This window comes from Vidua chalybeata, chromosome 5, assembly GCF_026979565.1.
Source record: "Vidua chalybeata isolate OUT-0048 chromosome 5, bVidCha1 merged haplotype, whole genome shotgun sequence".
In the NCBI taxonomy this organism is placed as follows: domain Eukaryota; kingdom Metazoa; phylum Chordata; class Aves; order Passeriformes; family Viduidae; genus Vidua; species Vidua chalybeata.
Window position 1 is genome coordinate 6218845 of NC_071534.1, and position 121896 is coordinate 6340740.

A 121896-nucleotide genomic window follows, 5' to 3' on the forward strand; every position below is an offset into this window, starting at 1 on the left:
TTTGGAATAATACATTTCTCTTTTGTACAGTTTTATTCATGTGAGAATTTCCTCTGCCGTGATTGTGAAAATCCGTTGGGAAGTTGGGGAGAGGTGGAAGTCCCTGTGATGTGCACCCTTCTCTGTCCTTCCCCCAGGCAAGCTGAGAGCTGCCAGGGCCCTGCTGGAACCACTCCTAAGAGCCACGGATGTCTGTGAGCTCTCCCAGCTCGAGGAGTAAAACCTGAACTTATCCCAGAAAGGATTTAATGACCTGAGTGCTCAGCTGATGTTCAGAGAGGAATTTACATCCTGACACAGGTGTCACCAGGCTGAATACCCGTGCTCTGTGAGGTCACTCTGGGATCACCACCCGCCAAAGCCTCACTGCCCCCCGGGCTTGACTCAGGGGGATAGCTGATGTCCCCACAGCCACCCCCACCTTCCTGCACCATCCCATTCTCCCTTTGGCACTGGGATTAGGTGTGCAGCTACTGCTTCACCCAGGGAAGACAAAAGGTCCGAGTCCAGCAGTGCCACTGCTGACACTTCAAAGGGTGACTCCATTTAGGCTGCTCCCAGACAGGATTCAAACTAAGGGCTGGAATGCTTCATAAATAACCTCAGCTCTCTGCACAGTGGGGGGAAAGAAATTAACATATCTCTTCAAGTAAGAAAATCTGGTGTCCCCAGTGAGTGACAGGTGATGGCTATTTTTATAGCAGACATATATAATGGCCTCACAGCCATTTTTAAAAGCAAATTCAGAGGTGAGGGGGGAAAACAGCCAATATGTAGCAAAGCCTGGTGTCCATTCTCAGGGCTTGTCCATCACAAGTTGCATTTTTGTATAAAATAAGTAAGTTGTCCCCTCCCTGTCCTGTCCTCTCCCTCCTCCCCTGCTTTTTTTTTTTTTTTTTACAATGGTAATGTTAAGCCAGAAAATAAGTTGACTTTCTAATGTCACATTAGGAAGCTTTGTGGCTGGAGCACCTCTCATATTCTCCCAGAAATACATTTCACAACATTCAATCCACCAACCGAGCATTCTGCAAATGCCAAAAACCATTTAAGTGAGTTTCCAAATGTTGTGCTCGGCTTTCTGACACAGGAGTTGCTTGTTTTGCTAACTGAGATTCACAGTGATGTGGCATTTATAAGCAGCCCATAAAAGGCTGATGGATAAGCATGATATGCCAATCAGCAGCACTGTCAGGGATTCTGGGAAAGCACCACTCCGGGGTGGTTTATCAGTTGTCATAAGCAACCCTTTGACTTCTGGGGCTCTGCAAGAACTGACTCATCAGTTATCAACCCTGGAATAAGTTATTTATGTAAACAACTTCAGGATAAAGCCTGATCTTTGTGTAACTCAACAGATGACTCCAGAAGAGGAGGTTATCTCCCTCCTGAAGTCAGGGGGAGCCTTTTTAATGGTTTTAGTGAGATTGCCATCAGGCTCAAAGCAAACACACCTGCAGCTCTTCTTGGGTGTGTTTTCCTTGCAGAGCCACTCTGTTGCATCTTTTGGAGGGAAGAGGTAGACCTGGTTTTCCAGCCATCAGCAGCAACCAGCCTTGATCAGAGTGTGAACAAGGACAGCTGGAGCACATGGAATTCCCAAGCTCAATGCCAGATTTGCTCAACAGACTCCATCACAGCATAGCCAAGTGTCTTCATGTTTAAAAAGGCAACATGTGGCAGCATGCCTTTATGTCTGCAGCAGGTCTGTGTGACACAAGAGAGACCTTTGGGGTAAGATTATGTGTTTAAATACCTGTCCTTCTGAGGTCCCTGCCCATGGCACTGAGCCACGCTGACCCCTGAGCTGCTGTGCCAAGCTGGAGCACACACTCAGGGCTGGACATGACCCTGACCCGACCAAGGGCATGTAATTCAACAGCTAAAATCCAGCTTCTCTCACCCTCTCGTCCCTGGGAAACCAGATCTGCTGATGGGAAGAGTATTTCCTTTTGCAGTGTGGATGTAGAGCCAGTTGCCACCTCTGCAGTCCCTCAGGTGAAGTTGCTATAAAGCAGGGTTGACACTGTGGGGAACTAATCCTGCCTACTGATAAGCATTATAAACTTCTGGTGGGGATAGTTAGGGAGAGCCATGGAAACCTGCAGGTATCCAGGTTTCTTATCTGGAAGTAGGCAGATGAGAGCAATTCATAAATTTGGGGTTTGGTGGGGGTTGTTTGGCTTTGGTTTGGTTTAAGGCAAGCTCATGATTTACTAAAATATGAATATCGATCTAATATCAATATCCAACTGAGATGGACAAAAAACTCTCTAGCAGTTTAAAGTTAGAAAGTGTATGTTTATTACCACGGCCGGGCAGTGCGTGGGATAACTCCCTAATGCACACTGCCAAAATCACAGGTCTTACAAAGCCCTTTTATTTACAGAAGTCTTGAATACACAAAACATGAATGCATATTCATATCCCTCTCACTTCCTCTGCTCCCTTCGTATGCTAATTGGCAATAAGGCTATTAAGCATGCGTAGTTTTGTTCCCTGAAATGAGTTGGGGATCCATTTTGGGGAGGGGGCTCCAAAGTGAGGAAGTAAAACAAGTCTTCCTCGTTCTGACCTTTCTACCTTTTCAATGCATACATGACAAATGAATCCTTGTAGTTTTCCTGTGTTCAATGGATTCCTCAAGTATGCGAAGTCTGCAATGGTTTTTTGTGACCCTGAAATCTGTTTATCACATTCTGTTTTTCATGATAAGCACAGCTACCCAAACATAAAGTTGACAAGCAATGAGTTACCAGATCCTGGATATCTTATCTAAGATCCAGCTCCTGTTAACTGTGAGCAAAGCCTAACTCTGCAACATCTAATTTAATTATCATCTGAACTTTGCTAAAATTCTTAATTCTTCAAAATTAATGTCTCACATCCCCAGTTCTGCTCTATACCAGGCCTCCAAACTATGCTGACCACATCTGAGCCATCCTGGGTTCTCTGGCCCTATCAGGAAAGTAGAACAGATTTTGTTCTGCTGGGCAGGAGGTAGCCACCCCAACAATCAAATCAGTCATGTTCAGTCAAGAGTGTTGTCGTGGTTTAAAAAGACAGGTGTCTGCTAAGGAAGGCAGGAGCCCCCCCTGAAATGAGAAATCTAAACCCCCTCCCTCCAAATTGTTATAATTTTGGAAATTAAGGGGCTCTCAGGCAATGATATGGGAGCAGGAATAACAGGTCTTTATTAGGGAAGAAAATAAAATAAACAATGCTGTAATACAAAACAACACTGACAGAGTCAGAATATGACCTGACACCCTGTGGGTCAGGGTGTTGGCAGCAGTCCTCCTGCAGTGTCAGGTGTGGTTCTGTTGCAGCAGTGATCCTGCAGAAATGGGTGTAGCCTTCCTCTGAAGATCCAGTGGTGGTGTACATGGGCCTGGTCTTCCTCTGGAAATCCAGTGGAAAAGGCTGTCCTGGTGTGCCAAAATCTCAGATTATATCCAGGTAGGAATGCTTGGCTCCTCCCCCTGGGTAGAGCATCTCCCAATGGCATGATGGAATTTTTATCAGCCATGCAGTGACACTCAATGGCCCATTAACAGCAGATGTGTCCCCTGGGGAGGGAGGATTGGTTTGTGGAAGAGATAAAGAAAACTGCCCAATTAACAGAAGATAACTGCCACACCTCTAACAGATGGCAAATAGAATACACACATTGCCTTGCAATCTAGGATAAGTGTGTACAGGCTGAAATAATAAATTGTGACTCTGTTTTCCTTAGCACTGGATTACCCATGTTTCCTGTGCTTGTCATGGCTCCTTCTGATGCCATAGCTCCCTCCCTGTTTAGGATTCCCTGACTGGCATTGCCAGCAATTCTTTCTGTCCTCCGCCTCTTGACCTGACTTTGACATCACCACATGACATGATCACCACAAACTCTCTCTGAATAACAGGCAAGGGATCAATGTCTCCAGAGAATGAGTTCCTCTTTAAAGTTGCTACAGATCTTACTGTTGCTTCACAGTGAATGGTTCAACATCAGTCCTGCTCTGTTTCAAACATAAGCATTTAATTCAAGAATGCAGGAGCTGTGGCAGCCTCAACCACAGAGATCTGACTCATCCCAGCTGCTCTCTCTGCATGTAGGTCATATGGAATGACATCCATCGGGATGCACAGTACAGTATATTCACTCCAAGGGCCAGTGACTTCTGCTTTGCATGCAATGCCTGGGGAGGAGGCAAAGTAAGTGGGTTCATAACAAGCCTTACTTGAACAGAAACCTAGATATCTCCCTACTTTCCCAAATACCAGTGAGTCATATTTCCTGCAGGCAAGTTGCTATTTTCCACACAAAGCTCATGCAAGGTGTTCCCAGAGCTTGTTATCCCAGAATTTCACTTTCTTTTCACATGTCTGTGCTCAGATCCCAGATGGGCAAGGTCAGACCTTTGAGGGGTCTGAGCACAGCTAAGAAAAGACATGGTTTTAGCTCAGCTGTGGGGCATTTCTCACTACTCTCTGAACCACTGTTGGGATTTAAACAGGTGAAAACAACAAAAAACAAAAAGCCCTGCTCTTGGTGGGCTCCCCTTTAGTGGCACAATTCACACTGAGGGATCCTTGTTCATGCCTGAGACAAAACCAGGCTGAAATGCAGCGTTCTTAGAGAACCTGGAGTCATTCATGCACTGGCCCAAGTTCTTGAGGCCCTGAGCCAAATTCAGCCCCAGGAGAACTAGTGGAGATGTGTTTAACCAGTAACAGGCTGGGCTTTGCCATTGCGGCTTCAGTGGGCAGCAGCCTCACTTCGACCCAGTGCAGATTCTCCTGATCAGACTTTGCCCCAGAAATGTTAAACAATGGATCCAGAACTGCACCTCTGAGGCACCAACAGAGGCAGGAATTTAAGACAGACTCTTTCTGGTGCAACCCCAGAGCTGCCTCCAGCCCCCCGGGGCTGATGACTGTGATGCATCGATCCCTAGACTATGATACCCCTGAACAAAAGGGAAAACTCAGCATGACAGAATATCCTGAGTTATCCTGAGAGGAAGGGACCCATAAGGACTATCAAGGCCAGATCAGAGTCTAGTCCTCTGCAAAAATGACAATGATTTCCCCCTGCTTGCCCCTGCAAACACAGACTCCACATGGAGTTGCACCCCAGGGAGTAACTCGGCCATAATGATCCCAATACATGGAAGGCACAGCACTCCATGCATTTTAATTTGTACCTATTATCTCTCATCCCTTCATAGGATTTATTGCTCTGTTCCCTCTCCCCACAGCAAACTTTCTGGTGGTGACCCCTTTTATCACTTGTCAAGTGTCAGCTGGGGTACTTGCCATCTTTGTCTGGGTTTGTCTCTGGATTCATTGGCAGCAATAAAAGCTTCCTTAATACCAAGAATGTGATAGGTGTAAAAAAATATTTTAAAAAAACCCTGAGATATACTTCCAGAATTGGTCAAAAAAAAACCCCACACAATAAAATCAGATCAATGCTGAATGAAAATTACTTTGCCCTGCAAAAACAGTTCCAAATAATCAACAGCAACAGTGGCTCTGGCAACAACTGACATTCAGATTTGGAATAACAGCCAATAACAGGATCCAACAGCCACTGGAGAAGATAATGTAAGCAAAGCTCACGAAAAACTAGAATCACTAAATACTTCAAGCCCTCATCCTTATGTCTTGGGGCAAGTAGGAGAAAGTGAACCCCAAAACAACTGTCAGGGTTATTTTCTTTCAAAACATGGTGCATTTACAACTGCTGAAAGTTCCACCCCTAAACTGGAGGAACTGAGGTGTGAGTCAGTCAAGCAGCTTCCATCTCCCTGGGAAACACTTCCTCAACACAGATGTCAGACAACTTTCCTTTACCCTCCTGCACTGTCAGGAAAACCAAGCTGGAAAGTCGGCAAAAATTATCTTCCTCTAACACTGACAGTCACAAGGAGGAAAAGAGAAAAAACAACAAGAACAACAAGAACAATAAGAAAAAACACCACAAAAACAAAACAAAACAAAACCACCCCAAACATAAAACCCAACTTGCTGGGAAAAACCCACCAAACTTTGAAAAACACTGTGTGAAGTACCTGGTAATGAAGCTAGTGCATGGCCAAGCTGCCATCACTATTGTCATTCTCTAACAGGGCAGAGGCGTATTGTAGGTGTATTTCAAAAGTCACACTCCCAGCTCCTTCATAAAATTATTGGTCTGTTTACCAAAATACCTTTCACTGGACCTCAGTACAATCCTTTCTCCAGGAGTTTTCCCAACCTCCAATGCACTGAGCTCAGAGGATTTTCTGAAAGCAATATGCTTTATTAGTTTAGAGATTTTAGTTCTATTTAGCATTTTTCCTAACATTTGTTCAATCTCTCCTCAATTTCACATCAAATTCTGCACCCACACCATCCTTCAGCAAGGAATCCCAGGAGGTTGCACCCACACTTTGAGAAGCTCCCCTCTACTCCCCTTCTTCATGTTCTGAGCCAGGTCCCTTCAAAACTCTTCCACTGGAAGATGAACAGACAGTTCTTGTTGACACTCTCCATGTCATTCAGTCAAAAAATCTGCCCACACCTGATGTATTTCTAGCCTAGTCTATTATTCTGTTTCTGACCTGATTCCCAGGGTGCCCACTCCACTGTTAGTAGTGTATCTTAAAAGTGTAAAATATAGGAAACTGAACTATACCACTGCAATTAGTGGGGGAAAAGACACATTGATTATTTCTTCCTTGACAGTATTTTTCAAGTAAAAACTGTATTTTTTCTCCACTAAAGACATCTAGTAAAAACTACTATAAAAATATACTTGGAGTTCTCCACTGAAAAATTAGGGAAAATAAAGGAGAATACCTAGCCTTTATTGGTTCAGTTTACCAATGCATTTCAAGTCAGAAATCCTGAAGTAATAGAAATCCATACTCCAAACAAATTTATTGCTTAGTTCACAGGTAGGAAGTTTGTCAGGACTAAAATGATCCCTTCCTTCCTCAAACTTGTAGTTTAATACAATTTATGGAGCCGTTGTAATTCTGCAGGAAAAACGTTTGTGAGAGAGGGGGCCGGGGATTGTTATTATTCCAACTTGCTTAATAAAGTGTACGTGACAGAGAACACGAGGAAATTGGGTCAGTGTCATTCCCCAAAAATAAAAAGGGTGCCAAATTTTAAATCGGGGGCAAAGCAGGGGAACGGACCAGGCTGTCTGAGTTTCAGTATCCACATGGGAATAAAAATTAAAAAAAAAAAATTAAAAAAAAAAAAAAAAGAAAGAAAGAAGGCGTAAATTCCCAGAGGAAACTAGTTAAATATTCTCTCCACCTCCCTCCTCTTATTCATTCGCTTCTTTCCTTTCAATCGGCGGGGTCCCATGGCGACCATGGTGGGAGAAAAGCATCCTCTCCAGCCGCCGCGCTCGCCATGGCAACCGGCACGTCAGCGCCGGCAGCCGGGCCCGACACGGGCCGGGGGCGGCTCAGCCCTGGGGCCCTCCCGATGTCCCCCCGGTGTCCCCCCCGATGTCCCCCCCGATGTCCCCCCGGTGTCCCCCCGGTGTGGCGGCCCCGCCGCTCCCGGCGCTGTCCGTGGTGCTGATGGCCCCGACGGGGCGGGAGGCGCGCCCGGGACCTGCCGGGGGGCGGCCGCATGATCCGCATCCCACATGACACAGAAAGGAGCTGGGCAGCGGCCACCCCTGCGAAACGTCATTTTTTTTCCTCCGGTGCAGAAGAGGGGTGGGATACCCCGTCCTTCCCCTCCGGCGGCTTTGCGAACAGCCGGGCAGAGGCAGCTGCAGCCCTGGAGGTACCTCGTGGTTCCCAGTATGAGCGGGACCTTTCCAGCCGTGGCTTCGCTTGGGATAACCAGCAGAGCAAGGAGGAGAGCAGCGCCTCTGGGATTATGCTTTGGAGCAGGTATGTGGATGCATGGGGCTGTGCTGAGCACTGCTGTAGCTAAAGGGGTAATTCTCCCTGCGGAGGCAAACGACATGATCTTTCCCAGTAATTTATCTTATGTGTATTTGCTTATGTGCATTTAAATCACTCGGGGATTAGCCAGGAGGACTCGTTTCTCAGGAGAAAATGTTCTGTGGGGCTTGAATTTTAAGCTTATTCTGCTGAAAGCAGGGGGGGCTGTGTAGAATTACTGCAGAATAATTATCTATATTTTCTGGACAAATCTACATTCTCTCTATCTATATTCATTATCTTTCAATTATGTTACTTATTTGTTTGAAACAATCTCCTGACATCAGTTCAGTGAAAACAGAAAATTACTTTACAGCAATGGAGCAGACCGATCTGTTAATCTGTTTTTTTCTGTCTCTAAATACATTCAAGCAGCTTCTTCCTTCCTCACGTTATTGCTATGGAACAACTGCTTTTGTATTTTTCGGTCATTAATTTGGAAACATCCTTTCTGAAAGCACTGTCTCCCTTTTTCCGTGTGGGTGCCTTGGTGCAGCTACTCAGGGAAACCCCACAGGCAGAGCAATCTTTGTTTATCCATAGCCAGCACAGGCAAGAGGGCTGCTCTGGTTTAGCTAATTCAGGCACAGACTGTCTAAGAATGCATAGCAATATTTCTCATTTATCCAGCTGGCTTCCAGCATGTCAAACAGTATGTTAGTTCCACAGAGTAACGGGGAAGTAAAGCTGCCTTCTGCTTTCAAAAGGCCATTTGTGTGTATGAGGCAGGATTCATAGCCAGTTCTTTCTGGCAAAGGTTCTCAGATGTGGTTCTTGAAGGCTTGTTGTTAAAGTCACTCTTAACCACTTAAACAAGTGGCTTGGTTTGCAGAAAAACCGGTTGCCAACCCAGAGGCATCCTTAAAAGATTATTTGGGTGTCTAAACATGGAATTTTTTTGAAACTTGGTTATGAGTAAGCTTGATTTCTGATTTATTTTAAGCATTCTGGTCTCAGATGAGTCAGTAAGGGGAGGAATCTCTACACCTTAGACATATCTGAGGAGCTGTGCTCCTTGTCTCAAAGTAAGAGCTTGCAGACTCTCCCTCCCCCGCAGCCCTCCTGTGAGGCTTCTGTTTGCAGAGCTGTGCAGTGCAATTCCCACTCCTGGGTCACACCATATGACCTCCAACTGCATTTTCCTTTGCAGCCCCACAGAGCGCCCTCTCTCAGGTGTTTAACAGAGAACAATTTCAGTCAGACAATGCAGGACAAACCCAACATCCTAAGGTGGAGTCGGCTCACCCTCCCTACCAGTTCTCCCAGCACCAAAACATGACGCAGCCCTTGTGTGTTTGGGATTTCTACATTCCACAGCTTCCATCTTTCCCTAGACTTCCCCTCTGGCAGGCAGCAAACACAGTTCTTGCAACTGGCACCCCATCCATGAAGGCATCTCCAGATCAGGGGCTATCAGCAAGCTGACACCTTGCCTCAGTGGCTTCTCCTGGGCTGCTTTTATCCTCCCTGAGCCTTGCCCAGCAGAGGGACTCCCTTCCCACAATCATCTCCACATCAGGAATTTCCAACCCAGCTTCAGGTTGTGCATGGCCTTCAGCCCTCCCAGCTTCTCCAGCCCAGCTGGTGTAGGAAGACTGAAATGCTCTCACTAATGGCTGTATCCCCAGGCAGAGGCCCACGTGAGTGTTGTTCTACTGCTCGTGCAGGTCTGCTCCTCTTATTCCTATCAGATAAGTCCTCCTGGAAGCACCTCAGGCATCTATGATTATAAGCCACCACCGCCACCCCACTCTCTGTCACCGTGTCTGACACAGGGACCTGTGTGCCCTATGAGCACCAGTTCCATGTGACCAAGAAGGGTCAAGAGCCCTGTGACAGGAACTGTCACATCCCAGCACAAATGTTCGCACCACTGCAAAAATCTCCTGTTGCCACATGAACGTCTTGTGTGACGAGAAAGCCATTTTCACAAGACTTCCTGTCAAGAATTCCTTTCTACATAACCTTTCCGCACAAACCCAACAGAAAAAAAAAAAAAAAAAAATTCCTCAGGTTCTCCTAGGGGGAAAACTTGTGCTCCCTGCTGGTGAGAGGGTGAGCTGAGCTGCCCAAGTCTTCACTGCAGCTGCTGCATTTTCCCTGTGGGGGAGAGGGTGTGAATTTCCAAGAGATGGGCAGAGAAACCAGCCAGGCGTGAGATTTACCACTGCTTATCTGTCAACACCCACCATGGCAAAGCAGCCTTGGTAAGTGTCGTGTTCCTCACGTCAAGCAGAAGAATGTGGGGAGGGCCTGGTGTTGCCAAAAATTAATGCAAGCACGTGGGAGAGAGCATCTATATTTTTACCTCTGAATCACAGAAGGGTACAGGCTAGCCATGCCCAAGGACACACTCAATCCCCATTAGGGAGGAAAAAACGCCTCCAAAGTTGTATTTCAAGCTTCTCTACACTCTTCTTGGATGATTCCAGTAGGTGGAAACTGTTGTGACAGCAGAGTTGGAAATTAGGTCAGTCCTTCTTCTGCTTGCTTGACTTTTTTGTGTCCCCATAGTCACGCTGGGCACAGATGGGGGTTCTGCCACCATTTTTATATATACATTTTTAGACATTTAGGGCTAATATCGAGTTTTGCACACTAATCTCAGCAGCGGGAGGATAAAATAAAGCCCTGAAACACTTAAACCTGAGGGGCTGTCCTGTGGGAGCAAGAGTTACATCTCCAAGAAGAGACTTCCAACCATTGTGAAGGTGTTTGTAAACTGTGTGGTACCCTCTGAGGAGGTGAGGCTGTCTATCTGGGTAACACTGAGCACAGATATGGCCCCTATTTTACCACTGCCTGTACCTGGACCAGAGCATGATGCTGGGTCAATCTGCAGTTACAGTAAAGGCTCCTTCTCAGTGTCAACAGAGAAAAAAACATCTCAAAGTTTAGGTGCATGAATAATTACTGGATTTTAGCAACTTACCCCAGATTAATAGACCTACAGTAACTTCCTCTAGGTCAGTCTTAACCCCCAGTAAATACATGAGAAAAATTCACTGCCTCCAGATGCAGGGAAAAGCCATTGCTCTCCGAGCGTTTAAAACCACAATGAACTTCAGGAGATGGCAACATCTATTAATTTTGACTCAGCCAAAATGCAATGACTTGGACTTGTGTAGGGGTTTGAATCCTGCTTGTTCATCAAAATCATACCTTGTGGAATTGCCCTTAACCAATTAATTGCTCCAGGTCACAGTAGTGCTCCAGGTGTGAGCTGACAGACCCAGAAGGAAGAATGGACCCTGTTCTTGTTCCACTTAGCTACTGCATGTCTCATTCCTTACTAAGCTCAGTTAGAAGGATGAAGATGAAAAAGGATTCTTCCCCAAGCAGCCAGTACAAGAAATAAAAATTTATTCCAATCCCAGCAGCTGTTGCAGTATTATATCCTTGTCCTCAGTTTCAATACCTTGTTAGAACAGTTAGAAAAGGACTTGAAGAGCTAAAGAAGGCCGATGGCTAAGAGTCTGCCTGGGTGCCCTGAATTTCCTCCAACACACAGTAGATATTCTTTAAATGTGTTGAAAATTAGAACATTTCCTACTTTTATTTGATTCCATCCATACTTCCTGCTCCCATGACCTCACCCCTCAGTACAGGCTAGGCCCTCAGATCCTGATGTAAAATGCAAAAACACCGATCAGCTCACTCAATCAGTTCAGCTCAGAAGCTTTTGCCATCAGCTGAGCCATGTCCACACCAGCACTGAGGGCTCCATCCATGAGCCAATCCTTGCTTACAGCCATGCCATCCTTGGCTGTCCACGCTGTGGGACAAGGATCTCCACCAGCTGGGTGAAGCCAGATCTCAGGCAGCAGTACGTGAGGTGCAGGTACGGATCTCAAAGGCTTCGCTGCACTCAAAACATGTTATTTTCCAGATAAAATAGGGGCAGATGTTTCCTATCCCCACATACTAGAATACATAAAGTGAGAAGGAACACACTTCACCTCAAGAGATTTTCAGAAGAGCCTCCCAGAGAATAGAAACGCCTTCGTAAGAGGAGCAGGGCAAAGAGCTGAGGATTTTTCTGAGCACCAGAGCAGAGAAAATGACTGGCAGGGAACCTGAGTGCTTACAGAAGCATATGCATCCGCATTCCTCCACTGGAAGCAGGAGGACTAAATGGCCTCAATATGCACAACAGTCATCTCCGTACATCAAGGGACAGAGAGAGGCTAAAACACTGCACTCTTCTACAAAGGGATTTCTACACTGGCACATTGCACACACAGGGCAGTTCATCTGAATTTAGGCAGGGTGGATGTCATCTTCTAGCATCTCACAGCCAGACAAAAGCCCCCCTCCCCCACTCTGATTCAATTTGCTCATACTCCTAATGTTGATTACACTCATTTAGATGAAGCATTTCTCTTCCAGTCTGGCAGCTCTTCCCAATATACTCTCCAGAGAGGGAAGTTTATGGACTAAATGACCAGCTCAGTGCTTTTGAAATAATCTACTGGGCCAATGCTTGTCTGGTGTTTTGCAGCTATGATACAGAGAGGTAAAAAATGTTGAATAAAAAAGCCCCTCTGCTAGTGCTTAGGTCAAGTAATGTACAATGATCTGCTTATTTGCTGTATTTCTAATATTGAAAAACACTACTTGGGAAACAAAATGCTTTTTCTTTTGATGAAACATTTTTAAAATCCCATTTACTGTATTCCTTTTTGAATCTTATTAGTTTTGCTCTAATGGGTGCCGCATTTTTAGACAGGAAAGTGAACATGCAAACACACAGTGCCTATGCCATATGGGCTTTGTGCAACAGCCAAGTGTACGTGGCAGTGATTTCATGAAATTTTTGTGGCTCAAATTGTTATCTCTAAGTAACAGATCTGTTATGGAGAGCTATCAGCTCAAAATGGAGCTATTTGGTTTCCAAACTGCAAATTAAGGTCAGTAAAATGGAACTGTGGCACCAGGAAATCCCTCTTCAATGATTATGAGTCATCTCACATGCTCTTTCTTTTCCAAAGCTCATGCACGAATGTCCTAGATTGAAAAGCAAGATGTATTCTATTTGCCATCTGTATGGCAGTTTTTCCTTATCTCTTCCACAATCAATCCTCCCTCCGGGGAGACATCTGCTGTTAATGGCCTGTTGAATGTCACTGCATGACTGATAAAAGTTGCAGCATCCCATTGTGAGATGCTCCGCCCAGAGGGAGGAGCCAAGCATTCCTGCCTGCATATAGTCTTAAGTTTCTGGAACACCAGCACAGCTTTTTCTGCACTGGATTTCCCAGAGGAACAGCTGCCTCTTCCACTGCCTCTTCAGAGGAAGGCTACACCCTTTTCTGCAGGGTCACTGCTCCAGCAGAACCACACCTGGCACTCCAGGAGGACTGCAGCCACAATTCCAATTGCACTGCTAACAACACCCCGACCCACGCTGTGTCAGGTCATATTCTGACTCTGTCAGTGTTGTTTTGGTTCACTGCATTGTTTATTTTATCTTTTTATTTTCTTCCCTAATAAAGAACTGTTATTCCTGCTCCCATATTTTTGCCTGAGAGCCCCCCTTAATTTAAAATTTATAACAATTCAGAAGCAAGGGGTCTACATTTTTTTTCCATTTCAGGAGAGGCTCCTGCCTTCCTTAGCAGACACCTGTCTTTCCAAACCTAGACAACGAAGAAATAGGTTTTTAAATAGAAATACAGAAAGGCCTCATACCAGTTTTAAAAGGATTCCCACTCTAAAATGCTTGAAAGACAAAGTGAGATTTTTGGCACTGCTGAATCCAAGCAGACTCGCAACTACTGGAAAGCAGCTATTCAGGTCAGTATTATATTGGTTTAAAGGGAAAATTAATACAAGCATTTTTGTTACCTAAAAATGTAATTAGGCCTCACCTACTTGCTATACATAATTTTGACTTGTTGTGCTCCTAAACTTTTGCTTATGGACCTTTGGGGCAGAGGGAGTTGACAGAACTCACCACTGGTTTTTATGGACCTGATATTTGCAAGTTGAAGGGTTCACTAACACTTATAAGCATATTTCGGCAAACAATGTAGCAAATATAGACATGGGAATTGGGGATAAATACTGTAGCAAGCCATGGTATCTCCAGTTATTTGCATCTCAGATCCATAGAGAGTTGTGCCTATGCTGAGCTTTTTATGATCCTGTTTTCTTTTGGAGCATTACTCATAATGCAAAAGTTAAAGTCTCCACTATAAAAAACAGACTAATAAAAACCAGAATTGCTCACTGAAGAGAAATATATGCTGGGCCATAGACACTCATGTTCTTAGTACTAAATCAGGGCATGATCCTGATCTCAGTGCCACATAAGGAAAATAGGCTTGAATAATTTGAAATAAAAGAAATTCATTTCTGGTCAATTTGAAGAAAAAAATTACTTATGACTAGGAATGCAGGAATGTCAGAGTACAGTGGTTAATCAGATCGTATTTTACTTTTTTGAAAAATAAAACAAGTAATTGCTGTACAACCAGTGAAATCCTAGGCTCAAGTTCGTTAAACTCCCTATAATTGCAACTATATTTTCACCTGTGCCTCGTGGGCAGTGGGCTAAATGACCTGGGAGTTTTCCGAAGAAGAATCAAAAAATTCAGCATTAGTTGTCCCTCTGGTGGGTGCCTCTCCTGTTCCACTGAAGGTGAGGAAAGCAGCAGCACACAAGAACCATCTGTGCATGGGCAGCCCTTCCCACCCCCGTGTTGCTTCCTCTGCCAGGAAAGCACTGACACAGGGCAGCTGGATTCATCTCCTGGAATCCTCCTTCCTTTGGACACCCACTGGTTGCTCTCCACTGGGGTCTCTGCTGCTCTCTGCCCAGGGCTGCTCAATTCCTGTCTCCTCCAAGGCCTGTTTGCAGGTAACCCAAGCTCTCCCGTGAACAGTGGTTGGGCTGGCTCTTAGACAAGATGCATTAGAAAAAAAAAGCCAAAAAGTATTATCTAGGCACTACAGCCCTGTAGCTGTTTTGGGGTTCACCCACCTGCAAAACTAAATGTGTCAGGTCTGAGCAGACACGGAGAGAAGATTTGGCTCACAAGGAGAAATATCACAAGAACAGTGTTAGCAACTCTGCCTATTTTAACAGCTTAGAAAGGCCATTTCATTCTTGTACCAGACTTCCACTGCTCTTCAGTACTGGTCAAGACATTTTATCTGATTATTATTCTATGAGGCTTAATTTGTACAGCTGGCTATTTTTAAATGGCACATACTTATGCATGGCAAGAAGGGAAATTAAGGAAGAAAATTTTCCCGTAATGTTCCTTTCTATCTAGTGAATAGCCTCCACTTGTATTATTTTATTACAGATAATTCTAACAGGTAATTTAGCAGGTTGCACTGACATTGCATCCTGCCACTCTGCCAGACACAGCAGCCCAAATGCCCTGCCAACAGCTGGTGACAGCAGGATTTCTCCAGGGGGGAAGATCCATCCAAAGGAGGGTGAGGAAAGACAAGCAGGAGCCCTCTGAGAAATCAGGAATCATCTGCCATGCAAAGCCACTAAGAAAACAAAAAGGGAAGGCAACCAAGGATGAAGGGGAAGGCAAGGCCAGGCTGGGCAGCACCCACAGCCCTCCAGCAGAGGAGGGGACAAGGGGCAATGTATGACCTGCTGACAGTGCCCCCTCACATAACACAAACAGCCACAGTAAGTACAGGCTCTAAAAAGTTAGAGGGGAAAAAAAGTCTTCTATAACCACACCAAGAAATTATTACTTCTTCTTCCACATCTGACGATTTTTTTGCACTGCATTATTGAAGGAGACATGCAAAGCAGCACAAGGAGCAAGGTCCCAAATTCATCCTATGGCTCTGTGCTTTCAGGCTTCCCTCTGAGTAAGAAGAGAAGGAGAAAATAATAAGTAGTAGATGCAGAGCCAGAGTAGGCACAGCAAAAAGCATTAATGAAGCATTGGGAACAGCCCATCAGAAGGCAAACCTAGGAATCTGGATCACTTGGAAAGCTGAGGAGGATGGTGGTGACTTTTTGAGCTTGTTCATTTGGCTTCCCAGATGAACATTTTGATCTTCTGGTCATTAACTGAATCCTGAATTACCTTGCACAGTATCAAGCTCTGGAGTTCAGCATTCTCACAGTAGACCCATAGAAAAGGCTTTGTTTGTCTAGTGAGTAAAAGACTTTGCATGTCAAGATGATGACTGAAAGAACATCAGACAGAAGCAGGGTGTTTGAATATGCATAGCCACTAAAATGAGCTGGTTTTCCATTTTATCCCAGCGACAGGCTAAGGCCAACCCAACCATCTGGCTAAACCCAACACTGGAAACTATCTAGCAGTATAGGCATAGAATGGGAGGCCACACCCATCACCATCTGTGGTGTGTCTGCCAGGAGGGTGCAGGAGAACAATTTCACACAGGTAACACCCTCAGACAAACTGTAATTCACAGGTAGTGACATTTGACAGGTGATAGGTTTGGTGTCACCAGTCGGGGACATTGTTACTCCATGGACAAGAACAATGGCCCAAAGTGCACACCCCAAGGGCTGAAGGGCTCCCAGAAATTCAGCTCACTTCGTCCACAAGGGTCTAAGGATCACTCAAGATCAAAACAGCCATTCTTCCAGGGGTGTGGGGCTGATGGTGAGTATGCTCAATCCCGGGAAGTCTCCTTGGGCAGCACCCCTGCTCCAAGGGAAGGGCTTCCCACCACAGACATCCTGCTCTCAGGAAAACCACATGAAAAAGGGGGCTATAACCTGGTCTGGTCAGGGCCTGTGGACATACATGGTAATGGTCCAGAAATTTCTCTGGACTGAGGCCTCGTATTACCTGGGGACCCTCTCTGTTGGCCAAGGGGTCCTGCCCTTCTCATCCCCCCCACAAAGGCAGGGTTGGGGTCATGCTGCACATGGTGCAGATATGGAGTGGGGCTGTGAGGAAAAAAGGTGAAAGGATGTGAAAGGGCATGAAAGGCTCGCAGCCACCTCAAACCAGCCAGGGAATGGGGTGGATTCCCCTGACACAACTTGTACCACCAGCTACAGTGGAACCCAGAAGCTGTATTTCAGTGTTAGCCCAGAAATACAGAAGTTACAGTATATATTTCTACTACAGAGAATATTCTTTTGTAGGTTAAGATGGGCTTTTCATACACAGCTGTTCAAGAGAACCTTTTCTCTCCTTTCTGTCTGCAGCCTGAGCAAAAGGTGTAGCCGAGTTTCCTCACAGCATGGATAACAGCAGTGGTCCTGTTCTTCTCCTTACCTTGCTCCTGCTGCAGAACATGAGCAGCCCCGAAGTCTCCTCCCCTCCTGCTGGCTACGACATGGCAGAACCTCCAGCCCCGGGAGCTGGCCCCAGCAGGAACCACTCTCTGGTAGAATATGGGCTGAGGCCGGGGGAAATCGCAGCTGCCAGCGTGGTTTGGGGAGCGCTGTGGCTGATCTCTGTCTTGGGAAACTTCCTCGTTTGCTTAGTGATCCACAGGAGCAGGAGGACACAGTCCACCACCAACTACTTTGTGGTGTCCATGGCGTGTGCTGACCTCGTGAGCAGTGTGGGGAGCGCGCCCTTCCTGCTGCTGCAGCTGAGCTCCGGGCGGTGGATGCTGGGCAGCGGGGTGTGCCGGCTGGTCAGGTACATCCAGTACCTCACACCCGGGGTCCAGATCTACGTGCTCCTCGCCATCAGCGTGGATCGATTCTACACCATTGTCTACCCCCTGAGCTTCAAAGTGTCCAGGGGGAAAGCCAAAAAAATGATTTTGGCCTCCTGGCTCTGTGGTGCTCTGTTTGCATCACCAGCCTGTTTTCTCTACAGCTCCAGCAGTGACCACCACTGCAACTTTTTTCTCCCCAGTTCTTGGCAAGGATCTGCCTACAGTATCATCCATCTCCTCTTGGTATTTACGATCCCATCCCTCTTCATTATCGTTTTTTACCAGAAAGTCATTAAATACATTTGGAGAATAGGCGGAGATGGAATGACTGTCAGGAGAACAACAAATATTGTTCCAAGAACAAAAGTGAAAACCATCAAGATGTTCTTAATGTTAAACTTGATGTTTCTCCTGTCCTGGCTGCCTTTCTTCATGGTACAATTGTGGCACCCACAGGAAACAGACTACAGAAAGAGCTCCTTGCTTTTCCTGGCCATCACCTGGATCTCTTTCAGTTCCTCAGCCTCTAAGCCAACCCTCTATTCCATCTATAATGCAAACTTCAGGAGAGGGATGAAAGAAACTTTTTGCATGTCTGCCATGAAATGCTACAGAAGCAATGCATACACCATCACCACCAGTTCCAGGATAGCAAAAAAAAATCATGTTGGTATTGCAGATATTCCAGCTACAGCCAAAAGTGTCACCAAAGACTCCACCTATGATGCTTTTAACAGAGAAGCCAAGGAAAGAAAGCTTGCCTGGCCAATTCCATCCAATCCCCCAAATACGTTTGTTTAGTGGGCTGCATTGTTTTGAAAAGTTACTCTGTACCCCAAGAAGGAATTTTCTCTCCTTTGCAACCAATGTATAGCTACATATTTTTAACCTAGCTTTTTTTTTTTGGGGGGGGGGGGGGAGGGGAGGGGGCAGAAAAGAGATGTTTTATTTTATTAAATGCCTTGGGTTTGATGCATTTGTTCTGTTTCATTTCGGTTACTACATTCTGCTTTGGGAAAGTCCTCTCCCATAATCACAAGCAGTGATTATCTGCAAAACAAGAGTCCTTCTCTATCTGTAGGGAGAAAAGGGAAAGAAAGAAAGAAAAACTGCTTGGTTTAATCCCTTTATAGGATGGTCCATGGTGCAAAAGCCTAAATCCACTCAAAGTCATCTAGGCTTGCTTCCACTATGTCCCTGCAGATGCACCTGGGGTTGTCCATCCTGTTGAGATCCCACAGGTAAGATGTCCATATGGGGGCCCTATTGGCTTCAGCCTGAGCCCACTGGCCTCATCAGTGACAAAATTCCTGCTGGCTCAGGAAGGTCAGCATTGGGCCAGCACTGGATGCTTCTGCATCTTTGTCCTTGTGCCTCTCTGGAGGTCTCGTGGTCTAAACCGCCCAGGAAAAATCCCTTTCTTGGTCTCACCTTCCCCAGTCTCTCAAGCTGCTTCTAGCCCCAGCCTGGTGCACCCACCCAGAGGTGGGCACAGCCAGGAAGAAGAGCTGCAGAGCAAAAGGAGCCATGTGCTGGGCACCCAGGGCCTCCTCACCTCTGAAATTGGCTGCGTGTCCTGGTCTGTGCCCCCTCTGCTGAGGCACGGCTGCGGCACCTGCAGCGAAGAGTGGTCTTTTCCAAACAGGAGCAGGAACGCGAGCTCCTTGACGTCTGCACTCTGGGAGTGGGGAATCCCTTTTGCTGAGAAATAGTCCTACATGTCTGGTAAAAAACTTCCTTCCTCGTCCTCTACAACACAAAGTAGAGTTGGAAGAACCCTCACTGACCACAGGAACGCTTACAGTATGTATTTCACAAATTCAGAAATCCCCATTAAATAAGGATCCGATATTTCTCATTAAAACCACTAGCAAAAAGCTCCCATGAATTAGGAGATGAGAGGACCTTGAAAGTGAATCAAGACCAGTATTTTCTGTCTGGTTCATATTCTGACCTGGCTGTTTCTTGCTGAAACACTATCATATGCTTAGTTTGCCTTTGACATTTAATTGCCTCTGACACAGTAAAATCAGATCTAGGCTAAACAGGCAATTTTGCAACATTATTTTCAACTTGGGATTGGAGATTGAAACACAACAGTTGTTTTTTTGGTTAGTAGTTTTATTAAAGAAATAATAAAGGAACTGAATAGAATGAGCCCTGAGGTCACAGAAGACCAAGGTTCATGGTTACCCACCTCCTGCTAGGTGCCCAGAGGCACACAGGACACTTGTTTCTTCAAGTCTACTGTGATCCCCCCCCCCTTTCAAAAGGTTTTTCACTACAGAAGGTTGCCAGGAAAAGTCCAGGATTGCCATGACAAACAGCTAGGGACACAGTGTCCCCCAGCTGAAAGAGGTGGTAGTTCTGCACTGACATCATGGGCTCTAACCAGCCCTGCAACCATGAGTGAAGTTTGGAGGCTGGGTCTCTTAAACCACCTTTCCACATCAGTAAAATCCCAATCCCACTTGTATCAGAGTGAGCTTGGCTCTGCTTGCTGTGGCTTCTTTTAATCCAGACTACACTGGTAAAAACACAAGAGCAAGGAGAAAGCTTTCTCACTCCTTCCATGATTTTAGGACAGATGATGGACAGGTGGACAGGCAGGTTTAGGACAGATGGGTTTGGTAGCACCAAACCCAGGTACCTCCTGGTTTGCCAAGGTCCCAGAGGTGCCAGAGACAGGAGGCAGATCATGAATTATCTAAGCAAGAAATGGAAAATTCTGTTGGATTTGCCTGATCAATATAGACACAAAACAAACAGAATAAACTCCCAGTCCACAAACACATCTCAAGCCCATCTACAAAGGGGAGAAAGCACTCCTCGTCTCTTGCCCATCCATTCCTTAGATTTAAATGTTTCCTGTGTAAGAACATGATACAGTGCCAACTATTAGGCTTTTTTCTTTTCCATTAAGCAGACACACGTTAAGTAGAAATTACATCACTGCTGTTTATACCTGGTATTAAGTGGCTTGCCCTTGGGAATTCCTATTACAAATTGTCAAATTATGTCCCTTCCTTTTTATTTCAGCAGAAAGTTGGATTTTCAGTTAAGTATACTTTAAAAATTTCCAGCTGAGGGGCTGAGGCTAGTGAGAAGCAGAGACTCACTTCACTTGTACCAATTTTTCCACCAGCCTCACGGAGGTGACACAAAGTGGCTATCACCAATAATTGGACTTAAGGGTTTCCATATGCCCACTTAAGAATCCCCAGAGTTTTTTCAGCCTCCTCAACTCAACCCATTTAAATTCAGATTTAACTGACATTGATTTAGGAGTTGGTTTTCCAAGGTGCTGAACACACGCCATCAATTGCAGCTGAAATTCCGAGTGTTCAGCCCTTCTCAATATCAGATCCTTCCTGTTTAAAAGAACAAAAAGCAGATTTGAAGTTTATTAAAGCCAGACCCATATGCTCAAAGGAAGGGTTATTAACTCCTTAAATGATTCTGTAAGTTAAGATGTCTTTATTAGTTGGCTCTTTTCAACTTAGCAAGTGTTGTGGAATAGGCCATTATAAATTACAGAAGCTTTATTTGAACTGGCTTCTAGTAAAACATAACACACCTACTGGAAGATTGTTGTATAAATGTCACCTCCTGATGAGCAGTCTGGACTAAACCACAGATTTTTTTCTACACTACTGCTAACACACACAAAGTCTTTAATTTGTTTCATTAAACTGGTCCCTGGATAATACTCAGAAGTGACAAAAAATGGCAGTAATTCCTTTGTGTGCAGCATCTCAACCATTTTACACCAGCTCTCAATTTGGTCCTACATTTGCAGGGGAATAGAAAAAGAAAAAAATATTACACCACTAAATAATTAAATTAGTTCTTGTCTCATGCCTGGGCAGGCACAAGCTTTTTCTCCGCATGCACCAGTAAAAGGAAGAGATGCTTTTGGGGAAGAGGGACTGATCAAGGACTTGAATTTTTTTGAGGCCATGTAGAATTAGGCAGCAGAAGCCACATACAGATGGACGCAATTACCCACCTCTTTCCAAAGGCACTACAGCTCTTATCTTCAGCCCTGGAGATTTACCATCTCCACTTTACACATATTCCACAGAGTCCCTCCCCATAGTGATCCAAACATAGGAAGGAAAATTATTAAGAAATACCCAGAGTTAACAAGATTCCAGATTAGTCACCAGCTAGCTGTAAATGCAGCAGGACTAGCCCTGATTGCATTAACTCCGTGCTGGGAACTCATCTGCCCTCTCTGGCTTTTTGGAAACTCTGAAACAGCCCTTGCCACATTACTGACTTGGTCTTTCACACTCAGGGCATCTTTGTCAGAATCTTCATTCTTGGGCTTGTAGGGGTTTTTTTCTGTAAGAGGGATGCTGAGGATGTGGCCCTCAGCACAACTGCATCTTTAAAGATCACTTCCTACACGTGTAACATGTTTACTGACAGAAGAAATTCCTAACCAGGTAACAAATCACTGGAGACTGGTCTTTAAGGAAAATATTTAATGAAAAGTAACTCAAGTTCTATTTTTCTTTGAAGGGCAGAAGAGGAGTTTGCACGGGCCCGGGCTTCTAAATGCCACCTTATCCAGGAGAAACAATTGCTGCCAAGCACTGGCCCCCACACTTGGCTCTTTCTTGTAGCCTGATCTCACTACAGGAGAAACATTACCAGCTAAGCTTTCCCTGTCCCTTGCTACAATAAAATTGTGTCCTCAAAGGCTCTCAGTGCTCCTTGGAAGGCTCCTGACATCAGAAACAAAACTGGAGTACACCAGTGTTGATCCTCCAGTCTTACCACCTCCATGCAGATCTTCCAACCAAACATAGCAGAAAAATGGCACACAGGGAAGAAATTGTCAATCCCTGCACTTCTCTCTATCCCTTATAATTAACTTGAAATTAATACTTTATAAAATTCTCACTGATATCTGAAAACAGTTATACAGGGGAAAAGAAATTTTAGAGTAATAAAGAAAATAATTTCAATCCATGCTTAACAGGTGATATTTAAAGTTATAGCTGGTGGCAGTATTTCCAACAGACCAATGCTAAGCTGTATTAATAATAGGCACATTTGTTTTTTTTTAATGCCCTATTTCATGCAAAGGAGATGACTGAGAAAAGAAATACAAGGTGAATGCATGCAATCACAAGAGGCCATTCATCATTCTGCCCACATTTTTTATGAATACATTCACAGAACTGCAACTGTGCTCATTCCACAAGTAGCTCAGGCAGAGGGATTAAATCAGACAACCTTTATAATTGTTCTCCAGCTGTCAGTCAGCCTTTTATATCTGCCAGCATGTGTAGACAATATAAGTTCCATTAACATTGCCACTCATTGAGTGGCACTGGACTGCAATGATGACATTAAGTGGATACTGCCAAAAAAAAAAAAAAAAAAAAAAAGGAAAAAAAAAAAGATTACGTAAATCCAAAAAGTTGAAACAGGTAAAACTATTTATCTTTGGTTAATTGGCTGTTTCTCAAACACCCACAGCAAGCAACATTGGCTCCACTGGTGTACCAGTAATTAAAAAGCTAATTATTATTTTATTTCAGAAAGTGAGGAACCCTAAGAATGAAGTAATGAGAAGTGCAGCTTGCTGAAGTGAGAATAGTAACACTGTTGTCATCAAGAGATCCCTGCAGTACCATCACCTTGGGAAGGTTTGCATACAGACTTGTCACAAGAGTAATTAGCTAATTAGAAAGACATAAAATACCTCTTTCCCCTTTCACTATCTGAGATCCCAGATACGATTCTAGGTTTAAATGGAAAACTAACACTATTACTGTACTTACTTTGATGAAACCTTTTCTGGACTATGTTCATGGGATAAATGACTTTGGGCCAAAATGTTTTAAATTAATCCCTCCCTTAACTCCACAGGCTGTTTCAGATATGTCAACCGAAATGAACTTGCCCTTTCATTTGAAATCACTGCTGAAAATGCTGAGCAACCTAGAATTGTACAGAAATACAAGTAACAGAATCATCTAAATCCTAATGTTTCAAGTGCAAGAAGAATTATACTTTGCAGAACTGTTTCAATACATGCCCAGCATCTACTGAACAACATCACTGCTGTCTGCTACTGCCATCACCTTCCTCCTGACCATACAGCTCATCAGAATGCTTAAGCAAGCAAGAACCACTCTGGGGTGAGCCAGTACCAGCACTGCTTGTGCTAGGCTGAGAAACAAGAGGGTCCTGTGCTACAAAGGGTGATGCTATTATTCAGTACAGTGCAGAAGGGGTGTTTACACTGATGTCACAGAGCATGAAATGCAGAAGGGGTGAGTCGGTGGGTGTGGTACACATGTGCAGAGGCACGAACTGCAGAGTAACTTAGGGTTACTCATACACAGTCCTTTGGAAAAGGAACCCTTGACAGCTTTTGAAAATAGCTGCCAGGCTACTTGGGAAAGAAAGGAGATTCACAGAATAGTCTTTTTCTGTACCAAAGAAGGAATGCATTCCAAAAAGGCAATTTCAAAGGGGAGAGGAAAAAAAAAAGCCCAGAAATGCAAAGCAGAAAACAATGACCTAGCAACACGGCCAGGTCTGTGTTTGATAGGGAGCAGGAAAGGACTGTTCTCACATCAGCAGACACTCGGAGCATGCCACGGAAGGATGGCAAAGTTGGAGGACAATGCTGGAATGCACTGCCTCAGGAACACCCAGCATTGCTGTTGGCAGCACTGTTAAACTTGATCAAAATGTATTCTGAAAGTTGCCATGAGAAAGAAAGTATGGGAATAAGTCACCCTTCATGGGCTATTTCTATTCACACTGAACAGCCTGTCTCATGAAAACACACATTTAATAATCCACTTTTAGTCTTTTATTCACACATTTATTCAATCAGCTGCAGCACACAGCTAGGAATGTCACCAATACCCACACAAACACATAGAGATCATACACAACAATTGCTTCAAGCAGCAGTTAGTGCTGGTAGCATTGATTATGCCAGTTGTGACATACAGGCTGATACATAAAAAAGCAGAGTTAATCTTGTATTAGTTCTGGAAGCAAAACTCCTGCCTCCCAAGTGCTTTTTATGGAAGAAAAAAAAAAAAAACAAACTCAAAAGCAGTATAAGCTTTTTAGTTTATTTTTTATTAAGTGTTGCTGAAAATCCTTAGTTGACCAATGACAGCATTTTCTAGTTGCAATTTAAAAATTGTTCAGAGCTCCATCCAACCTGATCTTGAACACCTCCAGGGATGGGGCATCCACAGCTTCTCTGGGCAATCTGTTATAGGCCTCACAGTAAAGATTTTTTTTCTTGATATCTAATCTAAACCCTCTCTGTCAGTTTGAAGCCATTGTCCCTTGTCCTGCCACTCCAGGCCCTTGTCAATAGTCCCTCCCCATCTTTCTTGCAAGTTCCCGTCAGGCTCTGGAAGGCCATGATAGATCTACATACAAAAATCCTTACATTCCATAAATCAGCATCAGTTTGAATTTTAGTCCACTGATGTGCTATTCACTGTGGGACACCTCAGGTTTCACTGTGGATTAGAAGCTTATGTTTTCTCATACAAATTCCCAATGGAGTCATGTAAGAAATTAATTTAGTGACATAACTTTTGGAGAAATTAATGCTTAGTGACACAAAGAGCAGGAACTGACAAACTGGTATTTTGCCCTGCTTACCTCCAACAGGGATTTCTACATCAGCCCATCCTCTGTCACCCCTGCTGTAACTCGTGAGCACAATGAGGACGACTATGGTTCTTATTTCAGCTTTTCCTCTGATTTCTCTGTATTTTGAGACTAGTCTCAAACATTTACTTCTTATATTAACAGTAATTTTATAGGGAGTTATTTATAGAGATTACAATTTCTTGGAAAGCAGCAAATTGAACTATGATCCCAAACCTTCTCCAGCTCTTCAGGAAAAACTAGATTCATTACTGATGTAGGTTAATCTTCACCCTAAAATGTAAAAGGGAAAGAAAATGAAAAACAATCACAGGCACTCTCAAAGTTGGCTAGATTTCAGCTTTCAAGAAAGAGAAAAGCTTTTTGAAATTTGTCTACATTAAAATAAACCCCTGATATAAATTAAGATAGTATTTGAAAAGCACTTAACAGGATACTGATTCTTTGACAAACGCTTATTATCAGACTGTGAAAGCAGACTGTGATTACTTTTTTTTTTTTAAACATAATTACAAAATGTTCTCAGTTAAGTGATGAGTCAATTAAATGCATCCCCTTCACTGCAGGATTCTGTGCATGCAGCACATATACAGCAAACAAAAAGGCAAGACCTACTGCACATTTTCCTTATGAAGCTGCCACTATCTGGTCCATCCTTGCATTACACTTCCCAAAAGGATTAGTGCAACTGTACAGTGCTTAGTCCATCATCATCCACTGAATTCAGTTTTACTACACTTAACCCTAACAGGAGTTCTGGTGTTGGTGTAAACACCAAATAGTACAGACTACAGCATATTTTAAGACTGTGGACAGTTTCCAAGAGATACCTTTAGCTCGCTAAATGAGTCTGGATGAAGATTAGATTTCCATGGTAAGTGGGAAAATGAGGCATTTCCATGCTCATTTCCTTTCTTCAGTACTTGTGAGAGAGAACCAGCTGTGCTCACTCACTGGAGGAGAAACATGTGAAAGGCTGTACCCAGCCTACACAAAAAGAGGGTAAGACTATACCACCCTACATTATTTAGGGAACTAGATGAGACTCCTGACCAGAGGACTTGCCTGTATCACTCCTAGGAGCCACCCCAACAAGGATGAAGAGTACGAGCATCAGAACAGCAAACAAGCATGAACCACAAACACTGGCTGGCTTTCAAGGGGAACTGCTAAACTTCAAATTTCAAAATAAAGGACTCCCAGAAATCCAGCTAAGGCCAAAAAATGTATAACACAGCATGACCTGCTACATGATGGAAGCCACAGAACTTTAATGAATGATTGCTGCTGGGAATCCTACATTTTGTAATGGCCTACAGCATTTAGTGCAGATGGAAAAACTGCAGTTAGAGCTGTAAGTATGTGTGACAGATTTTTGCTTGCAGACAATTAAGGATGATGGAGGCAGTAACAGCCTTCTGTCCATCCGCCTGAAGCACAAGAAACCTGTCAGAACATGGATACCACTATTTGTGCCTCAGAGCTGGGCCCAGGCTTGCCAAACACAGCCTTGTAATGTCAAGTGCTAAGCCAAGAAGCAGGAGCCACTATGACAAGGAACAGAAGAAACTGCTGCTCACCACAATGAGAAATTTCCACTCTCCATTTCCTCCAGAAAAGAAACGTTTCTGTGGAAAGGCTTCCTGTTTGGTATCACAGCATGTGAAACAAAGAGGGAAGAAAGCAAGCAGGGTGTTTCTGGTAAGATCAGAGCTGTGTTTGTCACATTACTGAGTGCTGGGCAGAGCTGTTCTGGTCACACATCATAACTGGTCTGCATGTTTTCTACATCCCTGACTCTGAAAGACACTTAAGCATCTGCAAAATGTTTGAAATATGTATCTAATACAAGACATGGTTTACATCTGAAAGTGGACTGTGTAAAACTAATTCTAACCCAAAATAATCCAGTACACTTCCAGTATGATCATGTTATAAAGTCCAGCCACAAGGTTGGTAGACTATAGTTCTGAACATTTAGCTGAGGGTTTTTCCTCCTCCAGGAAATCCAGGAAAATGAGCAGGTAAGGATTCAACATCAACAAAAATCCCCAAACCTATGGGGTGGTTTCATCACTATCTTTCAGGACAAATTGTAGTGCAGACCTTCAGATACAGAGGGTGGATGATGGGGATGGGGGTGGGCAGGATAGGACACAGACAACACAATATGAACTCTCATATCCTCCCCATCTCTACTTCAGTGTCACTTAACTTCTCTTAATAGTCTTGTGTGTCTGTGTAACATTTTTTAGCAATTGCTGAGTACTTGGTTGCAGGGTCTAAAGAATAAACCTAAAACTATGTGTTAAGGTTCAATATATAGGTGCTTAGAATAAAATTCTGAAAACAACTGTGCTATACGCTGAAATACAGTACTTGATTATCTTCAGTGCTTTCACCCCATCCTGAACTGACACAATGCTAAACAGACCCAACTGGTTCAATAAAAAAAGGCAACACGCAGTCTAGCAAAGTCATTCATTGTAATATTTATTCTTTGAAACAATGCTGAAAATATAAGATTAAAAAATGTTCCATGCATTTCATAAAATACAGAGAAAGACACTGTCATAAACAAAACAGAATAAGCAAGCCAAACACCTTCTGAAAATCCCGGGAGCTCCACTCTCCACACTGGATGATATGAATACAAAAAGCATATCCAGGAGAAAGAGCAGTCTGAGGAAAGTGGCAGGTTATCTGTCAATAACTGGGATGAGTACGTATCTTGGTCATCAGCCCACAAGAGTTTTGCCATCACCTTTCTTACTACAAAACCAAACTGATTCAACTTGCTTTCCTTGCTACCAGTTCCTAGCATTGTCTTTGGCTGAGAAACCAGGATAGCATAGCAGAATTCACTTTAAGTTGCTGTCCAGAGAGGTACTAGGGCCCAAAATGTAGGTAGGTATGGAAAGGTATCAGGGCACAGTAGGAGAGAGGGAATGGCAGCTGTTCTCCTGCTGGGAGCAGGCTGCAGGGACATGCCCTGACTGCCTTCCTAGGAGCACAGCAGGTAGAAAATGCACCTGCTGGAAGAAGTATGGGCAGAAGCAGTGCCCTAGGGTGATTTTATGATGCTTGTAGCCCCAGTTGTCTGTTCTGTTTATTCTGCACCTTTAAGACCAGTTCTGAGAGCAAAGGGCGGGAGAAGAAGCGCACAGTTTGTTTGCAGAAACTGCACTTGCTCCCGTGCATTGTCTCTCACGGACTGTGTTGTCTGCAGCATGGACAGCAGGACACAGCTCTCCTTTGCCTTTAGTCAGCTTTTTTAGCTAGCTGAGGCAGAGAACTTCCCCACACTGTGGTGTTTCTTTTTCTTGGAACTCATCGGCCCTGCTCTGGACTGAAAACCCAGAAAAACACTCACGCCTGTAGCCCACTGAGGCCCGGGATGCAGCATTTTCCAGCACAGGAGGAGAAGAGACTGAGTGAGCCAAGCCACACCCCACGGAAAGGACTTTCTGAATTTGCCATCTCTTCAGAACAGTGAGAGGTTTTATTGTTTAATATTATTCATTTATTTTAGGCTTGTGAATACTTTGCTTGTTAAATAAACAGACTTTTTCCACTTTTCTCCAAGGAAATCTTTTCTCCAAGGACATCAGTTGAGGAAGGGGCTGCTTGTATCTGCTTTCTAGAGGACCCGTTTGGAAGCTTCCCCCCAAATTTGCCCTAAACCAGGACAAGCAGAAAATTTATCTAGTACCTCTTTAAGAATCCCAGTCACACAAAAGACATGCTGCATTAAAGATGGATGACAAGAGCAACACCAGCATTTAGGTTACAAATGACATTGCTATAAATCTTACTGAAAGATCCAGCTCCTTCTCCTCAACCTACAATACTGGGTTTGGCTTTAGCAAAGCTGTTACGAGATCCTTCTCTTGCTTTTCTCTTACAGAACCTCCCACACTCCAACAACAGTTATCAACCACATAACCACCAAACACAAAGCCAGCCTAATTCTGGGCTCTGTTATAAAAGCAGCCCCACTCTTGTGCTGGGAATGCCCCAAAGCTGCCACAGCTGTATTTGGAGAGGGCAGCGTAGCAAAAGGAAGAACAAGGCTCCACTTACACCAACACCTGCTGCTCCAAAAGCCCCATCCACAAGGCCCTAGGAACATCATAATCAAAGAATTTCATGTGGGGAGGAGCAAAGAGAAGAGAACAGACTGGGATCCTTTCCCCTGCACCTGGGGATGCATCCACTCTTCAGAACAGCATTCTTCCTCCTGCCAGCTCCCAAGCCACTTCTGCTGCAGTGTGGAAGGTTCTGCACCGGCCTCCTGAGAATGATGCACCAGGGGGGAAGATTGTTATGGTTGAAAAACTGGTTTTCATGTTGATCTTTAAAAACATAAAGCTAGAAACTCCTATTTTTAAAAACAATTCAGTGAAGTGTAATTTAACCTGTAGTACAAACTATTACAAAATTAGAAGTAAGATATAGAATTGCCCATGCTACACCTTAACTCTCTCCCTTTGTATATATATATATGTATCAGGAATATGACTTTATATCACACAGTCTTCTCACTTTCCAATTCCCAGAAGAAACCTATTCCTTTCCCTGCTCAAGCACAAAGGAGTCAGAAAGAAAACTCCAGCATTTCTCTCTTGGAGTGCTTGCAGCTAGAATAATGTTTTCTTGATAAAGTTTCTCAAGTTCAATTATGTTTAATGTCCTCCATTTAGCTTGCATTAAAAAAACAGAAAATGCTGTAAGAAAATAAGGTCTACACAGGTCTCCACAGGCTTTGGTGAAACACAGAGAGTCTTTTAAAGAAACTGCCCAGCTTCCTCTATAGTGGAATTTCTGTGTTGTCCATGTAAACATTACACAGAGCCTTTGTACCACCCACTAAGCTCTGCTTCAATCAACTATTTCTGCCCAAAAGCACATCCTTATGTTTCTTCCTACACCACAGCCATCCTCCTACACCACAAAAGATGTAACAAAACAGGAATTAATCACAGGCTGGATACTTACAGGGATTGCTGCTGTTTGCATCTGTCTTTGCAGCCTTGGCAAGTTTGGTTGAGTTCTGCTGTGCTTTGCCTTGCTCCTCTCCAGTTAGCAGGGCTTTTATTTCCGAGGGGATTTTCCCTTGGTCCATGGCCATGCACCACTGCTTGTACTGAAATATGCAAACACATTAGGCCTTAGCAAACCGCCAGGATCACATTAGCACACAAAACAGGGCCGTAATCTTTACCTACCCCTATATTCATTTAAGGTCTGAATGTACTGAGCTGAAGCCTCTTACAAAACTGCAGAGCCCTAATGAGCTGAGCACATGGCCATGGCCACATACCTGGCCTCAGCAAAGCCTCTTTCAGTCAATAAACTGCTACTCAGAGGCAGCACTAGACAGAATACTGTAATTATTAAACAACATGGAACACTCTGTGCAATTTCTCGCTGCTGGCATGCGAGAATACCGTTCCAGTTCATGGCCTATTAAAAACAAATATTTCACATGACTCTGGGGCTGATGGACTACTAAGAGGTCCTTTCCAATTGCGCAAGGCACAGTGGAAGCACATGTGCCTTATTCCTACTTCCTTCATCTTAAATCCTTCATTGCCAAACCCTGAGGCACATCAAAAACCTGTGGACTGCTGGCTGGCTTTTCACCTGATCCTGCTGACTTGTAGTGATTAGCCCTGCCCATTCAAACAAACCTAAAGCTAGGTCAATGCAGTCTCCTCAGCACTGGTGACGTTTCAATGACACCACTGTGTCTGTATTTCCAGATGAAACATTCTCTTTGGTTAATGCTGGTGGTTTGGCCAAGACCCCCATCTGCCACATCTAGAACCACCTACACAGAGAGCATGCTGCAAGAATCCACCTCCCCAACAGAGAAGCAATGACGCTCTGTGGATATATGTTTGCCCTTTGATATTCAACACCTCTTCCCACAATCTACCTCTGTCAAAGGCTTTTCAAAACCAGATATTTCAAAGACAACAGACTCAAATGTAATTGGACTTCCTTTGCTTGCTTCCAGTTCAGAACCAGCAGATAACTTGTGACATGAGTTTGTATTCTACACACCAAAGCAGGCAAACAGCTGGATGCATCTGATGTTTTGATACCTCCTGGCCAGCCAAATGCCACTGTCAGTCACTGTGGTCCTGAGAACAAGTGTTCATGAGGACAGGTCCCAGATAATACTGAGGGCTAGGTTAAATGATAGTTCCTTACCATTTCAAGCTCTTCTCTGAGAGCACAGATGGCTCGCTCTCTGCTTGAAACCAGCTCTTCCAAGTACTGGTACCTCAGCTTCTTCCTGGCTCTGCACTCTCTTGCACTCTGACGACTTCTTTCAAGTTTTGCCTTCAAGTCTATTTTGGCTGGTTTACGACCTCGTTTGCCTGGTTTCTTTACCTTGCCTCCAACCACCTGGAAAGGAAGGGCACAGTAAAGATCCTGTTCTGCAAAGGTAATGCTGGAACCACGTGACAGTAACTACCAGGAGTCTCAAGTATAAAATCTTGCATATACATGCTGGAGCAACAGAGGAAATAAGAATGCTGAGCTCTGAAGTTTTCAGGACTCTTTCCAGTGGCTCTATTTCTCTCTCATACTGGGGACCCTAGAACTGAACACAGTACTTCAGGTATCTGTGAGGGTATCTGGTTATTGAGGAGGCATAATCAGCTTGTAGTGAAATTGCTTTCATATCACCAACAGGCCCTGCTCTAGCAGGTCTGGAAATACGATATTATAGAGATTAACACTTCAATTTAGAACAAAATATATATGTGTTTCTATCAATATAATGCAAAACTTAGTTTTGCTGCAGTCAACAGTTTCAGCCTACTCTAAATTCAGAATTATTCACTAGTGACCTGAGCTTTCTTGGGCAAGATTTCTTTCAAAGGAAGGAATTTTACTAAAATCTAAAATTTAAATCTAAAATTTAATCTAAATTTTACTAAACAGGGAACTCAGCCACACCGAGTCCTATCTCTGTTGCCTTTGCTCCAGCAGTATATCACCACTCTGGCCATATTCACCTTCAAAACATTACTCCATAGCCTGATGAGTCTCCTCACACCTCCTCACACAACCTGTCAGTGCTGAACTCTCCCTTTTCCTAATGTAGATCCCCCTTGCAGAAACTCTCTAGTTTCTTGCCCTATGGAACACAGGTTTTGCAATCACTTTCCCCTCTTCTTTGTAGCTCCTTTTTTACAGGTCTGAGAGTTTCTCCTGCTACAAATAAATTTTTTTTTAAATTAAAATAAAAATTTTAAAAACCCAGTTTACTCTGTGTTTCCCCACTCAAATATTTTATTCTTAACATGGGGGCATGGCACAAGAAAATCTTAAATATGGTCATTGGGTAGTATCACCCAGTAAACATTACATCAGCCACACACCCCAGCTCCCCTCTGAAGTGAGGATTTCTCTTTATTTGCACTCTGACCACAATGTTTGACTGGAGGGGGTGTGGAGAAATACACCTAACACACACACCTGCATACAAGAATTTCACTGCTGCCTTAATATTTAATCATCTTGCACACAGACAGACTTTTTCTAATAGGCCGTGTTTAAAATATCAGAGTTCATCATTTTAAAAAATGCACTTTTACTGTGAAAAGCTACAAATAAGTAATTTGTAGCATACAAATTTCACTGCTGCCTTAGTATTTAATCATCTTGCACATAGACAGACTTTTTCTAATAGGCCGTGTTTAAAATATCAGAGTTCATCATTTTAAAAAATGCACTTTTACTGTGAAAAGCTACAAAATAAGTAATTTTTAACATTCAAAGAAGTCACATGTTCTGCAAGCTTATCAAGCTGCAATAAAAACAATAACATAGTGAACTGATGTGCCAGAATGAAGAGGGGAAAAAAGGATTATACAATTAAGCCTATTATTTCTTTGGAAAGTGAGTCAACAATCACATGCCAACATAATCCTACCCTCTCTGTATTGTCCCTCTGATTTATTCAGGAGTAGCTGCCTACCATGAGCAAATGAAAGAACAGAAAGTACTTAATGGACATCTATGATAATGAAACAAACACAATACATTCAGAAGAGCAAAATAAAAAAAAAATGAAGCTCACAATCAGCAAGTTAAAGACTGCTTAGCACATGGCAAATGCATCCTGGATCCACCATTATCCATAAATTGCTTTCCCTTTGGTCACTCCAGAGAGCTTTCTACAGATAGGTGTGCCGACTGCTCTCCCTGCAAGATATTTTGCCACCGCAGCAGCCCCGCACACAAGTTCCCTTAGGGCAGGAAAAAGGCTTGTACCTCTTCAACCATTCAACCACAGTTACCTGCCAACGCTCTAACCACCAGGACTATGGAGATAATGAAAAGCTTCCTTCCCTTTTGACTCCAAGCACTAACACCCTAATAATCTGCCTTCACACCATCCCCAAAGACTCATACTATCTTCATGGCTCCTGGAGTTCACCACACAATTACACATCACCCTGCAAAGGCAGCAATCATAAGCAGTTTAATCAAATCCTGCATCCTCGTCAGTTTTTCCTCACCAATATTTAGAAGCTCCTGCTGTAACCTTAAGCAACCCAGCTGGGGAAAAAAAGGCCTGAGAAATCCTTTGCCCCCATAAAGCATTACCATACCTCCCTGGCTTCTAGTCCTGTTTGCCTGCTCAGTTGCTATGTTGATGTGACAGAAAGAAGACAAAGCAGAAGTGATAGTTGATGCTGAACATGGCAACAGACCAAGCAAACATTTTTTGTCCCTTTGTATTCCTCTGCAGTTTATAAAGGGATGTGATCCATTAGCATTCAGCAGTTGAGATTTGGGTTTTTTTTCAGGAAGTCATGTGCAATCAAGACTCAGAACAGCATTAATCATAAAAATTTTCAGAGAAATATTAATACAGGCATGCATTAGTTAGAGAACTGACCATGCTCCTATTTCAGTTCACTCAGACTTCAGAAAATAGAAGATCATAACTCTTTTCTCAGGCATATGGTGTGATTCTTGGGGTGTCCTGCACAGAGCCAGAGTTGGACATGATGATCCCAACTGGTCCCTTCCAACTCAGCCTATTCTGTGATTCCACAATTTCCTTTTAATACCCTACTTAGAGCATAACCACATTCTTGCCTCCCATCAGTGTTCAGGCACGAAGTTATTTGACCTGGAATTGGATATAGCTGCAATTACTTGACCTGACAGAGAAAATCCCTCAGACTTCTGGATTTCTTTCTTAGAAGCATGCAGCAGATCTCTCCAAAATCCTTGCCAGAATGCACAGTAGAGAGGTCTTCCACAGGAAGGAGATGCACACATAACACAGCTACACTGTAACAACTCCTCAGCTGAGCCCCTCAGATAGAAGATTGGGGTAGAATCGGCCTCATCCTGACATCTGCAAGTTTGAATCAATTTAGCAGATTAAAGCAACAGTACCCCAGGCACTGCTCAGCACCACTGACCAGCAATGCTGATCACATTGACCAGGTCAGCAACTCCCAGAAGCTCTGAGCTCATTTACCAATAAACAAGCAGCTCCATCAACCAGTACTTAAGATCCATCTTATGCAGACTCTGCATTGCATTGGCAGCTGAAGGTATAGGTCTGCAGAACTTAATGTAAAATGGAACTGGTGACCATCTACAGAATTTATATAAAACTATAAAAATTATTAGTAAGCAAAAAAAAAAAAAAAACCTAAGTGCTATGTTACAGTAGAGGGGGGAAGAATCGATTCCCACTTGCAAACATTTTTACAAAATCAGAAAGCAAATGCAGCCAGTCACAAGTCTCCTAATAAAGATGAAGTTTTCTGATCTTCCAATTCAAAGCATACCACTCACAGTAGCAGTACAAAAGCCAGCTAGAGAGCATGCTTGTTATTCCTCCATTTCATGACATTTTAGATGCCAAATACAATTCTTTTACTTTCACTGGCAGACAAAATGCATCCGATAATGATCCAAAAACTTAAGATACTATTTAGTGAGCAAACACAATCTAAGTCTTAAGCAGATGTGTCAACAGAAATTAATCCTAAAACTCTCACCATACAACGTGCTTCATGTCTTAAGAATGCCATGTTCAGCACAGAAGCATAAAGAATACTGTCTGTCTTTGCTGCAACGTCTGTTTTAAAAAAGCATGAGCTAGGGATAAATATCAAGTTTTCATGAAGCGTTATGCAGGCAACCAGATGGGTAAGTTCAGGGCAGCAGTCACTCAGATGCCACCTTGCCACTCCACAGGTGACAGCCCTGCTCTTCCCCAAGGAAGGACTTACAGCCTCACACAGGAATTATGTCCACCACTGTGCCCTACACATTCTCTCAGTTCACACTAACAAAAACCAGGCACTTTTCTAAACCTGTCTCTGTTAGAACTCGGGCTCAGGGATGGTCAGCTACCATGTGTATCCTCCCAGCCCACTGTAACTATGAAATAAAACTGTTCTAGCTGGTTTAGAGGCTTTAATCTCCTCCATTTTAGTCACCTCTTGCAAATATGAGCAGACGTGTCATCTGAGCAATGCTGAGCAGGAGTTTCTTAAAACATTTAATGACTTGAAATTGCTCCTATCCAACTATAACCAAAGCTGTTAAGGTTTTATATTTCCAAGCAGGCAGTAATGAGAATGCTTTATGTCTGGACATTATAATAAATGGATAGTAGGATGTTAGTTGTTAGCTCTCACGAATGCTGAATGTATGTTATAAGGATGAAAGAAGAACTGGTGAGATATATATATTCATATATGAGTTTTGTAATGTTGAAAGTTGATCTCCAGCCACTGGGAATGCTGAAGCACGAAGAACTGCACACTTCAAGAGGCAGAAGGAGGAGCTGGGTCAGAGGAGTGACATATGTACAAGTGTGAGGAGGGCTGGCTTACCAACAGCATATGTATGGTTGTTAGGGGTGTGGCTGTATTGTGGTGTCTCCACAGTAGCTCTGTCCCTGCTGTGGCATTCAGAGCATTACCCAGAGCTGACTCTCTCTCCCTGATCCCCATGAGCCCCACCAGTGAGGGTCAGAGGCTATAAGACAGCTCATGGCCAAAGAACCTCCCAAATTCTGTATTTCAAGCACAAGATTTCACACCTGGCTTGCTCCCACACCCCCTCCAAGGGACATCTGCTTCCCCATAATTATGACCACATAGGACTGAGTATTTGATGTCTCACAGCCAGGCTGTGTGGAAAGAAACCCAGCTCCTTGGGTTGAGAGCCTTCCCCTGCTGGAACACCAAGTGTTCCCTTGAAAAGGAAAGCTGCATGAACACCAGAGCAAGAAATCAATGGTTGCTGGATCCACAAATATATTAATATCTTTTCTGTACAAGTCAAGAATATTTGTAATAAAAGACAGCAACCCCAACCTTTTTTGGTGGTGGTCTGGTTTTTGTTTGCTTGTTTTTAACTTCACTGGAATAACAAAAGTGACGTTGCAAACTTTTGTTTCTCATTTCTAGCCGTAAACTGAAAAGTTAATTACCAAAGTAAGTCTTGTCAGTGTCCCCTATAAAAACTCTGTAATTAATACAAAAGATTGCCATTAGCTGCATAAAAGTGTATTTTAATGTTGACTAACAAAAGTTATCAACTTCTTACCCTAGTCCTTATTCTCTCCTTCCCAACGCATATAACAAATACATAACACGTTACATGTAGTCTTGTAAACTAACCAAGAAATTTCACCAATAAAGGCTGAAACCACCCTAAGAGAGCTTCTCCTTTTTCCTTTGTCCAAATACTTCAGAGATGCACAACTGATGTTTTAACATGAACTAACTGCAAGTAACAGCTACATCACTAAATTCTTTCCCTTCCACACCCAATAGCTCAAATCACAGCAAGAAGTGAGGCTAGTACCTGAACAATCCCTAGGTTAAAAGCAGTTATACAGAAGAAAAGAAGGCCATGTTTTGGGGTTCTTTGGGGTTTTTTGTTTGTTCGTTTGTGGTTTTGTTTGGGTTTTTTGTTTGTTTGGGGAGGTTTGTTTTTTATTTGTTTGTTTTTTGGGGTTTTGGGGGTTTTTTTTGGGTGTGTGTGTGAATAATTTAAGAACATCCTTCTGAAATTAAACATGAAATTTTTCTAGATCTGATATTAAGATATTCTACCTCTCCCTTTATTTCTTGTTATTTCCTTCCAATTTTGAGGAATATGTTGACAAGAACCATTCTTCTAATGCCCTCTTAAACCAGATAAGGCTAAATTAAAGTGCTCTATGAATTAAGGAAAACTTTTCAGCCTGCAAGCTCAGTTCTAAATTCTCTGTGTCACATAGATGAAAGCAAACACTGAACTTGGCTGCAGGCAGTTATAGAATGGTCACTACACTACCAACACAATTTAGTTGATTGAGTTTTTGCAGGAAAGTCCTTTCACAGGCCAAACCCCTCAGCAAGGAGGAAAGCATGACTCAGTGGAATTTTTAGGAGATCTCAAGGACATGCTGACTCCAGTGTAACCACAGTGGCCATAAAATGAGGTATAAATAGTGCTTGCCTCATCCTGACACAGCAAACTGCAATGGGAAGAGCCCTCCTAAGGGAAATGGCATCCCTTGAATGGAGTCACCAAACCCTCAAGGTGACCTGCAGCCTCACAAACTACAAAAACCGTGAAGACAGCAAGAAGAGTGAATTCCACTCTGTTGGTTTTTCCTAGTCAACTCAACATCAATGTAAAAAAGAAAAAAAAAAAAAAAAAAAGACCAAAGATTTGACTAACTGACTGGGTAAATAGATTTACTTTATTTAGTAAATGTGTCAAAAAATGTTTCAGGGAAAAAAAAAAAAAAAAAAAAAAAAAGCATACTATCATGACTCCATATGACACAATGGTAGACCAAAAATTATTTTTAAATGAAAATCTGGAAGCTGGGTAGTACAAAGAGCCTAAGTCAGACAGAGAAGAACACAAAAAGAAATAATAATCAGGTAATGTTCATGAACTATATACACCTCCAGAACTAAATCTTCTGGATCTTCTAAACTACTGCCCCAATTACATAAACTTTCATGCAGTTCCTAGAGTTGTGAGACATCAGTGATGCAGATTTCCCCCAACCTCCTTCACAGCTGTCAGACAAGGCCTTAATAAAATAAAATAGTATACATGTTAAAATTGCAGATCACCATAAACCTTTCACAGCCTTCCAATCCACTCTGTGAGTTGTGGACTGCCAAATTACTGATCGCTTCTACATTTCTTTATTCCATAAGAAATCGTGTCAAGCATTTTTCTCCCTTTTGAATTAAAGGGGATCTTCATAGGCTGCGTAATTTCGTTTTAGTAAAATCCCAGCGGTGTCTCCAGCACGACGCCCAGGATAACCCATAACCAGCACTCCAGGGAGCTGAAGAACCCAAGCTCAGCTGAGAGTCCGAGCTGCACAGCGCTGCAGCGAGCAGACACGGCTGCTGCTCTGGGGGCACCCCGCTACAAGCAGCGGGAAGAGCCGTTCCTTGGGCACCTCCTCTGCTCAGCTGGAAGCCCCACACCTTCAGGGATGCCACTGTGCTGCTCTCATGAGATTCTTCAGTGCTGGAAGAATCCAAGTTCCAGCACCCAGTACAAGGCTGCGACCCACGCTGCTGCCCTCGCACCTCGCCGTTTGTGCTGCTATTTATCTAATCAATTCAGGGTGCTGGTGGGAGCATGAGCCACTGCACCACACCACTGGTGGTATCCAGCCTTTGGCCCATGCCTGGAGGTTTAAGGAAACGCCAGAAGCAGCACCGAAGCGCTTCAAACAAGAACTAAGGGGGCAACCTTTCTTTCCTGGCAGCTGCAGCAAGCAGATCCCTTCAAGAGCAGATTTCAGAAGGCCAAGAGCCTCACTGGCTGCCCTCGGCTCCAGCTCCCGGGCGGGCCCTGCAGGCCCTTACCTTGCTGTCATCCATGTGTGCCACCAGCCCCGATCCACCTCGCCGCAGCCCCTGCACGAGGAGCAGGCGGAGCCGCCCGCAGCCCGGCAGACACGGGCGCTCACAAAGCCTCAGGGCCGACCGCGGCCGCCGCCATCGCCCGCCGCCATGTTTGTTTACAGACGAGGGCAGCGGCCGCGCCAGCAGAGCGGTGCACGCTGGGAAGCATAGTCTTGTTCGGCTCCGTCGCTATTGGCCGCCGCCCTGACGGGGACAGAAAAAACTACAACTCCCACCAGGCGCAGCAGAGGAGTGGCGCGGCGATTGGTCCTCGCCTCGCCGATCGGGCGAACTACATTTCCCAGGAGGCTCCGGGCGCTCCCCCGCCTCACCGCAACAGCTGAATTTGTTGTTTTGTTGGTGTTTTTTGCGTTTGTGTGTTCGTTTGTTTGTTTTTTTCTCTAATTTTCTCTATGCTCCCACCATTCCACGACTGTTTTGCTGTAACCGCAATGGTTCCGGAAAGACGACCGGGGGCTGGTGGGGCCAGGGCTGCCGGCTCCGACCCTAGCACGGGCTGTCTCGAGCTGGATGAAAGAAAACCCCAAACCAATAAAACAACAAAATTTTCTGCTGTTTTTTGCCTTGCTTTGCCCTAAGAGTTCCTGAAGACAGTGCCGAATTTTCCAGGCCACCTGGACACTACTGAGCTCCCCCAAGCCTGGAGCAGCATTCCTTGAAATCCTTTGAGAATCGCCAGTTCCCTCCCGTTTTCATGTGGACGCAGGGCACTGGTCTAATGTTGAGTGCTTGATGTAAAGCCAGGCCATCGTCCTGTGTCTGTGCCTCGAAATGAGGCCTGTGTTTGCTGAAAAGACGCAGGTACCCCAGTACAAAATTCTCTTAAGCACGGCCCACGTTTCAAGCTGGCGGTGAAACCTGAAGCTTGGTGTGTTTCATGTTGCTGCATGTTTCTTTTTATTCATGCAGCTCTATTCGCAGGAGTTTCCCATGACTTAATCTCTTTTACATGCAATTGTTAGGGCTGAAGGCTTTGTCATGGGATTTTCCCCCTGAATCAGAGACCTTCCTCTTGGAGGGATGTGCTTGCAAGACGGCAGGGACAAAGCACTTTCTGAAGCGCTTTTTTTTCCCCCTCTATAAGCTTATATGCTTCTCAGTTGTCAAAGACAGGGCAGTTTGCACACTGCTTCCTATTTGCTTGTCCAAAAACAGTGAATCAGTTCTGGCAACTCTCCCTTGAAATAATAGCAGTAAAAAAGCAAGGATGATCAAAGTGTCAAACAAGAGGCATCAGCTAATAAAGTGGAAGGAATAGCTTGCTATGAGCTTGTCTCCTGTGATCCCACCCCCATCGTTACCTTCAAATTCTTCCAGCAGGTGGTGAGGCGCCTCCTACTGCTTTTGGCACTATCCTCGGGCCATAAAGCTGGCTTTAAAAGCCAGCTGGGGGTTTCCCCGGTGAAGGGAAATATTGAGTGGCAAAGAGCCAACATAGCTCGCTTAGGCAACTCTCTGTTGCAACATGAGTGGAGGAAGGAGATTAGACAAAGCCCTGCTGCTGATTCAGAAAGGCCAGAATCCTTTTAACCAGCAAATTAAAGTTATAGCTGCATCTTTTCTTCCCACTAGATTGCTCCACACTACCCATCCTGCTTTATATCACATAAGAACAGCTCCCAGCTTCTGACCAGAATAAAGCACAAGTTCCCAGCCTCAGCACTTAAGAGCTTCTGTATGTTAGCAGGGAACAACTCAAACTATGCGTTGCAGTCTGATTTTCCACTCTGGCTCTGCTGTCCTCCTGGGTGAATTCGGACATGCGAGTTGAGTGGGAGTCTGTCAGAAAGAGCAATTGAGAATGGAACTGGATATTATTTATATATATATGCACATATAGAGAGAGGATAAGATTATGACATTTGAAACTGATTTTAACTGTTTAAACATTTAAACCATTGTGATGTACGCCAAGGAAATCCTACCTTGTATTACATTCAGTGTCACAAATTGTTTTGTGCAATAACTATTGGCAGGTCCCTGATTAAATTAGTAATATTTGTTAAAAGAAGGGTTGTGCTTCTGAGATCCAGAGAGTCTTTGAAGAAGATAAATAAAGTGAGTTCAGCAATCAGGCAATAGCTTAAAAATCATTGCTTATGTCAGTGTGACTAAAAAAAGATATAATTCACAGGGTGATTTTGCACCATGTGCTCGTATTTCAACACATCCCAACAGGGTGTTTATTCTCCCTAGATCTGTAAATGTGTTAATTCAGGCAATTCAAAATCTGTTCCTCTGAAATCCTGCCTGAAATAAAAATAAATCTTGCAATCTTTTGGTATCAAGCATTTTGCTGAAATTGCTCCACTGTACATTCGTGGAGTCTTTAGAGATTCAGGGCCTTTCAGATGAGTTCATTTGTGGATGTGCAAGCAAAGACAAAGCTAAGATATTCTCTTGTTTGTTTTCCAAATGTACTGAGATGTTAACTGCTTTAATGGAGATGCTAACTATTTGCCACGGGGCAAAGATGGTGCAAGAACAGCCTGTCTTCCAATCCCTTGGGGTTTGGGGTTTTTTTTTTTGTGGAACTGATAGAGAAATTGCATTTTTCTGCATCCTTTATTATGATACCCAAGAAATGTTTCTGGAAATAGAAGAAATTCTGTCTTTCAATTTGTAGACTCTGTTCACACTGAGAGGAAACCTTTAACTTGTCATTTAAACCCACCAGTTAAAGCATTTGTCACCGAGGAGTGATCCAAAAAAAGTTTATTTACCTAATATTCTATATCTTATTGTTGTTTATATAACTAGGATAAAAGTATACCAGTTTGTTGTTGGTTTGTTGGTTTTTTTCTTCCATTAGAGAAATCAGCTGTATATGCTAAAGTCCTGGAAGACCTGGTGAACACATGAACAGCACATGCTCACAAGTACAGTGACTGATCACCTCATTGGTATGATTAAACGAAATTCTGTTTAAAACAAATGTTCTTTGAAAGTCGGTTTTTAAAACCTAATCAGTGTTTGAGCAAAGCACAGCACATTGGAAGCCTGATCTGCAACTACTTCCTATACACTCTATAATTAAATGTTGGTAAGGGGGTTACTCTTGTATTTGCTAAATTCTACTTTGTGGCAAGATGAGCGCCTTCTGTAGCTGCAAATGCGTAAAGTCACATCTACAAGGGGAGTTCTTCCTGTTTAGCCATTGCAAATGTACTGCTCAAGTAAAATGGACTCGAAATAAGATAATCTGGAATAATCAGCTCTTGTCCTGTGCATACACACAGGCAGAAAAGTTACTGCTTTATCTAGCCAGAGTAACTTTCCCACATAAGCAAAATCTTGAGACAGTGCTCATGATACTTTTATATTGCTGAAGAGTATCTGTAAATTAAAATATTGCATGCAAATGTTTATGCTGCAGTTGGAAAGGAGCTACTTCATATTTTCTAGCTTGTGGAAGGGAGAAAAAATTAGATGATCCTACGCTTCACACCTATGACTGGTAGTTCCAAATATGATCAGAGGGGAAAACCAGAAATGGTTCAGAAAGTCATTTGATTAACATGGATTTCATACAAAATTTAAACTAAATATAAGAAACTGAGAGCCAAGGATCAAGACAAACAAATCACTGATTAAGAAGATGACAAAGAGTGGGTGGAAGTTCAGCAAGGTGTGCAAGTGAGTAAAATTTAACCTTGTTCTGAAACAACAAACAAACAGAACAGCACAATATGCCACGTTCAGGAATGTGAGAGCCATGTTGTATCTGGCACTTGAACAACAGAGAATTATTGCTGCTGATATGGTAATTGCAGAGGTACAGAAAAAAAGTGGGTGGATCATGTGAAATTCATGAAATACTTGAGGTGAACTTACAGCAGGATTAGTCTTTTAATTGTGTACATTGATCTCTATGCACAACTGGTTTACTAAAAAGGCATATTGTTCATTCTCAAGAGGTTTAAAAATCCACTTCAGCTCAGTGGCTTTTTTTTTTTTGGTTCTTAAAATATTTTGCAACATGTTACTCCCCTTTGGCCTACGCAAACAAATATGTCTGCATATGCATACCTACTAGAGCCAGTCAAAACTGCTGTCAGTTGCTGGCTTTTCTGGTAAGAGCATTTATGGTTGCTTTCCACAAGACAGAAAATAATTTTAAACACTTTTGTCCAGCACCAGATTCTGTGGCATGGGCTGTGCTCACATTCTAAACATTTACTAATCTAAGCCTGATACTGTTGTCTTGTCCAAGGGCATAAACAAGGTTTCTGCACAGCCCGAGCAAAAACTGAAGGACTTGCATGGCAAACTGGATCTCTGCACTGTAACTGGGTCAGAGAACTTCCATGATGACCTTGACTACTGTCAGAAATGCCATTGTCCCTTATGTGAAGGGTTGGGGCATCACATACAGCACTTTGCCCTGGTCTGCACTGCTCACTCCATCTCAAGTCAGCATCATACCTGCTAACTCCTGGCTTGCAACTGTGTTTAAGTGTATTGGAATTCCTGTGTCGCTGCAGCTGCCCATGAACCTTGTATTTGTGTTTAATGAGGTTTGTATTTAATGAGACTGCTCATGTGAACAGGAGTTACAGGATCAAATCTGCACCACAAAAAGTGTTACATTAATTTGGTATAAGTGTAGATGAAGGATACACTCCTGGACAACACACACTAATTCACAGGGAATTTCACTGCAACAGGAAAAATACACAGCAGGTACCTGGGAGGTGACAGGCTGCCTGCCTCACCCATCCATATCCATGCAGGGGAAATAAAAGTGAGTTGTGTTTCAGAAATACACTGAAAAAAAGCACTGTTACCCCTTAACCTGTTGTCAGCTCCCTTCTTCATGGCTCCCAAAATGTTCCTGACATGTCCCAGTGTTCCCATTCCACCAATATCCCCTGGAAAAAAATCCACCATCTTTTCCCTTCCTTTGGAGAGAGCTGGGGCTGTTCAGCCTGGAGAAGAGAAGGCTCCAGGTAGATGAGAAGAGAAGAACAGTAACAGGTAACACTTTTTTGGGGCTAGCACAGTTTGACTGACATGGGTAGGTTGGTTTTAGAGACTATTACTTTTAAGGATGTATTTCGAAAAATAGCCTGATAAAAGTTTGCATTTTACTTCACTGAGCTTGCAAAAATTTGCCTATCAGATGGGTCAGGTACAACCTACTAAAAAAGTGCAGATAATCTTGAATTTCTTTTTCTACTTTTACACAACCTGACGCTTTGTCAGATTCCTTGAAAAGTAGTGCTGACACTTAAACAATGAATGTAAATATCTTCTCTCTTGACAACTCAAAGCAAATTGGAATGGCTTCTCAGGTATTTGGAGTAATTTAGGTAACAACTAAAATGAGAGACTTAGAAGTTCTGTTAAACTCCTCAGTCAGGCATATGCCTCAAACTCAGCTCACTTTGATCTTGGCATCACTGGAAGAAATGGCATTTAAATTTGCAAGTCAGACTGCTGATAGTTCTCAAACTATCATATCAAAAATCTAACAACCAGGAAGATTGACTACAAATGCACATAAATATCTAGTTTTTTCATCCACATGCACATATTGTACACAAAACAATTGTAAGCTCCAAACGATCTCTGACTTTAAAACATAATTGATTTGTGGCAACTGTTTGAAGATTTGGAGGATTAGCTGTAATTATAAGATCAAAATTAGAAAATATTGACTAGTTTGCAAAAAGCATTTCAGTACAAGATCGGGGCAGGGGTGGGGTGGGTGTGTATTTATTTCCCCTATGTCTAAAAGGACCATAATAAAAACCCACACTCTGAATTCTTATTCTTTCTTTTGAATTTTACCAGACTGCTAAGCAAATGTCAGACAAGATTCATCCAAGGGAAGAAGGAAACAGACTCTGTGAAACAGTAGCACTGAAATCAATGTGTCTGGTTTTTAAGCAAGTGGTCTGTTTTGAACTTCTACTTCATGATTTCCTGTTAGAATTTGCGACTGGGGACTATATTGTCCCTCCAGAACTAAAAACTAAGACTAGTGTTTTAGAAACTATACAAAATATGTATTTAGAAACTATACAAAATATGATGTATTTGTAACACCAGACCATATGATGATATGGTGTGGTGTTACAAACCACTCCTGATCAGGCTGCGCAGGGCGGTTCTGCGGTGCTGCGGTGCAGCAGAAGCCCCTTTCCTGCACTGTGTCCAGCAGTTCTGCTGTCAGACACAGGAGTAGTGGACATTAAAGCTTTATCAATTCCTGAATGGCTCCCCTTCCCCATGAGAGACTATTCCTGGCTTTTACCTACTGGGGCATATCTCTACAAAAGTGCTAAATGCTGCTATGAGGTAATTCAGGGGTAGTAAACCCAGAGCAAACAGAGCTTTCATCCTCTCCAGAATCCCTTGAGATCCACAGCTATGTGTTTACAGATATAATATTCAGGAGGTTTCTCCAAGTATTTTCCACAATTGTAAGGCCCAGGTTAAGCTGCAGGAGAAAGCCTGACATACATATGTAGTGCTGATGCCCATGTTAGGTCCTGCTTGGTTTCAAAGGCATTTCCAGGAGCTGATTTAAAACATTTACATCAGTGTGCTGCTCAAATCACTGAAACTTAGAGGTAAGGAGCTAATTATAGATGCTGTGAGCAGACCCTCTGGTAGTCATTTCATAGAACTGAATGATGTCATGCCACAGAATAGCTTTGCAATCAGTTCGACAGGTGTTTCACAAAAAGAAATGCAGGTGGGGGATTTGCATGGGTGTTTGTTACAGATATTTATTGGTTTGTACCATCTCCAGTTCTTCACACAAATGAGCTATTTATTAACTAACTGTTACAATGCCAGGTATAAACATTAACCAAGGAAGTGATGAATTTATACAGAGATTGACAGCTGTTTGCTAAATGTTCTGTTTGATTGCATATATAGAGGCCTTAGCTCTCTTGTGACTTGTCTTATGGAAAGAAGCATCAGCTTCTGTAAACTTGCACTGTAAACTTCTGTAAACTCAGCACTGTAAACTTCCTTCAGTGCCATCACTCCCTTCATACTACCTCTGCCTTTGTTAACATCCTTTAAATGTCTAGCTGTGTCGGGGAAAGACCTTATCACTGAATCTCTATTGAGACTGCTATGGAAAATTTTCCCTTGACAGTGTCAGAAATGTTATTCAGAGTCACTCAAATAGCTAGAGCATTCATAAATGCAACTCACCCTTTTCCCCCTTTGAGGTGTTCAGCAGACAGGTGGCAACCCAACTGCTGAGAAATTCCTAAGTATTTATATCCTTTAACTCTCAAATGATATGAACAAGTAATAGGAAATGTCATACACTGGGTATATCAGCAATGTCCCCAACAACCAATCATCCAAAATAAACTGGATTATTATGTCTCTTCGTATTATATTGTGTACTGAAAGAGCAAGTTTTATTCTTATTGGCTCTGCTCCATGAGGATACCACCAAGATACAATTACCTGCCTTCTGGTGCCAGCATTTGACTCCCACTTAGACATAATTTTTAACTGAATATAGAAGCTGTGAGGTGGCACAGATCCACACCTGAAAAATGAGATCTTAAGTTGCTCTAAACCAGTGATTAGACCCAGCATGTTTTAGAGACAACTGGGATTTTCAAAATGAAGTCAAAACAAAACAAATTATTTTTTAATTCCTGGTTTCAAGAAAGAATGGTTTATTCACAACTTAGGTTGGTGACTGATGTCCTACACATCAATTCAAAGAATGAGACTGGAATTTGTGAGTTACACTGGCGGTCCCGTCTGCCTCAATTCCTGATGATCTTTCATCAGTTTTGGCAGCAGACTACTGCTTTTAATGGATGTGTCACAGGGCATCCTGTGAGACAGGAAATCACAGGGAATCCCAGAAAAGTGCCGCTGTGTCCATTCCTGGAACAACTCACTGCTAATATAGAAAAAAACTCTGAGCAAAGAACATGTAGTGCCAGACAGGTTGTACTCACTACCAGTGTGGTACAGATTTTCACTGGGTAGATACAATCTTTGCAGGCAAGTACCCTGAGGCAAATTTACCTGCAACACATGTATTTGGTGGGCACTGTGGGGTAATACATGATCTGTTCAGCACCTCTCAGGTCCAAATTCCTCGTGCCAGACAATTTACAGGATGGTTTGCCCTCCTCTCTGAACACAATGTGGATTCTATAGCTGTGTTCCCATCAAAATACATTGAAGTGCCATTAGGAAGCACATACTTACTGAAAAGTCTGATAGAAAGCCAAGAGTCTCAAACTACTTGAGCATACCAGTGTAAACTACTGAAAAAAAACCAGGTGCCTTATGGATTGCAGAAAAGACAGATGTCCCTGAATCTATAGTGCTGGCAGTCTGTATAAATAAATGAAAAAAATTATTAAAGTTAAAAATTATTTTAAAATTATAAAGCTCCTTGGCATAACAATCATTCATAAAACTTTCAGATGGCTTTGTTTCTTAATCTTTGTATGTTTTGGCTTATACATGTCACAATCTTGCTGCACAACAGAGAAGAAATTAATACAATACAGCCCTTCTGCACCGCTCTAGAAGTGTTGAGAAACATTTAACTGGAAGTAAATATACCCTGTGCAGCTACAGTGTCAACTTATGAACAGCTATGGAAAGTAAGGTATGTAACTCAGAATAAGACTCTGGGATTTTTTGAAAATATATTTGCTTTTCCATTTGTTACTAGGAATTTTGGTAGTGTTGTTGTTATTGAAGGATTTTATACCTTCATTCCTTAAATTACATATATATGGCCTTGACTCATTTTAGTCCCGGGCTTTTTTCACACCTTTACCAATGTAAAAAGGCCTCCCTATGGATGTAAATGTGATTTGCTAGCATAAAAATATCCAATTGCTGAGCACAACAACAACTTTTATTTGTCCTATAAAATCCATAAGCCTTAGTGCATCACAGGCATGCCCCGGAGAGGCAAAGCAGAGACAGGATCTGAGTATGTTTTTAACACCCACTGAGATCAGTCAGATAAAATACATTGTGTATTATTGAATGATTATTGCAGTCTCTTTAACATAAAGTTAAGCTTGCTTGTAAATTTAATTGTGTACATGTTACTTTAGTAATTTTTACAGTATAAATTCATCTTCAATAATCAATCATACAAAATAAACTGGATTATTATGTCTCTTTGTGTTTTATTGTGTACTTAAAGAGCAAGTTTTATTCTTATTGACTCTGCTCCACGAGGATACCACCAAGATGCAATTACCTGCCTTCTGGTGCCAGCATTTGACTCCCACTTAGACATAATTTTTAACTGAATATAGAAGCTGTGAGGTGGCACAGATCCACACCTGAAAAATGAGATCTTAAGTTGCTCTAAACCAGTGATTAGACCCAGCATGTTTTAGAGACAACTGGGATTTTCAAAATTAAGTCAAAACAAAACAAATTATTTTTTGTACAGCACGTTAAGCTTGCTTGTAAACTTTGTGTACATGTTACTTTAGTAATTTTTACAGTATAAATTCATCTTCAATAACCTGACTTTAGAATATTTGGTTTAGCAATAATAGGATTAACCTTACATTATCTATATTTGAAAATAACTGGTTTCCTCTTGAAATCCCTTTGCTCATAACAATCTAAACATAGAAATTCATACACTGAAATTTCATAATAGTGATAGGACTATCCTGATGTTTGACAGAAAAAGCTTCAGCCAGGGACACTGATGTACTGAGATTTCTCAGTGTAAAATAATAAAAGATACAGAAATCATGACTGCTCCATGTAACAAATCAGGTTGGAAGGGACCTCTGGAGGCCAGCTGGTCTAACTCCCTGTTCCCAGCAGAGCCAACCTAACATTCAGTCTAGCTCCAAAGTTAGACCAGGTGGCTCAGGACCCTGACTGTTCCAGCACTATCTCCAAGGAGGGGGAAGCCTCTCTAGGCACCTGTTGCAGTGTTTGACCACTCCCATTCTAAAGAGCTTTTCTCTATTGTCAGACAAGGAATGTCAACTGAATGAATGACAAAAAGAGGAACTCGCTCTGCTTCTGCTGGATTGGCAAGAAGGACTGGCTCATGTTGCATTATAACAGCGCCAGATCCACAGCAAGGGAAGTGTCAGGACCACACAGGAAGAAGCTGAGGGCTGGAAACTGTGAGGTAGAGCATCACCTGATAGATGGGCTCAGCCAAGGCACCTGCCTGCACCTTCCCAAGCTCTACACCCAGGCCGCTGACAGATGTTGGTTCACTCTTTCCCTACCACTTGCTGGGCAGCCTTTTTTTCTATTTTGCCATCTCCTCTCCCTTGGCTGAAGCCTTTGTTCACATGCTGTTAACCAAAGGGTGACCATGCTCTTTTTTCAGCTTTCAGCATTAGTACAACTGCAGCCTGCTGCCCTGCTGGCATTAGATGGTAAGAAGGTATTTTAAGTGAATCATCAGTTATAATAGCCATTTTTCTTAAACTGTAGCTGACATCATTTAATTGTAGGTCCTACTACAAAATAACAGATGAATAAACATATAATTTCTGCAACTTAGTAATTAGATGGGCTCTTCTTACAGGGGCTTCTTTTTCCTTTTATATTCTGGAACTCAAATTGCATCCACCATTTTCCCACAAATGTCTCCACTGACTGGCTCACAAAAGACTATGTCCTCCTATGTTCCTGTCTAGGAAGTTCTTCTGAGCTTTCACAGCTGCTGAGAAAAAATGTCTTGGAAAGTCACATCCTCTACTTGAAATTCCCCCTCTTAAAAAACCTTCTGCCCCGTTTGATTTCGTAATATCCCATTCAGATTTTAAATGGTCATGAAGAGGCACATTCTTCAGCATAACTTTATCTGGAACTCATTATCATTTGATCAATGGCTTGAAACAATTTTTAGTGACTGGAGAGTCAACAAGCTAAATTTATATCTGAGGTAAGCACAAGCAGCTTCAAATAAGTAATGAGAAATCTGAGGCAGACCTTCACAAAGAAAATAAAACATTATATTTGCAGCCCTGTGCTTCACCTTCATTGATCTTCTCCCCTGCTTTTTTCAGGCTGAATGTAAACCGGGGTTTTAAACGTTTTTAATACGATTGTGATTCTTCCCTGGCTACAAGGAGAACAAATGGCAAACTGCTTTGAAGCAGATATGGTCTTGCAAGGTTTTCAACCCCTCTGCAGAGCTAAAAGACTTCTACCCAGACCTAACACACAGAAGCCAGCTTGTTCCTGACCATGGAAGGGTAGTTAAGGAGGCAATATAAAAATAAACCAGCAGTCCGTCACCTCACCTCCATCTTTCATCTAAAAAAAAAAAAAAAAAAAAAAAAAAGACACGCTCTGAAATTTTCACATGCTTCTTTTCTCTGTAACCTGATATTTTCACCTGTCTTTCTCAACAATCTCTGCTCTCTGTTGTTGACAATTGAGCTAATCTCAGACTGACAATTTTCTGACCAGTGCATTCAATAAGACTCTGTTCAGAGTTAACAGTCTTTTATCCTAAGAATGTTATTACTGTTAGGTCAAAATATTGATGTTCTGGGTGTTATCCACTTAAAAGTTTATATGAATGAGAGCTTATAAATGCAGGTCACTGTGGTGCTCATGCCCTTCTTTCCCACAGCAACAACAAATAGTAATTAACTTCGTTTTCTTTCCCCTTTTAGAACTCAAGTTTATTTTTCATGTCCAGTATGGGTTTGTCTGTCTTTCCCTTTTTCATATTAGGCTTTTTTTATCAATTAAGTACATTTTAATGACCCCATGGAATCGAAATTTCTTTCACAATCCATTTGAAAAACAATGGAGTTTCACTGGCATATTACTGTAACACCCAAACTGCACTTTAGAATAAATAAACAGCAGTCTATCAAATCCACAATGTTTAGGATACCTGTAAGTGTCAGGAGATGTTAAAAGTTGGCAGAAACAACAAAATGGATTATGAGAAATGCTAAAGACTCTAAAACTGTCTGAAAATTTCCTTTCCTGTGTACATATGTTGAAAAGAAAGTATTTTAAAATAAATAAACATAAATAAACTGGTCTTCATTACCACAGGTTATACATTCTCTTTCTACATTGAGACTTTTAAACTATTTTCTTGATTGTGAGCTCATTCTAGCATGCTGTCAAGACAGTAACTTTGTACTTAATGGTTTATATTGAGCCAGATGACATTTCACATATCACAACTTTAAAGCATTTTATGAATGCTGTACTTTTTTTTATCATATCCTTGGTATTCCTCAGCAAATAGTAATTACTAGAAAAATAGGAAATCTAAAATTTATTTAAGGCTGGTAATTACTATATTCCACATAATTTGAAGTACTCAAGCAGTTAAAAAGAGGCTATGAATTGTCAAAGACCTCATACATTTTATCCTGCCCTCATAATAAACACAAATACATTTTACTTCTGATTAATCATTGGCCACAAACAAAACATGAACACACACAAAGCCATTCTCCAGATAGTATAAATCAGCATAGCAACTGAAGTGTGAGATGAGCAATGATGATTTACACCATCTGTGCTTACAGCCCATTAGCAGTTCATTTCAATAGAAGTGTACCAGCCTACAGACAAGTGACTAACAGTGAGTAAGAGCAAAAAGTGAGGTGGGTGTTTATTGTGACAACTATCTTAATTTCGGGAAAGTGTTTGTGATTTTTTTTATGTATCTACTTTTTTTGGTTTTTTATTTAAATATTCTCTCTTTGGATATATTAGAAAGTGAGAAATGTTACTAGTTAAGTTTTTCAGTTGCTGTAGATTTGTCTGAACTTGCTATTTCTTGAGAACAGTATTTCATTATTTTGTTTCCTGATGACAACATATTATTCTCCTTTTCTGTAAATAATATTTATTATGATCTCAAATTTCAAATGCCTCCTTGAAACTTCATCTTGTTGTTTCATAGAGAAGTGGCTTGGCCATCAAAAGAGTAACTTCTTTTTCTAAGATGACTAGAATTTTAGCAAAGCCCCCTAAGCTTGATAAAGGCCATCCCTAGAACCAGTAATTGTTGCTACTTCTTCCTTTGTCTTTTCACATTGTCTTATGTTATATATCTCACCTATAGCCTTTGCATGTGTGTGTGTCCCTTAACTGCAAGCTAACCAACAAGCTTTTGTGCAAGTGCTTAATTTTAATAACTGCCTGTGCAGGTAAGTAAAGCAAAAGTTACTATTTCTTTTCTGAGATGCAAGAGAGGAGAGGGAAAAGAATGAATTAGTGGTTAGATTTGGAATTTAAGAGAATTTGGTTCATTTCTCTGATCTGTAACCATCTTGCTATACTACCTTGGATTAAATACTTCATCTCAGTAACTGAATCTTACATCCATAAAACATGGTTTCATGATGCTGCTCTATCCCACAAAAGGCTTAGAAAAATAAAGGGTATCTCTACAAAGATTGTAGAGATAGGAATAATGTACATTTCTATTGAGTGATGGATACAGTGTTTATGAAATAAAGAGTTACAGGGAAGCAAACAGCTGATGCTCTCCTTCCTTTTTTCTCTGTACTTTCTTCTGCTCCAGTTCCTGTAATTCTTCTTTTCTCTTTCATTGCTTCAAAACACCCACTGTTTTCTTACTGAGAATAAATATTGCTTCATCTTTCTTGTATTCCAGCCCAAACCCCATATCTGCATCGAACCTAGACCCCTCCACTTGCATACTACCCCCAGCTTGTTGGATGGGCTGTGAATCTTGCAGTCCTGGAGAAGCTACAGGGAAGTAGAGCTATGAAAACTACCTGCAGGGTCAGACTAGTGAGGCTATTCTCATTCAACCATTTTCCAGAGGGATGGAGCTTCCAAGGTCTGATGCACACATGGAAGGGAAGAATCACTGTTTGCCCTTGAGCATTGCTACTCGCCACCCCACATCTCTGATGCCTGCATTTCCCATGCTGCTCAAATCCCTCCTCTCTAGACTGAGCTCTGAGGTCTCCCACTGATCTACGGCCACAAACCTCTCTCTTCTGCTCTTTCCCCGCCCTCAGTCCTACATCTTCTATAGCTACTGGTTTCCAAATCCTCATGTTCCCATTGCTGTGCTCCCACAAACCTGTGCTGCTCTGACTGCCGTACCCCGCTCTCCATGCCAGCAAAGGAAGTGGTATCTAAAAATGCTACAAATGTTTCAACATGAGTATCTCAGCAACACTTCTACTTTTAAATACCCTGAAGAACAGTCAGTAGCAGTTGTCTGGTACAGAAGTCTGCTCTGAAAGCAGATTAGGCCCAACCTCCCCTGAAGCTGTCCATGAAAAAGTCAACTCACTTCCCAGCTGGTGACTTGGATTTCCCCTAATCCATTTCAGCCAAAACAAACCAGTGCAGTTGACTTCTACTATTTAAACTGCTTAAGCTGCTATGGTTGACTTTGGGAGGGATCGAGTGAGCAGCTTGCAGGTAGGGAGGGATGGTGGTAGTCTTTGGCAGAAGACAGCCATGATGGTGACTGGGAGCTGTCTGGGAATGGTAACTTCTTCAACAATTCCATTTCAGCCGATGGAGGAAGTGAGCACCCACAAGGGGATTTTAAAGCATGGTAAATTCTGTGCTTATATTTCAATTCTCACTTATTTCACAAGACGTTTCCCTGGCAAACCACTCCTTTCCACCACGCAGAAACCATGATGACGTTACTCAGGCTGTCATTTATCTTTCCCCTGTTTAATCACTGCTAACTGATTAACCAGATGAAGTGCCACAAAATTCATTAGCTGGAAAAGGAACAAAAAGCTGCATTAGCTTTTAGTAATAAAGAAAGGGAAACCTTTGTAAACAAGCTCTTGAAAGTACCCAGCTATTGCTCCTCCCTGGCCCCCAAGAACAGGAGCAGTGAGGGTTGACACACTTGCAGCCACTCCTGCCAGAAGTGAGGCTTGAACTGGTAGGACAGGGGGGAGTGTCAAAGTTCAAGGGCTGTGGCATAGCTGGTTGGATAGCCACCACAATGTCTTTTGTCCTTGTTTTACCCCATATAGACACTTCTGATCTTCTTATCTCATAAACCTCATAAGGAGGCACAAGAAAGGAGCGCTAATGTTAACTCTTTCAGTACCATTTTCTCAATAACAAACAGTGAACTTAGGCCAAAAAGTCCATCACCAGAAGTGTAGCAAAATACATTTCATAGAATTGACAGACTTTAAAAACTTGGGAATGGGAGGTCAGCAGCCAGGGACACCAGCGAAGCCAGGCACTCTCTCTCCCAGATGGTTCAGGTGTTTGCCAAATCAAGGCCTGACCCTCTCCTGGTTTGCACCTGCAGTTCAGATCATTTCCAGGAGCTTGCTGTGCAAGTGGTAGGGAAGAATGAAAGGCTCTCAGAGGGGGAAAAAAAGAGTTAAGTGATGTTAAGACTCTGACACGCAAAGGAGTTTCTGCTCCTACACAAGTGGCCATGACCAGCTGAGGGATGTCAGCTGCCAACACACTCACACTTTGGCCACTGCAAATAGGAGGCAAAGGATGCAGCTCCTACTCTCAGTGAAGTGAGGTCTGATGCTGCTGTGTTTGAGTCTTCCTCTGTTCTGTGTCTTCAGGTTAGCAATGAACCTGGCCAGCTTCACTCTGCAATGTTCTCCCAGATCAGACTTTTAGCTCAAGCTTGGCTGAAAAGAAAAAGTTATTCTTAGTAATAATTTCAATGTGCAGGAATTAATTGTGATACCACTGGTTTTGTCACACCTTTAATTACATTAGGAAAAGAAATATCCTGACTCTATACTGAAAAAGCTTTAATTTGCTGTTCTAGTACAGACTTTTCTGCATATATCTTTTTTTTAGCTAAAAAGAAAAATCTTTTCAAAATATCACAAGTACTTCTTATTGTTAAAGTTTTACAGTCAGGAAATTTTGAGAGTCTCACAATTTAAACAAAACCCAAACCTGTTACATACGGTGTTAGTGAGTTGAGATGAGAAAAGGGAAGAGAGAATTGAAACATCTTTCCTCCTCACCATGCACCTCTCGCCACTGCTCCCCACTTCTCTTTGTGAGGATAACCATGCTGGAACTATTTGTTCCTGCAATTTTCCGGAATGAAAGAGCTGGGGCACTGGCCGTCACCTCCAGTTTCTCTGGCACTCTCTCTGATCCCCTTCATCAAAATGGGTCACTTCTAGCTCCGTTAACCAGCAGTTAACTGCGCAGATTTTTAATGCTGTGGGCACTTTGGGGGTTTGAGAAAGGCATCTTTGGGGCCACTGCTTTCTTGAGACAGAAGGGCAAAACTGCTTTTCAGCTACTGGAAAGGGACACGTGCAAAACAGTGAACATCCCAATGTTAATTGCTTTACCATAATTTCTTCAGTGCTTTTGATCTTTTGTCTCTGTTGTGGAGCTTGGGCTTCTCTCTTCCCTGCATGCTCTGCACTCCCTCACTCAGGACATGACTGTTCAGTACAAGTGCCAACAAGGCGTTCTCATGAGACAGCTCACAACTCCTTAGCACGAGGGCCTTCATCAAGGTGGTTCTTGGTCAATATTGACAGGACAGAGCCCCCTCTCCCCCCATACAATTTTCTGAGTTACCTTCTTCCTGAAACACCAAGCACCCAAACCATTTTACTGTGAGCGATAGCTACGTGCTTTTCCGACGGCACTTTGGAAGAGACAGCCACCAAGAATGTAAGGACCCATGGAGTTAATCCTCTTTCTCATGCCGTCTTCCAAGGGTTTCTGGCACAGGGATTCAGAGGTGATGGACTGGAGTTTGAATTTTGGTGTGCAAGCTGTCCTGCGTGCCCAGCAGTGCCAGCAGGTAACATGCCATCAATAGTAATGATGCTTCTAAGGGAGAAAGAGGACTGCAGAATATTCTATCATGCCTGGAAGAGGGATGCATGACAGACAGGACCCATGCAACCCTCGAAGGATGTACCTTGCCAGTTCGGATTGGTACTAGCCCTAACAGATACATGTCAGGCAAAAATAACATATACTTGTGTGGATCTGCACAGATTTTCACTGTATGGCTTCAGATTTTTAAATTTAGTTAAGGTTATTTAAAGGTCAAAGGCCCCCAAGTCATGTTTCATATGACCCGCAGGGTGCTCTGCCCACCTCAGTGACAGGGGTTGGAACTGGATGATTTTAAGCTCCTTTCCCTTCCCTCAAACACTCCGTGTTTGTATGATCCTGTAACAGTATTGCAGGAGGATGTGATGCCTTCACACCTAGGTGGTTCTGTGTCGCAACGCAGCACACCGTAACAGCAAAGGCCAGGGCAGTATTTATGGATGAGGAGAGGAGAGGAGAGGAGAGGAGAGGAGAGGAGAGGAGAGGAGAGGAGAGGAGAGAGGAGAGGAGAGGAGAGGAGAGGAGAGGAGAGGAGAGGAGAGGAGAGGAGAGGAGAGAGGAGAGGAGAGGAGAGGAGAGGAGAGGAGAGGAGAGGAGAGGAGAGGAGAGGAGAGGAGAGGAGAGGAGAGGAGAGGAGAGGAGAGGAGAGGAGAGGAGAGGAGAGGAGAGGAGAGGAGAGAGGAGAGGAGAGGAGAGGAGAGGAGAGAGGAGAGGAGAGGAGAGGAGAGGAGAGGAGAGGAGAGGAGAGGAGAGGAGAGGAGAGAGGAGAGGAGAGGAGAGGAGAGGAGAGGAGAGGAGAGAGGAGAGGAGAGGAGAGGAGAGGAGAGGAGAGGAGAGGAGAGGAGAGGAGAGGAGAGGAGAGGAGAGGAGAGGAGAGGAGAGGAGAGGAGAGGAGAGGAGAGGAGAGGAGAGGAGAGGAGAGGAGAGGAGAGGAGAGGAGAGAGGAGAGGAGAGGAGAGGAGAGGAGAGGAGAGGAGAGGAGAGGAGAGGAGAGGAGAGGAGAGGAGAGGAGAGGAGAGGAGAGGAGAGGAGAGGAGAGGAGAGGAGAGGAGAGGAGAGGAGAGGAGAGGAGAGGAGAGGAGAGGAGAGGAGAGGAGAGGAGAGGAGAGGAGAGGAGAGGAGAGGAGAGGAGAGGAGAGGAGAGGAGAGGAGAGGAGAGGAGAGGAGAGGAGAGGAGAGGAGAGGAGAGGAGAGGAGAGGAGAGGAGGCCGAGCGGACAAGGCCGCGGGCCCCAGGCGTCGCGAGGCGCCACACGCCCGGCGGGCTGCGGGCCGCGCGGGGAAGAGGCCGCGGGCGGGGGCGGACCCTGCAGAGAGGCCGGAGCGGAGCGAGGGGCGGGGAAGCGCCGTGCCGGCGGTTCGGTTGAATCGCTCCGCGGCCGCGGCTCCTCCCAGGGGCGGCCCGGCGGCTGTCGCTGGAGGCCGCGGGCAGCGGGGCCCCCCCTGGGGACGGTGGGAGACACCCCACCCCGCCCCTGCCATCGCCTCCCGCCTCCTGCTGCCGCCGCGGCCCCGCAGGGATCCTCTCTCACTGCTCCTCCTCTTTCTCCTTCACCCTCTCCCCCCACCTTCACCCTCCGGCTGAGTTCATTCACTGGGATTGGTTTCAAATGACGCCATCGCTTTATATTTACACCAATGACCTCATCCCAGCAGCTTGAAGTTTACTGACCAGCAAAACTCTTTTCTCTCGCTCGTTCCTCTCCTTGTGCCTGCTCTTCCCGGGTGTTTGTAGTTGCTTCTGTCATTCTGGGATTCTAAGGCTTTAAAAAAAAAAAAACACAAAACAAAAAAACCCCAAACAAACAAAAAGACCAAACACACACGCAAAAAACCCTAACCCCTCAAACTTTTTCCCTCCTCCTGAGCTTTTCGGTGTGTGTGTCCCCCTCATTACTGTCCCCTTTTAATTTTTCCAAGCCATCTTGAGAGTGGGGAAGGAGAGGGAAAAGAGAGCTCCAACGCTCCAAATATTTCCTTTTTCTGCTCTTCTCCCCTCCCACTTCCACGCTTCCCACTCTTAAAAAAAAAACCCGAATATATATATATATATATTTTTTTTTCCTAATTTTTAAAATTGCTGGCGCTTGGTTGTTGTTTTTGGGAGGGCCTTTTTTTGGTTGGTTTTTTTTTTTTTTTTTTTTCCCTTATTGAAGAAGAAGGAAAAAGAGGCGCTTTCCCAGCGACTGGAAGAAGACAAAGTTGTTTCGGGCGGCAGCGGCGAGGCTGGTGGGCAATTGCTTTTATCCTTGCCGAGGGGACAGGCAGCCAGACTGACAGGGGTGACACAGTAAGTGCCGGAGCAGCGCAGGGAGACCCCGGCCCGGGGCCGCACCGCGGAAGCCAAGCCGGGAGGGAGGCGAGGGGCGCGGGGGGGGCCGGGCCGGGCCGGGCCGGGCCGGGCTGGGCGGGGAGGAGGGGGAGGGAGGTGAGGGAGAGGCGGGCGGCGGGAGCCCTCCCTCCTTCCCTCCTCCCGCATGCCCTTCCCCGCCGCCCCCTCACCTCCGGAGGAGAGCGCCCGCAGTGGACAGGTCGCTGCCCCGGCCCGGGCGGGCTCCGGCCGCCTCCGCAGGTGGTAAGAACGGGGGCCGGAGGGAGGGGGAACGGCACAGGCACCGCACGGCACCGGCGGCCGCCCCGCGCTGCCCTCCCTACCTGCTGCCGGCACCCCGCTGCCCGCGGCGCCTCCTGCCTCCCGTCCCTTCCTCGCCCTCCTCCCGACATCCACCTGCCTCTCCCCGGGCGGGGAGGAAGCCGGGCGCCGCCGGAGCGCGGGGCGGGAGGAGGCGCCGCCGGGAGAAGCGATGGGAAGGAGCCCGCGGGCTGCCCCGCGGGGGGCTCGGCGCTGCCCGTGAGCCGCGGCGTGCGCGGCTGCCCGGCTAAACTTAGCCCGGAGCGCCGGCTAAGCGCAAAATGCTCAGGGATGCTTTAAAGCCCCCGAGGGCTCCCGAAGAAATATGCTGAAGTTCTGCCTTCGCCTTGGAAAACGTTTAAATTGAGGCGGCTGACAAAATGGAGGGCTGCCGCGGCGTCCAGGAGGGAGGCAAATTGTTAACCTGGCATCGCGCTCGCCTGAGCTCCCGGGCCGGGGCTGGCGCCGGGAAGCGGCCTGACAGATCCCCGCTCCCGGCTTTGTCGTCCCCCCCGGCCCGGGATGCGGGGCTGAGCGCGCATCACCAGGTGTATGGGATGTGCCTATTGCCGAGCCTGACCAATGGCAGGGTTTTTCAGCGGCCAAAAAACATTTGGTTACATGTCAGATGAGAAGCTGGGATTTAAAATTTTTTTTTAATTATTTTGATTCTTATTTTTTTAAGAAAAGGAAACACAGGAGAATTTACTTTCTTTTACCATCATTTCAGCTGGTTGAAATATAAAATCAATTTCTTTGGTTTTCCTTCAAATGAAGGGTGTAGTGATAGCGAGCTATATTGTCTGACCTATGACTAATTTTTCTGTTCAAACATTCAATGTATACCCAGCAGAATAAATAGATCTGTGCTAGTTTTGAAACGTAAAAGCAGATTGAACTGTTTCTCTTTGCAGGGATGTTTGTTGGGGTTCTTAAAAGAGAAAATCCCAACCAAAACCCAAGAATGATTTTGTAATCCTTGCTCTGAGATTTATGCTATTCATGGCAGTGTGTGGTTTGGTAGATACAGAGTTTACAAAGTCACAACTGACCAAACAGGAGTTGGTTTAGACTCTTGTGTTTTGTGGGGAAGTGGAAAAATAGTAAGTCTTAATTTCTTTTTATGGTGTTCATCCCACTGCCCATTGGATATTGAAACATTCATCATAGTTGTTTATGTTGGTTGTCTGGGAGTTTCTGCTTGAATGTGGACCGAAGTATGCAGCAGGGAGGTGTACATGTATTTTTAGCTTTCATTTTTAATGACAAAAGATACAAAGAATAGGGATATTCACAAGTAAATCTTGCATTTACTGAGTATGCTCATTAGTATTTTGAGGATGGAATCTCTAAGAAATATCTGAGTTGTAGTAAGTTCCACTTGTTGTGCTTGTTTAATACAATAGTGCTTTAGTAAATCTTAATAGACAATTTAAAAGTCCCTTTTAAAATTAACAAATACATAAAAGCAGCAGGGAATGTGTCAGTTCCTGTGCTACAGATGGTAGCTTGAAAATGCTTTGGTTTAATACATATGGGAAGGTCCAGAAAAACAAACCAAGCATTTAAAAATGTAACATGTTGTATGAAGATACCTGAGTACATTCCTGCTCCTGTAGCTCTGCTTTTGTTAGCTACCCAAGCAGATGTAATGGAATAAAATCACACCAGAAAAACTTCTGTAGAAGACAGCGAGCTCAGTTATCTTGGTTTCTGTAAAAATGCATGCTCCTCTTCTAGCAAAGACAGCTGGCCGGGCAGGGGTGTTTGTTTTTAGCTTGGCCTGACCATGGGGACTATCGGCAGAAGCTGCGCAGGAATGTGTTAAATGGATTTCGCTGGGAGCTCTGTCTCCCAAGCCAGCCCCGGCGGGATGCCAGCCCTCAGCCCGTGGGAGGAGTTGTGGTTGTATCTGCCATGTGCCTGTGCACCTTCCTTGGCAAATCGACTCTGCCCTGCGAGCTCTGTGCTGCTGCTCACTGCGAGTCATACGGAGTCACTGGCAGCTGGGTGTGAGATGGGTCAGTCGCTCTTCTGCCTATCAGATAAGAGATTCACGTAAGCCTTCCGAAGCCCTCGGGGGCTAAATTCAGGCTCTCTTTGTAAGGCCGGCCTTCATAAGAAATGTCAAATAGACAAGTTAGATGTTAATTTCTCTTACCTGCATTTATCTTCAAGTGAGCTCTGCTCCAACACGTTGGGCAGTAAGATGTGTGTGCAGGGTGAGGGTTTTGCTCCATCACCAGGGTTTTTAAAGTTCAATGCCATAATTCTCACACCAATTCAGCAATATTCAGTTCTCAAAATGCAATTTTGCTAAGAAATACAGTAAGTACAGCTGAAGCATTTTTTCCCCAAAAGAAAAAGGAGGCAGCAGGATGATAGCTTTCACTTTGTAGTATGTCGGCTGAATTTTCTAGGACATTTTTTTTTCTTTTTCCTTTCTGTAGAAGCAGTCAGGAAAGCATCATGGATATTCTTCAAGTGCTGACAGTCCTTAATAGCCAGATGGCATAGAGTAGTTACTGTCAAAGGATGAGGTGTGGAAGGATTGACACATCCCTTCCTTTTTCTTTTCCATGTTTTTACCAACCTTTGAAAGAAACATGGGTTTGATCTGTGACTCCACTGAATCTGCCCCTATGGATTTGTTGTTATGATAGTGACTAAATGCTCTTGGAATCTTGTAGTATTTTGTGCATGGTTGTGTAATGCTAAATCCTTCATTATTTAAGAATTTTCAAGAAGCTAGTTTTCTTGGTAATAGGGAAGAAAGCGTGTCCCTAATGTGTCAAATGGTACATTCACTTTCCCTACAATTCCTTAGAGATGGCTTCCAGAATGAGCATTGTAACATGGAGGATTTCTGTAGAATATTTCAAACACCGATAAGTACATATGAGTATTGCTAGTGTTTCTGTGGTTTAATTGTATCCCCCTCATAAACAAAGGGTAGTGTATCATCCTTTTTAGGGCTGCCAGTTGCATGCATGGCCTCTACTTTCTGCACAAATCAAAAGCCACAGGTGATGGCTGGCCTGGTGGTATATGACAGGATGTTGTTCTAGAATAAATCTATTAATTGACTGAAGACCGGGGGTCATTTGCAAGAAGGTGAAGGGAACACTAAGTTCAGGCTGCTTCGTAGATGTTATTTGGGGGACCCTATCCCCTGGAATTTATCACTATTGTAACAGTATCCTCACCCCAATACTAAAGCCAGTGGAGATCAAACTGCCTGTGGAGTAAGGGAGGAGGCTGGGATGCCCTGTGCTTCTGCAGTATTCCTGCTGTCGTAGGACAGGCATGGCAACAGGGCAGCTCGTATCACCACTCCTCTGCTCCACCGTGTCTGATCTTCGCATTGGTGTTGTCTTGTCAGCTCCAAATAGCAGATCTCCATTATAGTTACTCTGTAAGTTCCTGTAACTCCTGAAGGAAGCAAAAAATAGATATTAATGGTCAAGTTTGGCATCTTAGCTTCTAGATTTGCCTATTTTTATCCTGAGCAGTTCTTGGTTTGCCCATGGGTAGGGCCTGCTGGCAGGTACCATGGTCTCCAGTGGAGATGGTGTTGGGCACCAGTGAATTAATTACTTGCTCAGGGCTCAGAGCAGACCTGCATGTAGGGTGTGTGTATGGAGGGCAAGAGCAAGATGGGCATGAGTTCAAGGCCCTGTGTTTCCTTCTGCTGCACTATGTGGTCTGCTCCTGAGCCAGGAGGGTCCTATTCGGAGCTCGCTCTGGGAAGCCTTCCATGTTGTGTCCCTATGAAATGCTCCGGCAGCTGAAAAAAAAACCCACCAAAATAAATAATTGGGCACGGTAGGAAAGAGGGGAAAGAGTGTTGTTTCAGTGATGGGAGGTTTCCAGTGAGGCTGTGAGGATTCAGTAGGAACATTCCCAAGCTCCCTTGGTGCTGCTTTTCTGTGCTTTCACTGTCCCAAGCTGGAAGGTATCAAAGGAACTCCTGAAACAAGGTTCTTCTTTGAGGGGAATTTAGTTATCTCTTCTCTTTCCTGGTTACAATATGATACTTATGTTGCCAGTGACTTACACAGCTTCTCTCTAAGTGTTTTTGGAACTTATTTTTCCCTGTGCTGTGTGAGTTTTCATGCTGTTCCTCATAAACTAGGATCAGTTCCTTGCTTAGACCTCCTCAGGTACATTTGCACTCTTCTTTGCTTTCAAGCTGAAGATATAAACTTCTGACATTTGTTTAGCAAATAAAGATACAAAAGTTTGTGTCTTTGTATAAAAAGAGATGTGCAGAAGCTTTCATTAGTTGAGAATAAATGTATTTTTTTTTCTCCATAAGATCTTTTTGCATACTAGCCAGAGTGATGATCTGCTAAAATAATATGAAAAAATTCTTCATAAAATCTTAGTGGAACTGTGTTCCATTACATTAGTTTGGCAAAAATTTGACACATTTTCTAATATTGAGACTGAAATAGCATTACCCATTTTCATTCTGCTTCACTTGATTTTTACTTTACTAAAATGGTCTATGAATTGAGCCTGTAGACTAAATGATAGATCAGTGGCTGTACAAATACTCTCTTTTTACATATCTCTGCCTGCTTGTCTAACGTTTTTACGTTACTGAAGGCAATGTGGGAGGCAAAATGATGGGATGGGTCTGAGTGTGTAATGTAGCAACACTGGAATGAGAACTTTACAGAGAGCATAAACTGAGGAGGACAGCGCGGACTAATTGTATGAAATTCCTTTTATGCACACGTTCTTGAGTTTGAATAACTAGTATGTATTCAGCCTGCTGGATTAGAAGGCTTTGGCTCTGCATGTGTAGCATAGATGTTGCTCTCAAAATAGGAAAGGAACTCTCCCTCCTCCCACGCTATTTGGATAAAATTGATTCAGTGCTGCATTTTGCTCCTACTGAACCCCTAGTAAAGCATGTTTAGGCTTTATAGTTCTGTTCAGGCTGAATAGTTCATAGTGTTAGAGATATAAATGCCACACTTTTAATAGCCCGCATCTTGTTTTTGCTTCTTGATTGCTAGCTGTAAGAATCATTCATCCCAGACTTTGTAGACTCAAATCCCATGCCAGGACTTGGGTTTTTACCTACAAGATGGTCCTTGCAGGGGCATGCCTTTCTCCACAGTGCATATTTCACTAAGTTTGTGCAGTCCCTCAAGCAGGACAGGCACCCATCTTGTAAACACCATCTTACAAATACATGCAAAGAGTCTGAGCTATGCTTCACAGGGCTTCTCTCAGCCATCCTGCCACTGAAACAAGCCTTAATGTCAGAGGTGGATTGAAATCACCTGAAGAACAGGCATGGGGTTACTTTCCACTCATTCTATTAATGCTACCTGCAATAGGTATAGCACCTATCACCTATCGAGTTCCCACAAGTGTTTTGTTACAAGTGCTCAGGTGTTGGGGTTTCATACTTCCCTACTTGAAAGTTCATGCTTGGGACACAGTGTTTTCTCTTGCTTCCCAGCTTTGCTCTCCCTGACTTTCATGGGAGTCTGTTTGAACTCTGGAAAACTGGGAGGGAAAGAGAGGTGGAGAGGGAAGAAACTTTGTGTTACTTGTCATTCTTCTAATGCCACCATACTCAGAAGTACCTTTCCAAATGAAGAGAATTTAGGTAGAAGCCCTCTTACTAAGAACAGCTGGGGAGCAAACAGAATAAGCTTCAGCTTGGTTTCCACAAAGAATCATAAATGTTTGCCAATGTTTAAGCAAGAAGAAAAACTATTGCAGCTTGCAGCAGAGGAGTACAGCAGTAATCTTAGTGCATTGGGTTGACATGTTGTTGGATTCTAATAAGTTTCAAAATATGCAATAGACTGAATCCAGATCAGCAGAAGGCAAATGGTGTCACCACTTTAGGAGGGCTCCCTCCACCTGTCAGAAGACCTTGTGGTTTTGTGCTCCAAACTGAGGATAGGCTGCGAAAGACTCTCTTCCCATAGTCTGCTTGGCGTTCTGCATTGATGGTAAGTCTCTTCTCCTAGCAAGAGGACCCTGAACCTTCTTCCCTTTTCCCCCAGGCTACTCCCATGTCATTTCAGTTTCCTCTCCAGCAACTGGTCTGTATGTTCATAGTCTTGTGTCTCAGGAAGGTAGGGGCAGCTGAAGGCAGATGAGCACCATTCTTATAAGAGCTAGTAAGCTTCATGTTCTCCTGTAGGAGACTTACAATGAAGTCTAATAAAGCTAAGAGAGCTGTTTATACTTGTACTATCTGCTGTTACCGTGCTTGTTTCTCAAAATCTCATTTTTTTTGTTTTGGTTTTTCTTGCATGTAACTTTTCAGCTGAATAGGTCTGATTTTCCTGGTCCTTTTTTTCTCGTCCAGCTGCTGAAAATCCCTGACTTCTCATGGCTGACACAGTGTGGGCATGCTGTCAGCTTCTCAATCCTCTGTTCTGCTTGTTAGATAATTCATAATGTTAGAGATAGAATACCACACTTTAAAAACCATAGATACAGATCCATGTGTGGTTACCATCCAGGTGAAAAAGCCTGTTTCCTTAGCGTGGCTCACTTTGCTGTGTGCTGCGATTTCCAGACCTATTTGAAGATGCCTGAAAAATTTGCCTATCCAGCCCAGACATGATTGGATGAGTAGACCATTTGTTCCCTGTTTCCTGTCTAAATATTACTGAAAGAAATTAATCTCCTTCAAGAAACACAGGGATGAAAAAGAACAGGAGTACAAGTTCAAATCTCCAAGATACTGGTCCAGACAGCAAAAGAAAGTGGTGAAATACTGATTAACTATTACTGTCATTGCACATTTTCCCAATATACTGCTTCCATGAAGAGACACACACCTTTCCACCCCCTCAAATTTACAGGATTTGAATCTTTTTCTGCAACGGAGGCTTGCATGACTTGCCAACACTCCTGCAGGTATGACCTGTTGTGAAATGAGGAAATGTGTGGTGCGTTTGTCCCTGCTGCCTCATGTGTGGTTAAGCTATAGAAAGCCGTGGAGGAAGCACAGGCATGCTGCTCCTCTGACAGCCTTCTGCAAATACAAGCTATTAATGACCATTGCCTTTCATGGGCAAAACCAGTCTTGGCAATTGCTTTGTGCACTTCATTTCATGGTGTAACAAGCAAGCACATTAGCTATTTTTATTCAAACCCCCAGACATAAGCCAGTATGGCAAAGTGGCTATGAAATGTCTGCATAGCTAAGTGAAAATACAGCTGCTGTTTAACACTAAATATTTGTCTTTTACTTACAAGATATTGAGGGTTCAACCAATGATCATCTAATCTTTCTCATTGAGACATGGTGAGGATTTTTAAGATTTAGCATTAAAATAGGCAGAATATTCTTTTCAGTCACTAACTTTGTCTACTGTTCAAATTAGCAATAGGGAGGTAATGCAGTAGGAGAGGTTGGTGGGAAGAGGGGACTGCTTCATGGTAAAGGTTCAGGTCTTGGCCTTTCAGAAGGCTTTGGGACTGTATCTTTGAATGTGCTGCTTAGTGACTGGCACAGAAAAAAGCTGGACACAGTGACACTCTTAGCAAATTCTGGCTTAGAGGGAGGAGTTGTTTTGGGAATTTTTAAAGGTTGCCAAGCTGTTTGATAGTAGTTTTCCTACTTTTTTTTCATTTTATTTTCCTCCCCATTTTCCCCTGAAGGGGCTGTCTACTTTGATGGAAAAATGGCTTTCATGGCGCGATGAATAATTTTAAAAAATGTAAGACTGTGTTGATGATTTAAGTATTTCAGTATTTCAAAGCCGAGAATTTATGTCATGAATTAACTTGGGAGCAATGTTGGGCATATAAGTTTTTGTGTATGTACATGCTTAGCATAAATATGTATATACCTCAGTATTGACATGTGATCTCCAGTTCAATTTTGGTTAAAAAAAGAAAAGAAAGAAAACAAACCTTTCAGTACAAGGCAGATGTTAGAGAGCCTAAGGAAAAAAGAGACATCACCTAATATGCTTTTTCCCTGACCTAGAACCTGATTCTGGAGTAGATATCCAGTAGCAGCATTTTTATATATCTTATCTTAACTGAATTATTAAGTGCACTTACAAAAATCTTCTTGTTATATCCACCAAACTTAGGCATTTCTATTGAGTGCTTAGTATTTGGCTCAGCTTGTGGTACTGCTTTTCTGTACAGTCATACCTTGTGCTTACTTAGCTATTTTTTACTTATTTACCTATTTTTGTAATTTATGTCACCAAATGAGAATATACAATTCTTACTTCCTCCTTGAAATGTCTCTCCCTTTCAAATATCAATTGTTATACATGAAAGCACAGCTGGATTAGTTCCAGAAAATAGAATTACTCTTTCTTTAAGGTGAAGTGGGATGGGTGTTAAGTAGATCATTTGCTTTGGGACAAGATGTTGATAAAGAAATTGAACCATCAATATATAACCACATTCTTCAGCTTCTCCAACAGAATAAAATTGGCTTCCTTGAATTCCAAATTCTGCACATTTTGTTCTGATTTATGTTTAAATGTTTAACTTGAAATGTAGTTCTATTTTCTGATGTCTGTGGACAGAGCTGTGATCCTGCTTTTACTCAAAATGCAGTTAAATTACACTACAGTGGAAAAATACTCAGGCTTATCACTTTCTCAAGCTGAAGTTTCAAACAGTTTTTCCAGTTTCAAAAGCTGTATGTTATAAAGGTCAACTTCTGTCATAGTGGAAATACTGGAAAAGGAGGATGTGTGTAAGGAACAGAACTGGAGAGAGAGAAAGGACAGGGCACAATAGAAAGGTATTGATCAGATGTTGAGAAAATATACCTATGTGCATTAAATAAAGGAAGAAGGAAAGAAGGTAGAGTCAACAGAAACGAAAAATATTTCGAAGAAGAAGGAAGAAAAGTTCTGCACTAGTTGCACATGAAAATGACATTTCATTTAAATCACAGAAACTGTAGTTCTAATGTCTGTTCTGTCTGACAACAGAATAGGATCATTCCACTTTGGTTGGTAATGCTAGGCTTGCAGGAGTAGATAACAGAAGAGTTATTTTCTGTGTTTATGAGAAGTCTTTTTGACAGGCTGTCTAAATGAAGTCTTAATGACAAGTTGTAGGAAGTACAGGGAAAGGTGTAATTTCTAATAGGTTCATAGTATTAAATACTACTTGTGCATCTAGAAAATATCTTCTGGAGATTGTTAAACAGTTTGTTTGATTTATAATTCATGTACTGAAGATACACCTTAGAACCTAGAAATGCTGGGTGAGATTATGCGGTGGCTTTTGAGAAAATAACATTGTGTGGGTTTGTGTATTTGGTCTTTATCACTAGAGATTTGTAAATATTTAAGAATGAGTTGATTTCAAAACTTTTCATTATAGACCATATCTTCATGTTGAAAACTTTACGGTTCAGAGGCTTAAGCTTCAAATTGCATGCTCCTAAATCCACATAAAGACATGTCTTTCAGTGCAACTGAGGGGATGGGAAGAAGTGTGGAAAATGATCTGTCTGAATACTTCTATTGTGAGTTGCTATTTTTCTTCCTGCTGTTAGTAATTTATAGTTGGCTCTTTTAAGATCTGGTATGTATGGAGTTATTCTAGACAGAAGAGAAACTTATATAAGAAGAAAGTTGGCAAATTTTGTGTTTGCTTCTAGAATATGTTGAATGCAAGAGGCCGATATCCTCTAAATACATTGTAGGTACAAATGTGCCAGCTCCCCCAGGCCCTTCCCGTTTGTCTTCTAACATTTTGGGGTTATGCTAAATGTTGCCATTGGTGGGAGTGCTTTGTAAGTACAAGTAGTCAGTGCCCCAAGGAGCCTAAACCTAAACACACAAAGTGGAAGAACAGTGGCTAAAGGCTATTGACAGTGTCTTTTTCCAGCTGTGCACGTAGGAAAGGTTACCGGCTGGCTGCTTGACCCAGTCCCTCTGGATGTAGCTGCAACCCTAAGCCTGCTGCTTAGGGTGGTTTGTATGACTGTTCATACTTCACTCAAGGCCAAGTCAGGGAATAAATTCACAAGTAGCCTATTTTGTGTTTGGTTTGAAGCAGACCAGAAATCCATCATACTGTTTCCTCCATGGACTCTAGGTAATTGTTTGCACCGTGCCAGACCTCATATTACCTGCCTTCTCAAAATCTTAGATGTAAAATACTTTCTAGACTGTCTTTTCCTTTCTTCTGTGTTCTGCCCAACTGGCTATTACCCTTGTTGTCCAAAAGAAGTGGGTTCAGTCACAGTAAAAGTGAATTGGAGAACGTTAACATGGATCTGCTGAAAGTAGTGGAGCTTTCTCTCTCACGAGGATGACACAGAATGTATTTCTGTGGCAACTAACACCAAAGCCTTGCAGGTACTGAGATTCTTTCTTGCCTTTGCAGCCACTGTCTTTTTCAAACTCACTCTTCTAATGGCTGTCAGGATCCCACAGTGAGCCAGAGCTGGGAACCAGAAATGCCTGAAGAATGTTTGGCTGTTGTTTACTGCTGCATTTGTTTATTCTACTTGATTGTACAGTTAGTTTGTGACTGATGTAGCTCTTTGAGTCAGCTTGCTAGATTAACTTGTGAGCTGGCATGAGGGAGGGTGCTCACTGGTAGCCCTGACTTCACTTGTTTGAGCTGCCATGGAATGTACCCCCTCAAGCTTGTCTTCTGCAGAGGCTGCAAGAAGTATATTCATGACAGGGATTTACCCACTGGAAGCCAAGGCTGGAGCCATTGATTCAGGCTATTAAGCTGATTACTCTTTGTTTGCCACTGTGCATTCAAGTTGACTTGTCTTGGCTTCCCAGGGCTCCAGCAGCTTTGTGCTCCATTGGAAACTCTTGTCTGCCACCTGACAAGTTTAGAGCTTGGGTTCTGTCAGGATGCTTTAGCTCTAAAACATAGCCAGAACATAGACATATATGTATATGTGTTTTCATATATACACCCACATACAAACCACGTACATGAATGTGCAGATGTATGTATATACCGATATGCTCTCTCCAGAATTTGTATCTTATAAAGCTTTCACTCAATGTGACTTTCTTTTTGGTTTTTTTGATGGCTTATATGATAAGAAAAGCAATTAATTAGCTAGGAGAACAAAATAGCCTTGCAGATGATAAGGCTTCTTAGGCTCTTTCTAGGGATAATGAATTGAGAAAATCTGGTTACAGGGTCTTCATGTAGTAGGTAGTTTTAGTGGTCATAGCTATCTGAAGGAGGCAGATAAATTTTGTACATTTGGTATATATGTATATATATATATATGGTATATATATATATATATGGTATATATATATATATGGTTTATCTGTCTGATCAGAAATCATAAACATATTCATTACTTATCTTTCAAAGGAAAGTGAAATAAAAACCTCTTCTTATTTGAAAGCATTTATTTTCTATTGTATCATATTTATTTGGTAAAATGAAAAATTTCTGATATGAGAATGGATAACTAGTAATGTCTATTCATTTTTACCCTGTTTTTTTTTTCCTTCTCATATTAACTTACATGGTGCCTGTGTGTTCAGAATTGTCAGTTTTCTCACTTCTTAATAGCTTGTGTCGTCTCTGCCCACTGCTCTGGGGGAAGGTTTGATTAAACCTACAACTCCATTTAGCATTCCCATTCCTTTTCAAGTGGTGGTGTCTGATTTCTCTTTAATCCAAATGCTGTATTTTTATATAATTTCAATCTCAATTATCTGGGGGTTTTGCGTATTCCTTACATGTACTCTAAGTAACAGCATGGTGATACCAGGACCATGTTCTTGGAGTCCTGCCTGGAGCAAAAGGATTCTGCAGGTTCAGCTGGAGCTCTGCCGAGCTCCTGGTGCTGCATGGCACTGCTGTAATGGGATGGCATCCACACTGGAAGAGATGGGGTTGCAGATGATCTTGTCTTGTGCAGATGGGAATCCAGAACATCCTACTGGTGAACCTGCCATCCCTACAGCATGTTGGGACTAGTCATGTTACTGGTGTCATTTTGTCAGCTGAAGGCTTTTGTCATTCAGGGAAGAGACTTTTTTTTTTTTCCCCTGCCAGACCATTAAGACTGCATTTTGCTAACTTGTGCCAAATTTGCATGTGGGTTTGGCAAACCAGCCAACTGAAGTAACCTGTCTGTCATGTCAGCACAGCTCTGCCCTACAGCCAGGTGCAAATCTAAAGTGGTTAGTTCCCTAAGGCTTAATCCAGTGTTGCTACTATCAACAGACACATAAATCTGGGGTTTTTTCCCCCTCTACCACTCTACTGAGGGTTTTTTCCCATCTCCTCAGGTAGGGAATGGGTGCATGTGGTTGTAAATATTACATTTATCTTAAAATTCAGATTTTTTTTTTTAAACTTTTTGCTATAGACTTGAAAGTGAGCTTTCTAGAAAGTCTACATAAAGTCCCTTCAAGCAATGGAGTTGACATGCTCGAAGACACATGTGGAAATTTAATGGTGGCTTTGGTTCTGGGAGAGAAGGGTGGTTCTGTGTCCTCCCTCATTTCTTGCCATATCCTCCTTTATGCCTGTCATAAGGTCTGCCAGAAGCTCTGTGTGGCTACTCTTAACTAACTTGTTCAGGTACTGAAGTTCAGCAATCTTTCTGTCTTTTTCTTCCTTTCTATCATGTACAGCACTTTCTACAAACACTTTGTACCTATGCTGGAATAGCTTGATTTGTGACCATGACATATTTCTGTTTTCTGCTCTACCCTTAAATACTTAATCCCCTCATAAATGTTGAGAACATGGTGCCTTAGTCTTAGTTAATCAACTTTTTTTCCCTCTTCTTCTGCTGTGTCAATCCTGACTTAATCCATCTGGAACTTACCTTTTGCCAGCACCCTGTGTGGGAGAGGCCCTTGCAAAGAAACCTCTTTTTGCTTTCTCAGTTATTATTATCTAGTTCCTGATATCAAATTTAATTGCACTCTCTGATTTTTGTGCATCTCTTAGGATTTTTCTTATATCTAATACTTTTGTTCTTCTAAAGTTTTTTTTTTGTTTGTTTGTTTTTTCCTTTTTTATCTATCTGCTGTCACTTATACTATTTTCTGTTTCTTTACTGAGGCTTTGATTCACATTTTTCTGGGATATGCTCATTTGGCCTGTGTAACCTCAAGAAAATGTTACCATTTCAACATAATGACTCTTTTCTTTCATGGCTTCCTGTTCTCTTTCCTTGTGAAGTGGTATGTATACCTTCCACAGCTTCCAGACTCAGCGGGGAGCTAAACACACAGCTTTTCATTTCCTCTCCCTTCTCGTTGAGGATCTTTTGGACCGACCAGCGGTGTCTAAACCACAGTTTCTGAAGCACAGCAGCATGGCAGGGGTTTTGGTGGGAGCTCTTCCAGGAATGTGGTGAACTGGTTGTGTTATGGGCACTGTCATTCAGCAGCGAGCTGATGCAAACAGTGACCTGCCTTTCCAACATATTGCAAGATCCTTCTAGTGAAGAGCAGGGGAAAAGCTTATTTCCTATTGCCAGGTAAAGAACAAACACGGAACAAAAAATGTCCCTTGGCATGACCTGCAGCGGTTCAATGGCTAAATTGAAATGTAGATTCTCCATCAAATGAAATTCCTCTTGTGCTTGGCACGGTGTTCCCCTTACTTCCTTCTCTAAACAGAATTGGCTGGACCCTTCCCCCTTTTCCACAGTAACTGTGTGATCCCTTGTTTAGTTTGTGGGAATTGCAAGAGCTCTGATGTTTTCCTGAATTAAAGATGCCAGATATGTAGTGATTTCTTCCTCCTTCCTGTTGTTCCTCCGCTCCTCCCCTGATGGACTCTCTTGGGAGTTGGTTTGTTCTTATTTTCCCCTAGGAGAAGACATTACCTCATCAATTTTCATGGCAACTTATGGTTCCTTGTGTACAGAGGGCTTCAGTTGACTTTAGTGCCATTTCACCAATGGCACTAAGGAAGGCTAGGCTACAGTAGAGCAGTAGAGTGCACTCTGCTTCTGTGTCAGCTGTGTTCATTTCATTTTCCTTCTGGATAGGTTTCCATTTTGAGATACACTCTGTCTGGAATGACATGGCATCTCTGCAGCCACAAAATTGTTATGAAACGCTGAACACAGAGACCTTGCTATCAAAATACTTGTTTCTTCATCTTGTTTTGATCACAGTTGTGAAATGGAATAATTAAGAAGTTCTACTCCAAAAGTAGAGAAAAGGTATTGGAGCTTGCATCTTTTTTTTGTGCAAAATAATGCTGTCTTGAGACCCATTTATTCAAAAACAAGCTGTAATGAAAATATCCTAAAATCCTCAGCTTTAGCTTGGTTGTATCAAATACTTGGTAAAACTCCAAAGTGGTAAATAACTTGGTTATTTTCTTTGTGGAGTATTAATCTTGTTTGCTTTGGCATGTGAAACCAAAGACACAGCTTATTTTTACTTAGTGTACACTTTTTTTAGAGTATCCCTTCCATATAGTATTAAAGAGATTTATTACAGAACCCAGGAGGCCAGTCACAGACTATGGACTGCTGTGTTTGGTGGTCTCAGAGACAAAGTGTTCACCTAGGCAGTTCTGGTCAGCACAAATACTCTTAGTACTGATGCCAAAGTCCTTGTAGACAGTTCAGCAAATAATGGTTTGAAGGGAGCGTGACAGAGATGATGGTCTCACGTTGTTTATTATGGCTTAAGAAGAAAATAAAGATGCATCTGGTCAAAGAATAGGTCTGAAAAATGACATTTGCTGCAGTGTAGGTGTGAGCAGCATAGTTAAGGCAAAAAGAAACACTACTGTGCTGCTAGAGAAGAAATCATGTGCCTAGGTGAGCATTTCTCATCCTTCTGTGTGGTTTGAAGTGTCTTAGGATGAAGTACAAAAATGAGAAGAACTCTAACTTCAATGTGGAAGTGTGGGGAGAAATCCATCACATAAAATGGTGTAAGAGAAGAAAACTGAAAAAGGGGAACCTGTTTGCTGTAGCAGGTAGCTGATTTCCTTCAGGAGGGTACTGAAAATTTTTTAAACATGCACTGAGTTGATTTGAAGGTGAAACCATTACCTAGTGTTGCATTTTTCTACACTGGCCATCAATAAATCATGTTTTCTTTCTGTCACTGCTTTTATTGCAACATGTGGTGGTTAAAATCCAGGAGAAGGTGTAATGAATGTTAAGTTGCCTGTCTTTTCAGTTACTTCTGTTAAAAGCAAGAATATATTTTTGTTGATGATGCCAACAGTTGACATGCACAAGATGACATTTTCAAAATAAGTCTTTAACAAATAAATCCACATTTTTTTCCTGTAACTTCTGGTGTAAATACCTGTCTTGCTGCTTTTTCTCTTGAGACTGTATTATAAGCAGTACTGGGTTTCTTAACATGTGATTGAGTTTGCTGTAGAGGTTTTAACAGAGCTAAATTTTGAGATACCCAGTCTAAGATGAGATGTCCAGGTGACTGGTTTACACCTGATGGTTCCTGACAATCCCTAAAACATTTCATGTAAACTTGTTTTTTCTGTATCAGGACAAATCCCTTGACCACTGTTGTTGCTGTATTATCTTGGGAACTTAGTGCCACATGGTGTGTGTTGAATGGAGATTTATTTCCAGGGTGTTGGTTTTCTTAGAAAACTCAAAGCTACAACAAATGGCCAAGTCTTCTGACTGAACTTTCAGATCTGACTGTGTCTTTTTGAGTGCTAATATGTAATGCCAGGTGTTCACTGAACTGTTTGTATATGATGCCACAGATTTATTTATCTCTTAGTGAGGATGTCAACCTCAAACAATTAAGCTATATTTATAGTTTTATAGCAGATTAAATAACTCCTCTGGATTCAAAAATTAAAATCAAATCACAGTTGATCATGATGACAATATAAATAGGGTAACAAAATTACCAGATCTTCCAGGAGGCTTAATCTCTTGTTCTTTATGGTTTAGTTGAAACCTGTGAATCATAAAAGGTGGCCAGTGTTGCTCTTCGCCTTCATAATTATTTAACTTTAAGGTTTTCTTAATTGTTGTGAGACAATCAAAAGATGCCTATCTCAGCAAACCTGATGGCACTATTACCTCCAGGCTGCTCTCTCTGCGGAGTTTCAAATGCTTCTGCCATGGTGGATGCATCACCATTCCTGCTTGGGGCATCAGTAGTCTAGAGGTGGATTTTGCAATTTTGTCTGTGTCTGAAACTGCTGGTAATCTAATTGCTGGGTTCAGACAGGGAACTTGCTCCTTAGAAAAGCTTTCTCAGGGATAGACATGAATGCATTTGAATGTCTGAAAAACTCAGGGGTGGGGTGGAATACCATGGGAATTGCCTTTAGCCTTGCTGGATGGATATACAGCTTGTGAAAGGCCTCAGGAAGATTTGACCATGCCTTAATAATACAAAAAGAAGGCACTCATATTTAAATTCTTAGTCTGGTTCTCTGTGATCATTTATCCCTAAAAAGAAACGTGAGTTCTAAGTCAGTAAATCTTTCACTTGATGTCAGTTGTTCACCAAAAGAATTTTGGATATGACTATACTTACCTAGACTATTCATTGCCCCACCAGGGAGCCACTGCTTTAAGTTGCAGGTGTTATATGCGGTAGTAGGTGCCAAGTGTGGTGGAGCAGGACATTTTACTGCACATCTCTATCTTTGTGGAGTTGGGACAGGTTGAGTGTTTTTTCACGTGTTCTTCTTGGAGCTGGTGAACTTTGTGTGTTTATTCCTTTTGGAAGAAAGACCTCAAATGCTTTTAAGCAGCTCATGCAGAGAAGGATCATGCTTTTTCTGTGGTTACAAGCTCAGGTGCTGGTAGCAAGAGTATTTTCATTGGGCAGGCAGAGAGAGAAGCTGATGTTCCTGGGTAGATCTGTGCTACTTAAATTGCTATCTGAAGTAGGGCAGTTTCTCTGGGGAGTCTTTTTCTTGTTTGAGAGGGGCTAAAGGTGCAGCAAGAGGTAGTTTCTTCCCTGCTGCTTTCTTCATACCAGTCTACCTGAAGCAGAGTTGCTCTGGCTCTAAAATTGTCGTTAAGCTTCCTAAGAACACTTTTATTAACTGTAATTGCCTGTACAGTTTGACAAGATTAGCAAAGCATGGAGAGCGCTTGCTACTGTTAGTTTTTTCTTTTAATGACAAAATTCTTTGAATTTGGCACAGTCTGTCTGCTGCAAACTCCTGAAGTAAAAACAGTGAGGGCTTGGCAAGCAGTGCAGCTCTGGCAGGAGGATGTTTGGGCCAAGGACTCATAGCCAAGCTCTTACCTTTTTGCATAAGATTTTCTTTAACGGGAACGCAAAAGAGATGGGACTGCAATTAAATAATTACTCCTTGATTGAGGGAACAGCCCTGAGGAAGGTGCTCATGTAATGAGCGTCCCTATTGTGCTGTGTAAGAACAAGGACATTGCTCACAGTACTGAGACTGTGAGCAATCATCACGCTGGGGCTGGCTCATACCTGACTCTACAGACCTGTGCTGAAAGGCACTATTGACTTCAATTTTACCTCAAACACACCAAAATTCCATGGCAGTCCAGCATATGAGAAAATACTGTACTTCAGACTGTGCAGCAGGACTTTGGACCTTCATGCCCAGGCACCATCCATTTGTACCAGTGGAGTGGGAATTCTGCGTGGCCAAGTTCCCTTTTCCCATCCAAGCAGTGCATACTGTGTTTAAAGCCAAAGGTGTATCCTGGAGAATACTATCCATTTTACATATTAATATCTGGTGGCTGGGTTGATCTTCTTGGAGCACTAGGGTGTTTTCCCCCTCCTTCAGTTATTCCAGCATACTTCTCACCCAATTCCATACACAGCCCCTGCTGTCTGCAGCAACATGTTTGTGCTGGTGGCAAGTTTATTTTCCATTCCTTACACTCTTTGTGTATCTTAGCAGGAATAATAACACAAGCTTAGAGATCTCTGCTTTGTCCAGTGTTTGGTACTGTAATGGCAGCAATGGCTGAACAAATCATTCTGGACATGGCACTCTGGCACAGTGCAGCTAGAGATGCTCAGCCTAGTCCATCTGCTCTACACTGTGGATTGCCATGGAGGAAAGGTTTAGCTTGTGAATGGAAAGCTCTCTAGCTGTGCCATGAGGTGAGCTTGCACAAATAAACCCTCCTTGAGCACTACACTGGTGGTTTGGCTCAGAGGTAGCTCATGAGTCTTAGGTTTAAGCATGTCCCCTGCATGCTGTCCCTGCACCAAAGCATGCATGGAATATCAGTATAATTTAGCTGCCAAAACCATCAAAAAACCCTCTAAAACCTGCAGCCTCTTGCTTTTTCACAAAAATTCATGGATATGGCCTTAAGCATACCTTTGATGTCAGGTGGTCTCCTTGCCAAACCTAAATCTGGTTCTCAGTAACGTCTTACGTGGTTATGCTTTCAATAGAGGGACAGAAAGCTAAACCTTGGTAAGACTGTGCTTTAAGCTGATGGTGAGAACAAGTTTAGGAAGACTGTTTTAGTCCTGGATAGGCATTGTAGCCTAGATACATTTTCTTCTAGAACCAAGTCATAGGTTTTTTTTATGTTGCCTCTTCTAAGGTAGTCTAATCTACATTAAAGCATAGATGTTCTAAAGAATTATTTGGATTTGTGCTTGATCTCTCCCATCTCCCAGGATGGATTACTTGCCTTTGGAAGCATATGCCCCAGGCATTCCTGCTCTGACTTGAGCCCAGCCGTGTGGCTGCAGAGGAAGAAGCCTGAAGAGGGTGGGAGGAGCCCTTCTCCTTCCCCCCTTTCCTGGTGATCTCCGCTTCTGTGTGTGCACTCAGCTCTCTTCCTGCATGTTTTGACCCATGCTAGAATCCTATCAGAGAGGGCAGTTGCAGTCAGGGATGAAGTCTTTGCTGGAAAAAAATTCTCACTTTAGTCTACACATCTGAAATGCTTTTGGTGTTCATTGGTAGGAATCGGCTCCTTTTACTCTGTGGTTCAAAGCACCAGGGTTAATCTTTTCATGCCACTTGGTGTTCCTGGGGAGAACCTAACTGCACACACCATTCCCAGGGGCAAACCAGTTCCAACCAACATTTCTTCGCAATTCAATTAAAGTTTAAAAAATGAGCAAAATGACCCCAGGTAACAAATGTATCAACTACATCTATCTCTGTCATGACTTTATAAAGGTAAATGTGCTTAATCTCACCTGCTATCTTTGTCAAATATGATTAATCTCACCTGCTGTCTTTGTCACTGCTACCTAAGTCAGCTTGGAACTCCAGGAGAAGAAAATTTGTTTTACTTGAAAAGACCTAAGTTACTGTCTCCTCATTGCATTGCAGGATGAAACTTCTCATTCTAGAATTTTGATTAATGCACTACATTTTAAGTTGTATCTGGAAAGGGGCAAAGTTTTTCAATAACCTGGAAAACACTTTAAAGGAAAGTAATCTTCCTATGGTGTTTTTGTGAAGGCTTTTGTTTGGGTGAATTTTTGTTTGTTTCATTTTTTCAGAAAATACAAATGTTTTTGTATTTTCAAACAGGCTGCAAGAAGGGTTTGTAAGGAGAAGAACTTTTTCAGTTTCAACTGACTTAATTGGAGAGGACAGGTAAGGTTTGAGGAACACAAACTTCACTTAAATGTTGAAAAAAAGACAGTGAATATAAAGCTAGGTCAAGTGTCAGTTAATAGCAATAAACAACTTTATAATCCAGGGAAAAGTTTGTTTATGGGAAAAATCTACCAAAAATCTAGTAACTTCATGATGACTCCAGGATTTTCTTGTCTTGGTATTAACTCCAAGAATTTGGGTGGGGAAAGTGTTCTTTCTTTGAGGCTATCTTTTCGGTTTCTTTCTGTCTTTTATCACATATTTCCAGTGGTGTGACTTCAGCCAGACAGTTTCCATAAGAATATGATTCACTGCATAATTTATTACATGCTTTGAGATGTGCTTTGGACTTCTTTTCCTGTTTGGGAAGAGGGACAGACTGGATGTGGGGATGTTTTGGAAGCCTTGGCTGCTGTTTCTCTGTCACGGTTTGGTTCTGTTTCACGTCAGTGTATGTGAGGAAGGGCTTGTGCATTCTGGAGTTCATGCCCTCCCTTTCCTTATCACTTCATATTAACCTCTCTCATAAAAGATATCACTTCTCCCTGCAAGACTTGCCTTTCCTGTATCCTTGGGCACTTGCAGATGCAGCAGGGACAGCAGGGATCTGTTTGATATGCAGTTCTTGTGGACCACATCTGATTTTTTTCTTTCATAAAGTATCTGGGATTCAGTGTGGTGCTGGAAATGACTGTGGGATGATTTGCCTTTTCCTGAGACATAGTGGGATGCTTTTCTAAGGATGTTTAGGGTTCATGCAATAGCATTGTTGCATGAATATGTAATATAAGTTTGAACATACTGACATGATACTTTAAAATCTACAAAAAAAAAACCCAAAATAAAAATGCCTGTATAAGTTGTGAACACAACCTCATGAATGAGAGTGGAAGAGCCTGGGCTAGCATTACATCTCTCATAGCATTGCCCCAAGAGAAATGCTTTAGCAGCATAAAAATGGCTACTTTTTCCTCTTTTTCCTTCTGCTCCAGCTTAGTGTTTATAGGTAAAGTCTCTGCAGTGGGAAACATAGACTGTGCATCTTCACTGCAGTCAATGTTTAGTATAGATATTTAGTGACAGGCACAAACTTGAGTCAAATGGTGAGAATTGGGATTGCTAAGAACAAACTTGCAGGTGACCATTTTTAAACAGTGACCTGGTTTGTGTGGTTTTTTTACCTACTATTGTATTTCTAGAGGGCTTTCCTTTACCCTCACCTAAGAATTTTAAGAACTTTAATATAATCTTAAGAGGATATTCACACAAAAACCTGATTGTGCCTGTTTGGGAGAATGTTCCCTACTCAACCTGGCCTTGGACACTTCCAGGGATGGGGCAGCCACAGCTTCTCTGGGCAACCTGTGCCAGGGCCTCACCACCCTCACAAGGAAGAATTTCTATATCTTCTTAATATCTAATTTAAACCTATTTTCTTTCAGTTTGAAGCCATTCTCTTGTGTCCTATCACTACATGCCCTTGTAAAAAGCCCTTCCCTGACTTACTTGTAGGCCCCCTTTAATTATTGAAATTATTGAGGTGAATTAGTTAAAAACACCTGTCTCCTGCACCTTTTAGCGAGTGGTTCTATTCTGGATGTTTTAAGGAAGGTGAGGTCTAAAATGGTAACCTGAATACAGACACATATTCCTAAACTTCTAGTTGGTAAAGTTATAGAAAATTGAAAAAATAAAAAACCCCCCAAACTGTGCAGTATTTGACGGGAAGCCATTGTAACTGCCTTGAAACTGGAGTGGCATGCCTGAGTCAGTGAAGTATGAGCTAAGAACCTGGCAGAAGCCTTTTGCACAAAGGAAGGTTGAGAGAGTCTCTCAGGAAGCCTGTGTGCTGCTAAATGTGGCAAGTTTGAACATGAGACTGACATCATTGTGAGTTCATAGTAGTGAAAGAACAAAGTATCAGCCACAAATTAGACTGACCTAATTTTTAAGTCACTTATAAAAACTTAATAGCACAGTATCTTGCTTGTGCAAGCTGTTTATTTCTATCCCAACCTCTGACTACTTCATTTAAACTAGAAGTTAACCCTCTAAACTGTTAAAGGAGTTGTTCAAGAAGGTGGTGGGGGGGAGCAGGGGGTGTTTGAGAGGTGCTGCAGACTTCTTTCCTTGGCTCTCTTTCTGCTCTGACCTCAATTTTCACATAAAGGAAGTGATTAAGGACCACCCATTGTATACCTTCATCCTTCAGGATCACTTTCTGGAGGTAAAAACCTCAGGACTGCTACCAAATCCCAACTCGTTCTTATTGGCTGCTCACATGCAGACTGGAAGTCTATCTGCAAATTGCCAGAACGTGTGCCAATGGTATAAGCAGGAATTTATGTAGAATGAGTAAGCTATTATAAAACTAATCAGTATCATTTATTGATGTATCCATAATAGGCAGGAGGGTTGAAATCAAATGTACTTTAAGGTCCCTTCCAACCCAAACCATTCTTTGACTCTGTGATTCGCTTCAGTGGTAATGTTTGTAGTGATGCAAGAGGCACAGCTGGGGAACAGAAGGCATCCTCTGCCTTCCTTCTCCCATTGTACAGATGTATGTGGCTTCTCTTTCTGTTAGAAATGCAGCTTTAGCACTGCTGCAGGTCTGGTATAACATGATTGAAATTCAAAGAAACATTTGGGATCCTTTGGGAAAGACACACCAGAGCACATGACTGGGATCATAGCTCAGTGAGGTATCATGACTCTTCCTTCTGTTCCCAACTGAGGCCTTGTTGGTATCATCTTGTCAATTGAATTAATATTTGAAAGCAATTTTAATAAGCAAGCCATCATAATTACCTTAGTGGGTACAAATTAGGTATGAAAACATGTTCTGTTCCCAGAGTGTGAGCTGCCAGTAGTCTTACACCATGGTGAGAGATTTGAGTCACAATCATCTGGATCTAGGGGTTTGTTAATTTGTTTTCTGTGCCTCATCTGCAATTCAGCCGTCACTCCATATCATAGCCTGAACCGCTCACTACTCTGAACAGCCCAGAATGGGAGGCCTCTTAGCAGGATTACTGCAACTGTTTAATTTCTGGGAATGTAGAACAACTTGATTTATTTCCGCCTGTTAATTGCGAGCCATTGCTGTACAGCATATTCCTCAAAGTTTCCTTTTCTACTCCCACTTCAAGATAGCTGGGCTGTCCCATGTTTGTGGACTCACTGTTTTCCGGCATCTATTCTGTTTCCTTGCCATGTAAATGTCATTTAAGGAGAAACCCAATTAAATTTAACTGCTGTAATGAGAAGGATTGAGCTTACATATGTGTAATGTCAATGTTTTATTTGGCCCAGCCTCCCTTCTGAAGATGCTTCTGCATGCTTTTATCACTATGTGGTGGCAATATTAATTTTGTATAGAGCATGCAGAGGGCTTTAAAGTGAGTTTGACAACAGACTTAATTAGCACTTTTATTAGGTTTTTTTTTAAACTTCTAGATATTTCCCTGTACAGCTGACAGGACATGCATGCAGCATAGTGCAGCACTGTGTTTTCAGACATAAGCAGGAAGAAACAAAATATTAATGTTGACAGTTAAAAAAAAAAAAAATTCCTTTCAAACTTTCTCATGCCCTGATGTGAAGGGGTTGAATGTGCATGTTGCCTTCCGGGAGAACTGGTGTCATTTCCTCAAATGGGTGAAACACCAGAACATTTTAACCCACGTTGTTCCATACCATGCAAGCAGTTTACAAGTCTCTATTCTTAAAAGAGATTGACTCATTTTAGTCATTCAGTTTAATTTAAGAGAAGAGTCAATAAAAAGTCTGCTGCAAGAAAATCATCCCTGCCTTGCCCAGAAGCTATTCTGATTAATTTCCCTAATAGAATTACCATCATTATCCTCTGTCTTTAATCCATGCTAGAACTTATTCAATGGTTTCAGATCCACCTTCTGTTTTTATCATACACAGTGACCACAAGAGTTACCCTTTTGTAAATCTAGTTTTTGGCTCCTTATTTGCAGGGCCATATTATTTGTATATTCCCCCCCTCAAAGGCTCTTATTAGGCAGAATGCCTTATGTTTAAAAGTTAACCAATCACTGAAGACTCTGAGATCCCATCTTACCCTGTTTCCTGGTAAGCCTTTTAAAGAAGTAGCATGGGCTATTATAACAGCTGTACTTGATGTTTATTTAGTGCCACTCTTCAGAGCACTTCTCTTTTTAATCTGTTTCTCAGCAAAAAGATGAAAATGCAAAATACAGAAGTAAGTCACTGTTTGTGCTGGTCTGCAGAGCTGCAGAACAAGTGATTCAGAGTGTGCAGCTTCTGTAGGAGATGGAAACCTTGGTGTTGTGAAAGGTGCTGCTGTATGCCACTGTCCTCCGGAGCCCTGGCTAGCTCTGCGATGTCCTGGGGCCAGTGGCAAGAGTGGGGAACTGGCCAGGCTGGGGTCCTACCTGAGCCAAAACCTCTGAGCCAGATGCCCAGCAGCAGAGACCCCTTAGAGGAGCGACAAGGACTGAGTAAAGGAGGCAGGGGAGGCTCTTCTGCAGTGCAAAGTCCAGCAAATTTATTGGAAGAGGCGAGGGAAAGGAACACAGGAGAGGAATACCAGAGGGGAGCACAAGCAAAGAGAGCACCGAGCACACCTGTGCACGGGTTTTTAAAAACTTGCCAAGCAGGCAATACAACAATACAACCAATGAGTAGCTTCCAGGGCGTGGTTTCTGGGATTAAAACAAATCCAGGCAAGAGGAGGAGAGAGGGTCTGGCTGAGGATTGGGCCAGAGGGTGAGGGACAGGGAACTTTCTAGAACAAAGGGTCCAGTTTGGGCTGATGGACAAGGCAAAGGGGTTGGGTTGCCTTGACCGGCAGGGAAGGATTTGGAAAACAGGGAGGGATTCTTTGAGGGACAGTTGGGTAGGTGGGCATAACACAGGGAAAAACCAACTGGAATAACTCGAGGGACACTGGAACATACCATAAAATGACAAAACATGCAACTCAATAAACTTGCACACTACGACAGCTGTAAAGCACCTGTGTCATACAAATAGCAAAGATACGCTGGAATTGCAACAGCTTGAGAATTTACGAATTAGTTGAACACCTTAAGTTTTTCACTGTGTTACTTTGTTTTCTTTGTGCCTTTGAAAGCTACCATGTAGTTGCTGGTAGAGGGTGGCAGGTGTGGGCAATTGGTCACAATTACATGATCAGTCTTTGCCATTTGGTGTACAGGGCCAAAGTAGGACTCATGATGTGTTTCGTGGGAATGAGCAGTTGCCTTTCAGTTGTCCTTCAGTTGTCCTTCAGTTCAGTTGTCCTTTAGTTTTAATTTGGTTCATGAATTCATGTGTTATATGCTGTGGCTTTGGATTTGATCGCTTCAGACTTGGATTATATAGATAAGTGAAATAATTTTCTAACATACTGTAGATTTTATAAATATTATAACAGAGACTTCATGCAAGATTAGATTTTTGGGGAAAAGAGGAAGGTGGTGATGTCCTTAGAGGGACACTGTCACATTTGACTGTTCCATCTCTCCCTGGCTTCTCTCTTGCTTGATTCTCCTTACTCTCTGCTGTGGGAGGAATACTCTGCGTGACCCCACTGGTTGGGTTTGTTTAGCTGCAGTTTAGGGAAGGCCCTGAGCAAGAGAGGAGGAAAAAAGGCTTCAATTTTTAATTCTGGAAAAGAGAAAAAGGTATTTAAATAAGGCCTGGAGGACTTCTTATTTGTAAGAAGTGAGTATAAAGACAAGTTTATATCCTTCTGTAACTCAGTCTAATTGAAATGATGTATATTTCTTTTTCTAAAGTCAGCAGAAAAATCCTGGCCTCTTAATGATGAAAGATTTTTTTTAAAACTTTCTTCTAAGCTCAAATAGCTGAAGTTTCCACTTTAAACTTGGGTGGCTCATTCATATTTCACTTAATGGTAATATGGTATCCTCTCTCTCTCTCTTCCCCTCCTTACCACCAAGACTGAAAAGGTGGGGGGGGGGGTATATAAAATGTTTCTGAAAATTACAGGAAATGTCTTTTCCTTGAACAGCTTTGCCAGGGAATTTCCAAATGTGCTTAATGCTTATGGCTGAAGTTGCAGCAGTTCAGTCTTCAATCATGAGTGGATCCTGTTCTTAAAATGCAACACCTCCTTCCAGTAAACTATGTTGAAATTAAGTATATGCTTTGTTTCTCATCTGCTCTTCAGCAGAATTAATCATTCCCTGTGGTGAAATAAGGGCTTTTTGGGGGCTGCTTTAAACACTTGATTTACATGTATTTATTAAAGTGGGGAACACAGAATATAGTGTCCTGAGGTGAGAGCTGGTTTATTTGTAAGAACATCAGAGAGGGGTGGCTGGCAGGAGGAGTCATGGCATGGCATGGATGGCACAGAGAGGCAGGTGCTAGTGAGTGTGAAGGCTACCTGGCAGCTTTCAGGGGGATTTCAGGAGCTGCATGTGAGGAGCTAAGGAACAAAAGGGGAGATGCTTTTTGTCTCAGGACTTTGTTTCCTTGGGTCATCACAAGGCAGAGCCTCATCAGTGCTGAGCATTAGTTTAGTGTTAATTTCTGGGATGAGATCAGAAAAAGGGATAACAACAAGTACAATGAGTAGAATGGGTTTTCTCTTTGTTCTATATTGCCTTCTACTAGGCTTTTGCCACTGGATTATGGAAAGAAGGGAGGTCTGCAGAGCTTTTCCCTGAGGCTCAGAAAGGAATGAGAATCTGGAGCAGGCAGAGGGGAGAAAAGGAGCTAGCCCAATTTCAACAGATCTTCTCATCCAGCTTTCTGCCCTGCTGCTCTCGCATACATTAGTATGCATACATACTAATGATGGAAAAGAGAGGATCTCCAGCCTGGCTCCTTCCAGGGAAAAACACAGTCAAGTCATATTTCTCCCAGTCAAGAGATGAGCCTAGTGAGCAAAGCCTGTTCTGGGTTGTAACCTCAGTATTGTCTGAAGGCTTCTCACCCCATGTTCTACTGCTGCCATTTGCCTAAAGACAGAGAGATGATTGATCCCTGTAGTTCTTTTCCTTGTGGGATGCTGTGGGTTTTCAGATTGCTCACCATAACATGCCCAGCCCTTTGCTGGGGTGGCTCTTCTCAGTTGTCATATCCTTTACTCTGTGCTTCAGAGCCACTCCTGGATCTCACAACAAGGCACTGCTTGGCAATGATTTATTGCCATGGTTTATATCACAGTGATTAAGGGAAGCTGTCATCTCTTGGCAGCCATGATTTGAATCTTGGGTTTAGCTGCCCAGGAAGCAGTTTGGAACTGACGCTGATGTGTTTATCTTCGCTTCCTTGTGTAAAAGTTGTAATTTAATTTGTTCCTGTTGGAACAACAGGTGCTTTGGGTAGCTGTTGTATGGGTATGACTGTGTGATGATTGGTGATGCTAGTGTTACCAGTTTCCAGTGCTGGCTTTTTTAGAGTGTGGGGAGGTGGGCTTAATTACACAAATGTCCTGTTTCATTGGTCTCTGTCCATGCAAAATACAGCTGCATTCACACTTACTTGTGACAATCTTTCACATTATTAGGTACTGATCAAGAGATTGTGAATTTGTTTAATTCCATACAAATGCATCACCTTTAATGCTGAGCTGTACATTGGTTTTCTAGCAGTGAGATGTGTCAGAGTTTGGAAGGCTATCACTGGTTGGTTTTTGTTTGTTGGGGTTTTTTAAAGCATCTCCAACTTTTTAAAAAAAATTCATTTTAAAGATAGAGGGATTTGCTGTGGTGTTTTTTTTCTCTTTTCTTTTAGAAAATCAGTGTAGCATAACTTTCTATTTTGGACCCATTCCATATAAATGAATGCCAGCGTTCATAAATAACTTCTCACCTAGGTTTTAATGTGTTTGGGGGAGTTGTACAGCAAATGACTGCACTGAAAGTGTAAAATCCATTTCCTGATTTGAGTTGGGGAGTGTATGTCTGGTTTTTTTTTTTTTTTTTTTTTTTTTTTTTTTGTGGTTTTTAATCTTGTAATAAGGATTTCATTGCTGTTATTATTAATATTATTATTTTCCTGTGTTGAGGTAATTCTTTCTGCTGGCCTTTGTATGTGGACCACCTTCTGTCCTGTTCAGGCCATATAAATTGTGACTTAAATGTAGGTGAGTAACAGCTTTTGACATGAAACAATAATGAATTAATAAAAAATTTGTACTCCAAAATTTTCTGTTGCTTTGACTTGGAGATCATAGAGGGAGAACCATTTTTTAAAAATCCATTGATGCTTTTCCTGGTTCTCTAGTGTCCCAGGCAATAGGAACCTAAAAATGAATGTATTATAGTATATGTTTGAAGCTGATTAAATAATCTCTCATTCTGGTTGCCACAGACCTATATGCTGTGAACCTGCAGTGAAAAAGTATTTTGAAATGGAAAGAGCTTCCCACTCGATTGGGTGGAGAAGAGAGTCCCCAGATTAAGTCTGAGTGTCTTTTGAATAGAGTGATGTAACATATCAACAGCATGTTCTAATGCTTCCCAGGAGGCCACGTTCTGCCAGTCAGGTTTCCCTGCAGTCACACTTAATAAATGTTTATTGTTTCTCTGGGAATGTCAAAGAGATTGGCTCCTTGGTAAAAGCAAGTGATGATAACCTGGCCTATTGCTTAGAGATGGTGATGGTGCATGGATGTGGATGATCTTTGCAAGAACATTGCAGATGTTTGAGAGCTATGCTGAGTAGGTCACCAAACGTCGTGGTTTGGTGTGCTTTTTGGTTTTATTTGAAATAATACAGTATATTATTTCAAATATAATTATTTGTGTGACAGAAAATACCTGTTATCTAAGTGGAAGGCCCATTCCTCTTGCTTAGCCCAGCTGTCTCAGAGTGCCAGTGGTAAAAATGTTGCTGAGCAGTAGGTGTAGAAATAGAGTGAGCTTAAAGATCTCAACTGGATGTCTTTTATGCAGTGTATTCGTGGGAGGTTGATTTCCTTTCTGACTCTCTCTGTGTCTGTTTTCACATTGATGAGCACGAAGAAGTGGAGAGACTTTTCTTTAGAACTAGTAATCAAAGCTGAGTGATTAGTCCAGCAGGATGAAGGGCAAGAGTACTGAACAGAAAATCCACCTTCATCTATGTTTTTTCCAATGCATTACACTTGCCTTTCTTATGGTTGTAGAGTGTGTAATCTAAAATGCATGTGGCTGATGTTTCTACAAGGAAGAGAAAATTAACACTATGCATTTTGACTGCATATATAGGATAAAAGTACAGGTATGTTAAAAGTAGGAGAAGAAAGGAGCACCCATAGATAAGCAAGGGAAAACAGGGTGAAATTTTTTAAATGGCTTCTTTTTTATGGTACATGAGTGACATTAAAAAATATTAAAATCTACGTGTTTCTATTTAAGTGACTTTCTCTGCTGCTGTCCAATCTTGCACCACAGTGAAGAGTGCTCAGAGGGTGGTGGAAACTGTCTGTTCTTCAACCTCCCTGCCAGGAAGCATGAGGAAATTATGTGTTTATGAGATAGTGATGCTTATTTGAATCATCCAAAAAGCCCAAGACACCCTCATTCCCCTGAACTGAGGGAATGACATGAGCCCTTGTTAACAGAGCTCTTTGAATTGACGAGCATTTATCTCACTCCTATGTGTTCTGCACAATGGCAGGTAATACATGTACTTCTCTAACTTCAGCTACTGTTTTTTTCCTCCAGACTTTGCACTTTATTACACAGTTGTTGATCTCTGGAATTTACTGGCTTGCTTGCTGAATTCAAAAGAACAGCTCTTCCTCTTTCAATTAAAAATTTTATTTCCCTTGTGCTCCATAGACAGTCTGTGTTTCTGAACACTGAGTAGCATCTTAAGCAGGGGTTGGACCTCTCTCAGCTGTCTCTTAGTCTCTCATAGCTCTGGAACCATCAGAAACACAATTTATTTCCATCTTTTTGAGACTGGTGTTGGCAGAGGGGAAAAGGCCCTTGCAGGAGTAGGAATTCACCCTGTGGTCCCTGGATCTGGAGTTCCTCTCTGGTTTGTGTATGCTTGTTTGTCCAGTATCACGTGTGGCTGTGGTAATAGGGTCTGGTGCTGGTGGTACTGGCACCAGCTATTGAACCACTGACCACTCCCAGTAACACTGAAGCCAAATACCCCTTTTGTAACAGCCAGCAGCAGCTTGTGTCCTGCAGTCTGGGATGTTCTACATTTGCATTTTAATTCAGCTTTTCAGTTTTTCTTTTACAAGGGTGCCCACCCTAAGAATCATGAAAAGGATTCTAGGGGATGATAATGTTTTTCTCATATGTACATGTGTTTGAAAAATATACAGTTTAAAAAAAAACCAACTCTGTCAGGTGTTTCAGCTGAGTCCATAAAGGCTGCCCATCAGTTTCTTATTCAGGTGCTGTCAAGTGATTTTTTTTGCATGACGTGGGAGCACTGCTGCAGGCTCCTGACAAAGCAGGCATTAGTGACGTAGCCACACATTTATGACAGCAAGGTTCAACTTCAAGGTTATCTTCTTACGTGAGGCAGAAGTCTTTCAGAGATTGTAGCAAGGCTTTGAGAAGCTCTTTGCTAGTTCCTTAACTGGGTTAGAATTAGACACTCTTGTTCTGAGAGTTTTTAAACTATATTCCTAACACATCTGCCTCTCAACCCCAGATATATTTGAAAGATGTGTAGATGTGGAGCTTAGGGACATGGCTTAGTGGTGGACTTGGCAATGTTACTTTAACAGTTGGACTTAATGATCTTGGAGGTCTTTTCCAAACTAAATAATTCTGAGATTCTGTATGAGCCAAAACCTGAGAACTCAAACAATCATCCCGTTGTGATGGAAAGGAATTGCTTGGAGTCAAAGTGATAGCAGTAGAAATTAAAGGAGTGCATACAAAATGTGAGTTATAGTGACTGAAAAAAACCACAAGCACATAACCAAAAATGTGGCACTTGCTTATTTCACTGCGTCTGAACCAGTTGGGATGGGGACAGGAATCCCTGAGACAAGAGATCCTATAGTTCTGTGGAGCATTAAACATACATGTAAACATTAGTAATCCACTGTTGTTTGTGTGTAAGATAGTAGGAGGATTGTTGGTTTGGTTCTTTAAACAATAAGGAAAAGCTGTAAAGGTACTGGGCAAGTGTAGAACAGATCTTTTTCATTTCATAGTGAGTTAAATGTTGAATTTTCTTATTTAAAAGTGCCAGTGTTGCAGTCCCTCTAGAAGGAGGAAGCAGCCATGCAGTGTTCCCAGTGGGTACATGAATGACTCTGTGGGAGATTCTCATGGCTCGATTATGGATCACTTGTCATAATCCTGATTTCAGCATGGAACACCCTGTGACTAGATGGCTTCCTAGCTTCAAGGTCAGCAGCACAATGGCCTGTTTGGGGCAGTGCACTATATGACATCATTTTTTGAGATACTATAATACCAGTGAGATCTAAGTCAAAAGTAGAAAGAGAACAGTCAAGAAATTAAATTTTATCTGTTTTACACATGCATTAGAAATTAAACAGATGTTTCAGCACCTCATAGAAGCTGAATGATAAGAGCAGTCACGAGGAATGGGATGAGTGCTCAAGTATTTACCTAAAGCAAGAGGCTACCAGTTCTTCTTGTTTAGATAGGACCCAGGGAAGACTCCCAAACACTGATAGTTCCAGAAACTGAGAGAATTAAAAGAAAAACCTGTACTTCATAAAATGTTGTTTCTCCCCAGCACTATTGAAATGTTCCTGTCAAAACAGGACTTCAATTGCAATAACTCAAGGTGACTTGATTACTCTTAAGTTTATTGCTTTCAAACCATGGGCAGTATCCTTCAAGGTACTTGCTAAGTTAAGGTAATAGGGCTTTTTTAAAGGATTCTTGGCTGAAGCCCACTTGCCCTATGTTCTTCACCCTGTCACTGGATATGACTGGTTTGAGTTCTTCACAAAAGTCTTCTGAACAAACTTCCGTTGTATGAAAGTGAAGGCTGAGAAAGCAAACAGTAAGCTTTTAGAAGATAAGAAGCATACCCAAACTGAAAGTTGCAAATTAAAGATTTAGTATTTCTAACAGCATCTGTTTTAGAGTTCTGTACTTTCTCAGCTGCTATATTTTCCTGTTATTACTTGGGCTTTAAGTCAGCAATTTATCCATCAAAACAAAGCGTCTAGTTCATGAACAAACTGTCTAGCTTGCAAAGGAGCTGGAGCCAATTCCCACTCGAGCCAGTGGAAAAGTTTTCATTGAGTTCAGTGGATTTGGTATCTGGCAACCTTTGATGTGAATAAAAGAGAATCAAAATTTGTGACAGGACATGATAAGAAAAAAATTTAAAATTACAGAATACTATTTTCCTGGGGGGGAAAATTTTGACATAACTATCAAGATTCTTCTCCCCCACCCAGCCTTGCAAAATGTCATTTTGATAATCAATTGTCTTTTGATATCTTCCTGAGACTAGTGTATAACGACTGCTCTTTGAGGGGGAGAACACCTGCCAACCAGGTTCTTTAAAACATTTAATTAAAACTTGGTATAGTATATTTTCCAATATTCTTACTGTAGCTTAGAGCAATGTGCATTTCACTGCTATGTGCTTCCATTTATCTGGGCAAGCTTAACAGCACTGTCACAACAGCACAAAATCAGGACAAATGGAGGATCAGATTTTGTCAACCTAATGTCTGTCTACATGGAAGCTGATGTTTTTTCTTGTATTGCCACATGAAACTCATGAAACAACTTCCAGTTTCCTCTTTTGGGTTGTTAACGTCAAGTTTGTACTTTTTGCAGAATTAATTTTGCTTAACATTGTGTAAATGTAGATTTGTGCAATATATCTGACGAGCAAAACATCTTCGGAACTGGGATTTCCCACTGCTAAATGCAACTGACCTGTTGGTATAACAGGACTTCTAATATAAATCTATTGATAGTTAGAATTCATTGCTTCTCTTCTAATTAAGGTAAATAACAAGCATTTCAAACAGAAGCAGCAAGTCAACACTATAACATCTAAGTTCAAATGTGAGCTAAATCCTCGAAGGACGTAGCCCTGTGTGGCTCCTTTCTGAGGAGTGTTCCTACGAAGACTTGTGCCATCAGAACGTGTTTTGGGAGACTCTGAGGAGCCTAAGGGCAACTGTGAGGCAGTGGTACAAGGAGGGGGCTAAAGGTGTTGGGGTTTTACTGCTCTGCTGCTGCCACTCTTTCAGCTGACGTTGTTCAGATGCTGTCAGGATGTAATTTTAGAGAAATATAGTTTGTTTGTCAGACTCTAATTTTAGAGAAATATAGTTTGTTAATAAATAAAGATTATTTAGCATGAGTGCTGGGGGTTACACACCTCACATAAGCATCACACAGCTCTAGGAAGAACAGAAGAGTGTGAGACCTCATCCATCTCTGGTGATTAATTCAAATGAAATGCTTGTGTCCTGATGTGGCATCTTGTCCGGGTTTCTATTCAAGCATTTCCTTCAGAGAGGTGGATGTAAGTTTGGTGCTTTCTTTTGTGTAGTTTCAGTTCTCCAACTCGCATGCTGTTTTGCGAAATATTTTCCAAGTCATTAAACTTTAAAATGTTTAATATTTAAAATGTTTAAGTGCTTTAAAAACAAATTTTACTTCTTACTAGGTGGTGCAGTGCTGAAATGCATTTAAATAGTTTTGCTATTGAAAGGAATACCATGATTTAGGGCAGCATCTCTTAATTATGTTCTAACAAACTCTTGTGAAGAGGCAGAGCTAGTGGCAACAAAAGTCTGCAATTAAGGCAGAGTATGTTGCCTGAAATACAAGATAATTGTCTGGGCAAGATCATTGGAATGGATTCAGAGGCTGTAGTTGCCAATGCTCTCTCTAGGTGTTTGGCACATCCAGCAGAGAGGAGAACTCCTCAGGAATGTGTTTATTCCATGTATGGCCCACTGTACAGCTAAGCCTCAGAGCTGAATGTTTTGTTCTGTGAAGTTTCATGGCCTCATCTGGTTTGTGGTTTTTGTTTTTTTCATCTTCCCCTTCTTACAGGCTCTCAATCTGGTGTAAAGCTGATGGTGGGAGCAAAGGTAATGCAGCATGCTTGGTGATGTAATGCAGCAGCAGCCAGAAAGCATCTTTTGTGTGAGTTGTGAAATGGCTACTCCGTAGTCATCTCCCGATGAATCAGACGTGAGGGGCCGCTTTGTGGAGCCAACCCGTTGTACATCAGCTGGAAGCAGGAGGAGACGCTCAGTTCAACAGCTCTTTCTGAAAATGGATTTAACTTTTCTTTTGCCAGTCACTACCAGCATGACCTCATACACTTCCAGTACAATGGTGTGGCTAAGCCTTTGAGTACACAGCCATTACATCATCGCAGCAAATTAGAGAGGGCGGTGGGGAAAGAGGCCTCGCTGTTGTCATGGCCCATGAGATGATCAGGACCCAGCTCATTGTCGCTGAGAAGTTGGTGGCTTTGCTGGAGAGTGGGACAGAGAAGTTGCTGCTGATTGATAGCCGCCCCTTTGTGGAATACAACACCTCCCACATCCTGGACGCCATCAACATCAACTGCTCCAAGCTCATGAAGCGCAGGCTGCAGCAGGACAAAGTTTTGATCACAGAGCTCATTCAGCATTCAGCAAAACACAAGGTAGGGGTCATTTTCCTCTTATTCCTTGTATTTGTTTAAAGGAGTGGCTGGAAAGCAACTTGTAATAATTTTTCACTAAGTATTTAATTAAATAAAAAAAAAAAACCAAACCAACAACCAAAACTCAGCAAGATTAGAGGACTGAGTTTAGCTGAGATGTTACCTGATCGAAGAGGGTATTGGTTACTATTGAGTTTATCATTGGGATTCTTTGTAGAATCAGTGACAGATTTAAGGAGAGGGATTTAGAAATTACTCAGAAAGAATGTTCTCAGGATTCTTGTGTGTCTTGCCAAGCACAGTCTCTCAAATGTGTGTAATTAAGGTAGAAAACATTCTCTCCTGAACTTTGAAGGATTCTTGGGGGTCTGTGGTGGTGGGGCTTGCTTATGTCATTTGGTTTGCAAAGAAACTGCCTCTCTGTCAGTCCTGGCTCCTACTTGCTGTTTAAAGGGCTTTTCATGAGGGCAGTTTGATGAATTTTCCTGTTTGTTTTGTTGTTTGTTTATTTGGGAGGAGGGGTGTGGTTTTCTCCAAATAGTGTTATCGGTGAAAAGAAAACAGCTATGCTGTTTAAAATTAATGTGTGTCTCTGTGTCTGTGTGTGTGTGTGTGTGGAGGGAGTATTAGGGTTTTTTATCCATTGATATTTGTTTTACCTGTTTTGGGTACAAAAATAAGGTACTGTGTTCTTGCTTTGACATGTTAAAAATGAAGCTTTTTATTTTATATATAAAGTTGTGCAGGTAACCAAAATGTGTGTGGCTTAGAGGCAGTTTAAGGTCTCTTTATGTACAAAACCCTCAGAAGCAGAAAGTGAGGCAGGGCTACCTTCTCAAAAGCTCAGCTTTTAAACAAATTCACCAGCCTAGCTGAAGGTAGAACAATTCACAAGTGACATAAAACTACCAAATGATAAAAATTTGTGGAGTGGACTTCAACTTGCAGCAAATAATCGATTTACAAACTCTCTAGGGAATTAAATCTGAGAGGCTTATGAAGTATAAAATAAAAACTGTTTAGTGAACAAGTGCATAAGGAATCTATATATCTGAACTGCTCTTATAGCAAATATGTGGGAACCCTGATGGAGGTGATAATGTGGTGCTTTTAATCATCTTCCTGCTTCCTGTTTTACTCTGAGTTCCTTGTGTTTCAGATTGAAATTGATTGCAAGCAGGACGTGGTGGTGTATGACCAAAGTTCCAAAGATGTGACCTCTCTCTCATCTGACTGTTTCCTTACTGTGCTCCTGGGCAAACTGGAGAAGAATTTCAGCTCTGTGTATCTGCTTTCAGGTAAGATGTAACAAAAGAAACCAGCTTTCAGGTGACATGTACCAAAAGAAACCTCTGAAACACTTTGAATAAAGAGAACAAAGAAAATGCTGTTGGTATAGCAGATCTGTACAGTTTTGCAAGTGCTGGTATAAACTTCAGTTACAGCAGAGACTTTCCTGTAGTTCTTTTTGCATATAGTGACACTCATAATACATGCACTGCTTAGAAATTGCATCTTACAGGGGAGATATTACACCATTACTCTGTGTAAATGGAAATGGAGCAATGCAGAGGTTTTTAGATGCATATGTCTTCTACTTTAGGGTCAAAAAATAGTAAATAAAAAAGGGCTGCCCTGATTTTTTAAGTATTGTACACGGCAGGAAGAAAATCTCTTCCTTACTGAATTGGTAATTGCTAAAATAAGAGCAAAGGAAATGTTCTCCCAGAGTTATGGAGATTAGTTTGTATGACATTTTAAATTTCAGCTCCCTAAGTGGTAGCACTTTATTTAGGTATTTTCCTTTGCCCTCTGTGGGTTTTTTTGTTTTGTTTTGGTTTTGGGGTTTTTTTACTTTTTTTTTTTTTTTGGGTTTTGTTTTTTTTTTTTTTGCTTTGTTTTTTTTTTTTGTTTTTTTGTTTGTTTGTTTTTTTGTTTTAAATCCCAGGTCAAAGCACCTATAGAAATTCAATTCCTTATAATACAGGATTTGCTGCTCTCAGCATGTGCTAGTGCCATTATTTCTGTCATGGAATAGTAGACAGTGTTCACAAGGAGCAAGGAGGGGTATGACGTAGATCCAAGGCTGAAAGAAGAGGGAATGACAAATTTAAATAGGAAATCCATTGCAGTGACTGGATCAGTGATCTAATGAAGTGTACACCTAGTGTCTGAGAAATGCTGAAACACAGGGACTGAATAATGGTGAGAGAAAGGAAATAACTCCTGGGAGATGCTTCCTCTTAGCAACAGTGTTTCACTACAGTTTGTAGTGACTTCACATGACAGAGGTTGTGGTACTGAGAGAACTTTTCTCAACTTGCTTTGAAAGTGATTGCACAGAAAGTGAATAATTTCTGCACTTGGACATGAGTTTGGTGCTCATGTGAGCTTTACTTACAGTAAGGCAAGTGGGTTTTGCTTTGGCTAGGGTTGGTGATTTTGTTTTCTTTGCTGTCTAGGTAAGAATTACACCTGTGGGTGGTGGATTACAGTATTAGATTAAGTAACTCTTCTTACATATGAGCTACCAAGAATTGCGTGGTGTGTAGGCACAGTAAATGCTTAATGCAAAAGTGCTGAAATAAGTGGTTAATACTCTCTTAAACTGAAAATTGTTATTTGAAAAATAAGCCAGTCTAGAAACAGTCACTATCTCCTCAGCAATCCTTTTATTGTTCAAATTCCCAACTCTGCTCAGCTGTCCTGAGGGGTTTTTTAATAACTTGAAGCAGATTACAGCTCCAGGTAGGAATCAGGCCATCCTCAACTTAATTTCCATGATAGAAACACATCTCTTACAACTGAGAATTGGACCTCATGGCAGGGAGGTGTTGGGGAGGGGCCAAGCACAGGAAAGTGTCATGAGCTTCCCTTGCTCACACTGTTCCTCACTTGTGTGAGACATGTCTTTGATGTTCTGTCTCATCTGGGGGACCCTGTGACAGAAGTGCTCTCAGACTTGCCTGTGGCTCTCGTAGGCATGCACAGGACCAGGAAGGGAGTGTTCCCAGCTTTCCAGTGCAGCATCTGGGCAATCACCAGTTGCATGCATCATAATGATACTGGGAGAAATGGTTTTCTTTTCATTTCCAGCATGTGGTCGTTTTCTGTTCAAGATGAAAATGTTACCTAAACCACAAGCAAGATGGTAGAGCTGAGGTGAACTTAGCCACACACAGCTGGTAAGGGTTAGTTTGGGAATCTAATGTGTCAAAATTCTCCTCATAAAAAGCAGGACTTTTACTTTAGCGTGTCAGATCAGGTTTGAGAATTTCCTCTTATGTTTGTTTACATAGCTAGGATGGGGATATTTATGAATGCAGAAACAATTGATGACTTTAAAAGCAGTAGAAGAGGAGAACAAGAAAAAAAGGGAAATATAAGGAAATTATTTACTACTGATCTATTACAGTAGAGTTAAGTGCTTATTTCATGTGCTTTCTTTTTTTTTACATCTGTTAAAAATCTAGTTACTCAATGCACACACAAGAAACCTTTTAGGATGTGGGGTGAAGGAGAATTGGGTAGATTCAGTCTTCCAGGAAGCTCCTTGGAGTTTATTGATATGTGGCTGTAGGAAACTAGATAAAATATGTTGTCTCAGCAAGCTGATGACGAACTCTAATAAATGTTTATGTCCCATAATGAGGGCAGGGGTCTGTGTACTGTGTACAAAGAAGAACCTTTGGACTTGAGTTTTCCATATGCCACTAAATCTGGTTTATTTAAAATAGTGACCTTAAATAAACATTTTGGGGTAGGAAAATATTTTTTGTTGGGATAGAATAACAAGTATTTAACAAATATCTGGAATTCCTGCCCCTGTTCTTGTTGAAACTCTCCATTACTGAGCACTCAGTAAGGTGTTTTTTATTTAGGTTGTGCATAAAGGTGTGCTCTGCCCTGGAGGTTATTTTTAATTGAAATAACTATTGTAAAGATCTCAAAGGAACCCTTACCAATTAATTTAAGATCTTGATAAAACCTCATAAAAATATTTATCATTTGGTGAGGAATGTTTTCAGGAATTAAATATTCCATTTGGTACTTTATTTTTAACAGTGCACAGAATACTAAAACATGGACACCAAGGGTTTAATTCTGTTCCCATCATGGCATCTTCTACTCTGACTTAAGTAAGATTTAAACACGAGGATGTCACCTGATTCTTTCTCATATTTTGAGAATTGGATTTACTTGCAATGGAGTCCTTTTCCTAGTTAGTGTTATGATTTTCCTGCTTGCTCTGCAGGAAGTTAGGAGAGACTAGTGATTTTTGCTTGAATGATCATTATTAAGGGTCATTATCAAGAGTCTTGATTTAATTCTATTCCCCTTTGTGAATGGAAGCATTCATATTCTACTTTCCTTAAGTACTTGTTCTGCCCTGCTTTTAATCTGGCTTAGTTCTGCTCATTCAAGCACAGATGCCTTCATGGCAGTTACCTTTTAAATGTTTCCTACGAAGAAGGTGAAGCCCAGCTTTTTATTTTGTGTTGATTTTTTTTAAACTATTTTTGTGTGTGTGTGTTCAGAACACTTTATCTAAATGGAAGGTGTTCTGAAACACAGGAAAAAAACCTAAACAAAACCCTTCTATATGTAAAAACTGTCATTAAAAACTATGATATCCTAACACTGAAACACTGTGTGCCTCCCTCTCAAAACAATGGTTGGTGGGGACTTGTAATCTCTTCCTACCCTTCTGCCCATGAAAAATATCAGTAGTAATGTGATGTAGTGGATTCTTCCTTCACTAGAGCTCTCTGACAAACTCCTGCAGAGCACAAAGGAGTAATAAGGGGAAATAAATAAGTTATTGGTTTTTTATTCAGTGGCAAATGTTTGGGTCATATGCAGTGGACAGTGAAGGGCATCACAGGCAGAATGTGTTCAGTGAGATTTGACAAAGGTCGTGGAAACAAAGCAGTGAGTTATTACCCAGGGAGTGTAGCAAAAGGTATGTTTTTGCTGAAATTTCCCAATTCTTTGTTCCCCCCTGACCTGTCCCTCACCTGACAAGGTGTATAAACCAAATGGAAGACTTGCATGGAAGATATGAGGAGAAGGAAGCAAGTCAGGAACTCTTCTTCAGTCTTCTTTATCCTGCCATTCATTTAAAAAATATTTGAAATTGGAAGCCCATTTAAAGAAATCTTTCATGTAAAAATACTGAAGTATCTCTAGGGTATATTCACCATTGTGTTGTCTTACTTGCCTAAAGAAAAGCCTAGATAAGAAAAGGTCAGTGCTTTCTCCCTGCTTTATCTCCAAAGAAGCATTCCCTGTGGCAGGGGAGCAGGAAATCTGAAGAATATTCTCTTGTAGGTAGAGCTGGTCATTTCCATGTGCTGAAGGGACCGAGGCTGTGACACAGGGCTTTATTCCCAGTTTCTGCAGTCCCCTGTGTCAAGTAAGGGGGTGCTATGTGGTTCAGTGTGGCTGAAAGAAGGCACAAGGTTTGATAAAGTCCTGGCAAACATCTTGACACCTTTTAACATTTGGATTTGGAGCTTTATAACTTTCAGTTGTGGCTTACTGATATTCTGAGTATATGTTCTACATATAAGTCTTTGCAGAGTACCCCAGCACACCTTAAAATGGTGGTGTCATCAGTTACAATAATCAGGTTATCTGCAAATTGAAGTAAGTATAGTGTGAATGAGCTGTTAAATATCCTGCCACCGTTTGGAGGAGGAGAGATTGTTCCACAATGATGCCAGCTTTCCTGATATTCTGACTGGTTGATTCCATTAGAAGGAAGCCTCTACTGAGAGAGGTAAAATCTTGCTGAGGGAATGCAGTATTCCCCAGGTGGTCCCATAACCCATGGAGTACAGCCAGTGTTGGCAGGGAGGAGATGAGAGTGAGAGAGGAGCTTAGCTCTGAATCACCCCCTTGAAAAGTCTCTCTCTCCATCAATTTTTAAGACAGCTTAGAAAAGCCCTTGGCTACAGCCAGGCCTCTGACTATCCTCCCACCCTCTGTACTTAAAATGTAATTTTCAGTGTTCATTTAGTGCCATAATTGTTTTAAGCACTTGAAGAGTGGGAGTAGGGTTTATTACTTTCATATGTGTATCCACTTGCTGTCTTTTGAGAGAGAGCAAGATTTGACTCAAGTAGAGCTCACATAACATTTCTCAAACCCAAGAATAACTTGTTAAGTTTGCTTTTGTTTTGGATACCTCTGGATGCTTGTGAAATTTAATTGACTGAAATGATGGTGAAGGTTTTTTGGGTATTTTTTTTCCCTTAAAGGCAGAAAGGGCGATTGAGAGCGTCCACTCCGCTCTTTGTACTTTCCATGCCACATGGAATATGGCACTTGGGTGGGATGGGAATTTTGACCCTATTCTCACACATCTTACCTTCCTTGTTTGCTTAACCTGCCTATTAACCTTGTCTTACCAAAGGCAGAAACACTCCAGGGCAAAGAACTTCCCTTGCTACTGTGCTTGTAAAACACCTGGACTAATGGGGCTACTTTCCGAACACCACCAGAATAAAAACACCCCTGGCTTTCCCAAACTGTGAAACCTTGGATCCTGTGGAAGGACTCCCCAGGCTGAGGAGTGGGGACAGGAATGGGATGGGAGCCCTCCCAACGGGGCTCTCCAGCCTGAGCTTATGTAATGGAAAATGGCACGGGTCCCTGCAGAGCAGAGCTGGAATGTGGGAATTGTAATGCCTGTGGAGGTCTGTGGCTCGTTTAAAGAGTGGAAACATTGCAGATTCATAAAACTTGTGAGTCAGAAAGTTTACAGCTTTCCTTCCTTATGGCAAGGGAAAATAAATCTATACTGCAGCTTTTAGATAAACACGTTAATGTTCAACAGGAATGTGACTGGGAAAGAGCATGAAGAGCCTCTGAGGCAAAGCAAACTTAAAACTTCAGGGTTTGTATATTTTGTGTTTGCTATAGTACTGTTTGATTTTTTTTTTTTAGCCTAGTTTTCGCTAATGTTGCCTTACTGCCCTGGCACTAATCAGTATTTACAGTAACAAATTCTAAATTGCTATTTAGAAGAGGAAAAGAAGGTACCAAAAGCTAAATACACTGCATACTTTTGGTGAATACAAGCATTGGTGAAGCTTACTTAGAATTATAGAGCCTAAATATTATGTTTTAGAGGTAGTTGTAAATTTTCCTGCTTTTTTTATTATTTATTTCCTTTAAAAGGTAAAATTAAATTAAAACAGAAAAAAAAAAAACAGTATGGCAATATTCCTTTTTTAAAAGGGATAGCAATATAATATTTATTAGTATGTTGTTATATAAAATTGTGAATAATTAGTGCCCTTAATGAAGAAGAAAATTCTGGATTTAATAAAGGTGGAATTGTCTGTTAAATCCATAAGCTTCATATTCTCCTTCTTGCAATGCTGTCCGAGTACATGCATGTAGTCTTTGGTTTTCTGATTCATCACTTGGGTCTCGGACCTTTTCCACTCCCTCCTTTAAAATAATGGTTTTTGATGCTGAATTAACATTGATGTACTGGCAGACAAATAGGTCTTGTGGGAAAAGGAAGGGAGTAGCTTCTAGTCTGTTTTCAAGAATTCATTGAAGAAAATAAATTTCTCCCTTTGGCTTTTTCAGAACAGTCAGAATCCAAAACAGGGGGAAAGGAGCAGTATCTGATTTGAATGGCATTTCAGAAAAATGCCAGTTTATTCTGTTACCAGTGTGCCTTATCTGTGGTCTTTTCCAGCAGACACATCCACTGTCTCTTACATCTCCATCAGGAGCACCAGATGGGATCTTTCTGTGCCTCCTGGGTGAGGCACATGGAGCTGCAGGGCCAGCTGGAGCTGCAGGGATGTTGTATTAAACACTTCTTAGGCTTTTCCTAGCCTGGAGTTTTAGGGGTTGCCATGTTGTCTGTGTCTCTGCTGTCACCCACAAAAGATGTTTCAAAAGCTCATTGGTCAGCTTTAATAAGGGTTGACAAAAGGAGTCATTACATGAAAAAAAATAATGTAAGTTCTTGTGAGCTGTATGAAATGAGCACTGGTATAGTGCAGAGCCTCAAATTAGTGTCTCTCCCTGAAAAGCTGGGCTGGGAGTGGATTTGCTGGTGTGACCAAGCAGCTCAGGGAGCTCAGCCTGGAAGTATGCAAGGATCTGCTGTGAGATGGGCACTGGTGGCAGGTGGGGATTCCTTGGTTCTGCAGCTCCTCAGTTACTTGGATGAAAAACATGTTTATGTAGCCTGAAAGTGGAAAGCTGCTCCTCTGGTCTTTGGAGTTAGTCTCCATTAGCTGGAGAAGGTGCCAGAGACTTTCACCCTGGTTACCACCTCTTCTCCAGCTGAATCTCCTCTCCCCTCTGCCTTGGCCACACTGCCAGGCTCTGGGGCTCAGAAGCAATTGCTGGGGTTCTCCATTGAACTGTAGCTGGCCAGGCTCACTGCAAACATGTGAAGGGATGTGAACACCTATTTTCTCACCTTTCTTTCATTCCAAGTTAGGTTTCATGACTGCATTTACAAAGAAATAGTACAAAATCTTCATGGCACAAATGCACTGTCAGCTTGTTTCTACATTTTTAACTGTTAGGATTTTTATATGCACGGAGCTCTCACCTTTGTAGGAGTTGTCTCCATACTTGGACAGAGAGTTACACAGAAAAAACAAGTCACACCTAACGTTTAGGTCCCCTCTTTTCATCTTTCCCTTTCCTTGCAGAGCTGTGGAAACTCAGAGTTGCACCTTAGCTGTTGCTCTTCAGTTTCACACCCAAACTCAACCCACTTTTTATCTCTGAAGCACAGTCAGATCCCTTCCTTTGTCTGCTTTGTCAGTATGCACATGCCTGATTAGCAAGAGCAGCTCTCTCTAGATGATTAAGGATAAAAATTCTGGTGCACATCTCTGCAAATGATGAGGAAAAGGAATTTGACTGTTTCAAGAATTGGCTGTTTCAACAGTAATGTTATGAGCAACTATAAAGAGATATTAGGATTGCCTCCTGATGATTTTTTTTTCCTATATGTTAGAAATACATGTACATTGAGAGACAGGATGGATGCATGAGGGAGCATCTGTGGTCTGTGATGTGAATGAGGACCATTTTGAAAACTGATTTTGTAGTAACTGATGCTTCTCTTTAACCTTTTTGCTCTTCCCTGGGCCACATCAGTACTTAGTATGTTCTCTGTGAATTTGTCTTGTCTAATTATGGTCACATCTCTGAATGGAGATGTGAATTTGTCTTGTCTAATTATGGTCACATCTCTGAAGGGTTTGACATCCCATTGAAGGAAATATAAAGACCAGGAGGAGGAAGAGAAACCACTGTAACGTGGAATGAACATAAGAACCATCCACCTGTCCTGTTATGGTGTCATTTAACTGGAAAGGTTTTATTAAATATTGGATAAAAACAATGAAATATGATCTGTACTTCACAACTTTTTATTAAGTGTTCAATCAAGACCTTTGGGACTTAGCTGATCCTTCATTTGCAAACCTGCAGAATGTTTTGCAGAGCTCTGTCCGTGATTGCAGCAGGGCAGCTGGCAGCACTGGAATGCTCCTGCTCTGTTTCCACAGAACACAGAGAAATGAGCTGCTGTAACTGCTTGTGCTTCCCAGGAGTCATTCCTCTGGATTAATTCATGATTTGTGTTTAGTGGTAGTTAAACTAAGTAAGGATATGATCATAAGGATCCTTATGATCCAGATCATAAGGATCTGGATGGATTCCATTCCCTCACTGAAAGGAAGCTCTTCCCAAATCAACAACATATCTCTATCATTTGTTGCCTCCTGATCCCATATTCTTTCCCTGCCTCTTCCTGTTTCTAGCAAAGTTAATTGGGAATGCTGTTTATATAAGGACTTACACAGTGAATCTATAAGGAGGAATAACTTTTACCGCAAAATTTTGCTGAAACTTTTTCCATCCATTCTGAGTTTGGCCCTGTTTTGTTTCCCAAGTTGGCTGAGAAGGGAGCTGACACTTCTGATACCAAGATTCCCTTAGAGATCATACCTTTATGATCCCAGTTGTAGTGAGGGAAGCTTTGATCAAAGGGAAGTTTGTAGTCACCACTTTGCAGAACCATAGCAACAGGGCAATCAAATAGTTTACTGGATCTTGCCAGATTTCTGCTAATGGATGTGGAGGCTTGTAAGCAAGAAACACTTTGCTGTAAGGACTGGGAGGTGTTGGGTTGTCTGCCACACACAAGGGCTGCAAAACCGAGAGCTTTTGGCACCTTGACATGGTTTTGTAGAGACATCCTGTTGAATGTCAAGAGAGCTGTTTCAGCTCAGCTTACCACTAAGAATACAGAAAACCTGTGTGGTTCAGAGCTATTCAGGAGAGAATATTTTGGAGTTATTTGTCAGTCATGTATTTCCAAGGCCCAGTGACATTTATCAAAGAATTCAGTGAAATTCTATTAACCCAGCAGCTCTGTTAGTGATGTGTGGATTTTTGCTTTCCTGCCCCCCATAGTTTCAACATGCTCTTGCAATTGATTTATTATTCATGTGAGGCTGGAGCAGTGGTGGGACAAAGGGTGTTATTAAAAACTAGCTCCAGAAGAAAAGTGTATTTTCTCTTATTAAAACAAACTGCACAGTGTTGCCAATGTCCCTGTTCCAACTGAGGTAGGTAATGAGATTTAAAGGAAAAAAAATTGCCTTCTTGCAAAAATCATCTCCAAATTATGGAATTTGAAACAAAACCTGTCCCATTTTTCTTTTAAGACTCAATTTTCTGTTCTGCATTCCTACCTATAGATTAAATTAATTTTCCAAGTGTTTGAGATTTATTTTTTTGAAAACTGCTTCATTTACAGCAGAAGTGTACAGGTGATCTGAGTGCTTAAAACACTTTCCTCATAAGAGGCTCCTTATGTAGAGTGGTCATAGAGTTCATCTGGGCAGCCACCATCTGTGTTAGAAAACAGAGACATTTGAAATAAATCCCTTTTCTCTATACACTTTTAGGTGCTGAGGGGTTTTTAAAATACATTTCCCTATGTATTTTAAAAATATGTATATTTTGTAAGTTAGTGCAAGCAAATAGTGATGAGTACAGTTCTTTTGAACAGAAATGAGTCTCATAATGCCATGACAGCTCAGTGATCATACATGTAGATGCTGTTGTTCCAGACCCCTGATAGTTTGTGGCACTTAAAGAAATTGGTACTTAAGCAGGATGCATATGTGAGTGTGTTTTCTTGGTTTAGGATTTGCTTTCTTGTGGGCTTTTAAAGCAATTTTTCCATACACATTGACCTAGAATGGGTTTTTCATACTGGGAAGTGCCATAAATCAAGGCCAGATTAATTTAAAAGCTACTAACCTTTTGCAAACGTGGTCATAGAGGATGGCAAGGAAGACAGCTTAATATTTGAAACAAATCACTGGGTTTGTGCTTTCTCAAATCAGTTCAGTAGAGATACTGACAGCAGGTTAAAATATACTCAGAGGAAAGGAGGGTTCACTTGGTGCACATGTAAAGGCAGGCAGTATAATATTAGACTTGAAAGATTTGAGAGTTTTGTGAGTGTAATTCATGTTGTAAAGATCCCGAAGCAACATGTTACTAGGAAAGCACGAGTAGAAAAGAAGAAACATGATTTTGAAAGGATGAATGCTCTAGAGGAAGCATTGAAGCATCTAATCTTGAATCATTTCCATTGGCCTTGATAGAGTCCTGGAATAAAAATAAGAGTGCTCCTTATCTTAGGATGACAGAGCATGGGTTCCATCTCCCCAGAATCTCCAGTGTTTTGCACATTAGCTTCCTGCTTAATTTCTTGCCACAGGTTTGACACAGAAATGAGACCAATCACTAGGTAGTTGGGAAGACCTTTTTTGCTGAACTTTTCCCATGTAGTCTTTTGCAAAGATAGCACAGATTAAAATCCTTGCTTCTGCAGCTTCTTTGTAAGGGCTTCTCGATTTCCAGCCATGTCGGTGAGAGGATCCACAAAGCAGCCAACAATGCTCCCAGAAAAATAAAGGATAAGCAAATGAAACCAAGGCAAATACTTGATTTACTCTTCTTCACTACCCTCTCAAATAACTGCTTAAATTCAATCTCATAGGTATATAGTGCCTATAAATTCAAGGAATGCTTCCTGTAACAGAAAGGAAAACATTGGGCCATACAGAAAAAAATTTAGCAAGTATGTGAGAGAATTGTTTTGCAAACTCTTCTTCTCATTTGATGGAACAATCAGGATCTATGCTCCTGATGGGCAGTGCCTTAGCTTGTCTCACAAAATAGTCAATTTTTAAATTTTATTTGTTTATTTATTTATTTATTCAGGAGACTGAGCAGGAATTAATTCATAAAATGTTTGCTCTAGAATCTGCTTGCTGGCTTTTTTTATTAGATAAAATGGGTTGTTACACACAATTGCCTTGGTATTTCAACATTTACTAGTGATGCAGATTTTAAAATCTAAAGAATAGTCATAATTCAGGCAATGGTAATGCAAGCCCTGGCAAAACAGCACATTAGCTTATTCCTGAGTAATTTTAATTCACATCTTTAAACTGTAATCATAGTGAACATAGCATTTGGCAGATTGAGCATGTCATTGCTTCAATTCCTTGATGATAAAAAGGTGCTCTGTTCTGAACAGGTTATAATTACTCTTCCTTCAGTTAAAACTCTGCTCATCTGGGAGGAAAGAGCTGGGGATTTTCACTGTGCTTTGCAAGTCTTCCCTCTGCTTCACTTCCCCCACTTGAGATGGAGAAGCCTTGGCTTGGTGTGGTTTTGAAAGATGAAACTTCTTCCAGCGTCCTGGATGAAATACATTAATTGTGGAGCGGCACACAAAATATTTGCAGGATTTTAATTAGTAATGTAGGATTTTAGAAGTAAGCATTGCCAAATGCATATTAATGCTTTTACAAAATGGAGTAAACATGTCTTTTTCTTAATGAGCTCTCAGTATAAAGCTGATATGGGAGAAGGAAGTGTCTAGAAAGCATCTTGCTAGGGTGGAGACTAAAAGGTGTGCCAGCTTATGGTGTGATGGGTGCTGTGCCTCTTTTTCTAAAAGAATAATTTCCACATACTAAGAATGGGAAGAAGCATCAAAAACTTCTGAGAAGTGGAGGGACAGAAATAAATATTCCAGGCAGAGTGGGAATACGTAGCCAGGCCTTGGCTGCTGATGTATGGTTCCACAGAAAGAGGTGTATTTCTTCTCATATTCTAGGGAGTGAAAAACCAAGGATTACTGTGTTTCCCATTTTGTCTGGAGAACCACAAAGCTGACCTAAGGAAAGGCACATGTACAGCTTCTCTGCCAAGGCTTTCTTGCTGCCCCTCAGTGCCTCCCCATCTCCCATGCTAAATGCTGCTCTCCCAGAACTGGCACGGGCACCACCACATTTGTAGGTTAAATACCTGCTCTTCTTCTCACAGGTGGATTTGCTGAGTTCTCCAGCTCTTTTCCTGGTCTTTGTGAAGGAAAATCCACACTCATCCCTACTTGCATTTCTCAACCCTGCTTACCTGTTTCCAACACTGGCCCAACTAGAATCCTGCCTCATCTCTACCTTGGGTGTCAGCGAGATGTCCTCAACAAGGTGAGTTTTCTGGGTGCCACGTGGGTCACTGGAAGGAGTATCTGATCTTCCATCATGGGGCATCATCACAGCTATGAAACAGCAGCAGTGGAGGCAGGTAATGCACAAGCCATGGAAAGCTGTGGGAGAAGCAGCAATCCACACAACACATAATTAATCTATGGGTCATGTAAGATGAAACTTGGGTGTCTTTCTCCTTCATCCTGGGGCAGATGGAATGGTACATTCCTCAGGAACCTATCAACCAAACTATCACATCTGCCATGACAGCAGGTCAAGTGTGTTCCTGTCACAGCTCTGACCCGCGTGTTTTGGCAGGTCTTGGAGGTTGACACAATTATATTCATGGTTACAGCAGGACAAAGGAAGATTGTCTGGCTTTAGTATTTCCTTCAAGTGATAGGAAAAACCAGCATTTAAACACCATGAATTGTATAATAAGGGATTACTGCAAACAAATCTTTGTGCACCTACGTATGTTTGTATAAAATGAGCTTTTATGGTCACACTGCATTAAGAAACCGTTACTGTTTCTAAGTAATTTAAATTACTAAAAATTAGTAATTTCTGCTCCTAAAGAATAGCAAAAAAAATTTCTGTACTTAAAATAGTCAGCAAAGTTATCAAATATAGCACTTGTAGAGTGCTGGACTATCAGATGTCTAAGAGAGATTGTCTCAAATTGCCATGGGTCTCTATTCCTGTGTGTATCCACAGATGTTTGCCTCCATGAGGAGCCAGCTCACACTGCTTCCAACCTGCACCTTGGGTCCCTTCAAAGGGAGTTTTTATTCCTTGTGCTGCATGTACCCTCTTGCCTCTCATGCTCTCAGACAGTCCTATTCATTAGTTGAATTCCCAACAGCCTTCATAAGCTGGCCTTAAATACATGGATGGGGTAGAAGGAAGGAGTGCTTCACTCTAGAATTTTGCCCTAATTATGTGCAAGGCTTATGTGTATGTTTTTTTATCCACGTACAAACCTTAAGCCAGGAGCTATCATAAGTAGTGCTGTAACTGGATAAAATTTATGTACTTTGACCACTGCTACTTTCAGTTTCTTCTACTTTTGCTCCATCCCAGTCTAGCTGTTAAGAGGCTGTTTTTTGATTTTTCACAATTTTTAAAGGGGATTTTTGACACACAAGCAATCATGTAGAAGGTAATTGTGCTTTAGGAGAAAGCACAGACATAGAGGATAGTCAGCAGTCATTGCATCTACTTTGTCCTTTTAAATCTTCCTTGTCTTTATTGCCAGGTAGCAAGTCAGCCATTCAATTCAGTGATTCACTTATGATGGATGTCAAAGCAGCTTATTACTCTTCCTACCACAAAAGTATTTTATGGTCCCCAGACAAAAGACAGCAGGAACTAAGTAATTAAAAAAAAAAACCAAAAAACTTTTTCCGTTGATAAGGTATTAGATGTTTCTATGCTGTTTGTGTCAGTGTGTCTGCAGTCTTGGTGTCACTTCAGTGTGGGTCAAAGGAAACCCTGCAGCTGCAGAATTAGTGCAAGAGCCCCAGGAGCTGGTCAGATTTGTACTTCTTCACATGTTCTTGGGACTGAAAATCAAGGATTACTGCGTTCCCTGTGCTGTATGGAGAACCACCCAAATGACAGCACACCACCTATTCAGCTGTTCAGGAAGTTCTTACCACCTGGTGTCATCCCTGACAGTCAGTGTTTTGGAAGTTTTTCCATTGGTGACCTCTTAGATTTCTTACCCATTTTTAGGACAAATACAAATCTTTTGGTTTCAAATCTGCTAATTTTTTGTACCTTTTCCTCTTTCTTGGGCATATCACTTGCTGGCTGCACTAAACAAGACCTGAGTGCCAGTGGCTTATCTACAGCTTATCTACATCTTCAGATTCCATGTTTACCTCTGGAAAATGCAAAACAGTTTCTATCTTTAATGCCAAAAAATACTAAGAAGCTGTGCGAACAAATTACAATTTCTACCTTTTAGAAGGCACTTGATGTTTCCCCCAATACCAGCAACTCCCAGTTTCCTGGGTTTCATCAGTTTCTGGATTTAACTAAAAGTTAGTGGTAGCCACACACTGGCACATTAGAAACACAAATAATGGCTCTCTGCTGCTCTTCCTGCAACATGCCTGGCTTCTGGGAAGCCTGGATCCTGCACAGGGGCTTTGGGGAGAGCAAGGAGGATGACTGACTACACTGATTGCCCAGAAACACATGGCAAGCAATCTGGGAAGTAAAAAACATTCAAAAAAAAAAAGCAGGGACACTCTAGTTTAATGGCCTTGCTGGGACTACTTAGGACAGGAAGTCAGCTTTCTGCTAAGATTAAAATAGCTCTCTTCTATTCAAATCCAGATTTAAAAAAAAAAAAAAAAAAAGCTGAAAAATTCTAGTAAGATTCTCCAAACTTAAGATATAGCTCTATACTGACCTTATTTTTGTCTTCAAGTGCTGTGAGTTCTCATGATTCTTTCCATTCACTAGACATACCAATTTCTCTGAAATTAAATAATCTCAAAAATATCTGCAAGAAACACCTAATCAGCACTACAGATTAACCTGATGAACTAAAGATGTGTATTTTCATCAGGTTTTATCAAGATGAGCTTATCTTTTCAAAATCTTTATAAGCTTATCTCTGAGTGCCTGAGTAGGGAAATGCTTCTGTTGTTGCAGTACAATCTGTATTCATGACCTTTTCAGAATACCAATGCTATTTACCATTAATACCTCTACTGATAATGCTTTATTTTAATGCTTTATTTAGGAAAGATATGCAGCCACAAATGGTTGATTTCTGTCCTTTAGCAAAAGAATGATTCATTTAGAAAAGTCATAGGAGAATTTCAATATTTTTTGCAGATTTCTTTCTAAATGTTTAATTCTGAAAACATTCATATTTTTTGTGGTATTGAAATCCTAAAAACCCCCTAAGAATTCTAAGAGAAAAGTTTGCTCGTTTTGGGTCTCAGTGTGCTACATTGTGGTTATTTGCCTGTGATAGACGGGTGGCATTGCAAGACAGTATTTATTTTTACTGAAGACCTTCCTTGCTCTTTGTGAAAGCAAGGAAAATTGCATTCTAACCTACACAGGAGTGACAGTGTCCTTTCTGAAAGTTAGTGTGACAGAAAGCAATCTGTAGTGTGGTTATGGGCCTGAAGGAGCTTCCTACTTACACTTCATGGCTTGTGGCAGCATTTAAAATGTATAACTTTCTGCCTTTCCACTTGCATAACTATTCTTTTCTTCCAGACCTGGATTTTACTTCCTGGAACAAAATAACATTTTAAGGTCCTATTAATTTTCAGATTAAACAAGTCATAAAATGTAAATAAGCTTACAAAAGAGCATTTACCTTCTTTTCACAGAGTTGTTAGTATTAGGATTTCTGAATCTTCCTTCCATCGTAATTCACTTTTTCCTCTTGGGTGCCTTACAATGAAGGCACTGTTATGGTTATTACATTGGAGCATGTCACAGTGGGAATGATTGATTATTCAGAACAGAAGGAAGCATAACTTCTTTCTTTAGCCTCAGTCTGAAAGACAAGCACTAATATTTTGGGGCGTTTTTTTTGGCTTGTAGATTTCAGACTTGGTGTCTGCAGCCTTCTTGTTCCATATGAATAATCAATCCTACCTCAAAAACCTGGTATAACTATGATGGTTGAACTGTGCAGCCCATCAATGGTTATGTTTTAAAAGAAATAATAAGGTTTTCTATTCTTCCCAATTCATCACCCCCCCTTAGCTATGTTCTTAACAAACCTGACTGTGGCAGTCCATTTGTTAGTGAAACCTTCACCACCCCCCTCTTCATACCTGGGAATTCAGGAACCCTGTATGTGCTTTGTGGATATTCCAGTTGCTCCTCGCTCTCCTTCAAGCAGTGACAACAGGCAGTGAGCTGTTTGGGGTCAGTATTTCAGCCCAGTGACCTAAAGCCAGTAATTGTTTCCCAGGATTTGCTGCTGAAGAGCTCTGGGATCCTGGAAGGGAAAAGCTGTGCAGTCCAGGACAGTGAGGTGGAGATATTGGGGATCAGGGGATTCCCTGGCACATTTAAGATACCAGGAGTCCAGTTAGTGCCCTGTGCCAGGAATCCCATTCCCACTACCTCTCCCCTCTGGATAATTCCCAATATTCCCATATTTCCTTACAGCACTCCTGCTTTTAGGCATGTCAGTGTGTGAGAGTGAAATCCAGGCAAGGAAGATGCAGCAGCAGCTGTGGAAGGCATGCAGGGCTAGAGGGAGCTTGGTGCTTTAGCTGGGGCAAACAGGGACATACTGGAATTTGTTGATAAGAAGCTGAGCTATACTGGGAGTCTGACCCAGGAAATCAGCAAGGCAAGAAGCACTAATGCTGAGAACTTCCTTTGACACACACAGTCCTTTTCCTTTCTTTCTTTTTTTTTTTTTTTTTTTTTTTTTTTTTACCATTGATGAAAATATTTCTGTTCCCCTTGGATGGGTGTATTCATGACATAATGCTTGTCCATTGGTTTAATGTGCCCACGCCTCCAGCCTCTGCATGTGCTGATGTGAGGGACTTCAGATGAGAGGTTGGAGAAGTTCATTTTGCTCCAGGCAACAAAAATCAGCTCCCTAGCAGGAATTCATGTAAATTCCATGTTTACAACCACTACTGGCTGGACTTCGTGCACTTTCCTCTGAAGTGACTGAAGTAGAGTCACTTCTCCCCTGCAGCTCTTGGTTCTCACTCAGCATTTAATTTATGCAGGGATATCCCTGTGTGTGTGTGTTCATCCCTTCTACACACGCTGTGCCATGCATGTGGGGTACTGGTGCTCAACATCACATGTTAGACTGCTCTGACTGAACAAGATAAGAGTTCTGGCTCTTCTGCTAAATAAGCATGTCCCTGTTTCTCCTCACTTAAAGATCTCTATGCTTGCAGAAGGAATTTGGGGAAGAGTCAACCATTTGGCTTTGTGACTTTGTATTTTTCTACTGGTAGATCTCCAGTTGAAATCAGCAGTGTAAGAATTCCTTCATTCTGCTGCTCTTATGGATTGACAAACTTTATTATATATCTGCTATGAAAGAAAAAGGATTAAAACCAGATTTTGGGTTGTTTTCTTTTTCTTAGTGTTTATTTTGAGATAAGAGTTTCCATAGAAATCTGGCCAAAAGCTCCCCAGTGTTTATGTTCAGTGTAAGTAGTGTCCAAGCCTAGTATTGCATGTCACTTGCTGCCAGATCCTCTCTGAACCACGGCAGTTTGATAAGCATCACTCTACAGGCTAAATTGCTTTTCTGTGTCAAGATGCTTCCTTGGAGGAGACTGGATTGCTTGTGGTGGAGCCATCTCTACTTTTCCAGTACTTCTTCCACATGATTGTGTACTGAGGTGCCCACTGCATCACAAACTACTTTGCACAACTCTAAATACCATGCATATGGCAAGATGCAGAAAAGAGATGCCTCTCCTTTATTTCAATCATGAAAACTGACTTAAAATCCCAGCTGACTCTTAAATGTATACTGAGTGTCTTTGCTTGTTCCTGTGACATTCTCTGAGAGGCAAGAGGCCTAGAGACTGAAAACTGAAATTGTACATCACAGAGCAGGACTCCTGTAAAATGCCACTCAGTGCTGTGTGGAAATGGTTTAATTCAAGATCTTAATCTCTTTCCTTGACATTTCAAGAGAGTTTTGCACATTCCCTCAGAAACAAGAAACTCCTGGACTTGAGAGGTGACTGCAGGAGGCATCTATTTAATTTCCTATTTCCCACCAATATCTGTGGTATTGGGGCAATTTCAGTCCTAGATATGTGATGTGGAGAACACATATTCAGGTCAGCAAACCGCATGTGGGAAGTGTTTGTTGTCAGCTTGCATGCTGAGAATTTAAACCAAAGTAGCAAAAAGTTCATTCTCTTGGAGTGATGCTTCAGAGTAGCAGAAGGTATTCTACCATTACTTCTGTTCTTTTTAACATTGTTTTTATGGAATTTGCAGGCCATATGTTATTTGGACACACTAGATGTCTCGTTAGAAGCTGTTAAAAGAATTCAAAGCTGAGGAGTTGTCTTTTTTCTAGAAGAATGTCCCTTACACAGCTAGAGCAATTCCAACACAAATTTCAGTTTGGTCTTTAGCTTTGTAATGTGCCAGAGGTACCATTTGACTTTTCTAGGCTTAATCCTCCATCTCTTTCCTAGGAGCTGATGCAGCAGAATGACATTGGCTACGTCCTGAATGCCAGCAATACTTGTCCAAAGCCTGATTTTATTCCAGAATCCCATTTCCTCAGAGTGCCTGTGAATGACAGCTTTTGTGAGAAAATTTTGCCTTGGCTGGATAAATCAGTCGATTTTATAGGTGAGTAGAAAATTTTAATTCTCTCTCTCAAACAGTGTTTGGGTTTCTCTGTGTGTCTGCTGTGCTGTTTTGGCTGGAGAAGCCCCGACTTCTTTCAGAGTAGTGTGAAAATACCCTCAGGATCTATGGACATGATCAGCATCACTTCATAAGCACAGGAGCAAAAAGTGGGGAGATTCTGCCACTGCTTGTTCCTGCATTACAGAACAAAGACACTTCAGAGCTGCTTTCAGGCAGCCTCGTAGATGCCTGATGTATATCTGCAGAGAGTGGGTTAGAAATTTGGACATACAACTTCTCTCTTTACCTTTGGGAAGTGAACTAGACATATTTGAAGTAGCCAAATTGTTCCATTGTGAATGCTTGCTTTTTACTTGTATATAAAATTAGAAACAATCACCTTTCCCAGACATCTAAATAGGGCTGTTTATGTGCACATTAAAATGAGCTATGCTGTGACTGCAAGATATTTCCTGTGTGTAGTCATGCTTTTTCTATACTCAATGCTACTACACAGTGCTAGAGGAAATAAGTGAGTTTTGTTTCAAGCTTCCATGAGATTTCCAATTAGCAGTTCAACTGGAAGCTTTGAATAATTTTCAATAACACTGCTTTCTTTAAAAACTTTTTATCCTGGTATGATGCTGCTGAGTTTGACAGTTGCCAATTTCTTTTGCCATGTAGAAAAAGCAAAAGCATCCAATGGCCGTGTGTTGGTGCACTGTTTAGCTGGGATATCTCGCTCTGCCACAATTGCCATTGCATACATCATGAAAAGAATGGATATGTCCTTGGATGAAGCTTACAGGTAGGGACAAATCTTCCCTTCCTAATAACTCTTGTGCCTGTTGCCCTGTTTTTAGGTGGATAGTAAAAGGTTCTATGACCAAGGGTAGAAGCAAACATTTTCTCATTTATTTATTTAACCACTAATAACATTTGTTAGTGGTAGTTCACTGGCCACATTTGTTTTAAGCATAGGTTTCCTCCAGAAACAAGTTAATGGTATTGAATAGATATCACACAGCTAATATTAATTGTCCACTGCAGAATGATCTTTGATCCAAGCAGGCGAATACATGGAATGTAAACTGCCTATTCAATGTATGTGTCTTGTCCTGCGTCTGGCCAGGACGGGGTTAATTTCTGCAGTGGCCAGGAGAGGCATGGCCAGGACCTGGAGATTATTCTGTGCCACCTCCTGCCACTACTGGGAGCAGGGGAAGGATCCCTTCTGAGGCAGGGTCAGGTGCTCTGAGGTTTCTACATGGTGTGAATCATTTGCCTCTTTCTCACACCCTCTGTCATTACTATGGTGCTGTTACTGTTCGTTTTCTAATCTCATCACTGTTTTCAGTAAATTGTTCTTATCTCAGCCCATGTGCCTCCAGTTCTCCTCTCTATCCTGCTGCAGAGGAGCAGCTTATGGTTTGGGAGTGTTTTAGTGGGAGCATCGTTCCTGAACCACAGCTGTTGTGTACAAACACACAGGTGTAACAGCATCTTGTGAGCCACAGGGACAGCAGAATGGTCAGGGTTGAGGACAGAACTGAGGGCACTTACAGCCACACTCAGGACAAATGCTGGGCTGGATCTGTCTCCTGCAGTTTGGTAGTTCTCACAAAGAACTGCCTGAAAGTGAAATGCCCAGGAATGGAGAAAGCTTCTTTGTTGCTCTTGAAGTCAACCAAAAACCATGTGAGAAAGCATTTTGAAGTATCACTTTGGCATTTGGTAATATTTGTGGAGACCCCCTTCATTTTCCTCCTTTACAGATACCATTTTTTCTCTACTTGGATTGTGAACACTTTCCTACCTGCCAGGTGTCTTGGTTAACTTCTGTATTTACTTTAAACAAACTGCTTTGTTGTGTTGTACAGAAAATGATGATTTGCTTTTTGATGGGCTCCCTGGCACAGCTAGTGCATCACTGTAAGGAGTAATGCAGAAGCAGTTTCAGTAATTAATTGCCCTGGAGCAGGGGCAGAGAAGCCCCTTTGGAATCACCTTTGTGTGATTCCAAACCAACATCCCTAAAATATGGGATGAGGACAGAGAGATGAACACTGGATATTGCCATGTGGCACATGATTTCCAAAGAAACTTTTCTTTTAAGCTGTTGAATGTTGTTATGTGTGCAGTGAAAAAACTGCATGCAAGAGGTGCCTGAGCTACAGCTCTCTCCTGCTGTGTTTGGACACTTCCTACATTTCCTTACTAGAGCCTGCTGGTAGCTTGGTGTTGTGCAGGAATTTCAGCATGGAACAGGTTTGGTTAAGAAGTTAAAGCTCGGTTTTTCAGGTAGATAACAGGCATGAATTACAGTCGATGTGGATAGATACTGTGCAAGGTGTGAGCTCAGTGAAAAAACCTGCCTGGTCTCAGGCTGTAGTGGCTGAGGGCAGAGCTGCAGAGAACTAAACACTGCTAAAATGCACACTCTTCAAGGAACTTCTTCAGAGAGCTTCTAAATTTCTCCATGAAATCTCTGCATTAAATTCTAGTTTGTATCTTAATCAAAAGCATTAACAGAGTGTGAAGGATTAATCCCACTAAGTCTTCTTCTCTTAGGAGTGAGCAACTGCTGTGAAATTTATATTTCATCATATTTCCTTTGATATGGCTTAGGGAAAAGTATCTGCAGAACATTTCATTCATTTAGGTTTGGGATCTCTTGTTGGCCAGGCTTAAAAGAAAAATACTTTTCTTTGAATTGCTGGAAGTCATTAGATAAAATGTTTATCTGACACTATTACAAAAATTAAAAGGTGATACTATTATTTGAAGCCAAAGTCAAAGAAATAAACTTCTAAAATCTTTTGTATAATGGACTATTTAAAAGAAATAAACATAAGAATTAAACGTGATACAAGTTTTCTAATTGGAAAAAATAATCCATATTTTGAGATGAAAAAGTTTGCAAAGCTTTAAAACTTGTTGGGGGATCTAGCATGCTTTCCTTACTCTTTTCATTTTTAAAAATTCTAGTTTTAAATCTGGGACTGCCCAGTATTTTGGAGAGAGAGGAGAAAGTGGAGATGAGGAGAAAATGGAAAGAACAGAGTGTTGGGGAGGTTACCAGAACACAGGCAAGAAGGACCTTCCTTTAATAACTAACCCAAGTACAACAACTTTGACTGGAAAAAAAATGAACAAAGACTGAATTCCTGGGAGCAAATTGCTAAAAACCTTCACATCAAATGCTAAGAGGACAAACTACAGGGTTTCTCCTGATGAGACTCACTAGATTTCTCCCTTTGCCAGTGTTAACACTTCTTGGTGGAAGTTGTCACTATCAGTTTGTGCAATCTGATATTCCAGGTCATAGTGTCAGCTTGACTAGGATTGTTTGTTCTCTGGCAAGTTTTAAAAAATAGTAATAAAAAATGCAAGTTTTGACATTTTTCATGTGCTAGCATGTACACACATACACAAGTACAACCTTTCCATTTTTCTCACACCGCTTTTCATGACTGCACACTCATCTTCTGTACACTCCCCCAGACAGGTTTTATTTTTAATAGTATTTAATTTTCCCAGTGACACATTATATGTGTGTTTGTACTGGATTTAGCTCCTCGAGGTTTCTTCCCTTGTTAATTCTCTTGTCATCTGGTTAAGCATAGTTCCAGGAATGTTTCTTAAGAAAAAAAAAAACAAAACCAGAACTGGAGGAGGAGGGATTTGGGCACCTCTGTTTTGCAGCCTGTTAAAAGCAAAGTACTTATTTATCTGTATTGCAAATCAGGCAGGTAGGAAATAAGTATTTATATTTAACATTGAAATAAATAATAGAAATCATGTGATACAAGTCTTTTGTACATTTAGAATCCTGGTTCAGCAAAACATTTTCCCTATCATTGCACTTGCAGTGCATGAGTGGATTGGCACACCTGTGTCAGCCAGGCTGCTTCCTACAGCACCCAAAAATACCCAAAATAGGTGAACTCTTCCAGGAATTTGGCAATTTTCTTTCCCTGTACTGCTAAAACCCTGCAAGGCTTGAGAGAGGGTTTTTGTTTTAATGCTGCATTTGCACCTTTCTAGTTTTGGTCACCCCATCAGTGGTCAATTATAGCGTGGGGCAGAAGTTGCTGGCATTTGCTGGACAAGGTCAGAATGTACTGGGGGCTGTCTTGCCTGACAATGCAAACAGGGTGGGCAGCGCAGTAGTGACACGAGAGGGGTGACAGGAACATGTGATGTCACTGGAATGGTGGGGGAGGCGCCCACTCTCTGTAGCACATGGGAAGTGGTCTCTTGGCTAAAGCTCAAGTGCTGTTCATACAAAACTCCAGGAGTTCTTTAGTCTGGTCAGAAACCAAGGTAGCAAAGATCCCAGTGATGAAGTAAATAGGGACAATTATTCACTTGAATCACTTGTGGACATCATGAAGAGTTAAAATGTTTATTTCCCCACACACTTTTTAGCCACCTTTAAACTACAGAGACAACTGAGAGCAATGCAGCAAGTTATCATTTTGCTTTAAACTGCCTTTTTTAAACTCCATCCTCAAGTTACTTATGCTTGATTGAACCTTAGTCCGAGTTAAGAATAGGCTGTAGATGTTCACAACATTCAGTATAGGCTATCTTATAACTGAGCAGCAGGCTCTTGAATTAATTCTCCCTTTGTTTGTCCCCTCTTACCAGATTTGTGAAAGAAAAGAGGCCAACAATTTCTCCCAACTTCAACTTCCTGGGCCAGCTTTTGGACTTCGAGAAGAAGCTCAAGAACCAGAGCGGTCAGCCTGGCCACATTAGCAAGCTGAAACTCCTGCACTTGGAGAAGAGCAGCGAGCAGGTGCTGGAGGTGGGGCAGAGCAGCCTCTCCCCCAGCCAGCTCTGCCTCTCCGCCGCCTCGGAGCTGCTGGAGCCCAAGCCCAAGAGGGGCGGGCACCCGGCCCCGCTGGAGGACGGCCCGCTGGTGCAGGCCATCAACGGGCTGCACGTCTCCCTGGACAAGGTGGAAGACAGCAACCGGCTGAAGCGCTCCTTTTCCTTGGATATCAAATCCGTGTCCTACTCAGCGAGCAGCAGCTGCGTGACCGCATCGGTGCAGGGCTTCGCCTCCTCCGAGGACACGCTGGAGTACTACAAACACGCGGCTGCCCTGGAGGGTAGCGGCAAGCTGTGCCAGTTCTCCCCCGTGCAGGAGGTGTCGGAGCAGAGCCCGGGGAGCAGCCCCGACAAGGAGGAGGCGGCCCGGCCCCAGGAGGCCCCGGGCCCGTGGCCGCTGGACAGCCCGGCCTCACGGCCACACGCGGGCCGGGCCGGCGGCAGCGCGGCCGCGCCTCGGCCCCTGCTGTACCCCCTGCACCGCAGCGGCAGCGTGGAGGACACCTACAGAACGAACTTCGTGTTCGGGCTCTCCACCAGCCAGCAGCACCTGGCCAAGTCCGCCGCGGGGCTGGGCCTCAAGGGCTGGCACTCGGACATCCTGGCCCCGCAGCCCTCGTCCCTCACCAACAGCTGGTATTTCGCCGCCGAGTCCTCGCATTTCTACTCGGCCTCGGCGGTGTTCGGGGGCAGCCCCGCGTTCCCCGCCTACAGCTGCAGCCAGCTGCCCTCGGGCTGCGAGCAGCCCAGCGCCGTGCGCCGCCGGGCCCGCCAGGCCGACCGCGGCGACTCCCGGCGCAGCTGGCACGAGGAGAGCTCCTTCGAGAAGCAGTTCAAGCGCAGGAGCTGCCAGATGGAGTTCGGGGAGAGCATCCTGTCGGACAACAGATCCAGAGAGGAACTGGGCAAAGTGGGCAGTCAGTCAAGTTTTTCAGGCAGCATGGAAATCATTGAAGTGTCCTGAGGGGCAGAGGCTCTTGTGACTGTGGCAGAGCTGCTCCCCCAGCGTGTGAGAGGTCCCTGTAAATCTGAAACTTTGGGTAAAAAGGTGGGGGGAGGGAAGAAACAGAGGCTTTGCTTTGAACCGGGGAAAGGGTGGTACTGCAGGGAAGTGACCGCGGTCTCTGCCCGAGGAGACCAAGGTTGCTGCTGGGCTTTTCTCCTCCCCTCTCCGGGAAAAGGGTAGAACATTTCACAGACCTTTCCCTGTCAGAGGAAGCAGTTCTGTGCAATGGATTGCCCATCCTTTCAGTGGCTTTTAACAAGGAAGCTCTCTTGGTGTCAAACCCTTTCTCTGGTTCCACTGAACCACGCTCCTACCTGTCAGAACTAGTTTTGTTCTTCCCTCCCCGTGCCTCACATCTTCACCAGTGCACCTTAGCCCTGACACTGAGCCAACCTCTGGAGGGAGACCTTCTTCCTATATGAAAAGGGGACTGGGAGCGATTCCAAAGGCCATAGGGACCGGTTACAGCAAGGCTGGTCTGAACACGGCGTTCAGACAAATGTAAATACTGGTGTAACTATTGTTCTAATGAATAGGCTGTAGGTGATTCGCTAGAGAGCTGCTTCAGAGAAAAAAAACCCCAGTACCTCAAAAACACATAAAATAAACTAGGGCTGTATGGCTGCCACATGCTGGTAGTGAGTTCATAAACAATGTGAACAAGTAATGACTGGCCACGTTTCTTTTTTTTTTTTTTTTTTGGTTGTTGTCTTTTAAAGCTGTCCACGCACAAGATTCAGTTGTGGCTCAGCAGCAATTCTTAAAAGAAGATGAATGAACCATACTTAGGACTGTTTCCCCAAGTCTTTTGATAAAGTATTTGTATTTTTGATATTAAGCTGACTTCTGGGAGAGGGGTAGCTGCTTTGGCTTCTAAGCTATAAAGGAGTGGTTGATACCTAGAGCTACATGCAAGAGAAGTGGCTGGTATGAGTGGCCACAACACACTTTTCTTGCCAATTAACAATTCAATTGCTGAAAAACAATTCAAATGTTTGGGGTTTTTTTAAGGTAAAAATGAGCTGAGGAGGGCTTTTGTCCTTAACTGAGCAGTTCCAAGGTGTAACTGCAGATGCTCAAGGCTGTACCTTGAGCATTCTCACCCTCTGCACCCCAGGGCAGACACCTCCATCTCGAGGAGGTGTCACAGCCCTGGTTTCACAGGATATGAGGCACAGCCCTTCTCATGTTTTTGACAACGACCCAGCTGCTTCCCCTCCCACCTTGGCTGCTGCTCACCTTGGGCTACATGTGCACATTGCCATGAGAGATTAATGGTCAGCGAGCGATGGTACCAGAGCCACTGTGTAAAGCTGCATCCTTCCTGCCCCCAGGGCCTTCCCCAGCACCTCTCAGAACACATTGAGGGAAAACTATTGTTTTGTCCCATTTCAGTGCAGGCAGCTGAAAATTGTAGTAATAAATAATTAACCCTGGCCAACAGCTTTAAAAAAAAAAAAATGTCAGCAGCAAACTGAAGCCCTAATTCAAGTCAGCAGCTTGGGTTATGTTTGGGGTTTTTTTACTGTAAGTTTAGCTAGTTTGTAACTCAAATCTCAGGTTTTACTATATTAAAAGTGGAGAAGATTTTTATCATTGTTTTGTTTTGTGGCTAGGATGTGACTTTAATTTCCTACAATGGACCGTTGAAAATAGCACTGAAAGCTACAGCATTGATTAACTTGATCCTAAAAAGTGCAAAAGGCACAGAGAGAGGAGGCACCAGGAGTCACAGAGCCCAGAGGCTCTTTGTGCTGCGTGTACAAGAGGCTGGACAAAGGGCCTGGGCAAGGGAGAGGCTGACATCAGGCTGACATCACCCTGGACACTGTGTCAGGTGCTGGCTGTTCATTGAACGTGCTGCCACTTGTTTCTGTTTACATCTCCAGTGGAAGTGATTACATCACAACTATTTTTAGCTGTGTGTGTATTTGCCTATGTTAACAGTTGAACAGGGCTCCTCTCAGCCACATTTCAGGAAAAGCCCGTGGCTTTGATTTAAACCAGTTAATGGGAGTTAACATGTATCAATCCCTAGAGGCAGAAACAGATTCTTCCTCTTTTGTGCTCCTTCAGACATGTGTGTTCTCCCCTTCTTTGTATGTTTGGGGTTGGTTTGGTTGATTGCCTTTTGAAGAACTGAAATCTGGTCTTGTGGCTCCTCATGATTCCCAGTGTGTTCTGGATGAATCCAATAGGCTCAGTACTTATAGGGGTCAGGTTCCCATAGGAGGAAGCCTTAACCCCCCGTCCTGCACAGAGTGGTGGCCTGGCTCATACCTGAACTAGAGTCCTGTCCCTGAACAATACTGGAAATGGTTTGCAGAAGTCTGAAAAGCAAAGTGGAGAATGTGAGAGGGGAAAAATGTAAAAAAAAAAAAGAAGTGTACATATTCAATATGAATATAACGTATGGCATTTGGTGTGTGGCATACTTGGCATGTTTGGTGTATGGCAAGCTGGTGAAATGGTTCAGAGAGATGTGAGTTTCTCATCTTGTTGTGTCATGAACATTACCTGTATGTTATGATGAAATAAAATCAGAAATGGTACCCGTTTATACAGAAGGCTGAGGAAGGAGTTGTTGAGTGTTTTACCTGCAGCAGAACCTGCTCCCCCCAGCAGCCAGGAGAGCAGGGGCCTTGTCCTTCATGGGACACCCCCTTCCCTGCAGGTGTGCTCATGAATGACAGGGCCAGAGCAGCTTTAGACCACTTCTCACAAGCAGTGGTGATTTTACAGCACCAGTAACCATTTAGAGCTCTTACCTGTCCCTGATTATCCCCTTTCTTCTGCTCCATTGACGAGCAGCAGTGGCACCTGTCTGCATTAACACCTTCCACTGTCTAATCCAGGTGTGAGGAACCTGTTCCTCAGGCAGCTGGGGTGGTCTTGGTGAACCAAGTATTTAAAATTGTTGAAGCTACCCAGAACTAACCCCATGTTTTTTTCTCGCCTCCCTCCCATACTACTTATTTGAAGAATAATTTAATTACTCGTTTAAATACTTGTTTTGACCGATGCTGTCAGTCTTAAAGAATTCAGAGCAAGTTCTGCTCACTGAGATTGGAGCACACCCCCCACTGCTGCTTCAGAGAATGGCTCACACAAATACAGCATAGATCAGAATTAAAGAGGGCTGCCATAGTGATATTCTTAGAGGAGAAAGCTGCGAGTTTATGTAGCAACATCTTCAAACTCTGGTGCATTAACAGCCTTTTCTTTTGAGAATTTCAAAGCACAGTCCCAGAATGGGAAATGCAAATCTTCAGCCTCTCTAAAAGAAACCGAACCATCAGTCAGAGCACGAGGAACAACCTGTGTGAGTTTCTGTGCTTGCTTTCTACAAACAAGCTGTAGCAGCTCCTAGAGAACAAAACATGAACCAT

At 42.3% G+C, this 121896-nt stretch overlaps 3 protein-coding genes and 1 long non-coding RNA gene across 11 annotated transcripts; 2 read left to right on the top strand and 2 right to left on the bottom strand.

Annotated features, from left to right (window-relative positions):
- The first annotated feature begins 7550 nt into the window (after positions 1–7550).
- Positions 7551–18470, top strand: LOC128788208 (probable G-protein coupled receptor 19). The gene is made up of 2 exons (XM_053943107.1): positions 7551–7895; positions 17119–18470. The coding sequence occupies exon 2, from the start codon at positions 17154–17156 to the stop codon at positions 18381–18383; it is 1230 nt and encodes a 409-aa protein (XP_053799082.1). The 5' UTR covers positions 7551–7895; positions 17119–17153; the 3' UTR covers positions 18384–18470.
- A 6210-nt stretch (positions 18471–24680) lies between these two features.
- CREBL2 (cAMP responsive element binding protein like 2) lies at positions 24681–39319 on the bottom strand. Of its 2 annotated transcripts, none has more exons than XM_053942994.1 (4): positions 39146–39319; positions 31470–31667; positions 30249–30396; positions 24681–25523 (listed from the first exon to the last, which is right to left on the bottom strand). In XM_053942994.1, exons 1-4 carry the CDS (start codon positions 39158–39160, stop codon positions 25519–25521), a joined length of 366 nt encoding a protein of 121 aa, XP_053798969.1. In that variant the 5' UTR covers positions 39161–39319; the 3' UTR covers positions 24681–25518. The 2 variants fall into 2 exon arrangements, with proteins under 2 accessions (XP_053798969.1, XP_053798971.1); XM_053942996.1 differs by lacking the exon at positions 24681–25523 and adding an exon at positions 27727–29544 and having other exon boundaries at positions 39146–39316.
- A 14059-nt stretch (positions 39320–53378) lies between these two features.
- Positions 53379–58919, bottom strand: LOC128787741 (uncharacterized). Of its 2 annotated transcripts, none has more exons than XR_008430823.1 (3): positions 58651–58919; positions 57668–57758; positions 53379–54807 (listed from the first exon to the last, which is right to left on the bottom strand). It is a non-coding gene; the product is annotated as an uncharacterized LOC128787741 (long non-coding RNA). The 2 variants fall into 2 exon arrangements; XR_008430824.1 differs by lacking the exon at positions 58651–58919 and adding an exon at positions 58498–58556.
- Positions 57313–121067, top strand: DUSP16 (dual specificity phosphatase 16). 6 transcript variants are annotated; one of them, XM_053942125.1, is made up of 8 exons: positions 57313–58285; positions 78077–78142; positions 92143–92746; positions 93906–94044; positions 106157–106320; positions 112503–112662; positions 113347–113470; positions 117316–121067. In XM_053942125.1, the coding sequence occupies exons 3-8, from the start codon at positions 92516–92518 to the stop codon at positions 118463–118465; spliced, it is 1968 nt and encodes a 655-aa protein (XP_053798100.1). In that variant the 5' UTR covers positions 57313–58285; positions 78077–78142; positions 92143–92515; the 3' UTR covers positions 118466–121067. The 6 variants fall into 6 exon arrangements, with proteins under 6 accessions (XP_053798100.1, XP_053798099.1, XP_053798105.1 ...); XM_053942124.1 differs by lacking the exon at positions 78077–78142; XM_053942130.1 differs by lacking the exon at positions 78077–78142 and having other exon boundaries at positions 58148–58224.
- Positions 121068–121896: the final 829 nt, after the last annotated feature.

Excerpts from the sequence above, each read along its gene's own strand:
- LOC128788208 (XM_053943107.1), top strand. The coding sequence starts at position 17,154 with ATGGATAACAGCAGTGGTCCTGTTCTTCTCCTTACCTTGCTCCTGCTG.
- CREBL2 (XM_053942994.1), bottom strand. Across the intron at positions 30,397-31,469 it reads TCAGAGAAGAGCTTGAAATG|TACAAGCAGTGGTGCATGGC; the intron begins GTAAGGAACTAT and ends TGCATATTTCAG.
- DUSP16 (XM_053942125.1), top strand. The coding sequence starts at position 92,516 with ATGGCCCATGAGATGATCAGGACCCAGCTCATTGTCGCTGAGAAGTTG. Across the intron at positions 94,045-106,156 it reads CTCTGTGTATCTGCTTTCAG|GTGGATTTGCTGAGTTCTCC; the intron begins GTAAGATGTAAC and ends TTCTTCTCACAG. Across the intron at positions 112,663-113,346 it reads TAAATCAGTCGATTTTATAG|AAAAAGCAAAAGCATCCAAT; the intron begins GTGAGTAGAAAA and ends TTTGCCATGTAG.